At 48.7% G+C, this 142748-nt stretch overlaps 4 protein-coding genes across 7 annotated transcripts; 2 read left to right on the top strand and 2 right to left on the bottom strand.

Annotated features, from left to right (window-relative positions):
- The first annotated feature begins 2255 nt into the window (after positions 1-2255).
- Positions 2256-3209, top strand: LOC102458215 (olfactory receptor 6N1-like). Its single transcript, XM_014576118.2, has one exon. The coding sequence runs from the start codon at positions 2256-2258 to the stop codon at positions 3207-3209; it is 954 nt and encodes a 317-aa protein (XP_014431604.1).
- A 65053-nt stretch (positions 3210-68262) lies between these two features.
- LOC142821193 (uncharacterized) lies at positions 68263-114049 on the bottom strand. 3 transcript variants are annotated; one of them, XR_012898115.1, is made up of 2 exons: positions 78436-79156; positions 68263-77259 (listed from the first exon to the last, which is right to left on the bottom strand). XR_012898115.1 is itself a non-coding variant. In XM_075912024.1 (2 exons), exons 1-2 carry the CDS (start codon positions 113956-113958, stop codon positions 76762-76764), a joined length of 915 nt encoding a protein of 304 aa, XP_075768139.1. In that variant the 5' UTR covers positions 113959-114049; the 3' UTR covers positions 73425-76761. The 3 variants fall into 3 exon arrangements, 2 of the variants coding, with proteins under 2 accessions (XP_075768139.1, XP_075768138.1); XM_075912024.1 differs by lacking the exon at positions 78436-79156 and adding an exon at positions 113542-114049 and having other exon boundaries at positions 73425-77259; XM_075912023.1 differs by lacking the exons at positions 68263-77259; positions 78436-79156 and adding exons at positions 110050-112400; positions 113542-114049.
- Positions 114050-117154: 3105 nt separating this feature from the next.
- Positions 117155-123953, bottom strand: LOC112546643 (uncharacterized). Its single transcript, XM_025187349.2, has 2 exons — positions 121638-123953; positions 117155-120497 (listed from the first exon to the last, which is right to left on the bottom strand). The coding sequence occupies exons 1-2, from the start codon at positions 122097-122099 to the stop codon at positions 120003-120005; spliced, it is 957 nt and encodes a 318-aa protein (XP_025043134.2). The 5' UTR covers positions 122100-123953; the 3' UTR covers positions 117155-120002.
- An 8863-nt stretch (positions 123954-132816) lies between these two features.
- LOC102458466 (olfactory receptor 4Q2-like) lies at positions 132817-141900 on the top strand. 2 transcript variants are annotated; one of them, XM_075912009.1, is made up of 2 exons: positions 132817-132834; positions 140980-141900. In XM_075912009.1, the coding sequence occupies exons 1-2, from the start codon at positions 132817-132819 to the stop codon at positions 141898-141900; spliced, it is 939 nt and encodes a 312-aa protein (XP_075768124.1). The 2 variants fall into 2 exon arrangements, with proteins under 2 accessions (XP_075768124.1, XP_006128352.2); XM_006128290.2 differs by lacking the exon at positions 132817-132834 and having other exon boundaries at positions 140956-141900.
- Positions 141901-142748: the final 848 nt, after the last annotated feature.

Here is a 142748-nt window from a genome sequence, read left to right as displayed (position 1 = left end):
GATCATTTTGAATTATGACCCTTCCTCCAAAGTAGTAGCAACCCCTCCCAGCTTGGTATCATGTGCAAGCTTAATAAGCGTACTCTTTATGCCAATATCTAAATTGTTGATGAAGATATGGAAGAGAACCAGTCCCAAAACAGACCCCTGTGGCACCCCACTTGTTAGTCCTTTCCAGCAGGATTGTGAACCGTTAATAACTACTCTTTGAGTATGGTTATGCACCCACCTTATAGTAGCCCCATCTAAGTTGTATTTGCCTAGTTTATTGATAAGAATATCATGCGAGACCTATCAAACGCCTTACTAAAGTCTAGGTATACCATGTCCACCGCTTCTCCCTTATCCACAAGACTCCTTATCCTATCAAAGAAAGCTACCAGATTGGTCTGACATGATTTGTTCTTTACAAATCCAGGCTGGCTGTTCCCTATCACCTTATTATCTTCCAACTGTTTGCAGATGATTTCTTTAATTACTTGCTCCATTATCTTCCCAGAAGTTAAACTGATCGGTCTGTAGTTTCCTGGGTTGTTCTTATTTCTCTTTTTATAGATGGGCACTAGATTTGCCCTTTTCCAGTCTTCTGGAATCTGTCTTGTCTTCCATGATTTTCCAAAGATGCTAGCCAAAGATGCAGATACCTTCTCTATCAGCTCCTTGAGTATTCTAGGATGCATTTCATCCGGCCCTGGTGACTTTGCAGGCATCTAACTTTTCTAAGTGATTTTTAACTTGTTCTTTTTTTATTTTATCTTCTAATCCTACCCCCTTCTCACTACCATTCACTATGTCAGGCATTCCATTATCAGACTTCTCGGTGAAGACTGAAACAAAGAACTCATTAAGCATCTCTTCCATTTCCAAGTTTCCTGTTACTGTTTCCCCCTCCTCACTGAGCAATGGGCCAACCCTGTCTTTGGTCTACCTCTTGCTTCTAATATATTTATAGAATATCTTCTTGTTTCCCTTTATTCCTGTAGGTTGTTGGAGCTCGTTTTGTGCCTTTGCCTTTCTAATCTTGCCCCTGCCTTCCTGTATTGTTTGCCTATATGATGATCCAGACAGTGCTGGGTCCTGCCATGAGGGCAGGAGACTGGACTCGATGATCTCTTGAGGTCCCTTCCAGTGCTAGAATACTATAATTCTATGAGCTAAAAGCCAGAGGCAGCTTAGATAAGGCTGTAGGATAGATTTCACTGTCCTTTCTTTAGTGGTCTCAGGGACTCGGTTGCATAACTACGCATCAAGAAATTACACCCTAAAAGAGACAAAAAAACACCCAGGAAATCACCACTTCTCTGTGTGGCTACTCCTGGCTCCGGACTTTCCCCGAGGAGCAGATGTTGGGTGTTGAGTTCTGAGGGGGTGGCCAGGAGCTGGATCAAGAGGCCACTGGACCATCACTGAGCCAGGGAGGAGCTGGATGGGCGCTGAGCTGAGGGCAGCCGGGAGATGAGGCTGGGGACCACCGGAGCCAAACCTGAAATTTGGAAAAAAACAGGAGGGGATTGACAAATGGTTTAATCGTCCATATCTGTACTTGGATCACTAGAGAAACAGGACCATCCAACCCCAGAGGGGGAAGGACCAAGGGCAGAAAGAGCAAGGTGCCTGCCCGTGGTGGGACTTGAACCCACAAAGCCAGGTTGAGGAGGCTTCTGCCTTCATCCATACCTGGGTTGCCTTCTTGCAGTCGGATACCCAGCACTTAGCCTTGAGGGTTGGCTTCAGAAGGTGGGAGGGTAACTCTGAGGCTATGTCTAGACTGCAGGCTTCTTTCGAAAGAGGCTCTTTCGAAAGCATCTTTCGAAAGAGCCTCTTTCAAAAGATCGCATCTAGACTGCAGGCGGATCTTTCGAAAGAGAAATCCGCTTTTTCGAAAGAGAGCACCCAGCGAGTCTGGATGCTCTCTTTCGAAGACGGCCTCTTTACATTGAAGAACGCCTTCTTTCGAAAGAGGAACTTTCGAAAGAAGGTGTTCTTCCTCGTGAAACGAGGTTTACCGCCATCGAAAGAAAAGCCGCGTTCTTTCGAAATAATTTCGAAAGAACGCGGCTTGAGTCTGGACGCAGGGGAAGTTTTTTCAGGAAAAGGCTACTTTTCCCGAAAAAAACCCTGAGTCTGGACACGGCCTCAGTGGCAGAGAAGTTTACAAATATTGGTGGGATCCATTGATGGACACGTGAGCCCTGGTTTGACTTTGTTCTTCTGCTTCAACCGCGGCCCTTTTTCAATTGTTTCTAGGTCCCACCATGGCGGAACCAGCCTGGAGCAATCGATCGTCCATCTTGGAGATTGTCCTCCTGGGATTCGCGAAGGTCCCTGAACTAGAGGTCCTGCTCTTCCCATTGTTCCTTGTGGCCTACGTAGTGACCATGGCCGGCAACATCCTCATCATGGCGCTGGTGGTGGCCGATCAGCATCTCCACACCCCCATGTACTTCTTCCTGGGGAACCTGTCCTGCTTGGAGACCTGCTACAGCTCCGCCATCCTGCCCAGGTTGCTGGCCAGTCTTCTGACGGGGGACAGGACCATTTCTGTCCCTGGGTGTATCGTGCAATTTTATTTTTTCGCCTCCTTGGCCGCTACAGAATGTTGCCTCTTGTCCGCGATGTCGTATGACCGGTATTTAGCGGTGTGCCGACCCTTGCACTATGCAGCCCTGATGAATGGCAGGATTTGCCTCCAGCTGGCCGCCGGATCTTGGCTAAGCGGCTGCCTGGCAACTGTCATCATATCGTCCTTGATGTCCCAACTCGCTTTCTGCAGCCACAATGAAATCGACCATTTCTTCTGCGACTTCACCCCACTCATAAAACTGGCCTGTAGTGACACCACCCTGATTCTGGTCCTGGATTTTCTCCTGGCATCTCTTTGCACCCTCTTCCCATTTCTCTTAACCCTGTTGTCCTATGTTTATATCATCCTCACTATCTTGAGAATCCCCTCCACCAGCGGCCGGAAAAAGGCCTTCTCCATCTGCTCCTCCCACCTCATCGTGGTCACGATGTTCTATGGGACCATCATCATTGTCTACATGCTCCCAAAATCCAACACATTGCGGGACCTAAACAAAGTCTTCTCCGTCTTCTATTCGGTCCTGACGCCCCTGATCAACCCCCTTGTCTACAGCCTGAGAAACAAGGAGGTCAAGGAAGCCCTCAACAGGGTAGTCCATAAATGCGTGGCTTTCTCAAGAACTTAGAGGTGCCTCGCCGATTCTTTTTGGTCGAAAACAGACAGGGGTGGGGCAAGATGATTTACTGGGACCTTCAGGGGAAGATTGGATTAAGAAACACAACTCCAGCTATACTTCCGTATGTGTCTGGAGTTGACGTACCATAATTCGAGTTTTCTTGTGTCCTCCACAGAGGTCGGTCGACTAGAGAAAATGCCACCATCAACTTTCCTTACTCCTTATGAGGCTCTAGAGTACCAGTGCCGATGAGGGTGCCCGCTGAGTTTGATTTAGCAGGTCTTTGCTAGACTCGCTAAATCAAACTTCAGACGATCATCCGCAGCAGCATCAATCTTCCACATAGTGAAGACATAGCCTGAGTTATAGGCACTAGATCCATACGGTGAAATCTTGCCCCAATTGATGTTAATGATCAGTGGCACCCCCTATCCCTCAATGGCTGTGGGGCTGGATTTGACATTATTTCTTTTTCATCAAATGAAAGATCAGTTGCTAAAATGATGACACGTATCAGATTTCTGTGAGTCCCTCTCTTTTCAGCAGAGGTTTTTAAAGCCTTTTCCTATCCCCCCATGGAGAATATTCTTTTTGAAACTGATTTTAGTGCCGAAAACTATATATTTTTATTATTTTTCCCAATGTTTTCATGACACTCCAAAATTCAAGTGTATGTGTTTTCCAGTTTGGACTTTGTACTTTAGTCAGTTGTTTTTTTGTTTGCTTGCTTGTGGGTTTTCTTATTTGTTTGTTTGTGGGGGTTTTGTTTGTTTTTTGTTTTGTTTCATTTTTGCTTCCCTCGACTACTCTTTTACCCTAATTTTCAGTGGTAACATGAAAAAAAGGGCTTTAAAAGCTGAGGAAGCTGGAGGGAGTAAAAGGAGAACAGGATGGAAAAATAAACCGACCACCGTGACAAAACACGAAATGTTAACAAAAAAATCAAATACACGAAAAATCCATTCTTTCTGAATTCTGAAAAATGAAAGACATTTCAAAATGTTCTTTACCATTTTTCAAACACTTTGTTTTAAGCCTTAAATTTCCAGTCTAATTTTGTTCTCTTTTTCTTAGAGTAGTTGCTAAATTCTGATGAGTCACCATAATAGAGAAAACTGAGACATTCTGACAACGTTTCAAGCCAAAGCGATATAAAAGGATCTATAAAAGCAAAGAATAATTTCTGTGCATTTTACCTGTCATATTTTCTCAGTGTTAGCAGTTTCTTAATGTTAAATAAAAGTAATGAACACAACAGGCTGCATTTTCATTAACCATGGACCTACAAATGTTATACAGTTTGGCTAAGAACATTTTTTAAGTATGTCCCAAGCGGTTTCCATCAGCTGCTGGGAAAAGTGGGAAAACTTCCTTTATTAGAACACCTAGGAACTTAGGTGTACTCTAGGAACATCTATGATAATTTTCTTAAAAAAAAATTGTTGTCACATCCAAAAATAAAAAACAACCTTCCCCTCCAAAAACCCCCCCAAAGAAGTAACAAAAACAAAGAAGAGGTTGTGACACACCTGTGAGTTGTCCACAGAACACCACTGTTCTGCGGAACGTAGTTTAAGAAACACTGGTTTCATCCCTGATAGATGTCGTGGAATCCTGGAACACTAGAATGGGAAAGGACCTCGAGAGGCCACCGAGTCCTGTTCCCTGCCTTCACAGCAGGACCAAGCACCAGCTACACCATCTCTGATAGATATCATGGAATTGTAGAACACTAGATGCACTTTGAACATGGCAGCTGGCGCGGGGGCTGAAGGTGTGGGGCCCAAGATTACCACGTTTCTCGCCTGCCCGAAGGCTGAGGGTAAGTCAGCACTCCCTCCGGGCCGGTATAAGGAATTCCTGACCTGTTCTTGGCCTAGTCCAACACCTGGGTGCCACATGGCAATCAGTTTCCCGTTGGTCCATGATGTTGATCTTAAGTATCGTTCCTTGAAGGAGAGCGTTGGAGTGAAACCTACCGCGTGAGGAGAAGCGTTGCGGTCCCCAGCATCTTTGTTTTCAATGCCTGGCACAGAACACCCATAAAGGTACATTCTTCAGTCAATAGAGTGCACATGGAAAACATCTGAACCATGTTTGTTGGAATTTAAACTATTTAATGGCTGTCTCAGTCTTTGGCCAATTAACATAAGAACGTCAGAACGGCCAAACTGGGTCAGACCAATGGTCCATCCAACCCAACATCCTGTCTGCCGACAGTGGCCAAAACCAGGTGCCCCATAGGGAGAGATCACAACAGGGAAACCTCATCTGATCTCTCCCATCACCCACGTCCAAAGAAATAGAGACTAGGGACACCATCCCTTCCCATCCTTGCTAACAGCCGTCGATGGAACTAACTTCCAGGAATCTAACTAGCTCTTTTTGGTACCCTCTTAGGGTGTGTCTAGACTACAGGGTTTTGTTGACAAAAGTCCACTTTTGTAGACAAAACTATACCTGCGTCTACACTGCCACTTTGTTCTGTCAACATAACGTTGAGGTGGGAGGAGCAGGTGGAGAAGGCCTGTTGGCGTGCCTTGGCCAAGGGCATGCACATGATGGTGATGAGGATGGAGATGTAGGACACGGATATCATCGCTAAGGTGCCGAAGAGGGTGAAGACAGCTGCAGCAAGGGGGTATAGTCACAGAAGAAGTGGTTGATTATGTTGGATTTGCAGAACGAGACTCGGCTGATCAGGACGATAGGTCCATGAAACATCAGTGTTGCGCGGAACGTAGTTTAAGAAACACTGGTCTAGATTATCCCTGATAGATGTCATGGAATCCTAGAACGCTAGCACGGGAAGGGACCTCGAGAGGTCACCGAGTCCAGTCCTCTGCCCTCACGGCAGGACCCAGCACCATCCTGGACTTTAGAGAGAAACTCTAAAGAAGGGGCATGTGAAACAAATCACCAACTGGATGCACATTGAACATGGCAGCTTGTTTGAGATCCTCGCTTTGGGCAAGGCAGGACTCTCCAGGGGTACGTCTACACTACAGCACTAATTCGAACTAACTTAGTTAATTTGAACTAAGGTAATTTGAATTAGTGCATCTAGACCTAAAAACTAATTTGAATTTGCTAATTCGAACTAGCATGTCCACATTGAGTGGACCCTGAACCGAAGTTAAGGCTGGCCGGAACCAGGACTTAGCGTATGGAGCTACTGCCTTAGGCTAGCCGAGGGCTGTGCTTAAAAGGACCTGACCCCCACCCCGGACAGACAGTTCTCAGGGTTCCCCGCTTGCTTGTCTACCTCGATGAGGGACAGCAAAGCAGTCCTGTCTTGGAGTGCCCTGAGTGCCCTCATTCGGCACATCACAGCACGTGGCCATCAGCCTGGCTGCACTTGCCACAGGCTGCCATCCGGGGGTGTCAATAGGGGGCTGTCAGGATCCAGGAGGCCCTGCAGAAGAGCTTCCACCCCAAGGAGCCTGCAGAGCCACCCCAGTCCTCCCCATCGGGGGCTCGTGCCCCATTCCTCCCTCACCTCCTTCCACTTACCCCTCCCTAGCCCCCTTCCTAAGATTTTTTTTTTCCTCAGAGAGGTCGCCTTGTTAGTCTGGATCAGCAAAAGCGACAAGGAGTCCTGTGGCACCTTATAGACGAAGGGTATGTCTACACTACCCTCCTAGTTCGAACAAGGAGGGTAATGTAGGCATACCGCACTTGCAAATGAAGCCCGGGATTTGAATTTCCCGGGCTTCATTTGCATAAGCGGGGAGCCACCATTTTTAAAACCCCGCTGGTTCGAACCCCGTGCAGCGCGGCTACACGGGGCACGAACTAGGTAGTTCGGACTAGGCTTCCTAGTTTGAACTACCGTTACTCCTCATTCCACGAGGTAGAGACCTCAAGAATCATCAAGTCCAGCCCCCTGCCCAAAGCAGGACCAATCCCAACTAAATCAACCCAGCCAGGGCTTTGTCAAGCCGAGACTTAAAAACCTCTAGGGATGGAGATTCCACCCCCTCCATAGAGAACCCAGCCCAGCGCTTCCCCACCCGCCTAGGGAAATTATTTTTTCTAATCTCCAACTTAGACCTCCTCTACTGCAACGTAAGCCCATTGCTCCTCGTTCTGCCATCTGCCCCCACCGAGAACATCCTCTCTCCAGCCTCTTGGGAACTCCCCTTCAGGAAGTTGAAGGCTGCTCTCAAATCCCCACTCCCTCTTCTCTTCTGCAGACTAACCATACCCAACTCCCTCAGCCTCTCCTCGTAGGTCATGTGCTCCAGCACTCAAGACATTTTGATCGCCCTCCGCTGGACCCTCTCCAATGCATCCACCTCCTTTCTGTAGTGGGGGGCCCAGAACTGGACACAGTACTCCCGATGTGGCCTCCCCAGTGCCGAATAAAGAAGGAATCACGCCGATAATCTTACCTACTGTTTACATCTCCTTACAGAATCACGTCATTAAGAAGTCATCCAAAGGCCAAGTGAGCTTTTCAAAGGTAGCGCGAAGTATCCACAATTGTCTCTATTCAGGAAACATTCCTAGTTCTTGCCAATCACCCAGGCAAGACTGTTACCGCTCTGAAGTAGCTTAAAGAAAAGGCTTTCCCAGCCAGAGTGGCTGAACCGGTTTTTTCAGGGTCCGTAGATTTGCTTGAGAATTTACTTTCACATTTACCCAGGGATAAGCCGGTTCAGCTTTGCCGGAGAGGTGCCTTCGCCTCCGGCTCAGTGGGCGGCCACTCTGCCCTACTACACACCCACGACGTGAAAGAGTTCAAGTCAATACGTCTATAATCCGGCCCTGCTAAGGACAGGTCGGAGGCAGAGAGTCCAGGATTTCAAACACTTCCAGCACAGGAGGGCTTGTTCCTAGATCAGGCCAGGCCGGCAAACCACCCACAGGGCTAGTTTGTCAGTTCCACAAGAGCCCAAGCCCAGTTCAGGCGGGGCAACAGACAAACAGTTTCAAAGCCCCAGCCTTGCTTTCGGCGATGTAATAACCCCCGAGGCCTTACATCCACCTGGGCCAATGCCCTTGATTATAAAGGCCCGGGCCCTGGCTCGGAGTGGGGCAGCACACGACAGTTTGTCAGTTTGAAAGTCCTTGCCTTGCTTCAGGTTGGGCTACCACTCCTAGGGTATGTCTACACGACAGTGTTCATTCGAATTAACGTAATTCGAAATAGGTAATTCGAGTTAAGATCATTCGAAATAACGCATCTAGACAAAAAAACTATTTCGAAATAGCGCGTCCACACTGAGCGGACCCTGAACCGAGGTTAAGGCTGGCCGGAACCAGTGCCGGCAGGGCATCAGGTTAGGACTAAGTGTGTGGGGCTGCTGCCTGAGGCTAACTGAGCTCTGTGCTTAAAGGGACCCTACCCCCACCCTGGACAGACAGTTCTCAGGGTTCCCCGCTTGCTTGTCTACCTCGATCAGGGACAGCAAAGCAGTCCTGGCTTGGAGTGCCCTGAGTGCCTCCACAGGTTGGCTGTGGGTCGTGTCAAGAAATACGATCTTTTTGTGTTTTTAACATGCTACCTATTGATATTACTTGATGCCTTCTAGCAGGTCATCTGAAGAAGTAAGAGGTGACCACGAAAACCCATGATACCATCTACATGTTTTGTTAGTCTTTCAGGTGTTACCAGACCTTGTGTTGTTTTTAAGTTTCTCCTGTACAGACTAAGGGTATGTCAACACTGCAAAGTTAATTCGAAATAACAGCCGTTATTTTGAATTAACTTTAATAGTGTCTATACATACACGTATAGTACAGGAGAAACTTAAAAACAACACAAGGACTCGTAGCGTTTTAAAGACTAATACAACATGTAATTCGAATTTGGTAAACCTCATTCTACAAGGAGTAACACCAAATTTGAAATAGCTATTTTGAATTAAGTGCTGTATAGACAGTTCATTCGAAATAGGGGGCCTCCAGCCCTTCCCAGGGTGCCCTGGTGACCACTCTGGGCACAACCAGGAAAACTTACTCTCCTCTCCCCCAGCCCCAGAGACATTAAAGGGGTAGACCCTGGCCACAGGGCCTGTGCCAGCTCCAAGCCTGCCAGCCCAGAGCCAGCAGTGGTCACCGGGGCCCCTGACCCAGTGGCCCCAAAACAGGAGCCAGCAAACCACTGGCAGCCAGCCCTCCACCGCTCCCCAGGAGCAGTCTGCCAGCTCCCAGGAGCCTGCCAGGGGCTGAAGAAGGCGGGCGCCTTCCTGGTCCAGGGTGGAGCTCATGGACCTTATTCAGGTTTGGGGGGGATGCCCCCAATGTCCATGATCTCCGCACTAGATGGAGGAATGCAGCCGTCTATGGCAGGATAGCTGCCAGCCTGGCCACCAAAGCCACATGCGAACCCAGGAGCAGGTTTGCATGAAAATCAAGGTGGTCCGGCGAGACCCCAACCCTGAGCCCTGAGCTTCTCCTCCCCCTTCTTCCCCTGGCTTCCCCTTTCCAGCTCCCTCCTCCCAGGTTTCCCCCTCCCCTCTCCCACCCTCTCTCTTCCCCCATCCCTCCTCCTTTTCCCAGTCTCCCCAGAGGTCCCCCCCCCGCAGTTTTGTTCAATAAACCCAGTTTCTGTTTTTGAACATACGTGTCTTTTATTTGACATCAGGAAGGGGGGCTAAGGAGGGGTAAGTGGAAGGATGTGAGGGAGGAATGGGGCACGAGCCCTCAGTGGGGAGGACCGGGGAGGCTGTGAGGGCTCCTTGGGGTGGACAAAGGACTTGTTCCCTTGAGGTGGAGGACTGCAGGCCCCTTGAAATGATGGAATGGAGGGCCCTTAGAAAAGGACGGCAGTCACCTTGAGCGGAAGGAGTGGAGGGAGCTGAAGGTGAAGTACTGGAGACCCCTTGTGACGAAGGACTGGAGGCTCCTTGAGGCGAAGGGCTGGAGGCATCTTAAGGTGATCTCCCGGAGGTCCCTTAATTTATCAAGGTCACCGTTTCCATGTGTTCTGAGTCTTGGTCATTCCAAATTTGGATTTCGGAGTGGGTAGATGAGTGTTCACCATCTGAGCATCTGGCTCTGCCATTTGAGTGTTCACCATTAGAGCTTCCAACTCTGCCATCTGAGTGTTCACCATTAGAGCTTCCAACTCTGCCATCTGAGTGTTCACCATTTGAGCTTTCAGCTCTGCCATCTGAGTGTTCACCATTAGAGCTTCCAACTCTGCCATCTGAGTGTTCACCATTAGAGCTTCCAACTCTGCCATCTGAGTGTTCACCATTAGAGCTTCCAACTCTGCCATCTGAGTGTTCACCATTAGAGCTTCCAACTCTGCCATCTGAGTGTTCACCATTTGAGCTTTCAGCTCTGCCATCTGAGCGTTCAGATCTGGCAGCTAGGGCTTGGGCTTCCCGTACAGCTGTAAAACCATTTTCTATCTCAGCAGATATCTCCTCATCGGTAAGACCTCTCAGAAATGATTCCGGTGAAGCCGTGTAGCGGTCGCATAGGTGTTTCTCAATGAATTTCCCTATCATCTCATTCTGCTGTTTTTTTATATACTTTGCCGTCTTATCCTTGAGCATCTTCCTGCTTTGCTCAACACCTATGGAGATCGGTTTTGTGTTTCTCTTCTTATCAATACACCACCATAAACACCCACCACTGGCTGTGATCAATAGGAGCCCGAGCCCCGCAAGCTGAGGGGATAAAATCAAGACGTTAAAATTTGTACATCGCATTCGACTTTTTCTCTTTTCCACTCAGCGTTTCTATTTTGCACCATCCAGTCACTCCCCCACACTGAGTTCTCTCCCCTCAGCCCCCCCACTCCCTGCCCTCACTCCAGCACCCTCTTCCTTGAGAACCCCCATCCCGCTCATCCCCCTGAGGTTACTGCTTCACTCCCACCCTCTGCCCTAAGCTCCCAACCCACAACCACTTTGCTGATCTTTAAGGTTCACTCTCCCCCACACAATAGGGGCATCAAGGGGGGGAATCAGCTAGTCGACTAGACTTTATCATCCTTAACCTGCTCTTCAATATCTCCAGAGAAGGAGGTTCCACAACCCCCCTCAGCAACTCGTTCCAGTGTTTCACCATCCGGACAGGTAGGAAGTTTTTCCTAATGTCCAACCTCAACCTCCCTTCCTGCAGTTTAAGCCCATTGCTTCTTGCCCTGTCCTCAGAGGCCAAGGAGAACCATTTTTCGCCCTCCTCCTTTTAACACCCTTTTAGATTCTTGAAAACTGCTATCATGTCCCCTCTCTGTCTTCTCTTTTCTAAACTAAAGCCCAGTTCTTTCAGTCTTCCCTCCTCGCTCATGCTCTCTAGACCTTTCCTCATTCTTGTGGCTCTTCTCTGGACCCTCTCCAATTTCTCCACACCTTTCCTGAAATGCAGTGCCCAGAACTGGACACAATCCTCCAGCTGAGCCCTAATCCACTCTCAGAGTAAAAAAGGGGAAGGAGGAAAGCAAAGTTAGTTCCTCTCTCGGGGCAGGTGAAACTTACCTGGGACTTATGATAAGCAGGACTCACTGGCTGTGGGTTATCTGCTGTGCAGTTCACCTGGGGGGATTTGGACAGACAGTCAAAGTATTTCCCGTCCAGAAGAATGATCAGGAACCACAACCCAGCAGGTATCAAAGCCTTTATACAAATGCCTACGTATCTGCAACAGCTGTTGCGTTCACAGCAAGAGACGTCATTGCATGTTGAAAGAAGATATACACATGCTGGCTGGAGAATCAAGCCTAACAGAAACAAGACAACGGGTGGTATGATGATAAAGCAGAGGCTGTAAGGACGTCTCAACGTCTCTTCTTCTGGGCATTTGAAATTCGGATCCATTGACTGTTCCACTGCCACCAAAATGAGGGAGTACACTGACATTGATACGACGATGAAGTACTTACTCCACAGTTGCAAGAACTTCCTACCGATATCCATGTTAATCCGGGATGAGACTGGCGCTCGCTCACTGCTCACTGTCAGCTCTCAAGTCTAACTGTGGTCAGACCAATGAATCGTTCTTGCCTATGAGTGAGAAGGAAAGTGAAACTCAGAGCTTTCCACTGTAACCTGTAAACAGCTCTGCCACTCTGTTAGCACCTTAAAAGGCCTGATTGTGCATGGATGTGTGCACAAACCTCCAATTCGCAAAGCTATCAGGTTTCAAGTCGTTCAACCAGTGGGTCAGAAATCTGATCCTAGTTCTTCACAGCACTTGGTTCCTAACTTGACAGGGAAATCATTTTCTCTGCCATAAAAAGATTATTCTTTTACAGGTGTCGAATACACACCCCTAAAGGTAGACTGTCTGGCTGGTGGTCAATTTCAAGTGGGGTGCCCCAAGGATCCGTTCTAGGGATGGTTTTGTTCAACGTCTTTATGAATGACCTGGAAGAGGGGATGGGTTGCATCCTCAGCAAGTTTGCAGATGACAGTAAGCTAGGGGGAGAGATAGATACTCTGGAGGGCAGGGATAGAGTCCAGAGTGACATAGAACAACTGGAGGATTGGGCCAAAAAGAAATCTGATGAGGTTCAACAAGGAGAAGTCCAGAGTCCTGCACTCAGGATGGAAGAATCCCATGCATTGTTACAGGCTGAGGACTGACTGGTGCAAGTAGCAATTCTGCAGAACAGGACCTGAGGATCACAGTGGATGAGAAGCTGGTTATGAGCCAACAGTGCGCCCTTGTAGCCAAGATCTCTAATGGCATATTAGGGTACATGAGGAGGAGCATTGCCAACAGATCCACAAAAGTGATTATTTCTCCTTATCCGGCTCTGGAGAGGCCACATCTGGAGTATTGTGTCCAGTTCTGGGCCCCCCACTACAGAAAGGATGTGGACACATTGGAGAGGGTCCAGCAGAGGGCAACCAAAATGATTCAGTGGATGGAGTGCATGACCTATGAGAAGAGGTGGAGGAATTTGGGTTTGTTTAGTCTGCAGAAGGGCAGATTAAGGGGGGATTTGAGAGCAGCCTTCATCTCCTGAAGGGGGCTCCAAAGAGGCTGGAGAGAGGCTGTTCTCAGGGGCGGCAGATTGCAGAACGAGGAGCAATGGTCTCATGTTGCAGTGGGGGAGGTCTAGATTGGATATAGGGAAAATAATTTGCCTAGGCAGGTGAGGAAGCACTGGGATGGGTTCCCTAGAATCTCAATCCATAGAGGTTTTTAAGTCTTGTCTTGACAAAGACCTGGCTGGGAAAATTAAATTGGGGTTTGTCCTGCTTTGGGCAGGGGACTGGACTTGATGCCTACTGAGGTCTCTTCCTCCTAGGACTGAATGATTCTATAAGGGTTCTGAATCTTACATTAAATTAATCAAAATGTTAATCTGTCTGAAATGATAAAGGATAATGTTGGTGAAAAACGCATTGTGGATGAGTGGTAAAGTGAAGACAGCAGTAAATATGCAACAACTGGAAAAGGGAGAAGTAGAGCACATCCAATATAAATTAAAATATTTGATGGTTAGAAAGTTGATAAGGGAAGCTAAAGACAGTATTTGGAAATAACGCAGATCACAATTCTGCAAGGAAAGGGACTTTTGAAAGTATATTTCGAGCAAAAGAAATTACTAGAGTGGAGACTTTTGCAATTGTCAATGCTGGTGCAGGAAAAGACATTGTGCAGGAAAAGTGTTGAATAATTCTTTTCTGGGAAAGAAGTAGGGTGGTGGGTTTTTTTAGGTTGCTCAATTTCTTTCCAGTCCTTAAGGAACTAAGAAGGATGTGAAACATCTAATAGTGATAACTATTTTTAAAGCAGCAGGTTTGCATAACTTGTAGCCAAGAGTCCTAAAAGAGGTGACTGAGGAGGGGCTTGGCCCAGCTATGTTAATTTTGAATAACTCTGGGAATCAGAGGGAAATTGCAGAAGATTAGACAAAATCTAATCTAGTCAGCCTTCCCAAGTGCCAAGTGAGATGGCCAACATAAACAGGCTGCTTCGACTAATATCAGACACCTGGCCAAACATTGGAAAATATGCCACAGAATAGAATAATAGAATCACAGACCACTAGAACTGGAAGGGTCCTCGAGAGGTCATCCAGTCCAGTCCCCTGCCCTCATGGTAGGACCAAGCACCAGCTAGACCATCCCTGATAGATGTCAGGGAATTGTAGAACACTAGATTGGGAAAGGACCTCGAGAGGTCACCGAGTCCAGTCCTCTGCCCTCACGGTAGGACCCAGCACCATCCTGGACTTTAGAGAGAAACTCAAAAGCAGGGGCATGTGAAACAAATCACCAACTAGATGCACTTTGAACATGGCAGCTGGCGCGGGACCCTGACGGTGCGGGGCCCAAGACAACCACCTTTCTCGCCTGCCCGAAGGCCGAGGGTAAGTTAGCACTCCCTCCGGGCCGGTATAAGCAATTCCCGACCTGGGCTGGAGTTTCCTGTTGGCCCATGATTTTGCTCATAAGTGTCGTTCCTTGAAGAAGAGCGTTCGAAAGAAACCTACCGCGCGAGGAGAAGCGTTGTGGTTCCCAGCGTCTTTGTTTTCAATGCCTGGCGCAGAAAACCCATAAAGGTACATTCTTCAGTCAATAGAGAGCACATGGAAAACATCTGAACCATGTTTGTTGGCATTTAAACTATTTAATGGCTGTCTCAGTCTTTGGCCAGTTAGAATAAGAACGTCAGAACGGCCAAACTGGGTCAGACCAAAGGTCCATCTAGGCCAGTGGTCCCCAACCATTTGGGGTTGCTGGGCGCCAGGGGGCGTGGCCGTGCCAATCCGCGGCACTCCCGACAGTGGCCAAAACCAGGTGCCCCACAGGGAGAGATCACAATTGGGAATCATATGATCCCTCCCCTGTTACCCACATCCAGAGAAATAGAGACTAAGGACACCAGCTGTACCCATCCTGTCTAACAGCCATCGATGGACGTAACTGCCAGCAATCTATCTAGCTCTTTTTGGTGCCCTCTTAAAGTCCTGCTCTTCACCACATGCTCAGGCAGGATTATTCCTGGTGGTCTTTCAGATTTTTTTTCCTAAACACATCTCTCTGTGCTCATTTCCAAATCCTAGCTTCATTTTAGAAAACCCACTTGACCGTCGGAAGATATTTGAATGATGAGGGCAAACTCTGAGGCCTTAAAAAACAACAACAGTCTGGTAGCACTTTATAGACTAACAAAACATGTCGATGGGATCGTGAGCTTTCATGGGCACAGCCCACAGGATGCAATGTAATCTGAGTTTCTGTCACCCTTCATTTTAATTCCCCTTTGTTCTCCATTTCAGACACAATGAGCTTGAGAGAAAAGCACATTCCTAGGAAGCATTTTTCCGGGCTAGATGACACACCTGTTAGTAATTAGATGCCGGTACTTCCATGAGTGTGATAGGGTTCGATTTTTAGATCCAAGAGAAACCAGGACACTGAAAGGACACTGAACCACTTTCGTATTTATTGCAAGCTGGATGCAGTTAATATCGTTAAGTTGTACATGCCTTAAAAGCGATGACAATGTAGATCTTAAATACGATACGTCCTAAAGATTCAGAGGGGGAGCGGAGTTAGTCTGTAACAGGAAAAATGTAAAAAGCTACAAATAGTCTGGTAGCACTTTAAAGAATAAAAAATCAAATACAGTAAAACTCCAGTTGTCCGGCATCCAGTGGTCCGGCACTCCTGACATTCCGGCACCAGCTGGAACCCGGACGTGCTCCAGGCAGCCAGACAATTGGATCTGCTCTACCCTGGGCTTCCCCGAGTCAGCCACTGGTCAGTTTGAGCAGCGGCTGACTTGAGGACACTTGGGGCAGAGCAGCTGGGGTGCTGCTGGGTTGGTCCCGCAGCACCACCCCCTTTTCCCCCCCACCTCATCCCAGACCACTCATAGCCCCCCTTTCTGACAGTCCGGCATAGCTGATAATCCAGCACCCCCTGGGTCCTAACGGTGCCGGATTATCAGAAGTTTACTGTAGTTGGGATCATGAGCTTTCGTGGACACAGAAGCGATGAATACAGTGCAAAAGCAATTCATAGAAGATTCATTATAATACAATGATTAAGCCTAAGTCACTGACACTTCACCCGTATGCTACCTACAGTACCAGGCGGGAGGTTGTGGTTTTTTGATTCCCACCCGTCAGGACACCGCACACTGACGTAGCCGGTATGAAGGACCTGTTACTTCTAGTTACAAGGAGCAGGGCGTGTGAGTCAATCCAGCTCCCTACCTCCCATCTATTCTTCTAACTAATCACCATTTTAAAGCAAAGCAAGACTTGGCCGTTCTAATCGTGTTTACCGATTGATTCTGTGTTGTGTAAGATTCCTGTCATGCCCAATGCTCTACTCGGGATGTTGCAAAAACTATGAGCATAGTTTACAGTTCCGTAGCTACATCTGTCACTTTTGCTTCTCAGCGACAGAAGTATCAGTAGAAGGGGGCTTGCCATGTGTGTTGATGTGATCTCGCTGTACTTTGCTTAATCTGCCTTGTTATTCACAACTTTCCCATCTCTCGGGCCTTGTCTTTGAAACAGTCCTGTGTTTTGCTTGTTTGAGATCTTCGCTTTGGGCAAGGCAGGACTGTCCAGGTTACCCTGCACCCTGAGCTGATGAAATGGAGATCTCTTGACTCGGTGGGCTGGAGCCGTCTTGAGGAGAAGAACTGGAGGATTATATGTTCGTTTTTTAAGTATATTAGAACATAACAATCGCCAGAGTGAGTGAGACCAAAGGTCCATCTAGTCCAATGTCCTGTCTGCCAACAGCAGCCAATGCCAGGAGCCTCAGAGGGACGGAACACAACAAGGAATCATCAAATGATCCCTCCCCTGTCACCGATTTCCAGAGAAACAGAGGCAGGGACACCAAGCCTACCCATCCCATCTAAGAGTCATTGATGGACCTAACCTCCATCAATCTATCTAGCTCTTTTTTGAAGTTCTAGCCTTCACTGCATCTTCTGGCAAGGAGTTCCACAGGTTGACTGTGCACTGAATGAAGAAAATCTTCCTTTGGGTTTTTTTTTCAACCTGCTGCATATTCATTTCATTTGATAACCCCTAGTTTTTCTGTGATAGAAAGCTACAGAGCAAGAATACTTCTCTGAGGCTAAGTTTAGACTGCTACGTTTTTCCGGGATAACAGAGGTATCCCAGAAAACCTCTGCTGCATCCAAGGAACGCGTCTCCATTTCTGAAAAAAAAAATTTCAGATGCATTTTTTTCAGCATCCCTAAAAAACTCATGTTATGAAGAAAGGATGTTCCAAATGTTTTCCCCAACATTTGGCCCACTGTAGACAGGCAAAATGATAGAAAAACCTCTTCTGAAAAATTGTGTATCTTTAAAAAAAACCTCAAAACCCTGAAATGTAGCCGGGGACTACATATGTCTTGTAAGTCTCCCAGTAAAAGTCTATGGAGTATGTCCATGTGGTAATATTTCGCTACAGTGATTGCCATAGAGTTTAGAAGGGTTGTTCAGCCATCTAATCCGACCTTCTGGTTTTACAGTTTTATCACCCTCATCTACACAACTAGGGGACTCTTGAGGAGGAGCACAGAGATTATTTTCATCCCATCCGGAGCTTGGTCAAGCCAGGAGGTAAACATCTCTAGAGATGGAGATTCCACCCCCTCCCTAGGGAACCCATCCCACCCTCCTAGGGAAATTGCTTTTCTTAATCTCCAACCTTGACCTTCCGCACTACAATCTGAGACCTTTTTGAAAGCCAAAGAAATGATAAAACCGCAGATCATAATATCATAGAATCCACTAGAACTGGAAGGCACCTCGAGAGGTCATCGAGTCCAGTCCCCTGTCCTCACGGCAGGACCAAATACCTTCTAGACCATCCCTGGCAGGTGTCTGTCCAACCTGCTCTTCAATATCTCCAGGGATGGAGATTCCACAACCTCCCCATGCAATTTATTCCAGAGTTTCACCATCCTGCTCTTGCTGCAGTTTAAGCCCATTGTTTCTTGTTCTATCCTTAGAGGCCAAGGAGAACAATTCTTCTCCCTCCTCCTTGTGACACCCTTTTATATATTTGAAAACCGCTCTCCTGTCCCCTCTCCCTATCCTCCTTTCCAAATTAAACAAGCCCAGTTCTTTCAGTCTTCCCTCCAAACTCATGTTCTCCAGACCTTTCGTCATTCTTGTTGCTCTTCTCTGCCTCCACACACGTCCTTGAGCTTCATTATCTCACAACTTGTTCATGCAGCTCAGGAGGCCTTGAGCCAGCTCATCGCTGGTTAGAACCAGCCCAGCACCGGCTCCAGCTGAGCCACCTGCAAGAAACAGGAGCGGTAACTGACAGTCACCCTGTGCTTGATGACACAATGAATCAATGATCTGGTGTAACAATAGAAATATTATTAGTACAACAACCCTGAGGTGCATTAAGACCTTGAAAATTCCCAAGGCCTTGGGAAACAGTGTTTGATGTCTCCCACCAGTGATGTCTGGTTAGGTCAACTATTTCGTTGCCTACTTGAGCAATCAGTAATTAATTGATGGTACCATTGATCAGAACTCCAAACACATTGTGAGTACATTGGGTATGACCATTAGTAAAGATACATTTTTAGCCTGAGGGTAACCAGTGACAGGAAACATTTTGTGGGGGGTTCTTACACACGTAGAATCATAGACCACTAGAACTGGAAGGGACCTCGAGGGGTCATTGAATCCAGTCCCCTGCCCTCATGGCACGATGAAGCATTGTCTAGATCATCCCAGATTGGTGTCTGTCAACCTGCTCTTAAATATCTCCAGGGATGGAGATTCCACAACCTCCCTAGGCAATTTATTACAAGGGGTCCCCAATCCTTCACCTCAAGCGTTCTTCAATTCTCCACCTCCAGAGGTCTCAAAACCATCACCTCACAGGGCCCCCAACCCATCTCCTAACGTGGTCACAAAACTGTACCCTCAAGAGTTCTTCAGCCCTTCACTTGAAAGGATCTCGAATTCTTACCTTCACTATCCTTTACAGAAGACCTCCACTGCTTCACCTCAAGGGACTACCAATTTCTGATTTGCAAGGGTAGGTCTACACAGCGGGAGGATTGGAGGCCCTTGAGACAAAGGACTGGTTCCCCTGAGGCGAATGAGTGGAGGCCCCTTCAGACAAATGATTGGAAGCCCCTTGAGGTGGAAGACTGGAGGCCCCTTGAAATGATGGAGTGGAGGCCCCCTGAGGAAAGGACGGTAGGCGCCTTGAGGGGAAGGAGTGGAGGCCCCTTTAAGCAAAGGACCAGAGGCAGTTGGAGGTGAAGGACTGGAGGCTGCTGGAGGTGAAGGACTGGAGGTCCCCTGAGGTAAAATGTGGAGGCCTGTTGAGGTGAAGGACTGGAGGACCCTTGTGGTGAAGTACTGGAGACCCCTTGAGACGAAGGACTGGAGGCTCCTTGAGGCAAAGGCCTGGAGGCATCTTAAGGTGATCTACCAGAGGCCCCTTCACTTATCAAGGTCACCGTTTCCATGTGTTCTGAGTCTTGGTCATTCCAAATTTGGATTTCGGAGTGGGTAGCTGAGTGTTCACCATTTGAGCATCTGGCTCTGCCATGTGAGCGTTCAGATCTGGCAGCTAGGGCTTGGGTTTCCTGTGCAGCCGTAAAACCATTTTCTATCTCAGCAGATATCTCCTCATGGGTAAGAGCTCCCAGAAATGTTTCCGGTGCAGTCGTGTAGCGGTCGTGTAGCTGTTTCTCAATTAATTTCTCTATCACCTCATTCCACTTTTTTTTTATAATCTTTGCTGCCTTATCCGTGAGCATCCTCTTGCTTTGCTCAGCATCCATGAAGATCAGTTTAGAGTTTCTCATCTTATTCACCCAGCATGCAAACCCAGCACAGGCCATGATCATTAGGAGCGCGAGCCCCGCAAGCTGAGGGGAAAAAATCAGGACGTTAAAACTTGTTAATTGCATTAGACTTTTTCTCTTTCCCCCTTTGGTGCCTCTCGCCCCCGAGCGATTCTATTTCACACCCCAGGGACCATCCAGCCTCCCCCCACTCTGAGCTCTCTGCCTCCATCCCCCCCAGCTCTTGCCCTGAGCCCCCCTACACTGAGGTCTCTGCCCTCAGCCCCCCACCCCCTGCCCTCACTCCAGCACCTTCTTCCTTGAGCAACCCCCAACCCTCACAGCCCCCTGATGTTACTGCTTCACTTCCACCCTCTGCCCTAAGTTCCCAACCCACAACCCTTTTGTTGGTCTTTGAAGGATGCTCTTCCCCACCCCCGCCCCCAGCCCCGCCCCCACCCCCACATAGAGGTATCAAGCGGGGGGAATCAACTAGTCGACTAGATTTTAACATCCTTAACCTGCTCTTCAATATCTCCAGAGATGGGGATACCACAACCTCCCTGGGCAACTCGTTCCAGTGTTTCACCACCCTGACAGGTAGGAACTTTTTCCTAATGTCCAACCTCAACCTCCCTTGCTGCAGTTTAAGCCCCTTGCTTCTTGTTCTATCCTCAAAGGCCAAGGGGAACCATTTGTCTCCCTTCTCCTTGCTCCCCCCTTTAGATACTTGAAAACTGGTGTCATGTCCCCTCTCAGTCTTCTCCTTTCCAGACTAAACAAGCCCAGTTCTTTCAGTCTTCCCTCCTCGCTCATGCTCTCTAGACCTTCCATCATTCTTGTAGCTCTTCTCTGGACCCTCTCCAATTTCTCCACATCTTCCCTGCAATGTGGAGCCCAGAACGGTACACAATCCTCCAACTGAGCCGTAATCCACTCTCAGAATAAAAATGAGCAGGAGGAAAGCAAAGTTATTTCCTTTCTCGGGGCAGGTGAACCTTACCTGGGACATATGATAAGCAGGACTCACTGGCTGTGGGTTATCTGCAGTGGAGTTCAATTGCGGTGATTTGAACATACAGTCAAAGTATCTCCCGTCTAGAAGAATGATCAGGAGCCACAACCCAGCAGGTATCAAAGCCTTTATACAAATGCCCCCATATCTGCACCAACTGTTGGGTTCAGAGCAAGAGACGACTTGGCATGTTAAAGGAGGATATAGACGTGCTGGATGGAGAATCATGCCCAACAGAAAGAAAACAACGGATGGTATGATGATAAAGCCGAGGCTGTAACAACATCTCCACATCTCCTCTTCTGGGCATTTGAAATGCGGATCCATTGAGTGTTTCACTCCCACCAAAACGAGGGAGTACACTGACGTCGATACGACCATGAAGTACTTGCTCCACAGTTCTATGAACTTGCTGCCAATATCCATGTTAATCCGGGATGAGACTGTCGCCCGCTCACTGTTCACCGTCAGCTCTCTAGTCTAACTGTGGTCAGATCTACGAATCGTTCTGGACTATGAGAAAGAAGGAAAGTGAAACTCAGAGCTTTCCACCGTAACCCGTAATCAGCTATGCCTCTCTGTTAGCACCTAAAAAGGCCCGGCTGTGGATGGGTGTGTGCACAAACCTCCAATTCGCAAAGCTATCAGGTTTCAAGTCGTTCAACCAGTGGGTCAGAAATCTGATCCTAGTTCTTCACAGCAGTCGGTTCCTACCTTGGCAGGGGAACTCATTTTCTCTGCCATAAAAGAATCGTTCCTTTCTAGGTGTTGAATACACCCCCCTAAAGATAGGCTGTCTGGCTGGTGGTCAGTTTCAAGTGGGGTGCCCCAAGGATCCGTTCTAGGGCTGGTTTTGTTTAATGTCTTTATTAATGAGCTGGACGAAGGAATGGGTTTGCAGCAAGTTTGCAGATGACACTAAGCTAGGGGGAGAGGTAGATACTCTGGAGGGTAAGGAGTGGGTGTAGAGTGACCTAGAACAACTGGAGGATTGGGCCAAAAAGAAATCTGATGAGGTTCAACAAGGAGAAATGCAGAGTCCTGCACTCGGGATGGTAGAATCCCAGACATTGTTACAGACTGAGAACTGACTGGTCTAAGCAGTAGTTCTGCAGAAAAGGACCTGGGGATCACAGTGGATGAGAAGCTGGAGATGAATCAACAAGGCGCACTTGGAGCCAAGAAGGCTAATGGCATATTGGGGTGCATGAGGAGGAACATTTCCAGCAGATCCACATTGATTATTCCCCTTTATCCGGCTCTGGCCCAGCGATATTAATTTTGAATAACTCTGGGAATCAGAGGGAAATTGCAGAAGACTAAACAAAATCTAATCTAGTCAGCCTTCCCACGTGCCAAGTGAACTGGCCTACGTAAACAGGCTGCTTAGACTAATATCAAACCCCTGGCCAAACATGGGAAAATATGCCACAGAATAGAATCCTAGAATCACAGCACACTACAACTGGAAGGGACCTCGAGAGGTCATCGAGTCCAGTCCCCTGCCCTCATGGCAGGACCATGCAGCATCTTTTTGGCAGGCTAATTTGTCGGCGTGGTGGGGGAACATTTCCTTTTAAAGCTCTTCCTGAGCTAGCGGCTACCAGTCTGTGTGAGAAGCCTTGCATACGATAGTCGTTCTTTGCTGCAGTTCGGCTTAGATGAGAAGTTTTACAAGAGGCGGCTTTCTTTGCACGCAACGACAGAGGCATGTCGGAGGGATTGGTGTTTTTTTAACTCGTGGTTTGGTAAAAATAATGATTTCCTGAGAGGGGGGAGGCCCATTCTGAGAGCGCCATTTTTTTTAATTGGTGATTTGGCAAAAATAACTATTTGAAGGGGGTTGTGTTTTTTGGGGGCAGGAGAAGCGGGGGAGAGAGCCGTCCTTAACTATAGGATCCAGTCAAAGCTTTAAATCCATCAGCATGTACACAGAGAGATGTTCGGTAGCTGCCTCAAAAAGCTCCAGAAAGAATTGTGTTTTACCAGGGAACCTTTGCTGCTACACAGACAAACTCTTAAGTCGCTTTTGGTTGTGATCAGAGGAAGCTGGATACTGAATGCCCTGGCCCTTATAGTTTAGGCAGAGTTCTCGATCAAACTGAGAAACTTACATTCTAATTTAGAGAGAAAATTCATAGATTCACAGAGCAGTAGAACTGGAAGGGACCTGAAGAAGTCATTGAGTGTGTCTAGACTACAGGGTTTTGTCAATAAAAGTGGACTTTTGTTGACAAAACTATACCTGCGTCTACACTACCGCCGAGTTCTGTCGACATAACATCGACAGAACTCGGCAGTTTTGTCGACGGTGGTAAAACACATTCTACGAGGAATAACGCCTTTTGTCGACAGAATTCTGTAAACAGAAAGTATTATTGCATGTAAACTGTCCTTTGCGTCTACACTCTCATGTTGACAAAGCGGCTTGCTTTGTCAACAGAACTGGATGTCGTCTAGATGCTCTTTGTCGACAGAAGCTTTGTCGACAGATACTGTCGACAAAGCCTCTGTTGACAAAAGCCTGTAGTCTAGACGTACCCATTGAGTCCAGTCCTCTGCCCTCACGGCAGGACCAAACATCATCTAAACCATCCCTGACAGGTGTCTGTCCAACCTGCTCTTCAATATCTCCAGAGATAGAGATTCCACAACCTGCCTAGGCAATTTATTCCAGTGTTTGACCACCATGGCAGGTAGGAAGTTTTTCCTAATGTCCAACCTAAACCTTCCTCGCTGCAGTTTAAGCCCATTGCTTCTTGTTCTATCCTCAGAGGCCAAGATGAACAAGTTTTCTCCCTCCTCCTCATTACTCCTGATACGTGGAAACAGCTCTCATGTCCCCCCTCAATCTTCTCTTTTCCAAACTAAACAAACCCAATTCCTTCAGTCTTCCTTCATAGGTCATGTTCTCTAGATCTTTCATCATTCTAGTTGTTCTTCTCTGGACCTTCTCCAATTTCTCCACCTCTTTCTTGAAATGCGGTGCCCAGAACTGGACACAATCCTCCAACTGAGGCCTAACCAGCACAGAGTAGAGCGGAAGAATGACTTCTCGTGTCTTGCTCACAACACTCCTGTTCATGCATCTTAGGATCATGTTTGCTTTTTTTGCAACAGTGTCACACTGTTGATATATATCCATTTTCCTGTCTCCAGATAGGTATATCTCCATTTAAAAAAACATTATTTTATGCTTCTTCTGTACAATGAATCCTTGCGACATGCCGGAGGGCTCAGAACCAGGGGAATGGGTTTCTTTCATCCCGTCTTTGCTAACTGCCTCTGCTGGGGACCAACTGGCTAAGTCGCAGTTCGATAGAAAAGGACCTGGGATATTCCAGTGGATGAGAAGCTGGAGATGAATCAACAGGGCGCCCTTAGAGCCAAGAAGGTGAATGGCATATTGGGGTGCATTATGAAAAGTGTTGCCAGCAGATCTAGAGAAGTGTTTATTCCTTTTTATTCGGCTCTGAGAGGCCACATCTGGAGTATTGTGTCCAGTTCTGGGTCCCCCACTGCAGAAAGGATGTGGACACATGGAGAGGGTCCAGCAGAGGGCAACCAAAATGATTCGGCGGCTGGAGCACGACGTACGAGGAGGGGCTGAGGGATTTGGGCTTGTTTAGTCTGCACAAGAGAAGGGGCGGGGGGTTTGAGAGCAGCCTGCAACTCCCTGAAGGGGGGTTCCAGAGAGGATGGAGAGAGGCTGTTCTCAGTGGTGACAGATGACAGAACAAGGAGCAATGGGCTCACGCTGAGTGGGGGAAGGCTAGTTTGGATATTAGGACAAATGATTTCCCTAGGAGGGTAGGGAAGCATTTGGATGGGTTGCAGTCTGTGTGTGGGGGGGGGGAATGTCTCATCAGAAAGACTAGCTCAGTGTTTCTCAACCTTTTTTAAAAAGTACCCCCTTTTCTTAAAAAAAAAAAAAGTACCCCCAGTACCTACAGTCAACCTGTGGAACTCCTTGCCAGAGGATGTTGGGACCACCAGGACTTTAATAGAGTTTTTAAAAAAACTAGATACACTCATGCAGGATGAATCCATCAATGGCTATTAGCCAGGACAAGTAGGAACGGCATCCCTAGCCTCTGTTGTGTGGAAATGGGTGACAGGAGAGGGATCATGTGATGATTCCCTGTTCGGTTCACTCCCTCTGGGGCACCTGGCATTGGCCACTGTCGGCAGACAGGACACTGAGCTGGGTGGACCTTGAGTCTGACCCAGTCTGGTCATTCGTATATTCCTTTTATGTCCAATGAATATTGGCCAACAGATCTCAGTAGAAGGTCAAAGAGTGAGAAAAGGGTCGTTAGGAAACAAAACATGAACCAGAAGAGAAATGAGCAGTTGTGTTCTGACATGCTCACTAGATGGCGGTAGTGGTTGGATATTCATAAAGGGGCAGAGCATTGGGGTAGCCCATCACCTTGGACAAGTGTTTTCCAGAACTCTAAACTAGGAGTTCATTGTTATCGAAAATGTTTTCCCATTGGGATTATTTATAAAAATTGCTTACATTAATCACACTGGGCCTTGTTAGCAGCAAAGCTTTGGAAACCCCAAATTAGTCAACTGGGAGCTAGGGCTTGGGGCGGGTGGTGGGGCTTGTTGAAAAAAACTGTGAAGGACTTGCCGGAGGACACAAATCCGAGGATGCTTCAGAGAGGTGCAGGTCTCTTCTCCGAGAAAATCGGGTTCCTGGAGAACAAGGAGAGATAGAACCACAGAGATGGGCTCCAAAGCCTGAGACATAAGAGTTCATCGAGCCAAAATGAACTATCTGGTGAGTAGCCGTTCCCAGACTGCTTCACCATTGCCGGTGGTCTATTGCCTTCCAGACAAAGCAGACCAAGAGCTTTAGAACGTTAAACATTAGCAGGTTAAGAAGCTCATAGGAAAGATCTGTATTAATATAATGATGGTGGACACCAGTTGTTGGTGGGCAGGATTGAACCAGGCACCTCTAGAGCTCCCAGTTGTCCATGGACAGAATCAATCCAGGGACCTCTAGAGCTCCCAGTTGTCCATGGACAGAATCAATCCAGGGACCTCTAGAGCTCCCAGTTGTCCATGGACAGAATCAATCCAGCGACCTCTAGAGTTCCCAGTTGTTCGTGGGCAGACTTGAACCAGGGCCCTCTAATGATCCCAGTTGGCCATGGATAGACTCAAACCAGGGACCTCAAAAGCCCCTGGTTGGCAGTGGGCAGACTTGAACCTGTGACCTCTAGAGTCACTACAGCAGGAGCTGAAAGCCAGCTGGCTATTGGCTAAGGCTGGAGAGCAGACTCATGAATCCCTCTGTTATGGAACAGTGCCCCACAACCAGAAGGTGTTATTTGTGGTGAACGTGAGATCTGTATCTAAATCTCTGTGTCTCAAGGGTTTTAGGTGGTTGGGATTTTGCTCGTGAAAATCTAGCGAGGGTTGAATCCTGCAGGAACCCTCCAACAATGGTGGGGATGCTAAAAGGGACATCCTTAGTAATCCAGCGTGCGAAGAATATGTGGGGCATCCTCTGGAGAAACCCATGGGCCAGGTTGTCCATGGTCAGGTTCCTTTCTCCAAATCTCCAGGGAGCTCTGAGTTTGGTCATAGATAAAAAGGAGAACCAGTGAGCAAAAGCTGGGATGTGATCCTCAGTTGTATAAGCTGAAGAATCTCTAGTGGGAGATGGGAGAATAGAGTAAATCTTTAGGTGGCTGTAATGTTACTGGAATTTGAGAGAAGCAGCCAGATCATGGCTGCACCCATAGGTGGGGGTGCTGGCCCCAACAATGGTATAAAAGGGGGCCATGTGGGGTGCTGAATAGAAGCTTATTATCTGATAATCCTATGTAAGCTATTTATGTGGTTGCATAATGTCTGTGTGTAGTTAGGAATCTGTAGTCTGTGTGGATACTGAATACTTCTCTGCATGTGGCTGAGCATTGGGCAGGGCCCGAGCCTGTGGACATGCTAATTAGCGAGGCCCTGTGGGACAATGGCTCTCAATGGGCCAAGAACACACCTAAAGCATGAGGGCGGACACCTAAGAGCGGCCAGCAGAGAGAGGCTGAGGACCAGGTGACCTGCTGCATACCAGAAGAGGCCAGGAAGGGGGTATAAAGAGGCCATGTGGTCGATGCCATTTTGTTCTCAGCTCAGCACTTCATCCCAGAGGCAACACTGCAGGAATCGAAGAGCCCGGAAGACCTGTGAACCCATCCTGATCGTAGGATGTGCAATAAGGACTTTTAAACCAGCAGCTGTAACATCTCTGCTAGAGCCTGCATCGAGAACTGGGAGATTCGGTGCATGTAACGTACTGTACTTTAATAACCTTACTCTCAGGCTTTTCTTTCTTGTGATAATAAACCTTTAGATATAGATTCTAAAGGATTGGCCCAGCGTGATTTGTGGGTAAGGTCCAGAGGGTAAATTGACCAGGGATCTGTGGCTGGTTTCTTGGAACCGGACAGAACTTGTTCGGGGTAGGTGGGATTGGGTGCTAGGACCCCCCACCTGTGTATGAGGCCCGGGGCCATCTGGGGCACGGATATTGCTGGGGTGTCGGAGGGGTTTTGCTCATGAGGCTTCAGGCAGGCAGCTGAAGCGCTCTGTGGGACGGGTTTGTGGCCTATTTGGAGAGGTCACCAGTCTGGGGGCTGTAACGAGCCCCGGATGTGAGCAATTCGCCCTGAGCGGATGCCCTCAGCTGTGCCCAGACACGGCCCGGTCCGTCACAGTGGCACCTCTACAGCTAGTAATTGATCAGTTCTGGGGTCCACCCTTCAGGAAGGACGTTCAGAAATCGGAGGAGGTTCGGCCACGAGAACGATGAAGGGTCAGAAAACCTGCCTTAAACCTGGCAAACATTTAAAGGTTCAGTCGCTATGCGGCTCGGGGATGGAGTGGCATCACTACCATGTCATGGATGTACCTTGGTAGCCTCCGTTGGATGGAGAACCCACTTAGAGTGTGAGACTGTAAGATCACAACTGAATGAGCTTCACAGAAAAGGGGGAACGTGGTCTTCACCACAGGCTATAAAGACCTTCCTGCAGAACAAAAATTTGAGTAGGGAATTGAGCCGATCTACTCTAGGAATTATCTAACAGAACAAGGGCAACACGACCCAATGGCTGGAATTAAAAGCTAGACAAATTCGAGCAAGGAAAACGTATTCATTTTTAACTGAAAAGGGAGTTTGCCATAGCTACATCTAACCAAAGCCTGGGGTGGCTTGTCCTTCACTGACAACTTTTAAATCGAAAAGGAATGCTTCGTTAAAAGGTCATTTTGAGGTTACGTCTAGACCAGTGTTTCTTAAACTTTTTAAGGCCAAGGAACACCAAACAATAATTTTTTTATGAGGAACACAAAGGATTTTTAGTTGAGAAGGAAAAAAAATTGGGGGGAAAGTTATTGGGGGAAAAAGTGTTGGGGGAAAGTTATTGAGAAAAAAAAAAGTCACCTGCCCCTTTAAGGGCGGCCATTTTCAATTCTGTTGTTGTCCGCAGCACACCTGACTGCCTTGCTGCGCACCAGTGTCCCACGGAACAGAGTTTGAGAAACACTGGTCCAGAGTGCAAAGGTGAGGTGGTAAAAGAGGAGCAAATTGCACACCTCAATTTCCGTCTCTTTTTCTGCTTTCCTCTTGAAAGAGTCTTCCTAAATTTGGTGCATCTACTCGGCACCAAATTTTGGAAAAACCTGCTCTTTTGGCACATCTCTTCTTCCTCACAGAATGAGGTGTACAGGGATAGTAAAAGAGCACATCTGCTTTTTCAAAAATAATTCCGAAAAAGCAGATGCGTTCCCTGGACATGGCATGGCTTTTCCGGGATACCTCTGGGGATTGGGTTAGAGAGGGGAGAGGGGATGGGGGTGCCTGGCTCTGGGGGAGGAGAGGGGGATTGGGTTAGAGCGAGGGGGAGCTATTTAATTTTAAAATTATTATACATGAGTAAGTAACAACAATTGTACACATCAAATTACATCTGGTGCCCGAGTTACGAACACATTGACTTTTGACCGTTCGTATTTACGACCAGCCTCCTATACCGCCAGTCCCTGACTTACGAACGAAATCCTCACTTACAAACAGCGCGGCCGTATGTAAGTGAATGCAATCCAAATTACGAACCCTTCGAGGTACGACCTAGTGTATGGTATGTAACTCGTTCGTAAGTCGGGGACTGGCTGTATTGTGTTATATTCAAACAAGACCTGAAAGATATTATCAAGTATACCTTAAACATAATCTATAATATTAAATAATTACGACTTTCTGAGAGGAGTACATTTTCTTTGGTGGCCCTGAAAGCTATCAGCTTTCGTTTGTGGCCCGCGATAGGCTTCGAGTTTGAAATACGTGGTCTAGACGGTACTTGGTCCTGTCAGGAGGGCAGAGGACTGGACTCGATGACCTCTCAAGGTCCCTTCCCGTTCTAGTGTTCTATGATTCTATGATTCAACCTCAAGATTTATTTCTCTCTACTTCTCTTTCCCACCATAGACACGTGCCATGGCCAACAGAGACTCGGGAAATGCAACAGCTATCACACAATTCATCTTCCTAGGCTTCGGAGCGAACCCACAATGGCCCAACCTTCTCTTCCTGCTGTTTCTCCTGATCTATGTGGTGACTGTGGCAGGCAACATCCTGATGTGGCCCCAATGAAATCGAGCACTTCTTCTGTGACGCCACACAGATCATCAACCTTGCCTGTACCGACACGTTTCTCATCGAGTTTGTCATTACACTCCTGGTGGTTCTGTTCACTCTGCCCCCGTTCACTCTCACCGTGGGGTCCTACATGTGTATCATCTTCACCATCCTCAGAATCCCCTCCTCCACCGGCAGGCGAAAGACGTTTTCCACCTGCTCCTCCCACCTCATCGTGGTGACCATCTTCTACGGGACCCTCATGCTTGTGTATCTGCTTCCCAAAACCGCCACGCTCAGAGACCTCAACAAAGTCTTCTCCTTCTTCTACACAGTCCTCACCCCCATCAGCAACCCCTTCGTGTATAGCCTGAGGAACCAAAAGGTGAAGGAAGCGCTGAGAAAAATGGCCCGCAGGTGTGCCAATGTTAGAAGACTTCTCTAAAGGGACTCTGTGACGTAGACGGGGTGCTGCCTGATGAACTTCAGCCCTCCCTCCGGTCTGAGAGCCTGAGACACTCTCAGGATGTGTCTGGATGCTCCCCACTGGGACAGGATCCAGGCCCCTCGACTGGTCATTCTCTTCCAGCTGGGTAATCAGCTGGGCCTTGGTTGCTTCTCCCTCTGCACAGTCCCACAAGGTCTGCCTTCAGGAGCCGGGCGTGGGCCATCTCCCCGTCGATCCCAGGGACTCACCGACCGAGTACTGCAGCAGCCACGACTCCCAGGAATCGCTTTGCTCTGCCTCCAGCACGTCTGGCTCTAGCAAGCCCCTTCCTTCTACTGCTCCTCATCACTCGCTTCTGGAAGCTCCCTCCATGGGGTGCAGTGCATCCCACCCCTGACACCACTGTGATGGCGCATTGGGGATCCCCCTGTCGAAGCGAGAAGAGACTCCACCAGCCAGTAGAATAGAGGGAGTTTATTGCTTCTCCAGGATACAGCCCAGCACAGACGTGATGTGGGTACAGGAGTCAGGGCCAGGATGCCTCTGCCCCCTTGGGTTAGGGGGTCCATCACCCCCCCAACCCTCAGCTTAGTCTCTTCCCTTCATGCTTCCCAGCCAAAAATTGCCTCCCTCCAAGACCCTGCTACCCAGCCAGGTGTTTCTCCACCTCCCTTCCTTTATCTCTCCCCCTAGGAGGAGCCTTGTTATCTGCCCAGACTGGGACTAGGTGTCTGGGCTAATACCCATGTGGGTGAGTCAGAGGGAATCACATAGTACAGTGCAGGGGAACCCCGGGTTACAGAACAGACAGCCCCCAACTACGTACAGTCTCCTTTTAAGACCAAGAGGAGAAGAGTGCAGTAGACGCACGGTTTAACGTGCAGGGTCTGTGCAGTGCTTCTGTCTCTCGAGGTATTTGGTAGCATAAGTTTGTAAGCGGTAAGGAAGGGCAAATATTTGAGAGTGCGAGATCTTTGCAGTCAGAGTAAAACGATAGAAATGGAAGTGGGTCTGGCCCACGAAAGCTCATCATCTAATAAACCATCTTGTTAGTCTTTAAAGTGCTACATTGTCCTGCATTTTGCTTCAGAGTAAAACGAGGCTGCCTTTTGAGTACTCATCCCACAAAGTCATATTTTTGCAAATTTCATACACTCACCCAATTATCTATTTCAGAACTGTCTGTCCAGCCATCTAAATGTCTGTTTGTTCAAGAACTCCTCCTCAATGTCAAGAATGAGAATTCACCAAAATCGGGAGGCAGCTTCCTCTTCTCCTAACCTAAAGTAAGGTCAGGGTTTCATTGTTCCAGGACAATGGGACGTGTCCTAGAATGGAATTGTTTTCCAGAACATAGGAAGAGAGGGGGCTGATAGCAGGGACAGTTATGCTCCACAGTGACCACCAGAGGGCAGCAAGGGGCCAGAGACAGCTATAATTCCATTGGGCCAGCAGAGGGAAAGGTCAGGGAAAGAGACAGCTATCTACTAGGAAACTTTTCTGGGAGAAAATAAAATAATGGTTTAGTCTGGAAATATTGACTTAGTCTGGAAATCTCACATAATTCTAAGGGAGTTGTGAACTGTCACATAGTAACATGTGCTGTGAAACACACAGGGATTAGCCTCTAGAGCTGTGTTTCTTAAACTTTTTAAGAATGAGGAACACCAAACACTTTTTTTTTTAATGAGGAACACCAAGGATTTTTTGTTGAGAAGCAAAAACAAAACAAAACAAAACAAAAACCCAAGAACGGTTGGGGGAAAGTTGTTGACCAAAAAAAAAAAAAGTTGCCTGCCCCTTTAAGGACAGCCATTTTAAATTCTGTTGTTCTGCAGCACCCCTCCAAGTGCCTCATAGCACCGGTGTGTCACAAAACATTGCTCTAGATCTCACCTCTTGGTTGTCAACCACACGTTCCTTAATCCAGGCTAATGGGATGGATGCTGAGGTCGGAAAGTATTTACAGTTTCCAATCCCAATTTACAGCTGCACAGGGGCCACGGAAAATCTATCATGGAGCTGGTGGTTGGCATCAGAGCTCCCAGGCTGGTGATAAATCACCGAGGGTATGTCTACACTGCCACCCTAGTTCGAACTAGGGTGGTTAATGTAGGCATTCGAAGTTGCAAATGAAGCCTGGGATTTAAATATCCCGGGCTTCATTTGTATCTTGCTGGGCACCGCCATTTTAAAATCCCCGTTAGTGCGGACTCCGAGCCCGCGGCTACACCTGGCACGGAGCAGGTAGTTCAAATTAGGCTCTCTAATTCGAACTAGTGGTACACCTCATTCCCCCCTCAGGGAGATGCTAGCTGCGACCCCCTGCCTGCCTCCCCCATCTCCAAGCACCTGCCTTAAGATAATGCCCAAAGTCGCCTGAACATCCAGCAACAGCGTTGGGATTACAACCAAGCATTCTTGCCTCCCTGTGCTCTCTCCATTAGGTCACACTGCCCCTACTCCAGCAGTGTAAATTAACTCCTCTCTGGCTTGTATAACCAACTCTGGGTTCTGAGTGAACCAGTTCTTTTTTTGACATGGCGGACGATTGCCATAGCAACCTCCCTCCGATTTTCGGTGGCCGAAGACATTCAGGATTCCGTCCGATTCATGAGGGGAAATTTGAGAAAGATTGTTGGGGATAGAGGAAACCAATTCTGTCCCAGCTCTGCGCTATGGGCCCATAATAACAATACGACCTAGATCTGTTGTACAGGTGGAACCTCTCTAGTCCAGAACTCTCTGATCCAGCAACCTCCATGGTCCGGCATGATGTTAGTTAGCGGGATGTCCACTTACCATGGGTTTGGCCAAGTTTCCCAAAGTCCCATAATGTTCATTTACAGCCACCCGTCCTGGCTCATAGAATCATAGTATCATAGAACTGGAAGAGACCTCAGAAAGTCATCAAGTCCAGCCCCCTGCTCTAGGCAGGACCAATCCCAGCATGAGGATCAGCTTTTGGCAAGTCCATGAATTTTGACCGCACGTCTTGCACCTTGAGTGAGCTCATTCGAGCCAAACCAAAGACCCGAGACAAGCACTCGAGTTTTCAAGGGCTTTTATTTTTCGATGCCGTGCCCGGGGAAATGTGAAAGTAAATTCTAAAGTGAATCTAGGGCCCCTGAAAAACAGGTTCAGCCACTTTGGCTGGGGAAGCCTTTTCTTTAAACTAGTTTGGAGCTGCAACAGTCTTGCATGGGTGATGGGCAGCGCTAGGAATGTTTCCTGAATACAAACACTTGTGGTTACTTCATGCGACCTTTGAAAAGTTTGCTTGGCTTTTGGATGACATCTTAATGATGTGATTCTGTAATGAGATGTGAACAGTCGGTAAGATAATCACCGGTTAAGTCCTGATTCCTATTTATTCAGCCACATCTGGAATGTTTGGTCCAGGAGCAGTCCAAGGCCGGCTGCCTGCACAGATGTCAATGGCCGTGACATCATCACGGTGCCCTGGCCAGCGGCGCCCTAGGCAGCTGCCTAGCGCGCCCAGGCTCACGGGCCGCCCCTGGTTAGGTCTATTTCTGGGCCTCCCACTGCAGAAAGGAGGTGGACACGTTGGAGAGGGTCCAGCCAAGGGCGACCAAAATGATTCGGGAGCTGGAGCACATGGTTTGTGAGGAGAGGCTGAGGGATTTGGACTTGTTTAGCAGAAGAGAAGAGCGAGGGGGGATTTGAGAGCAGCCTTCAACTTCCTTAGGGGGGTTCCAAAGAGGCTGGAGAGATGCTGTTCTCAGTGGTGGCAGGTGGCAGAACAAGGAGCAACGGGCTCAGGTTGCAGTGTGGGAGGTCTAGGTTGGAGATTAGGAAAAACGATTTCCCGAGGAGGGTGGGAGAGCACTGGGATGGGTCCCCTAGGGAGGGGGTGGAATCTCCATCCCTAGAGGTGTATAAGTCCCAGCTTGATCAAGCCCTAGCTGGGGTTGATTGGGGGTTGGTCCTGCTTTTTGGCAGTGGCCTGGACTCGATGGCTCCCGAGGTCTCTTCCCTACGATAACCAGCTGAAAAACAGCTGATGTAAAAAGGAGCAATTTCCGCTTCTACCACACGGGCACAGCACGAGCAAACATTTTTCACAGCAAAACCAAAGTGTAAAATACACAGCGACCTCCCCTACTTCTGAACAGCACACGGGGGTGGGGGAGGAAATGTACAAGGCTTTCCACGAAGCACTTTTTTTAAAAAAATTGCAACCCATGCCATCTTCTGTAATGTTCAGAGAAACAGAATGTGCCCTGCATCTTCGTCTAAATTAAAATATTTAAAAAAAAACAACCTCAAAACCACTTTTGTTTCAAAATAACCCCCTAGTTTTGTAACTCATTACTCAGCTGACCAAAATTAGTTTAAGCTTCTGGTGCAGGTTCTGAGCCTCAGAACAGCCAGACTGGGTCAGAGCAAAGATCCATCTAGCTCAGTGTCCTGTCTGCTCTCAGAGGCTGACACCAGGTGCCCAGAGGTAGGGAAGAGAACAGTTAATTCTCATGTGATCCCTCCCCTGTCACCGACCTACAGACAAACAGATGCAAGGTACACCATTCTTACCATCCTGGCTAGTAACCATTGGCGGACCTAACCTATCTAGCTCTTTTTAGAACCCTGTTAGAAGCCCCAGTCTTCACCACATCCTCTGGCAAGGAGTTCCACAGGTTGTCTGTGTGTCGTGTCAAGAAATACGATCTTTTGTGTGTTTTTAACAGGCTACCTATCACTTTTACTTGATGCCCACTAGCAGGTCATCTGAAGAAGTAGGCGGTGACCACGAACATTCATGATACCATCTACATGTTTTGTTAGTCTTTCAAGTGCTACCAGACCTTGTGTTGTTTTTAAGTTTCTCCTGTACAGACTAAGGGTATGTCTACACTGCAAAGATAATTTGAAAGAACAGCCGCTATTTCGAATTAACTTTAATAGCGTCTATACATGCATGTATAGTACAAAAGAAACTTAAAAACAACACAAGGTCTGGTAGCACTTGAAAGACTAAAAAAACATGTCATTCGAATTTGCTAAAACTCATTCTACGAGGAGTAACACCAAATTGGAAATAGCTATTTTCAATGAAGTGCTGTGTAGACACTTCATTCGAAATAGGGGGCCTCCAGCCCTTCCCAGGGAGCCCTGGTGGCCACTCTGGGCACAACCAGGAAAACTTACTCTCCTCTCCCGCAGCCCCGGAGCCATTCAAGGGGTAGACCCTGGCCACAGTGCCTGTGCCAGCTCCAAGCCTGCCAGCCCAGAGCCAGCAGTGGCCACCGGGGCCCCTGATCCAGTGGCCCCAAAACAGGAGCCAGCAAACCACTGGCAGCCAGCCCTCCACCGCTCCCCAGGAGCAGTCTGCCAGCTCCCAGGTGCCTGACAGGGGCTGGAGAAGGTGGGCGCCTTCCTGGTCCAGGGTGGAGATCATGGACCAGGAAGGTTTGGGGGGGATGCCCCCAACTTCCATGATCTGTGCACTGGGCGGAGGAACGCAGCCAGCCTGGCCACATGCAAACCCAGAAGCAGGTGAGCATGAGAGTCAGGTTGGTCCGGCGAGACCCCCAACCCTGAGCCCTGAGCTTCCCCTCCCCCTTCTTCCCCAGGCTTCCCCCTTCCGGCTCCTTCCTCCCAGGTTCCCCCTCCCCTCTCCCACCCTCTCTCTTCCCCTCTCCCACCTCCTTTTCCCAGTCTCCCCAGAGGTCCATCCCCCCCCAGTTTTGTTCAATAAACCCAGTTTCTATTTTTGAACACACGTGTCTTTTATTTGACCTCAGGAAGGGGGCTAGGGAGGGGTAAGTGGAAGGACGTGAGGGAGGAACAGGGAATGAGGCCCCGGTGGGGAGGACCAGGGAGGCTCTGAGGGCTCCTTGGGGTGGACAAAGGACTCGTTCCCTTGAGGTGAACTAATGGAGGCCCCTTTAGACAAATGATTGGAGGCCCCCTTAGGAAAGGACGGCAGGCGCCTTGAGGAGGTTTGGAGGCCCCCTGAGGCAAAGGACCGGAGACTGCTGGAGGTGAAGGACTGGAGGTCCCTTGAGACGAAGGACTGGAGGCATCTCAAGGTGAACTACGGGAGGCCCCTCCACTCATCAAGGGCTGGTTTTCCGTTTGTCCTGAGTTTTCGTTATTCCAAGTTTGGTTTTCGGAGGGGGTAGCTGAGTTTCCACCATTTGAGCTTCCGGCTCCGCCATCTGGGTGTTGAGAACTGGCAGCTGGGGCTTGGGTGTCCCATACCACCGTAAAACCATTTTCTTTGTCAAAAGATATCGCCGCATCGCTAAGACCTCCAGGATCGGTAAGATCTCCCAGAAATGTTGCCAATGCAGCCGGGAGGCGGTCGCGTAGCTGTTGCTCAATTAAATTCTCTATCTCCTCATTCCACTTTTTTTTTATATACTCTGCCGCCTGATCCTTGAGCATCCTCTTGCTTTGCTCGGCATCCAAGGAGATCAGTTTTGTGTTTCTCTTCTTCTTGCAACACCAGTATACACACCCAGTAATGACCACGAACAATAGAAGCGCGAGCCCCGAAAGCTGAGGGGAAAAAAATCAAGACGTTAAAACTTGTTAATCGCATTCGACTTTTTTTCTTTCCCACTTTGCTGCCTCTCGCCCCCGAGCGATTCTATTTCACAGCCCAAGGATCATCCAGCCTCCCCCCCTCACTGAGCTCTCTGCCCCCATCCCCACCAGCCCCTGCCCTGAGCCCCCCACACTGAACTGTCTGCCCCCATCTGCCACCGTCTGCCCTCACTCCAGCACCCTCTTCCTTGAGAACCCCCATCCCACCCAGCCCCCTGATGTTACTGCTTCACTTCCACCCTCTGCCCTAAGCTCCCAACCCACAACCCTTTGCTGTCCTTTGAGGTACTTTCTCCGCCACCCCCCCCCCCATAGAGGTAGGAAGTTTTCCTCATGTCCAACCTAAACCTCCCTTGCTGCAGTTTGAGCCCATTGCTTCTTGTTCTCTCCTCAGAGGCCAAGGGGAATCATTTGTCTCCCTCCTCCTTGCGACACCCTTTTAAATACTTGTAAACTGGTGTCACATCTCCTCTCAGTCTTCTCCTTTCCAGACTAAACGAGCCCAGTTCTTTCAGTCTTCCCTCCTCGCTCACGCTCTCTAGACCTTTCCTCATTCTTGTTGCTCTTCTGTGGACCCTCTCCAATTTCTACACGTCTTTCTTGAAATGCGGTGCCCAGAACTGGACACAATCCTCCAACAGAGCCCTAATTCACTCTCAGAGTAAAAATTGGCAGGAGGAAAGCAAAGTTATTTCCTCTCTCGGGGCAGGTGAATCTTACCTGGGAAATATGATAAGCAGGACTCACTGGCTGTGGGTTATCTGCAGTGAAGTTCACCTGGGGGGATTTCAACAGACAGTCAATGTATTTCCCATCCAGAAGAATGATCAGGAGCCACAACCCAGCAGGTATCAAAGCCTTTAAACAAATGTCCTTATATCTGTAACAGCTGTTGTTCGTACAACCCCATGTTGAAAGACGATATAGACATGCTGGCTGGACAACCATGCTTAACAGAAACAAAACAATGGGGGGTATGACGAAATAGCCAAGGCCGTATAAAAGTCTCAACATCTTCCCTTCTGGGCATTTGAAATCCGGATCCATTGAGCGTTCCACCACCACCAAAATGAGACAGTACACTGACGTCGATATGACCATGAAGTAGTTTTTCCACAGTTCTATGAACTTGCTGCCAATATCCATGTTAACCCAGGATGAGACTGTCGCCCGCTCACCATTCACCGTCAGCTCTCTAGTCTAACTGTGGTCAGATCTACGAATCATTCTGGTCTATGAGTAAGAAGGAAAGTGAAACTCAGAGCTTTCCACCGTAACCTGTAATCAACTCTGCCACTCTGTTAGCACCTTAAATGGCCCAGCTGCAGATGGGTGTGTGCACAAACCTCCAATTCGCAAAGCTATCAGGTTTCAAGTCGTTCAACCAGCGGATTTGAAATCTGATCCTAGTTCTTCACAGCACTCAGTTCCTAACTTGGCAGGGGAAATCATTTTCTCTGCCATAAAAGGATCGTTCCTTTCCAGGTGTCGAATACACACCCCAAAGGTAGGCTGTCTGGCTGGTGGTCAGTTTCAAGTGGGGTGCCCCAAGGATCCATTCTAGGGCTGGTTTTGTTCAACGTCTTAATTAATGAGCTGGATGAGGGGAGGGTTTGCACCCTCAGCAAGTTTGCAGATGACACTAAGCTAGGGGGAGAGGTAGATACTCTGGAGGGTAAGGAGAGGGTGCAGAGTGACCTAGAACAACTGGAGGATTGGGCCAAAAAGAAATCTGATGAGGTTCAACAAGGAGAAGTGCAGAGTCCTGCACTCGGGATGGTAGAATCCCAGACATTGTTACAGGCTGGGTACTGACTGGTCTAAGCTGTAGTTCTGCAGAAAAGGCCCTGGGGATCACAGTGGATGAGAAGCTGGAGGTGAGTCAACAGGGAGCCCTAGTAGCCAAGAAGGTTGATGACATATTGTGGTGCATTAGGAGGAGCATTGCCAGCAGATCTAGAGAAGTGATTATTCTCCTTTATTCGACTCGGGGGGGGGGGGCACATCTGGAGTATTGTGTCTAGTTCTGAGGCCCCTGCTACAGAAAGGACATGGACACGTTGGAGAGGGTCCAGCGGAGGGCTACCTAAACGATTCAGGGGCTGGAGCACATGACCTATGAGGAGAGGCTGAGGGACTTGGGTTTGTTTAGTCTGCAGAATGGAATATTATGGGGGGATTTGAGAGCAGCCTTCAGCTCCTGAAGTGGAGTTGCAGAGAGGCTAGAGAGAGGCTGTTCTCAGTGGGGGCAGATGGCAGAAGGAGGAGCAACGGTCTTATGTTGCAGAGGAGGAGGTGTAAGTTGGAAATTAAGACAAATTATTTCCCTAGGCAGGTGGGAAGCAGTGGAATGGGTTCCCTAGGGCGGGGGTGGAATCTCCATCCCTAGAGGTGTTGAAGTCCCATCTTGACCAAGCCCTGGCTGGGATGATTGAGTTGGGGTTGGTCCTGCTTTGACTGTGGTCTTCAGAGTATTTGAAGGCTTCAATATCTGAGATCTAGGTGAGAGGATTATTCTAGGAGGGGTGGGTGAGATTCTGTGGCCTGCACTGTGCAGGGGGTCAGACTAGATGATCATAATGGTCCCTTCTGACCTTAAAGTCTATGAGTCTGTGAGATTAGTGGAAAACAAAACAGCTGACAGATCTGGGGGGAAATAAACTTTTGAAAATATATTTGGAATAAAAGAAATTATTATAGGGGAGACAATTACAATTGTCAGTGCTGATGCAAGAAAAGAAAGAACTGTTGGATATTTCTTTTCTGGCAAAGAAGTAGGGTGTGGTGTTTATTAGGTGACTGAACTACTTTTCAGTCCATTAGGAACTAAGCAGGATGTGAAACAACATCTAATAGGGTATGTCTACACTATAAAGTTAGTTCGAACTAACTTTCATAGGCGCTACACTAGCGCTCCGTTAGTTTGAATTTAATTCGAACTAGCGGAGCGCTTAGTTCGAACTAGGTAATCCTCATTCCACGAGGATTAAGCCTAGTTCGAACTAGCTAGTTCGAATTAAGGGCTGTGTAGCCCCTTAATTCGAACTAGTGGGAGGCTAGCCCTCCCCAGGTTTCCCTGGTGGCCACTCTGGCCAACACCAGGGAAACTCTATTGCCCCCCTCCCGGCCCCGGACCCCTTAAAGGGGCACGGGCTGGCTACAGTTGCCCGTGCCAGGTGCAAGCCTGCCAGCACCCAGCCAGCAGACCCTGCACCTGGCACGGATCGAGCCAGCCACCCGATGCCCCCGAGCCCTCCCCCTCTTCCCGGGATCAGGCTGGCGGCTCCCGGGAGCTTGCCCAGGACCGCAAGAGGCGGGCGCCCACCTGGGCTATTGCGGACATCGTGGACCTTGTCCACGATCTCCGCACTAGGCACAGGAAAGTGGCCGTCTAGGGCAGGAGAGCTGCCAGCCTGGCCACCCAGGAGCAGGTGTGCAAGAGAATCAAGGGGGTCCACTGAGACCCCCAACCCTGAGCCCTGAGCTTACAATGGCCGTCCTGGGTCAGACCAAAGGTCCATCTATCCCAGTAGCCTGTCTGCCGACAGCGGCCAACACTAAGGACCCTGGAGGGGATGGACCGAAGACAGTGACCAAGCCATTTGTCTCGTGCCATCCCTCTCAAGCCTTCCACAAACCTTGGGCAGGGACACCACTCCTACCCCCTGGCTAATACCACTCCATGGACCCAGCCTCTAAGACTTGATCTCACTTCCCTTTAAACTCTGTTCCAGTTCTAGCCTTCACAGCATCCTGCAGCAAGGAGTTCCACAGGTTGACTATTTGCTTTGTGAAGAAGAACTTTCTGTTATTAGTTTGAAGCCTGCTACCCATTCCTTTCCTTTGGTGTCCTCTAGTCCTTCTTTATGGGAACTAATGAAGAACTTTTCTGTATGCACCGTCTCCACCCAACTCGTGCTTTTAGAGACCTCTATCCTGTCCCCCCTCCATCTCCTCTTTTCTAAGCTGAAATGTCCCAGTCTCTTTAGCCTCTCTTCATATGGGACCTGTTCCCAACCCCTGGTCATTTTAGTTGCCCTCGCCTCTCCCAGCCTCTCTCTTCCCCTCTCCCACCTCCTTTTCCCAGTCTCCTCCAGTTTTGTTCAATAAAGACAGATTCCATTTTGGAAGACACGTTATCTTTATTTTGTACATCAAGAAGAGGGGCTAGGGAAGGGTAAGTGGAAGGAGGTGAGGGAGGAATGGGGCACGAGCCCCCGATGGGGAGGACTGGGCTGGCTCTGCGGGCTTCTGGGGGTGGAAGCTCTCCTGCAGCCCCCCAATTGCCCCTTCTCACCAGATGGCAGCCTGCGGCAAGTGCAGCTGGGCTGATGGCCGAGTGATGTGATGTGCCCAGTGTGGGCACTCAGGGCACTCCAAGCCAGGACTGCTTTGCAAGCAGGGAACCCCTGAGAACTGTCTGTCCGGGGTGGGGGTCGGGACCCTTTAAGCACAGCCCTCGGCTAGCCTGAGACAGCAGCTCCACGCTCTAAGTCCTCCTCTGATGCCCTGCCGGCACTGCTTCCGGCCATCCTTAAGCCTGGTTCAGGGTCCACTTAATGTGGACGCGCTAGTTCGAATTAGCAAAACGCTAATTCGAAGTAGTTTTTTAGTCTGGATCCGTTAGTTCGAATTAGCTTAGTTCGAATTAACTAATTCGAACTAAGTTAATTCAAATTAACGTTGGAGTGTAGACATACCCATAGTGATAACTCTTTTTAGATCAGCAGGCTTGGATAGTTTGCAGCCAAGAGTCCTAAAAGAGGTGGCCAAGGAGGAGTCTGGTCCATGAATGTTAATTTTGAATAACTCTGGGAATCAGAGGGAAATTACAGAAGACTAGAAGAAAGCCAATCTAGTCAGCCTTCCCAAGTGCCAAATGAGATGAGCTACATAAACAGGCTGCTTAGCCTAATAACAGTCCGCTGGCCAAACATTGAAAAATATGCGACAAAACAGAATCCTAGAATCACAGAACACTAGAACTGGAAAGGACCATGAGAGAGCATCAGATCCAAACCCAATACCATCTAGACCGTCCCTGATAGATGTCCGTCTAAACTGCTCTTAAATAGATATGCTGGAGGGCAGAGACAGGGTCCAGAGTGACTTAGACAAATTGGAGGATTGGGCCACAAGAAATCTGATGAGGTTCAACAAGGACAAGTGCAGAGTCCGGCTCTTGGGATGGAAGAATCCCAAGCATTGTTACAGGCTGGGGGCCAACCAGCTAAGTAGCAGTTCTGCAGAAAAGGACCTGGGGGTTACAGTGGATGAGAAGCTGGAGATGAGTCAATAGTGTGCCGTTGTGTCCAAGAAGGCTAATGGCATATTAGGGTGCGTTAGGAGGAGCATTGCCAACCGATCCAGAGATGTGATTATTCCCCTTTATTCGGCTATGGTGAGGCCACATCTGGGTACGTGTACACTGGCATGATTTTCCGGAAATGCTTTTAACGGAAAACTTTTCCATTAAAAACATTTTTGGAAAAACGCGTCTAGATTGGCATGGACGCTTTTCCGGAAATCACTTTTTGTGGAAAAGCATCCGTGGCCAATCTAGACGCGCTTTCCCACAAAAATCCCCGATCGCCATTTTCGCGATCGGGGCTTTTTTGCGGAAAACACTACTGTGCTGTCTACACTGGCCCTTTTGCGCAAAAGTCTTTCGGAAAAAGACTTTTGCCCAAACAGGAGCAGCATAGTATTTCCGGAAAATCACTGATGATCTTACATGAGATCGTCAGTGCTTTTGCGGAAATTCAAGGGGCCAGTGTAGACAGCTGGCAAGTTTTTCCGGAAAAGCGGCTGATTTTCTGGAAAAACTGGCCAGTCTAGACACAACCCTGGAGTATTGTGTGCAGTTCTGGGCTCCCCACTACAAAAAGGATGTGGACGCATTGGAGAGGGTCCAGCGGAGGGCAACCAAAATGATTTGGGGGCTGGAGCATATGACCTATGAGGAGAGGCTGAGGGAGTTGGGTCTGTTCAGTCTGCAGAATTGAAAAGTGAGGGGGGATTTGAGAGCAGCCTGCAACTTTCTGAAGGGCAGTTCCAAAGAGGATGGAGAGAGGCTGTTCTCAGTAGTGTCACATGGCAGAACAAGGAGCAATGGTCTCAAGTTGTGGTGGGAGAGGCCCAGGTTGGATATTAGGAAAAACTATTTCCCTAGGAGGGTGGGGAAGCACAGGGATGGGTTCCCTAGGGAAGTAGTGGAGTCTCCATCCCTAGAGGTGTTTAAGTCTCGGCTTGACAAAGCCCTGGCCGGGATGATTGAGTTGGGTTGGTCCTGCCTAGAGCAGGGGTCTGGACATGATGACCTTCTAAGGTCTCTTCCAGCTCGATGGTTCTATGATTCTATGATCTCCAGTAATGGAGACTCCACAACTTCCCTAGGTAAATTATTCCAGTGTTTAACCACCCTGAATGTTAGGAAGTTTTCCCTAATGTCCAAACAAAACCTCCCTAGCTGCTGTTTAATCCCATTGCTTCTTGTCCTGTCCTCAGAGGCCAAGGAGAACAATTTTTCTCCATCCTCCTTGTGACACCCTTTAGATACTTGAAAACCACTATCATGTCCCCTCTCAGTCTTCTCTTTTCCAAACAAGCCCAGTTCCTTCAATCATCCCTCAGAGCTCATGTTTTCTAGACCTTTCATCATTCTCGTTGCTCTTCTCTGGACCCTCTCCAATTTCTCCACATTTTTCTTGAAATGCGGTGCCCAGAACTCGACACAATCCTCCAACTGAGGCCTAACCAGTGCAGAGTAGAGCAGAAGAATGACTTCTCGTGTCTTGCTCACAACACTCCTGTTGATGCAGCCGAGAATCACGTTTGCTTTTTTTGCAACAGCATCACGCTGTTGACTCAGATTTAACTTGTGGTCCACTTTGACCCCTTGATCCCTTTCTGCAGGACTCCTTCCTAGACCGTCGCTTGCCATTCCATGTGTGTGAAACTGATTGTTCCTTCCCAAGTGGAGCACTTTGCGTTTCTCCTTAGTCAACTTCATCCTGTTTACCTCCGATCGTTTCTCCAGTTCAATGTTTCTCAACCAGTGGTACAAGTCCCCTCTGGGGTACCTGAGAGAAGTGTGTGGGGGGGGTGGGATACATCAACACAGCTGAACTTTGGAGACAATTGAATTTTTCTGGTAAGTTTTACAGCACTTTATTATTTTTGTATTTTTTACACCCAAAAATTTCATTGCCCATCTAGCTACTATTAAGTTGTATAAACAAATGTGTTGCAATGATAGGGAAAAAATGGTGTTGGAAAACTGTAGGTACTTGGGGGTACAATATTTTTTAAAGAGTGTACTTATATTTTTTTCTGAAAAAAGAGTATTTGAATTAAAAAAGGTTGAGAAATACCTCGTGGCTGTGTCTAGACTGGCAAGTTTTTCCGCAAAATCACCTGATTTTGCCGAAAAACTTGCCAGCTGTCTACACTGGCCGCTTGAATTTCCGGAAAAGCACTGACGATCTCATGTAAAATCATCAGTGCTTTTCCGGAAATACTATGCTGCTCCCGTTCGTACAAAAATCTTTTTCCGAAAGACTTTTGCGCAAAAGGGCCAGTGTAGACAGCACAGTAGTGTTTTCTGCAAAAAAGCCCCAATCACGAAAATGGCGATCGGGACTTTTTTGCGGGAAACCGCGTCTAGATTGGCTACGGACACTTTTCCGCAAAAAATGCTTTTGCGGAAAAGCATCCTGCCAATCTAGACACGATTTTTCCGAAAATGCTTTTAACGGAAAAGTTTTCCGTTAAAAGCATTTTTGGAAAATCATGCCGCTGGAGACGTAGCCCGTGTGTCCAGATCATTTTGAATTATGACCCCAGCCTCCAAAGCAGCTGCAACCCTTCCCAGCTTGGTATGTGCTGCAAACTTTATAACCACTGAAAGGAAGGGGATATAATTAACGGTTGTCAAAACAGCTTGAAGAAAACAATCACCCGAGCAGTTGTTGGTTTGGCTGGCACACGTCTCCGCTGCGATGTGGGCTGGATCGCACACGCCTGACACCGCAGCCAGCCAGCGGGGAGACCTTTCTGTTGATGGGTATCTGTTCAGTTGCTGTTTGCAATCATTTCGCTCAGCTGCAGGCGGGAGGAGGAGGGAAAGGTTCGCGTGAGGTGTGGGGACAAGCGTCGGCCTAAAACAGGCAGTCTGGGGAGTGGTGCAGACAAACAGCTCAAAACCACACAACCACATCCTCTCCTGCCGTGCCGTCAGCTCCTTGCCTTGGCTTGGCCCTTGATTTCCGTTGAGTAATTATGTAACAATTTTGATTGCCGTACCTCCCAAACTTCTTGAGGACACAGCGTTGTAGAGTCCTAGGGCTGGAAGAGACCTCAGGAGGTCATCGAGCCCAGCCCCCTGCCCAAAGCAAGGCCAAGACAAGGATGGCGCTCTGTGGGACGTCTTTTTGAAAGCCCAACAACAGAAGGAGAGTTGGCCACCCAACCCTTGTCACTAGATCCCTTAGACCTCTCCAGATTGGGGACGGCGATACAATTTGGGGCCTGTTGTGTGCATAGGTGATTGAGAGTCAACAAACCACGACTTGGAATCTAGGTGTTTGGAAGAAACGTCTTATTGGCCGGCAGGTGGTGACAACACGTGGTTTTCATTGGTTACGGAGAGTTTGGGAGATGCACCCATCCAGCAGTTTTTAATTTCCCATGCTTAACCAAGGGTGCCTCTCCCCTCTGCCCCCGCAGGTGCATTCTTAAAAGAGATGATGCTACTTATGAGCTTGATGGACTCAAGGCCCGGTGTTGGCCATTCTACACTGTATTGGGACAATTTCCTGCCACCAAGATTCCGCCCTCCTCAGCCCTCTTGTTGGCCCTCTTGTCGTCACGCCTCTGACTGCATAGAGCATGTGAGATCCCACCTCCGCTCCCGCCGGTACCCAACACAACTTTCCTGGCCTAAGAAGAAACAACCGTATGCTGTCTGGGTTGACTGAAGAATCTTCTGGTTCTTTTCTTCTTCAGTAGTTCCCAAACGCCAAAGTCCGAAGGATCGCCCTAGACCAGGGGTCTCCAACCTTTTTAAGCACAAGATTGCTTAAGACCAGAAGAACGGCCAGACAGGGTCAGACCAAAGGTCCATCTAGTCCCGCGTCCTGTCTGCTGACAGTGGCCAATGCCAGGTGCCCCAGAGGGAGGGAACACAACAGGGAATCCTCACATGATCCCTCCCCATCACCCACCTCCAGAGACACAAACACTAGGGACACCCTTCCTACCCATCCTGGCTAATAGCCACTCATGGACCTAACCTCTATGAATCTATCTAGCTCTTTCTTGAACCCTTTTAAAGTCCTAGCCCTCACCATATCCTCTGGCAAGGAGTTCCACAGGTTGGCTTCGGGCTGAGTGAAGAAAAACTTCCTTTGGTTTGTTTTAAGCCTGCTTCCTATTCATTTCATTAGGTGACCCCCTAGTTCTTATATTGTGGGAATAAGTAAATAACTTTTCCTTAGTCACTCTTTCTACACCAGTCATGATTTTATAGACTTCTACCATATTCCCTTTGGACTCCTATTTTCTAAGCTGAAAAGTCCAAGGTTTTTTAACCTCTCTTCTTAGGGGATCCCTTCCAAACCCCTCATCATTTTTGTTCCCTTTCTCTGAACCTTTTCCAATGCCAGTATATCTTTTTTGAGATGTGGCGACCACATCTCTACACAGTATTCAAGATGTGGGCATTCCATGGATTTATAGAGAGGCAATAAGATATTCTCTGCCTTATTCTCTATCTCTTTTTTAATGATTTCTCACATTCGGTTTGCTTTTTTCACTGGCGCTGCACATGGAGTGGTTGTTTTCAGAGAATTATCCACAGTGACTCCAAGATCTCGCTCCTGAGTAGTTGTAGCTAAATTAGTCCCCATTATATTGTATGTACCATTGGGATTATTTTTTCCAATATGCATCCCTTTACATTTATCAACATTAAATTTCATTTACCATTTTGTTGCCCAATCACTGGCTGTGTCTAGACTGGCCAGTTTTTCTGGAAAATCAGCCGCTTTTCCGGAAAACCTTGCCAGCTGTCTAAACTTGCCGTTTGAATTTCCGCATAAGCACTGACTTCCTACTGTAAGGAATCAGTGCTTCTTGCAGAAATACTATGCTGCTCCCGTTCGGGCAAAAGTCCTTTTGCGCAAAAGTTTTGCGCCAAAGGACCAGTGTAGACAGCTGAGATTTGTTTTCCGCAAAAATGCCCCGATCGCGAAAATGGCGACCGGGGCTTTTTTGCGGAAAAACGCATCTAGATTGGCCACGGATGCTTTTCCACAAAAAGTGCTTTTGCGGAAAAGCATCCTGCCAATCTAGACGTGCTTTTCCAGAAATGCTTTTAACGGAAAACTTTTCCGTTAAAAGCATTTTCGGAAAATCATGCCAGTGTAGACGTAGCCCTCGTGTGCTTTGTTTCAATATAACATGGGGCATCTGGTGATGGCCGCTGTCGGCAGACAGGACACTGGGCTAGAAGGACCTTAGGTGTGACCCAATACGGCCGTTCTTACGTTCTTATGTTTCCGAGAGGGCTCAAGCAGATCTTTGTAGAATGCCTCTTCTTTGTGACTCCATTTGGCTGGGTGTCTGATAGCATCTTCCCCATGAGAAGAGAGTTTCCTTTGTTCCAGCGGGAAGCAGGAAACCAGGCCCCGTTGCTCAATTTCTCTCGTTCATTGTCCATCCAGCAACCGGAACGCGACGCTCAGGAAAGGATGAGGAACGTCTTAAAATCCTCAAACTCGAGACGTGGAAGGGACCTCGGGTCACGACTGCGTTTTATTTATAGCAGCAGCACTGACTTAAATGGGGCCTGTGGGTTGTGTCGTCTGGCCTTAATCTTTGTATTCATGCAAATCAGTATGAAAGAAGCTATTTGCATATATTTGCGTCTTCATTTGCATGGATGTGCAAGCACATTTAAGTTGGCATTTTTTGGTGAGTATCATTGTGGCCCCAGGGGCTTCCAAAGTTGAGTAGCCCTAACAGGCATCTATCCAACCTGCTCTTCAATATCTCCAGAGATGGAGACTCCACAAACTCCCTAGGCATTGACAATTGCAAAAGTCTCCCCTCTAGTAATTTCTTTTGCTCCAAATATACTTTCAAAAGTCGCTTTCCTTGCAGAACTGTGAGCTGCGTTATCTCTTTAGCTTCCCTTATCAACTTTCTAACCATCGAACATTTTAATTTATATTGAATGTGCTCTACTTCTCCCTTTTCCAGTTGTTGCATATTTACTGCTGCTTTCACTCTACCACTCATCCACAATGCATTTTTCACCAACATTATCCTTTATCATTTCAGACAGATTAAAATTTTGATTAATTTAATGTAAGATTCAGAACCTACATAGAATCATTCAGTCCAAGGGCAGGAAGAGACCTCAGGAAGCATCAAGTCCAGCCCCCTGCCCAAAGAAGGATGAACCCCAACTAAATCTTCCCAGCCAGGACTTTGTCAAGACAAGAGTTAAACACCTCTAGGGATTGAGATTATCCAGGGATGGAGATGCCGCAACCTCCCTGGGTAATTTATTCCAGTGTTTCAACACCCAGACAGGTAGGAAGTTTTTCCTAATGTCCAACCTAAACCTCCCTTGCTGCAGTGTAAGCCCAGTGTTTCCTGTCCTGTCCTCAGAGGCCAAGGAGAACTGTTTTTCTCCCTCCTCCTTGTGACGCCCTTTTAGAGACCTAAAAACTGCTCTGATGTGCCCTCTCGGTCTTCTCCTTTCTAAACTATAAAGTGTTGTTTCGAAACAGTTCCCTGAAGCATGCCTGGCACTCCCAGACTCTTTTTGGCAGGCAGAGCAAAACCACAGACACCGGACACGGACGTAATTCAGGTTTTACAAGCTCAGGGAACAGTCCCCCTCTGGGCAGAGATAAAGAGCCTACACATTAGAACTCAGACTTCTCCCTCAGAGCTCCAAACACTGTTATGTAAACCTCATTTTATGGGGAGAAAGGGATGGTCCAAAAAATGAATTTTTTCCTGCATTTGGCCTGTAGTGTCAACATAACTAGAGACTATTATGGCTACGTCTAGACTGCACGCCTTTTTCAACAGAAACTTTTTCAACAGTCGCTTTCGAAAAAGCCTCAGTCGAAAAAGCGCGTCTAGCCACCAACGCGTTTTTTCAAGAAAGTAGCTCTCTTTTTCAAAAGAGAGTCTAGACGCTCTCTTTCGAAAAAGCCCTGTTTTTATGCAAGAGTGCCTGTTCTTGACAGATCTCTGTTATTGCTCGGAGAATGAGGTTTACCACCCTCGACACAACTGCCGTGTTCTGTCAATTGACTGTCAACAAAACACAGCGGTAGTCTAGATGCAGGTATCGTTTTTTCGACGAAAGGCCACTTTTTTCGAAAAAACCCTGTCGTCTAGACACACCCTATGTGTCTTGTATGGCTCACATTAAAAGTCTATGGGGCATGTCCATGTATGATTGCCATAGCGTATAGAAAAGTCGTTAGGCGGACTCATTGGAAGTTCTGTATTTACAATTTTATCACAGTAGAAAGCAGAGAGATTATTTTCATCCCAGCCAGGGTTTTACAAAGCTGGGGCTTGAAAATCACCAGGGATGGAGATTCCACCCTCCTCCCTAGGGAACCCATCCCAGGACTTCCCACCCTACTAGCAATGGACTGGACTCAATCTCTCAAGGTCCCTTCCACTTCTACTGTTCTGTGAGTCTATGATATTGTGATGTGAGGTTTCATTATTTCTTCAGCTTTCTAAATGGTCTCAAGTTGCAGTGGGGAAGGGTATTAGGAAGGGGCGGCTATACTGTATAATGGGCACTAGGGGGCGGCAGAGGGTGGGTGGGGAACGGGCGGCTTTACTGTATAATGGGCACTAGGGCAGCAGAGGGTGGGGTGGGGAAGGGGCAGCTATACTGTATAATGGGCACTACGGGGCAATAGAGGGAGGGTGGGGAAGGGGCGGCTATACTGTATAATGGGCACTACGGGGCAATAGAGGGAGGGTGGGGAAGGGGTGGCTATACTGTATAATGGGCACTACGGGGCAATAGAGGGTGGGCAGGGAAGGGGCGGCTATACTGTATAATGGGCACTAGGGGGCGGCAGAGGGTGGGTGGGGAACGGGCGGCTTTACTGTATAATGGGCACTAGGGCAGCAGAGGGTGGGGTGGGGAAGGGGCAGCTATACTGTATAATGGGCACTACGGGGCAATAGAGGGAGGGTGGGGAAGGGGCGGCTATACTGTATAATGGGCACTACGGGGCAATAGAGGGAGGGTGGGGAAGGGGTGGCTATACTGTATAATGGGCACTACGGGGCAATAGAGGGAGGGTGGGGAAGGGGTGGCTATACTGTATAATGGGCACTAGGGGGCAGCAGAGGGTGGGGTGGGGGAGGCGCGGCTATACTGTATAATGGGCACTAGGGGGCAGCAGAGGGTGGGCGGGGAAGGGGTGGCTATACTGTATAATGGGCACTATGGGGCAGCAGAGGGTGGGCGGGGAATGGGCGGCTATACTGTATAATGGGCACTAGGGGGCAATAGAGGGAGGGTGGGGAAGGGGCGGCTATACTGTATAATGGGCACTAGGGGGCAGCAGAAGGTGGGACGGGGAAGGGGTGGCTATACTGTATAATGGGCACTAGGGCAGCAGAGGGTGAGTGGGGGAGGGGCGGCTATACTGTATAATGGGCACTAGGGGGCAGCAGAGGGTGGGGTGGGGAAGGGGTGGCTATACTGTATAATGGGCACTAGGGCAGCAGAGGGTGAGTGGGGGAGGGGCGGCTATACTGTATAATGGGCACTAGGGGGCAGCAGAGGGTGGGATGGGGAAGGGGCAGCTATACTGTATAATGGGCACTAGGGGGCAGCAGAGGGTGGGCAGGGAAGGGGCGGCTATACTGTATAATGGGCAGTAGGGCAGCAGAGGGTGGGCGGGGAAGGGGCGGCTATACTGTATAATGGGCACTAGGGAGCAGCAGAGGGTGGGGGGAAGGGGCGGCTATACTGTATAATGGGCACTAGGAGCAGCAGAGGGTGGGGGGAAGGGGCGGCTATACTGTATAATGGGCACTAGGAGCAGCAGAGGGTGGGGGGAAGGGGCGGCTATACTGTATAATGGGCACTAGGGGGCAGCAGAGGGTGGGCGTGGAAGGGGCGGCTATACTGTATAATGGGCACTAGGGGGCAGCAGAGGGTGGGCGGGGAAGGGGCGGCTATACTGTATAATGGGCACTAAGGGGCAGCAGAGGGTGGGCGTGGAAGGGGCGGCTATACTGTATAATGGGCACTAAGGGGCAGCAGAGGGTGGGCGTGGAAGGGGCGGCTATACTGTATAATGGGCACTAGGGGGCAGCAGAGGGTGGGCGGGGAAGGGGCGGCTATACTGTATAATGGGCACTAGGGGGCAGCAGAGGGTGGGCGGGGAAGGGGCGGCTATACTGTATAATGGGCACTAAGGGGCAGCAGAGGGTGGGCGTGGAAGTGGCGGCTATACTGTATAATGGGCACTAGGGGGCAGCAGAGGGTGGGTGGGGAAGGGGCGGCTATACTGTATAATGGGCACTAGGGGGCAGCAGAGGGTGGGGCGGGGAAGGGGCGGCTATACTGTATAATGGGCACTAGGGGGCAGCAGAGGGTGGGTGGGGAAGGGGCGGCTATACTGTATAATGGGCACTAGGGGGCAGCAGAGGGTGGGGTGGGGGAGGGGCGGCTATACTGTATAATGGGCACTAGGGGGCAGCAGAGGGTGGGGTGGGGGAGGGGTGGCTATACTGTATAATGGGCACTAGGGGGCAGCAGAGGGTGGGGGGAAGGGGCGGCTATACTGTATAATGGGCACTAGGAGAAGCAGAGGGTGGGGGGAAGGGGCGGCTATACTATATAATGGGCACTAGAGGGCAGCAGAGGGTGGGCAGGGAAGGGGCGGCTATACCGTATAATGGGCACTAGGGGGCAGCAGAGGGTGGGCAGGGAAGGGGCGGCTATACCGTATAATGGGCACTAGGGGGCGGCAGAGGGTGGGTAGGGAAGGGGTGGCTATACTGTATAATGGGCACTAAGGGGCAGCAGAGGGTGGGCGTGGAAGGGGCGGCTATACTGTATAATGGGCACTAGGGGGCAGCAGAGGGTAAGGCGGGGAAGGGGCGGCTATACTGTATAATGGGCACTAAGGGGCAGCAGAGGGTGGGCGTGGAAGGGGCGGCTATACTGTATAATGGGCACTAGGGGGCAGCAGAGGGTGGGGGTGGGGAAGGGGTGGCTATACTGTATAATGGGCACTAAGGGGCAGCAGAGGGTGGGCGTGGAAGGGGCAGCTATACTGTATAATGGGCACTAGGAGAAGCAGGGAGTGGGAAAGGGACCCTTGAAAAACCGGTTCAGCCACTTTTGCTGGGAAAGCCTTTTCTTTAAACTACGTCAGAGCGGCAACGGTCTTGCCTGGGTGATTGGCAAGCGCTAGGAATGTTTCCTGAATAGAGACAATTGTGGATACTTCGCGCTACCTTTGCAAAGCTCCCTTGGCCTTTGGATAACTCTTAATGACGTGATTCTGTAATGAAATGTGAACAGTTTGTGAGATTATCTGCATTTAAGTCCTGATTCCTCTTTATTCAGCACTGGGGAGGCCACATCTGGAGTGTTGGGTCTAATTCTGGGCCTCCCACTGCAGAAAGGAGGTGGACGCATTGGAGAGGGTCCAGCGGAGGGTGAACAAAACGATTCGGGGGCTGGACACATGACCTACGAGGAGGGGCTGAGGGATTGGGGCATGTTCAGTCTGCAGAAGAGAAGAGTGAGGGGGGATTTGAGAGCAGCCTTCAGCTCCCTGCAGGGGGGTTCCAAAGAGGCTGGCGAGAGGCTGTTCTCAGTGGGGCGGGTGGAAGAACAAGGAGCAATGAGCTCACATTGCAGCCAGGGCGGTTTAGTTTGGATCAAAGGAAAAACGATTTCTCTAGGCTGGTGTGGAAGCACTAGGATGCGTTTCCTAGGGAAGGGGTGGAATCCCAGCTTTAAGTCCCGGCTTGACCACACCGTGGCTGGGATGGTTGATTTCGGGCTGGTTCTGCTTTGGGCAGGGGGCTGGACTTCATGACTCCTGAGGTCTCTACCAATTCTGTGACTCTGTGATTCTATTCCTGCTCTTAAGTGATAAGAGAAGCAAGTTAGTAAGAAGTTATGCAGTCACTTTCCTTGTCTAGATTACACAAAGTCAGGCACTGGTGGTTTCTTGACGGGAAGAATTGTCCAGTTCCACTCTTTCTCCATCTGAGCCTTCTCTTGAACTGTTCAGAGCACTGCCTATTATGGCTAATATCTTTCTTCTGTCAGTTTTTATCGCAATTGTTTCTAGGTCAGCCAAGTATTCGTTATTTAGGCGGTTCTTAATTAATAGCCAGATTGCCTCCTGATTCTCGCCCAAAACATACTGTCGAGCATTGTTGTCTAGGAGTTGCTGGTGTTCGTGGGAATCCGAGTTGTTCCCTCTTTCACCGCATTTACTGCAGCAGCTCCGACAGTGCCGGCATATACAACCAGACAGGACAACAAGGAACGTGAGACTGAGTCCAACAATCTTTGAATAAAAAATCAACATGTTAAAACTTGTTTGCATTCGAATTATTTCACAGGTAGGCTACGTCTACACTGGCACCCTTTTCCGGAAATGCTTAAAACGGAACAGTTTTCCATTATAAGTATTTCCGGAAAAAAGCGCGTCTACATTGGCAGGATGCTTTTCCGGAAAAGCACTTTTTCTGGAAAAGCATCCGTGGCCAATGTAGACGCGCTTTTCCGCAAAAAAGCCCCAATTGCCATTTTCGCGATCGGGGATTTTTTGCGGAAAAGTCTACGGTGCTGTCTATACTGGCCCTTTTCCGGAACAGTTTTTCCGGAAAAGGACTTTTGCCCGAACGGGAGTAGCATAGTTTTTCCAGAAAAACACTGACAATTTTACAGTAGATCGTCATTGCTTTTCCGGAAAAGCAAGCGGCAGTGTAGACAGCTGGCAAGTTATTCCGGAAAAGCGACTGCTTTTCCAGAATAAATGGCCCAATCTAGACACAGCCATAGTGTCTACAGGATACGCCCATTTCGTTATAATCAACTGCAATGGTTGTTTTGGAGTTTATCCAGAAGGAATCATTATGTCATTCAATCTGGCTGGCTGTATTTACATTTTTATCATCCTCACCGACATAAATCAGAGAGTCCTGAGTAGGCGCAGAGAGATTGTTTTTTTCTTGATCGTACCTGTACGGTTACGTCTACCCTCCCGGTCTTTTTGGCAAAAAATGAGGGACTCATTTGTATGAGTTATAATCTCATTTGCATATTTTTTGCCGATCCATTTTTGCACTGGGTTTCTTTGCAAAAAACCAGACGTTTTCTTTTTGTGCAAAACCCCCTTTTCCCACAACATCCAGGAAGTCTACCAATCTTGCAGGAAAAGGGGGTTTTGCACAAAAAGAAAACACCCACACTGCTACTTTTTGTGCAAAAACCCATTGCCAAAATGGATGGGCAGACAATATGCAAAAGAGATTGCGATGAATGCAAATGAGTCCCTCGTAAGCACATTTTTTGCCGAGAAAACTCATGGTGTAGACGTAGCTTTAGTGTTGGGGTGGGGCCAAATAGTTGCAGACATTCTGCATCCAAATCAACAAGACAGACATCAGGTACACACAGATTGAGAAGGAAGATTTAGGAATGTTATTTGCCCGTGAGAGATTCAATTGGCACAGGTCGAATCACTCTAGTCCGGCACTGGGAGGTCAATATGGTCTAGCCGCATTGCTAACACTGCCTCTACTTACTGGGCTCTTCGAAGACATTGGAGGTAAATTAGAGCTAAATAATAGCACAGAACACTGGGGCGATGTCTACACTGCACGGTTATTTTGGAATAAGCTATTCCAGAATAGATATTCCAAAATGGCTTATTTCAAAATAACACATCTGCACTGCAGGGAAGCCTCAAAATGAGTCTGAGGCCAGCTCCCGTTAAGTAGATGTGCTATCTCGATTTAACACCCCAGGAGGAATAATTTAGAATATCCTTGGTGAGGGGCTATTTCGAAACAACAGAAGTGGAGCATCTTCATATGTCTTATTTCAAAATAGCTATTTTGGAAGAGGTGAAAATAGGATGACGTTTACAGAAGTCAGAATATGCTGTCCGTTATTTCAAAATTATTTCAAAATAACAGAATTGCTGTGTTGATGCTCGCATAGTGATTTTGGCCGTTATTCTGAAATAACTTTGCAGTGCAGACACAGCCCGAAAGCCAGGACTGGTGGCTGTAAACAAACGTTATGAGAGGCAAAATTCTAGACTAACTCAAAAAAACGGGATGAATGCAAACATGATTAGGTCTAGTTTGGAGATTAGGGAAAACCCTTTCCCTAGGCGGCTGGGGAAGCACTCGGATGGGTTCCCTACGGAGGGGGTGGAATCTCCATCCCTTGAGGTGTTTATTTCCCAGCTTGACCAAGCTCTGACTGGGATGGTTGAGTTGGGTTGGTCCTGCCTTGGGCAGGGGGCTGGACTCGATGACCCTCTGAGATCTCTGCCCTCTCTGGGATTCTAGGATTTTCCCACCTGTTATGGCAGCTGACTCTTACCTGGGAAATGTGATGAACGTTAGTTGGTTGCTGTAGGTTTTCTGCTGTGATGTTCTCCCTGAATTGTTTAACCAGGCAGTCAAGGTAGCGTCCATCCAGAAGAAGAATCACTATCCACAGCAGAGCCGGTAGAAGTATCTTTAGAGGAATACCACAGCACCTACAATGCTGCAAGTTGTATGTGCAGCAATCCCTTTCTGGGCAACAACAGAATTTGTTGTCTTGACCAGAAGGAAGTCGATTGGTGGGTGGGAACATCAACACTAATAGAATCAAAATCCCACATGGAAAGACGAAATAGCAAAAGCTGTATAGAAATCTACACCCCCTTTCTTCGGGGCATTTAAAATCTTCATCCAATATCTGCTCCACCACAACCAAAATGAATGAGAACAGCGACGTCGATATAAGAGTAAAATGTTCTTTCCATAATGTAACAAAGGCGCTACCAATTGCCATTTTCCCCTGGGATGAGTCTACCTCCTCTCCAAGGGCAGACGGAAGTCTTGTGCCAAATGGGGGTCCTTTCGCTCAGTGGAGGGGTTACAGACCGTGAAGAAGACTGAAAGTGAAAACGCCGCTTTCCCAGAAGGGCTGATGCAGAGCTCCGCTGCTGAGACTACGCCTTCCGTACACAATTGGGCTTGGTAGGTTGACAAAGGCATGGCATCGGGTTTCAAACCAGTCAACGAGTCGAGCAGAAATCAGGTTCCAGTTCCTCATTTCAGCCTACTCCTCACTTGTGAACAGATGCAATTTGCTCTTCAGCATAAAGAGCTTTCCTTTGCAGGTGACCTTCATGCCCCACAGGGAGACCCTAATCTACTATTACACCCCATTAGGCACCCACATCTCTGGAACCGGTGTGGCCCTAGGTGGCCACCTTCCCTAGACCACTGTGGCCCCAGGTGGCCACCACCCCTGGACCAATGTGGCTACAGATAGCCACCACCCCCCTGGACCAGTGTGGTGTACCTCAAGTTGTGTAGCTTATTTTGAGAGTAGCCCTGCTGGGTAAATGTACCCTAAATGCTTACATTGTTGTGTTTTTCAGGCTATGTCTACACTAGCCCCCTACTCCGAACTAGGGAGGCTAATGTAGGCATTTTAAATTGTAAATTATCCCGGATTTAAATATCCCGGGTTTTATTTGCATCTTCCCTTGAGGGCGCCATTTTTAAATCCCCCTTAGTCTGAACGGACTGCCCGCGGCTACACGCAGCAGTCAAACGTTAACTCGAACTAAGTCCTTAGTTCGAGTTAACTGTGACACCTCGTTCCACTTAAGGACTTAGTTCGAGTTAACGTTTGACTGACGCGTGTAGCCGCGGGCAGTCCGTTCGGACTAAGGGGCATTTAAAAATGGCGCCCACATGGGAAGATGCAAATAAAGCCCGGGATATTTAAATCCCGGGCTTGATTTGCAACTTCAGATGCCTACATTAGCCTCCCTAGTTCGGGCTAGTGTAGACATAGCCTTAGGGTGTGTCTACACAGCAGGGCTTAACTAGAAACAAGCTATACAACGTGAATGAAGTCAGTTGTGTATCTTACTTCAAAATAGCTTATTTCGAAATAGGAGGTGTCCACACAGTCCTTATTTGAATATAGAGCACTCTTCCCCCATGCAATCAGGGTTACAGGAGTCTGAAGAAGTGGGCTGTGCCCACGAAAGCTCGTGATCCCATCTACATGTTTTGTTAGTCTATAAAGTGCTACCAGACTGTTTGTTGTTTTTTTCTGTAACAGACTAACTCGGGGAACCCTGGAAGCTTCTGGCTTGATGGTATTTAAACACATTTCAGAATAACTGCCTGAACATAAGAACGGCCGTACTGGGTCAGACCAAAGGTCCATCTAGCCCAGTATCCTGTCTGCCGACAGTGGCCAGCACCAGGTGCCCCAGAGAAAGTCGACCGAAGACAATGATCAAGCGACTTGTCTCCTGCCATCTTTCTCCAGCCTCTGACAGACAGAGGCCAAGGACACCATTTTATCCCCTGGCTAATAGCCTTTTATGGACCTAACCTCCATGACATTATCTAGCTTCACTTTAAACTCTATTATAGTCCTAGCCTTCACAGCCTCCTCTGGCAAGGAGTTCCACAGGTTGACTACACGCTGTGTGAAGAAGAACTTTCTTTTATTAGTTTTAAACCTGCTCCCCATTCATTTCATTTGGTGTCCTCTAGTTCTTCTATTATGGGAACTAATAAATAACTTTTCTTTATCAGCCCTCTCCACACCACTCATGATTTTATAGACCTCTATCCTATCCCCCCTCAGTCTCCTCTTTTCTAAACTGAAAAGTCCCAGTCTCTTTAGCCTCTCCTCATATGGGACCCGTTCCAAACCCCTAATCATTTTAGTTGCCCTTTTCTGAACCCTTTCCAAGGCCAAAATATCTTTTTTGAGGTGAGGAGACCACATCTGTACACAGTATTCAAGATGTGGGTGTACCATAGTTTTATACAGGGGCAGTAAGATATTCTGGGTCTTATTTTCTATCCCTTTCCTAATAATTCCTAGCAACCTATTTGCCTTTTTGACCGCTGCTGCACACTGCGTGGAAGTTTTCAGAGAACTGTCCACGATAACTCCAAGATCTCTTTCCTCATTTGTCGTAGCCAAATTTGCCCCCATCATACAGTACGTGTAGTTGTCCCCGTCATACTGTACGTGTACAAATTTAATTGAGACCAAATGCAGGGCATCAGGGCAAGATACAGGGCAGGTACCAAATTTTCCCCCATCATACTGTACGTGTAGTTGTCCCCGTCATACTGTACATGTACAAATTTAATTGAGACCAAGATGCAGGGCATCAGGGCAAGATACAGGGCAGGTACCAAATTTGCCCCCATCATACTGTATGTGTAGCCTGCTGTGTAGACACAGACGATGGAGGCATGTAGATTAGTTTATTCGAAAAAGGGAAATGAAGCGGTGGTTCATTTAAATTTAAATGGCTGCCACGCTGAGCCGACAAACAGCTGATCAGCTGTTTGTCAGCAGATCGGGGCAGTCTGGACGCGCCGCAGTCGACAAGGAAGCCTGTGTCGACCGGCGGAGGTAAACCTGGTTTCACGAGGCATACCTGTGCCGGTCGACAAAGGCTTCCTTGTCGACCGCGGCACGTCCAGACTGCCCCGATGTGCCGACAAACAGCTGATCTGCAGAGCGGGGCAGCCATTTAAATTTAAATGAAGCCGCGATTATTTAAATCGCGGCTTCATTTCCCTATGGCGATCTGTCTAGTTTAGACACACCCACTAAGTTGTTTCGGAGTAGTGTTGCAACGTCGACGTACCCCTGGTGTAGTTACATCACAAAGAATCGAAAATGTGAAGCTATACTTTCACGATAAAAAAAGTTCATTCGAGTTGAGTTGAATTGAAGAATACGATTTCTTTTGTTTGTAATTTTTGCAGTGGAAATATTTTAGCATGGATTCCTGATCAATTTTTTCTTGAGGTGTATTTGAGAGAGAGTTTGATGTCTGACATTATTCCCCTTTATTCGGCTCTGGGGAGGCCACATCTGGAGTATTGTGTCCAGTTCTGGGCCCCCCACTACAGAAAGGAGGTGGACATGTTGGAGAGGATCCAGAGGACGGAGACCAAAATGATTCGGGGGCTGGAGCACGTGACCTACGAGGAGAGACTGAGAGATTCGGGCTTGTGTAGTCTGCAGAAGAGAAGAGTGAGGGGGGATTTGAGAGCAGCCGTCAACTCCCTACAGGGGGGTCCAAAGAGGGTGGAGAGAGGCTGTTCACAGTGGGGGCAGGTGGCAGAACGAGGATCAACAGAGTCACATTGCAGCGGGACAGGTTTAGGTTGGAGATTAGGAAAAACGATTTCCCTAGGCGGGTGGGGAAGCGCTGGGATGGGTTCCCTAGGGAGGGAGTGGAATCTCCATCCCTAGAGGTGTTTATGTCCCGGCTTGACCAAGCCCTGGCTGGGACGTTTGAGTTGGGGTTGGTCCTGCTTTGGCCAGGGGGCTGGACTGGATGTCTACCAAGGTCTCCTTTCTGCTGGTGATTTGATAACCAGCTGAAAAACAGCTGATGTAACAAAGAGCAATTTCCGCTTCTACCACACGGGCGCAGCACAAGCCAACGTTTTTCACAGCAAAACCAAAGTGTAAAAAACAGATACCTCCCCTAGTTCTGAACAGCACACAAAGGGGGAAATGTACGGCATTTGCCCTGCATCTTGGTCTCAATTAAAATCTTTTTTCAAACCCCTTAAAACCATTTTCTTTCCCAAATAAACCCCTGGTTTTGTAAACCATTACTCAGCTGAGCAAAATTAGTTTAAGCGTCTAGTGAAGATTCTGAACCTCAGAACAGCCAGACGGGGTCAGACCAAAGATCCATGTAGCCCAGTGTCCTCTCTGCCGACAGTGGCCAATGCCAGATGCCCCAGAGGGAGGGAACACAACAGGGAATCCTCACATGATCCGTCTCCTGTCACCCACCTCCAGAGAAACAGAGGCTGGGGACACCGTTCCTACCCATCCCGGCTAATAGCCATTGATGAACCTAACCGCCATGAATCTATCTAGCTCTTTTTTGAACCCCGTTAGAGTCCTGGCCTTCACCACATCCTGTGGCAAGGAGTTCCACAGGTCAACTGTGCACTGAGTGAAGAAAAACTTCCTTTGGTTTGTTTTAAACCTGCTGCCTATTTATTTCATTTCATGACCCCTAGTTCTTATACTGTGGGAATAAGTCAATCACGTTTTCTTAGTCATTTTTTTCACACCCGTCGTGATTTGATAGACATCCTTCAATTCTCAGCTTGACTTGCTTTAGCATCTCCCCATCATAAGAACATAAGAATGGCCATACTGGGTCAGACCAAAGATCCATCTAGCCCAGTGTCCTGTCTGCTGAGAGTGGCCAGCACCAGATGCTGCAGAGGGAGGAGACACAACAGGCAATCCTCACATGATCCCTCTCCGTCACTGATTTCCAGACAGAGGATAGAGACACCATTCCTACCCATCCTGGTTAACAGCCATTCATGGAGCTAACCTCCATGAATCTGTCGAGCTCTTTTTTGAATACCGTTAGGTTATGTCTCGACTATAACCTCGTATCACAAAAAGCTATGCAAATTGCGTAGCTTTTTCCGATTGCTTTTCCGGAAGACGCTTTTCTGCCATTTGGCCTCATCCAGATGGGGCCAAATGGCAGAAAAGTTTCCTCCTTTGGAGGCACCCTAATTCCTCGCAGAACAAAGTATACCCAGCTCCCTGAAAGAACGCGTCTGCTCTTCCGCGCAAAACAGTGGAGGAGCAACCACATTCCCTGGATGCATCAGGGTTTTTCCGGGATCGTACCTCAAAAAATCCCCCCTCCGTCTAAACATACCCTTAAAGTTCTGAACTTCACCACATCCTCTGGCAAGGAGTTCCACAGGTTGACCATGTGCCGAGTGAAGAAAAACGTCCTTTTTTTTTTTTTAAACCTTTTAACTCTGCATTTCATTTAGTGACCCCGAGTTTTTATATTGAGGGAATAAATAAATAACTTTTCCTTACTCACTTTTTCCACACCAGTCATGATTTTGTAGACCTTTTACAGTATCCTGTTTGCTGACAGTGGGCAATGCCAGATGCCCCAGAGGGAGGGAACAGAAATGGGAATCCTCACATGATCTGTCTCCTGTCACCCATTCCAGACAAACAGAGGATAGAGACACCATTCCTACCCAGCCTGGCTAATTTGATGTAACAAACCTCCATGAATATATCTTACTCTTTTAAGAACCCTGTTAAAGTCCTGGCTTTCATCACATCCTCTGGCAAGGAGTTCCACAAGTCGACTGTGTGCTGAGTGAAGAAAAACTTCCTTTGGTTTGTTTTATACCTACTGCCATTTGTTGTCCCCTAGTTCTTATTCTGTGGGAATAAGTCAATAACTTTTCCTTAGTCATTTTTTCCCGCCAGTCATGATTTCATAGATCTCTATCAATTTCCAGCATGACATACTTTGTCACCCCCCCATCTCCATGCAGTGTCCCTTTGGGAAAACGTAGCTAACCTACTGAGAGAGGCTACATAGGGAACTGTCACCCCATGCATAGAAGTATTTGGGACTCCGAGGGAGAAGTGTGGGTTAAAGTGTGTGACAAGCCAGGCTCTGCTCTTTATCCTGGTCCAGAGGAAAAGGAGGCGGAGGAGGGTTGTTCCCTGATCTTGTAAAACCTGAATTACGTCTGTTTCCGGTGTTTGTGGTTTTGCTCTGCCTGCCAAATGAAGCGTGGGAATGCCAGGCACGCTTCGGTGAACTGTTTCGAAACTACGCTTTATAGTTTAGAAAGGAAAAGACTAAGAGGGGTCATTTTAGCAGTTTTCAGGGATCTAAACGGGTGTCGTGAGGAGGAGGGAGAAAAAACATTCTCCTTGGCTCATGAGGACAGGGCAGCATGCATTATGCCCCCGAAGATGATGACAAAGACATCGTGAGGAGCTCCCCTTCCTCCTTCTCCCTTTGGGTTTCCTTGGGATCAGTGCGTGGGCTGCGACAGTCTGCTGAGCTGATATTTCTGGCCGTGAGCAAAACCACAGACGGTTCCCCGCGGGCGCTGCCAGGGGCAGGACACGGCTGTGTCAGGTCTGTGCTCGCTCGGGCGGGTCAGCGTAAGGTGCACCACGCCAGCGACCCAGAATGCATTGCTGCTTTCAGCTTCCCTTCAGCCGAGCCGCCCTGGTGTCTGCTCAGTGGGAGGCTGACAGGAACCCACCAGCGACCCCCCACTCCTTGCAGAATGAGGAACACTGGAAGCCGGCGGTCGCTGCCCTCTGCATCCGATTTATGGGTCTGTACTAGAATCATTGAATTCCAGGGCTGGTAGAAACCTCAGGAATCATCGAGTCCAGCCTCCTGCACAAGGCAGGACCAACCCAACTCAATCATCCCAGCCAGGGCTTGGTCAAACCGGGACTTCAAAACCTCTAGGGAGGGAGATTCCCCCTCCTCCCTCCGGAACCCATCCCAGTGCTTCCCCACCTGCCTACGGAAATAGTTTGTCTTAATTTCCAACCTAGACCTCCCCCACTGCAACGTGAGCCTGTTGCTCCTCCTTCTGCCGCTTGTCCCAACCGGGAACAGCCTCTCTCCAGCGTGTTCGGATCCCCTCTTCAGGGAGTTGAAGGCTTCTACCAAATCCCCCCTGCTGTGTGAGCAGCCGTACAATTATAGACCAGTGTAATTGACGGAGAAATTGGGGGTTTGTGTTTGTAGTTGTTTGGGGTTTTTATTGCAGTGTGCTGAGCTTGTGTGTAGCTGGGTTTTTTTCCTCTCTCCACCTCCCCCCCATCACGGAGTGTGTGCTGTGACTGGCAGGTGGAAGCTGTGAGCTTCTAATGAGGGTTTGAAATTTTGAAGCCTCTGCTCATTGGTTGAGCCTTAATCGGAGGGAGGGGCTATCAGGTGTCGGGCAGGGGGCTGGACTTGATGACACCTGAGGTTTCTACCAGCCCTGGGATTCTATTATTCTATTCTTGCTCTGAAGAGGTTTCGAGAAGCAAGTTAGTAAGAAGTTATGCAGTCACTTTCCTTGTCTAGGTTACACAAAATCAGTCACTGGTAGTTTCTTGAATGGAAGAACTGGAAATCGCTCGAGGTGAATGGCTGTCCAGTTCTACTCTTTCTTCATCGTCCGAGCCTTCTCTTGAAATGTTCAAAACACAATCTATTAGGGCCGATAGTTCTCTGCTCTCAGTATGCATCATAATTGTTTCTGGATCAACCAAGAATTCGTACCGTAGGCGGTTCTTAATTAATAGCCAGATCGCCTCCTCCTTCTTGTTCAAAACATACTCACGAACCTTTTCTAGGAGTTGCTGGCGTTCGTGGGAATCCAAGGGGATCTCTCTTTCGCAACATTTTCTGCAGCAGCGCCGACAGCGCCGGTGTATGCAACCAGACAGGACAACAATGAACGTGAGGCTGAGTCCAGCGATCTTTGAATAAAAAATCAACAAGTTAAAACTTGTTTGCATTCGAATCATCTCACAGGAAGTGTCTACAGGATACGCCCATTTCGTTATATTTAACTGCAATGGTTGTTTTAGAGTTTAGCCCAGAAGGAATCTTTATGTCATTCAATCTGGCCGTCTGTATTTACATTTTTATTATCCTCATTGACATAAACCAGAGAGTCTTGAGTAGGAGCAGAGAGATTGTTTTTTTCTTGATCGTACCTGTACGGTTACGTCTATCCGCCCGGTCTTTTTGGCAAAAAATGAGGACCGTCTGTATTTGCATTTTTATCATCCTCATTGACATAAACAGGGGAGTTTTGAGTAGGAGCAGAGAGGTTGGTTTTTTCTTGATCACACCTGTAAGGTGATGTCTACACGGGGGCTGTTTTTCCATTAAAAGAATTTGTGGAAAAGAGCCTCTAGACTGGCACGGATGCTTTTCCGCAAAAGCACTTTTTGTGGAAAAGCGTCCGTGCCAATCTAGACGCGGTTTTGCACAAGAAAGCCCCGATCGCCATTTTCGCCATCGGGGCTTTTTTGCGCAAAACAATACCGCGTTGTCTACACTGGCCCTCTTGCGCAAAAGCATTTGCACAAGAGGGCTTTTGCCCGAACGGGAGCAGCAACCCCTCCTCTCAGCATACAGCTATGTGCCGCTTCTAGCATCCTTCCTGAGACTCTGCTGGGGGCAGAGGGCCCATCCTGGCAGGAACCGGGAAGTTCTCCGCAGTTGGTAGTCCACAACTTGTAGTTCCCAGGGCTGCTGCAGAAACACACTGGACCTTGGGCTACATAGAGAAGCATTGATGTAGAGGGTGCTTGGTCCGGCCGTGCGGGCAGAGGGCGGGACTCGATGACCTCGCGAGGTCCCTTCCGGCTCTGTGATCCTATCAAGATGCTTTTCCACCAAGTCACAGCTTGGTTCAGTCTGGAGCCCGTACAACCACCGCAGGCGGGTGAGCTCCCCGAATCGGTATCAAACCCCCCACTCCGGAGAGGTCCTGAGGGATCTAACGGAAAATCTCAGGTGCCTGGCCCTCTCCCTGTCGAGACGATTGAAAAAGGGTCCAGATCCCCTTTAAAAATGGGATTTAAAATGGGATCCGCTTTAAAAATGGGATCCCCGCTTATGCAAATGAAGCCCGGGAAATTCAAATCCCGGGCTTCATTTGCAATTGTGGTATGCCTACATTACCCTCCTATTTCGAATTAGGAGGGTAGTGTAGACATACCCGTAGATATTCTGGAGGACAGGGATCAGTTCCAGAGCAACCTAGACAGATTAGAGGATTGGGTCAAAACAAGGAGTCCTGCCCTTGGGCCGGAAGAATCCCAAACATTGGTACAGGCTGGGGACTGACGGGCTAAGCAGCCGTTCAGCAGAAAAGGCCCTGGGGGTTACAGTGGATGAGAAGCTGGAGATGAGTCACCAGGGCGCCCTTGGAGCCAAGAAGGTGAATGGCACTGTAGTCGGGTGGAATGACCACCCACTGACCAGAAGGTGGCGGAGCCCCTCCGGGAGCCATTTTGGGCCCAGCCTAGCCCCTCCCACTCACCAGACAGGAAGCCAGGGGGTGTGGCCAGGACTATAAGAACTCTGTCGGGGAGCTCAGTCAGGGCCCAGCCTCTGAGGGAGACAGAGGCCAGCCCAGAGCTCCCTTTTGGGGAGACTGGGGCGTGGCCCGGGCTTCCGAGGGTGACTGACCCACATGAGTCAGGGGACCTGCCTGAACCCTGACGCCTGCTGGTACCTGGAGGACCTGACTGACCCCAAGGACTGGCCTGACCAGGAGGACCTGCTCGAAGCCCAACACCAGCCTGAGGACCAGGTAGAGGTTGAGGACCTGAAAGCTGCCGAGGCCTGGATTGGACCTGCTGGGATGACACCGCCCTCGATTCCTCAAATGACCTATTACGAACCCAGATACTCGCCGAGGGGGAGACAGGAAGCAGCCAGAGCAGAACATGAGCTAGTAAAAGCCCTGGACCAGCACATTATGGCTACATCTAGATCGCATCCCTTTTTCGTAAAAGGGATGCAAATTAGACGTATCACAATTGCTAATGAAGCGGGGATTTAAATCTCCCCCGCTTCATCAGCATAAAAATGGCTGCCGCTTTTTTCAGCATGGAACTTTGCCGGAAAAAAGCGCCAGTCTAGACGCGGATCTTTCGGAAAATAAAGCCTTTTCCCAAAGATCCCTTATCCCTTATTTTAAGGGATTTAACTGGGATGTTTTGAACTCTTTACCTCAGCCCTAGTCCTGATGGAAGGCCGGTCCTCAGAACTATTTGCTTCCTAGCCATCCTGAGTAAGGCCGGGCACTTGGACCATAGCCTCTCGCCCGACCTGAAGTGAGGCTGGGTTGTAGACTTGGGGACCTATTTTACATGCTTGTGTAGTGGGGAAGCTGAAACAGCTTACAGGCATATTGGGGTGCATTAGGAGGAGCGTTGCCAGCAGAGAGAAGTGATTATTCCCCTTTATTCGGCTCTGGGGAGGCCACATCTGGAGTATTGTGTCCAGTTCTGGGCCCCCCACTACAGAAAGGATGTGGTTGCATTGGAGAGGGTCCAGCGGAGGGCGACCAAAATGATTTAGAGGCTGGAGCACATGACCTACGAGCAGGACCGGACTAAGGGGTGGGTGAGCTGGGAAGCTGCTCGGGGTGGAAAAGTCTCCTTTTTCAGAGGAGCCCTTATTCCGCACAGAACAAAGCATACAGGACTCCTTCCTCCTTCCCCCTCTGGGTTTGCCTGGCTCAGTGCGTGGGCTGCGACCATCTGCTGAGCCGATATTTCTGGATGTGGACAAAACCGTGGATGGTTCCTCCCAGGCTCCGGCAGGAACAGGACACGGCTGTGTCAGGTCTACACTTGGCCAGGTGGGTCAGCATAAGGTGCACCACACCAGCGACCCAGAATGCATTGCTGCTTTCAGCTTCCCTTCAGCTGAGCCTCCCTGGTGTCTGCTCCAGTCGGATGCCGACAGGAGGAGAATCCCAGAGCAGGCAGGGACCTCAGGAGGCATCAAGTCCAGCCCTCTGCCCAAAGCAGGACCAACCCAACTAAATCAACCCAGCCAGAACTTGGTCCAGCCAGAACTTAAACACCTCTAGGGATGGAGATTCCACCCCCTCCCTAGGGAACCCAGCCCAGCGCTTCCCCAACCGCCTAGGGAAATCGTTTTTCCTCATCTCCAACCTAGACCTCCCCCACTGCAACTTGAGCCCATTGCTCCTTGTTCTTCCACCTGTCACCACTGAGAACAGCCTCTCTCCCGCCTCTTTGGAACCCCCCTTCAGGAAGCTGAAGGCTGCTCTCAAATCCCCCATCGCTCTTCTCTTCTGCAGACTAAACAAGCCCATATCCTCAGCCTCTCCTCATAGGTCGTGTGCTCCAGCCCCCGAACCATTTTGACCACCCCCTTCTGGACCCTCTTCAATGCACCCACAGCTTTTCCATATAGGAGGGGCCCAGCACTGGACACATACTCCAGATGTGGCCTCACCAGAGCCAAATAGCCCCCCTTCAGGGAGTTGAAGGCTGCTCTCAAATCCCCCACGCTGTGTGAGCGGCCGTACAATTATAGATCAGTGTAATTGACAGACAGTGAGGATTGGATGTATTCAGACCTTCCAGACTGCTTTTAGCATGGATTCCTGATCAATTTTTTCCCCATCTTGAGGTGTATTTGAGGGAGAGTTTGATGTCTGACATCTACGCATAAATAGGGTTATTCCCCTTTATTTGGCCTCATCCCTAGAGGTGTTTAAGTCCCAGCTTGACCAAGCCCTGGCTGGGATGTTGGAGCTGTAGTTGGTCCTGCTTTGCGTAGGGAGCTGGACTGGATGTCTACCAACAACTCCTCCCACCTGGTGCTACTATGATAACCAGCTGAAAAACTGCTGATGTGACAAAGAGCAACTTCTGCTTCTACCACACGGGTGCAGCACAAGCCAACATTTTTCACAGCAAAACTACGGTGTATAAAACACAGCGACCTCCACTAGTTCGGAACAGCAGACGGAGAGGAGAAAATGTACCAGGCTTTCAACGAAGCACATTTAAAAAAAAAAAAGCAATCCATACTGTCTTCTGTAATGTTCGGAAAACCCGAATTTGCCCTGCATCTTGGTCTAAATTAAAATATTTAACAAAAACTCCTTCACACCATTTTCTGTCCCAAATAAACCCCTACTTTTGTAACTCATTACTCAGCTGACCAAAATTAGTTTAAGAAACTAGTGCAGCTTCTGAACCTCAGAACAGCCAGACCGGGTCAGATCAAAGGTCCACCTAGCCCTGTCAACAGTGGCCGATGCCAGGTACCCCAGAGGGAGGGGACACGACAGAGAATCGTCACGTGATCCTTCTCATGTCATCCACGTCACCCACCTCCAGACAAACAGAGGCCTGGGACATCATTCCTACCCCCTGGCTAATAGATTTTTATGGACCTAACCTCCATGAAACTTGATTTCCAATCTAGTAGAGGAGTCAAGTAAGGTGTTCTGGTACAGCAGTAGCAGTTGGGATGAGGAGGAAGACCATGGCGAGTTGGAGTACCATGTCTTGCTTCAGCTTAGGTTTTTTTCTTATAGTTCAGTCTATAACCAGCGATTGCAAGCACAGCAACAGCAAGCGGTATATATACAAAAAGTTCATGATGGTTTCCCGGATCCACACCAGCGCTGGGAGGGATACATCCCACTGGAGCACTGTTCAGGGCCGTTGCCTCAGTTTCTTGTAATAAAACATAAGGTTTGCCGGTCTTGGGCTATGTCTAGACTGCAGGCGGATCTTTCGAAAGAGCAATCCGCTTTTTCGAAAGAGAGCGCCCAGCGAGTCTGGATGCTCTCTTTCGAAGAAGCCCTATTTACATTGAAGAACGCCTTCTTTCGAAAGAGGAACTTTCGAAAGAAGGCGTTCTTCCTCGTGAAACGAGGTTTACCGCCATCGAAAGAAAAGCCGCGTTCTTTCGAAATTATTTCGAAAGAACGCGGCTTGAGTCTGGACGCAGGGGAAGTTTTTTCGGGAAAAGGCTACTTTTCCTGAAAAAACCCCTGAGTCTGGACACGGCCTTGGATACAATCCAAGCCTCAGTAATGGTATTGGTGTTAGCCCAATGTCTGTAGTGGTCCAGACTCCTTTTCCTTTGTAGGAGTGCAGTACATGGGTTGCATTCCTAAACTGGGGTGTTTGATTACCACAGTGTCTCCAGGTACATATTTAGAATCTTTGAGTGGTACAATGGGTTGGAGAGGTTCTCCCTGTAGGGAAGGAATCTCTTACTGCTCAGACTGCCCGTAGGAGTTTGCCGATTGTTTAATCTTTGCACCACAGTATCTAATCTGCTTTTCTATTTGCCATTTGTGGGCCTTTGGGTCCTCATGGATTCTTTACTTCCCCACTCCCATGAGTAGGCACGGGGGAAATGGGGACTCACCACCATAAAGGCTAGGTGGTCAAAACTATCTTATTCTTCAATACTGGCCTTCTAATACCTTTAATTTAGTTCTATTAATTAACAATCTAATTAATCTCTGGTCTAAATATCTGGTTAGGTTTAGTGAAATGGACACAGAGCTGGACAGATCTTTCAAACTATCCAGGATCAATCGGTTGGCTTGGCTGGTGTCTAGGCCTTTACGGGCACTGGATATTACTGCATTTACCAGCTTGGATTCTATACAATTTCTGGCCTATGACATAAGTGTTGCTGACAGAGTTTCCAGGCCTAAACCAATCTGCGATGGTATCTGCTAAGCTCTGTCGTTGCCCAATTAGGCAATTGCTAATTTGATTAGCCAGTCTAGCATACAGCTGGTCTATACCAGTGTGGAACATCACTAAGGTAAGGACCAGTGACAGTTGTCCTGGTTCTGGGACAGGGGTCTGTTCAGGGCATGATGCACAATTGGGAGGCTCTATTTTGTCCTTAAGGACCTGGTTAATAATACGGCAAGTTAGCAATGGCCATTGTTTAACAAATGACAGCCATGCCTCAGGGGTTACCTTGTCTGGGCTTTAAGTGGTAAGCCCCAGTGGGAGTCAGTAGGTCCAACTTCAGTGGCCTGATGTCAGTGTTTAGCTTCTTTCCCACAATATTCCACACAAACTTTAACTCAGAGGACTGTGTATTCTTTGTCCTCGTAGTGTTCATGTTGCTACAATAAACAAAATAATTCTGTGTGAATGAGGGGCAGGCCAAGGCCATGTATTCCCCATTGCTATTAGCGTGTATTTTTCCTATGTATGTGACTTGAAGGAGGTTACGTTGACTGGAGTCACTGTTTCTCTTATAGGACTAAGCATGGTTCACAGATGTTTAATTGTTAACCCATGCAATTCTATAATTCTTGAGGCCTTTTAAGGCATCAGGCACCAATGAGTAGCAGGTCAAGTAGCTGTTATTGCAATGGTGAGGTTACTAGTTTCCTCATTGTTGTGGGCATCTTTACTTAAATATGCTGATGTCCCACTTGCTCGTGTTGTTTCTTCTGGATTTCTTATTATCTCTGGCGCTCTAGAGCTATTAAAGCAAAACTAATCCGGTGGGGGAGAGGGCTGGTACCTCACTCCCAGTCCTTCTGTTCACGTGATGCACTCCTTGCTTCTTTCCAGTTCCTTTTTGTTCACCTGTGGAGACATTGTTCACATTCTCCTAGCTTAAACAATTTCCAAACTATTATCCTTGCACAGAATTTTAAAGTTGCTAATTGATTGGGCCCAATTATTAATTTTGTTGGTTTAAATTCATGCTTCTGCTTTACTCAAAGTATCCTTTCATTAAAACAATATCCTGCACACAACAATATTTGCAATACCTATTACAATTAAGACACACAAGACAAACTTGGACAGAACACAAACTTATTGTGTCATGACACAGAACCATGGTGGTGGTGTTGTTGTTGTTTCTTCAGCTGGCACTAGCGCTTTCTGATGATCTGAAAGACAAGAAAACATTTCTACCCCCATCGGGGTGGTCTATTATAACTTAAAATACTGCCTAAGATCTGCTAGGGGAACTTGTTACAGCTAGTTCCTTAACACTTCTATGGGCAAGTGAGCTACAACTTTCCGAGACCAAGGGCACTTTATCGGTACTCGTGACCTTCCACTCCCTCGAATTACCTCTGAGTTACTAGCCCTCCCTAACAGTGGCATGCCTCAGTTTCCTTCTTGTACCACAGATCAGGCTTAATGTGTGAAGCTATAATGCTTTTCCTTAGCACAAGGTGTTGGTTGGCCAGTTACTGTTCCTGCAAGCAAAAAGCTTTTATTTTCCTGAAAAGAATCATATGTACAATGTTACAGGCTTACTTATGAGGGACAGTTGGTTTCACACGTCTTCAGAACAGACAGGCAGTCTGCACCCACTTACAACCTTGGATCTGAGAGCAAGCTAAAAGTATTATCAACTCAGCCTTGAACATAGACACAGTGAAGTTTCAGAGTGTGGATTCTTAAAACAATAACTTGGTTTCTTAGAGAGCAAATTTAACCTTAAAAGTTGAATGTCCAACACAAGCACTAACTAATTTGTGCTTTGTTTGCAATTTTAAGCAAGAGGACATTGTCCAAAACAAAATAAAACTAGTTCATTTGAAACTCACAAAATAGAGTTACAATATATAGAGCTCATTCTTTTATGCAGTTAACTAATTAAGTTTCAGTAGAATACCTAATTTTTCTTGCAGATTTAACAAAAGTGTCCATAGACAAATGTTTACGTTTGATTGTTTCTTTGCCTAGATGGTTTGCACAGTGCTTAAGAAAGAGAATGCAAAGAAACGAGGTGTCATTTTTAAAGCAGGTTTCCCTTCACATATTACAACAATCGCTTAATCCCTTCCACACTCCCTCGGAGTTCACTTTTTACCTTCACATGCTTTTTCCTCTTATGATACATCTTGATTTCTGCTAAATGACTTTTCTTAATGACACAGGTTTGTTCAGTATCAATTTGGTAAGGAGGGTGTGTAAACAGAGCGCTCATCTTTGGACAGTCATTTCCTTTTGGGCTATTCCCGGTGGCAACTCCTTTCCCTCCAATATGGGCTTAATGATTGGGAGAGGAGTGTGACGTGTTATGGCTTGAGCTTGGGTTAGCTCCTCTGTTTCCCTTAGTGCTGTGTAGGCTGCCAGAAGCACTTTTTATAAGGCAAGTAATTTGACTGTGACCCCTGCCATAACTTTGAGCCAAACTGTATGGGACGGCGGGGTACCGCTTCTCCTTCTTGCCATAAGGCATAGGACATCCCTGTGTTTCCCACAGTGAGGTACAAATGAAATGGAGCATTAGGGTGAATCGGACCCATAGACTGATAAGTGCGTATCTCATTATCTAATTATCCTCATTAAGAAAGGAATTATTAAGAAAGGGATAGAAAATAAGACCCAGAATATCTTACTGCCCCTGTATAAAACTATGGTATGCCCACATTTTGAATACTGTGTACAGATGTGGTCTCCTCACCTCAAAAAAGATATTTTGGCCTTGGAAAGGGTTCAGAAAAGGGCAACTAAAATGATTAGGGGTTTGGAACGGGTCCCATATGAGGAGAGGTTAAAGCGACTGGGACTTTTCAGTTTAGAAAAGAGGAGACTGAGGGGGGATATGATAGAGGTCTATAAAATCATGAGTGGTGTGGAGAGGGCTGATAAAGAAAAGTAATTTATTAGTTCCCATAATAGAAGAACTAGAGGACACCAAATGAAATGAATGGGGAGCAGGTTTAAAACTAATAAAAGAAAGTTCTTCTTCACACAGCGTGTAGTCAACCTGTGGAACTCCTTGCCAGAGGAGGCTGTGAAGGCTAGGACTATAATAGAGTTTAAAGAGAAGCTGGATAAATTCATGGAGGTTAGGTCCATAACAGGCTATTAGCCAGGGGATAAAATGGTGTCCTTGGCCTCTGTTTGTCAGAGGCTGGAGAGGGATGGCAGGAGACAAATCGCTTGATCGTTGTCTTCGGTCCACCCTCTCTGGGGCACCTGGTGCTGGCCACTGTCGGCAGACAGGCTACTGGGCTAGATGGACCTTTGGTCTGACCCAGTACGGCCATTCTTATGTTCTTATGTTATGTTCTTAGCTGTCTCAGAGCTTCCTCATGGGAAGGGGCTCATTCCCAGCGAGCATGCTTCCTGAGCAAATTATACGGGGAGTAGGTATAAATTAAGATTCCCCGTTTTTCCAAATCTTTAATTAGTTCACAGACCGGAGCCATAGCTTCGGCTGGAATGCTGTACTGTTTTATCTTAGTTACAGTGGAAGGCGGGAGAGCGGGGGTTTGAGCCAGCAACGTTTTAAAGCCAGCTCTAAAAGCTCATTTTTCTCCATTAATTACTTTCTCCTTCCCCTCTCTAGCCTCAGGAGGAGCCGTTCCTGTAGGTGCTCCATATCCTTATTTAGGGTTCGCACCCGGGTACCCAGGTTCTGGCATTGCTCCCAGAGTTCGTCTCTCTCTCACTGCACTCTGATAAGCTCTGTTTCTAACTTCCAGTAGCTAGTACAGGCTGCTTGCCACACACCCTTTAACAGCCAGATGCAAGCGCCTTTCCCTAAAATCTCTTTATCCCATTTAGGATTGCCCCATCCCTCTTGGGCAAACTCCTTCTCTATACAGCTAAAATCCATGTCCAGCATGACAGGCTTCATGCTGCTGTATGTGAACCAATAACACAATCCTGCTGACTATGCCAATTCTGTCAGCCGACGGTCAGGGCAGTGTGTGTGTGTGTGTGTGTGTATGCTTCCGAGAAAAGGTTTAACGTCCGTGTTTTTACTGCTAGGACCGGGGTCCCGTCGCAGAGGGTTGCCAGCAGGCCAACAGACGCCCTGTTATATAGGAAGAGCTTATTACACCTTAGATTTTAGCTGCTAGAACACAAAGTTCCTTCGCAGCGGGCAGCCTAGGAAAGGCTGAAAGGTGCCCCAACGGATCTTGTCACCTGGGAGTGACACAGATCCAAACGCCCAAGCTCTCCCTATGTCTGTCCCTTTATGACCGGCTGAAGTTCTTTTAAATTGTGCTTGCTTCTGTTACAGCAACTGAAGGAGTCAGGTTAAAGCTTAAACAGTTACAGGTTTATTAAAGAAGCTTATAAATCAGATGGTTACAATGGCTATTGCTCTATTTCTTAAATGCTAGCAAAATTATATATATATATGTCTTAAAAATGATTACAGGAAAAAGGTAAAGATAGAAAATAGAAATAATGGTACCAAGTGACAGCTTAATCTTTAAAGAGCTCTGACACTATGTATATATATACTTAAACAAAGGACCACATCCAGGTACAATTTTTACCCCTTTCTGTGCCTCTCGACTCCAGCGTGTCAGGCCAGGGCCGGTCCATCAATTCCTAGGAAAGACGAATACGAGGTGGGCGTCCCCTCTGGAACCTCGGGAGATCAAACACCTAACCCGACCAGCAGATAGATGGTAGATTGACACTTAGAGAAAATGTGCTGCTGGACCCATCTATATACCCCTGGGGGCCCGTATCCTCTTTCTTATCTAAGAGGCCCAATTGTCCTGGTCCGTTTTGTGGCGCCAGTTCTTACAAGCAAGTTTCAAATTAATTTACACTTGCAAGAGAGATAACTAAATTGTAAGTACTGGACATTTTTTTACTGGGCAAGAGATTCCTCCCCCCGCGGACGGCTGTGTGTTCGTATCAATATGGGTTAAGTCAAGGACACTCCTCGGCAGCCTCTTAGTCAGCAATTGGCGTATCTCTGTTTACAGCCATTCACGGTCACACAGCCTGGGCCTTCTGCTCTGTGTGCCCTGCATGCTCCAGGCAAGCAAAAATGGATGTTACAAAAAGGATTCCTGTCTGGCTACATTTGATAGAGATGGGGATGTCTGCTCTCCAGACATTGCTTGGGAAATTAACACAGCAAGGCACCGATCATCCAAGATCTGCACACAATGCAGGCATGGGGCAAATTTTTCATGCAGTTCTCAGCCAACCTGTGGAACTCCTTGCCAAAGGATGTTGCATAGGCTAGGACTTGAACAGGGGTTCAAAAAAGAGCTAGATACACTCATGGAGGTGAGATGATTGGCCAGGCTGCGTAGGAATGGTGTCCTGAGGCTCTGTTTGTCTAAAGCCGGGAATGAGTGACAGAGATGGATCACTTGCTGATTCCCTCTTCTGTTCCCTCCCTCAGGGGCACCTGGCATTGACCTCTGTCAGCAGACAGGGGACTGGGATGGATGGACCTTTGGTCTGACCCCATCTACCTACCATTTGCGCAGTGCTTTTTCTAGATTTAAAAGCACTTTGTATAGCCGGCCAATTGCATTTTCTCCATTGTGCACACTGGGAAGCTGAGACACGCAGGGATGCAGAAACTTGCCCCAAGTCATTCAGCTGGCCAACAGCTGGTTTTGAACCTCCTTGCACCCCTGTGCTCTCTCCACTAGGTCACACTGCCTCTTGGTGCCTGCCACGCGGCCAATGCGTTCATTAATATTGGACCTGCATCACCCCCCGGAGCAAGGGGGAATGAATTCTGACCAAGGTGAACTGGCACAGAGCTGAAGGGCGTTTTGACACCTGCAGAGTTTGGCCTTGCCAGAAAAGGTTGCAAAGAGCTGGGCTGTTGTGATTGGCTGTTTCTCACTCACCCTTCCTCGCTTGTCCCATAGGCACATGCATATTCATAAGGCCATCTCTATGTGGGGGGAACAGCGTTCAATCTTATCTTGTTAAACATAACAGGAAGCTACTTACTTTGCAAACACACAGACGATCTGTCTTAACACCCATTTCTAAGATCTCTCACTAGCCTGAACAGGAAACACGCTCACTGCCTTGGCCGCAAGCAGAAAGCCGACTTTAGCTAAGAAAACTAAAGATCCAAGCTGGGTGTTTGTGTGCAGCTTGTCAGAGCTTCAGTGGGGGGTGGTGCTCTATCAGGAGGCTTAGATACACTCAGTGAAGCCACATCGGGACCATAAATATAAAGGCTACATCTACACTGGCAGCTTCTTGCACAAGAACTCTTCCAAAAGAGCGCGTTTACACTAGCGTGTGCTTTTGTGCAAGAGAGGTGCTTTTGTGCAAGGGCATCCATGGAAGTGTAGACGCTCTCTTGTGCAAGAAAGCTCCGATGGCCATTTTAACCATAGGGGCTTCTTGCCCAAGAAATTCATGTTGCCTGTCTACACTGGCCTCTTGTGGAAGAGCTCTTGCGCAAGAGGGTTTCTTCCTCGTGGGGAGAGGAATGTCTCTTCCAGAAGAAGCCCTGTTTTCCAACGCTGGACTGTAAACTTACTTGAGCAAGAACGCGCGTGCAGTGTAGACAGCCGGCAAGTTTTTGCGGAAGAACGGTTGTTCTTGCGCAAGAAGCTGCCGGTGTAGATGTAACCCAAGAGGTTTTATTACACCTTACAGCCTTTAAACATTACTAAATATGTGCTTCTCGCCGCGGAGAAGAAGGCAACTAAGCAAGTGAGCTGGCAAGCAAGGATCCAACGCTTACGCCCCTTCTACTACCGACAATCCCAGGCCCTCCTGTCCATGCTCTGGAGGGCTGTAACGGGCGCTGTTCCAGAATAGGAATTCCTGGGCATCCCCACGGCCTAGACCCACAGGTGGGACTGTCCATGCAAGCAGTGCCTTTCGGCCATTTTATAAGGCTTTCTTCCTGAGGGGCACACGCATTCCCAGGAAGATTCTAGCAAAGCCCCACGGCGACCCGATTCCCACACGTGTCCTTGGGCTTCATTAATTCACAGCTTGTTTATGCAGCTTCAATCCAGGACAGTTCCTCAGATTCATCACCCACAAAGGACGGTGCAGATTCAGGAATCTCCCCAACGTCCTCAGCCATGAAGACTGAAGCAAAGAAATCATTTAGTTTCTCCGCAATGGCTTTATCGTCCTTGATTGCTCCTTTTATATCTCATGGTCCAGAGGCCCCACAAGTTTTTAGCAGGCTTCCTGCTTCTAATGTATTTAAAAAACATTTTGCTATTGCTTTTTGAGTTTTTGGCCAGCTGTTCCTCAAAATCCTTTTTGGTTTTTCTTATTACATTTTTACACTTAATTTGACAGTGTTTATGTTCCTTTCTATTTATCTCAGTGGGGACTGGACTTCCACTTTTTGAAAGATGCTTTTTTCTCCCTCACTGCTTCTTTTACATGGTGGTTAAGCCACAGTGACTCTTTTTTAGGTCTCTTACTATGTTTTTTAATTTGGGGTATACATTTAAGTTGGGCCTCTATTATAGCATCTTTGAAAAGTTTCCATGCAGCTTGCAAGGATTTGGCTCTCGTCACTGTGCCTTTTAATTTCTGTTTCATTAACCTCCTCATTTTTGTATAATTCCCCTTTTTGAAATTAAATGCCAGAGCATTTCCGAGAATGCCACCATAGAGGTCCTGGGTTTCAGTCTCCTTCCTAGCAGCCTAAATTTGGCTTCCAGGACGTCTCTCCTACCCCTCCCTACGTCATTGGTGAAGGCCTGGATGTGCCTTGAGTCAAACTGTGGAGGCCTGTTGAGGCGAAGGGCTGGAGGTTCCTTCAGGTGAAGTACTGGAGGCTTCATTATCTAGCAGGTTCTGCATTTCTGTTTGATTTGAGTCCTGGCCATTCCTAGTTTGGTTTTCAGAGGGGGTAGCTGCGTTTCTGCCATTTGAGCTTCCGGCTCTGCCACTTGCGTTTTCTCTTCCGGCTGCTGGGGGTTGGTTTCCCCGTGCAACATTAAAACCTTCTTTTATCTTATCAGATATCTCATCATCTGTAAGCTCTATCTGAAACGTTTCGGGTGCAGCTGCGTACTTGTCGTTTAGATGTTTCTCAATTAACTTCTGGATGGCCTCATCCCGCTGTTCCTTTAAATACTTTGCCGCTTTATCCTTGAGCAGCGTCTTGCTTTGCTCAGCTTCTATGGGGATCCTTTCTGTGGGGCTGTTACAGCACAGCCACCATGTGAACCCGCCACAGGGAATAACCAATATGAACACAAGCCCGATGAACTGCAGGGATAAAATCAAGACGTTAAAACCTGTCAATTGCATTCGACTTTTTCTCTTTCCCACTCTGCTGCCTCTCGCCCCCAAGCGAGTCTCCTTCACACCCCAAGGATCATCCAGCCCCCCCCCACACTGAGTACTCTGCCCCCAGCCCTCCACCCTGTGCCCTGAACCCTCCCACACCTATCTTTCTTCCCTCAGCCCCCCCACCCCTTGACCTCTCCGCCCCAAGCCCTCCACTCCCTGCCCTGAGCACCCCCAAGAGCTCTCTGCCCCCAGCTCCCCACCCCCTGCCCTGAGCCCTCCCCCACTCAGTTCTGCGCCCACAGCACTCCAGCCCCTGCCCTGACCCCCCCGCCCCACACACACACCAAGGTCTTTGCCTTCACTGCAGCACCCTTTTCCTTGAGCCCCCCAATCTTCCCAGCCCCCTGACCTCACAGCTTCACCCCCACCCTCATCCCTAAGCCCGCAACACACAACCCCTTTGCTGCCCTTTAAAATACACCCTCCCGGCACGCTCCCTCCCACCCCCTGCCCATAGAGGCATCAAGGGAGGGAAATTGACTAGTCAGCTAGACTTTAACATCCTTAACCTGCTCTTAAATATCTCCAGGGATGGAGATTTCACAACCTCCCTGGGCAATTTATTCCAGTGTTTCACCACCCGGACAGGTAGGAAGTTTTTCCTAATGTCCAACCGAAACCTCCCTTGCTGCAGTTTAAGCCCCTTGCTCCTTGTCAAGTCCACAAAAGCCAAAAAGAGCAATTTTTCTCCCTCCTCCTTGGGACACCCTTTTAGACACCTGAAAACTGCTCTCATGTCCCCTCTCGGTCTTCTCCTTTCCAAACTAAACACACCCAATCCTCCCTCATCCTCCTAGCTCATGTGCTCTAGCCCGTTCATCACTCTCGTTGCTCTTCTCTGGACCTTCTCCAATTTCTCCACCTCTTTCCTGAAATGTCATGCCCGGAACTGAACACAATCCTCCCACTGAGCCCTCATCAGTGTGTGTGCTCATGTATGTAGCACCCAGCGGCAGACCCTGGTTTCCTCTAATTTTTGAACAGAAACCATTTTTTTTTCTGCTGAATCAAATACACGAGGGAAAACACCGGAGCAAAAACAGGCAGGATGAGAGCAACGTTATTTCCTCTCTCGGAGCAGGTGGATCTTACCTGGGAAACGTGATAAGCAGTAGTCACTAGCTGTGAGTTGCCTGCAGGGCCGTTCACTGTCTGTGATTTCCATACACAATCAACTTATTTCCCATCCAGAAGCATGATAATTATCCACAAGAAAGTGCGTTTAAAAGCCTTCATAAAAACGCCACCAAATCTTTTAGTCTTTTTCCACTCAGGGTCTAGCCATGTTATACGACAGCAGCAGCCTGAATCACATTTTTCGATTTTACAGCAAAAGATGTCTTTGCATTTTGAACGAGGCTGCACAATCACACCTAATAGAAACAAAGCAATGGGTGGTACGAAGATATAGCCAAGGCTGTACCAAAGTCCCCACGTCTTGCTTTCTGGGCATTTGAAATCCGGCTCCATTGTGTGTTGCACCACCAACAAAACGAGATAGAACACGGATGTTGATATGACCGTGAAGTACTTTCTCCATAGTTCTATGAACTTGCTGCCGATACCCGTGCTAATCTGTGCTGTTCTCATCTCGCAGGGCAGAGGGAAGGTGTGAGCCAGAGTCCGTTACAGATGTATAAATGCTTCTGAACGGGGCGTGAGAATGAAAGTGAAAACAGGGCTTTCCTGGAATAGTCTTTCTCAATGTTTCCACCCAATAACAATGGGTTTGTGTCTTGGCGTCCATTCTGCAAACAGTCTGGTTTCACACAATTCAACTAGCAATGAGGAATCAGATTCTAATTCCTCACTTCAGCCTTCTCCTAACTGCTCAGGGGGGATCGTTTTTCCTGCACTAAAAAGATCGTTCCCTTATGGATGTTAAAGTGGAAGGTTTCTGAAACTCACCTTAAAGCAGGGCTACTGAACACATGATACAGCATGTGGCCTGTTTGCTTGCAGTCGGTGAGTGGGAGCCGAAACAAAAAAATAGTCACTATAATGGTCTTCTGTTGAGATGCATTTTAGTAGTTACATTCCTGGGCTATATTTGCTCATTCAAAGTGCTGTCCTATGGGTGGAAATTGGGTAAATATTGCATTTTATTAAGATCAGCAGAACTGACTTCAATGGGGCCAGTGTGTTGTGCAGTTCTGCCTTGATCTTTGTATTCATGCCCCAGAGTGTGAACAAAGCTATTTGCATAGATTTGCATATAGATTTGCATGGCTATGCAACCACACTTACGTTGTGACCCTCGGCATGTGCTGTGGGTATCACTGTGGCCCCCGAGGCTTCCAACATTGAGCAGCGCTGCCTTAAAGCAACCAGGACAGCAACGTGTCTTAAAACCTCCTTAGCCAAAGGGCCTTGCGGGCAGAAGGGTGGACTGAAGGCAGCCGCAGGAAGAATGCAGTAGCTAGATCGATTTCAGATCTGTCTGTCTGTTTGCTCAGGAAGGCCTCCTCAACTGTCAGAGCTAGGACCACCGCATTCGGGGCGGCGGCTGCCTCTTCTCCCTACCCAAGGTGAGATCAGACTTTGGTTGCACCAGGACAATGGGGAGTGCTGGGAATGGGGCTGTTTTCCAGACCATGGGAAGGAAGGGGCCAGAGAAAGGAAGGAGACAACCCTTACCATCGGCAGTGGGGCAGCAAGCCGAGCACCAAGGGCGTGGCCCGATGGGGCTACTGGTCACCATCTTGCCTTGCCAGCAGACCGGGCAAATAGGGTGGGAGGCAGGAGAACCCCCCCCCCCCCCCCACACACACACACACACACACACAGATGCACACAGCAACTCCCATTCTGGGAAAGGCTGCCGGGAGGGAGAAAGGAGGTTGGGGGTGAGAGATGGAGGAGTAGGAATCAGGGAAGGGGGTTGGGAGGTAGGGGGAATGGAGGTGAGGGTCAGAGCAGGAGGGGGGGGATCTCAGGGAAGCTCTGAAGCCAGCCTGGGCTACACTGCCCAAGTGGCAGTAGGTGTCTGGGGGGTACTGGTATAGCTGCCCCCAGGTCCAGTGCTGTGGTTAATGGTGAGGGGTGGTGGTCTGGGTTCTGGGTTCAGGGTGGGGGGGGGGGGGTTGGTCTCTGCTGGCCACTGTGTTAGAGGGGTAACGGCACCCCCACTCTGGTCATGTAACTGTCCCCTGAACTTCCTGCCCCCTGGTGGTCATTGTGGAGCAAAACTGTTCCTGCTATCACACCCCTCTCGTCCTGGGGGATGGAAAACAAGGATTGGGATCCCGAGGTAATGTGCACCAATGGCTTTAATTGCGTGAACCTACTCTGGGAGGAGGGGAAAAGGGAGGCTCACTCACTTACAGGCCAGGTAGAATGCCAGGCACCAGAAGGGGCCATGCCGAGGGTCGTGCTGTTGGTCTCTTCTTGTGATGACCCCGGAACCGGTTTGTGTGCCAGGAGATCCGAGCCGAGGGCACCCCCAGGAGGTCCTGCATGGGGATCCCCTTCCAAGTTCTCTCTCTCTTTGTTGGATCGATGACATCACAGGCCATGTGCGACTTCTGGATCCATAGGCCTTCCTCACCATCCTCGCTGGGCTGTGTGCCACTCAAATTCGGGTGAGTAAAAATGTGTTGCCCACAGCATGTTCATTTCCTACACACATCGAGAACTGATTCAGGACAGGGGAACCGGAAGGGGAACTTATGTTGCTCACAATTCAGCTTCAATTATAACTTGCAAACCGAGAACAGTGTCTTTCTCCCTTCATACATACCACTCCATGGAACGGTCCCATGGACTTGCTGCCCCCTGGTGGTCATTGTGGGGCATAACTGTCCCGGTTGTCACACCCCTTTCATCCTGGGGGATGGAAAACAATTCCATTTCAGGACACAGCCCATTGTCTTGGTGCAACCAAACCCTGGTGTTGCTCTAAGCTAGGAGACAAGAAAGCTGCCTATTGAATTCAGAGCCCTTAGGCTGTGTCCAGACTCAGGGTTTTTTTCGGGAAAAGTAGCCTTTTCCCGAAAAAACTTCCCCTGCGTCCAGACTCAAGTCGCGTTCTTTCGAAATAATTTCGAAAGAACGCGGCTTTTCTTTCGATGGCGGTAAACCTCGTTTCACGAGGAAGAACGCCTTCCTTCGAAAGTTCCTCTTTCGAAAGAAGGCGTTCTTCAATGTAAATAGGGCTTCCTCGAAAGAGAGCATCCAGACTCGCTGGGTGCTCTCTTTCGAAAAAGCGGATTGCTCTTTCGAAAGATCCGCCTGCAGTCTAGACGCGATCTTTCGAAAGAGGCTCTTTCGAAAGATGCTTTCGAAAGAGCCTCTTTCGAAAGAAGCCTGCAGTCTAGACATAGCCTTACTGTTTTGGGGGAGTTCTTGAACAACAGACTCACAGACAGACACACAAACTCTTTAAAACCGGGTTTCTCAACCAGGATATGTCCCCTTGGGGGGGCGGGGAGGTACATCAACACGTGAAATTTGGAGAAAACTGAATTTTGTATTTAAGTTTTACAGAGGTTTATTATTTTTGTACTTTTTATCCCGCAAAATTTCATTGCCCAACTGACTGCAATTAAGTTGTTTAAACAAATGTGTTGCAATGGTAGCAATTTTTTGTGTGTCTGAAAACTGTAGAAACTGGAGGTACTTATAATTTTCTTTTAAAAAAGGGGTATTTACATTTATAAAAAAAGGTTGAGTAACACGGCTCTAAAATATATGGTAAGATTCAAGAGGCAACCAAGCAGTGATTAACTATATAGACTAGTGTTTCTCAACCTTTTTTTTTTTTTATAAAGTACCCCTTTAAAAAAACCCCAGATGTATCCCAGTACAGTTTTCAGACACACAATTTATTTCTATCATTGCAACATATTTATTTGAACAACGTAAATGCTGCTGGACGGGCGAAGACATTTTGAGGGGAAAAGTACAAAAATAATAAAGCGCTGTAAAACTTAAAACCAAAATTCAGTTTTGGCCAAATTACCGTTGTGTTGACGTACCCCTCAGATTTCTCTCTAAGGGTACGTCTACACTACAGTGCTAATTCGAACTAACTTAGTTCGAATTAGTTAATTCGAACTAAGCTAATTCGAATTAGCGCAGCCAGACTTAAAAACTAGTTCGAATTAGCGTTTTGTTAATTCAAACTAGCATGTCCACACGGAGTGGACCCTGAACCGAGGTTAAGGCTGGCCGGAAGCAGTGCCGGCAGGGCATCAGTTTAGGACTTAGAGCGTGGAGATGCTGTCTCAGGCTAGCCGAGGGCTGCGCTTAAAGGGACCCGACCCCCACCCTGGACAGACAGTTCTCAGGGGTTCCCCGCTTGCAAAGCAGTCCTGACTTGGAGTGCCCTGAGTGACCACACTTGGCACATCACACCACTCAGCCATCCGCCCGGCTGCACTTGCCGCAGGCTGCCATTGGGGGGGGTCAATCGGGGGGCTGCAGGAGAGCTTCCACCCCGAGCAGCCCACAGAGCCACCCCAGTCCTAACCATTGGGGGCTCATACCCCATTCCTCCCTCACCTCCTTCCACTTACTCCTCCCTAGCCCCCCTTCCTGATGTACAAAATAAATAGCATTCCTCTGAAGGTGACCTCCATACCCCACAGGGAGACCCTTAACTACTGCTAACCCCCACCAGGTACCTGCATCCCTGCACCAATACGCTGTGTAGAATACTGATAAGGGAAGTTAAAGATATCAGGGAAACAACACAGCTGACAGAACTAGGAGGAAGAATAATTTTAAAATATATTTAAAGCAAAAGAAAACTTAACACTGCACTCGTCCTGCTAATAGAGGGGAGATGGCAAAATTTCTAATGATGATGTGGAAAAGAGAAAACTGTTCAATATTTCTCTTCTGAATTTGCAAAGAAGTAGGACGGTGTTTTTATGAGGATGCCGGACTATTTCCAAGTCCTTTAGTAACTAAGGATGATGCTAAACTACATTTAATAATGATAAACATTTTTCAGTCAGAAGGTTACAATAACCTGCGCCCAAGACCCCAAAGAAATGACCAAGGGGCTCTACGGCACGGGGATGTTAATTTTTAATAAATCTTGGCCTCCGAGAGAAATTCCAGATGACGAGAAAAGTGCTAAAATTGTGCCAACGTTGAGTATTCAAAAATGCCAAGTGAGACGATATAAGTAAATAGGCCGCTTCGTCTCATACCAGTCTCTGGCAAATGTATTGAAAAGATGATACGGCTCTCAGGTGATAAAGAACACAGTATCATTAATGCCAGACAACATGGGGCTGGACTCGGTGACTCCTGAGGTCCCCTCACACCTGGTGATTCTATGATAAATAGCTGAAAAACAGCTGGGCTGTATCTACACTGGGCCACTTATTCCGGAAAAGCAGCCGCTTTTCCAGAATAAGCTGCGAGCTGTCTACACGGGTCTCTTGCTTTTCCGGAAAAGCACTGACGATCTACTGTAAAATTGTCAGTGTTTTTCCGGAAAAACTATGCTGCTCCCACTCGGGCAAAAGTCCTTTTCCGGAAAACTGTTCCGGAAAAGGGCCAGTGTAGACAGCACAGTAGTCTTTTCCGGAAAAAAGCCCTGATCGCGAAAATGACAATCGGGGCTTTTTTCGGGAAAAGCGCGTCGACATTGGCCATGGACGCTTTTCTGGAAAAAGGGCTTTTCCGGAAAAGCATCCTGCCACTGTAGACGCTCTTTTTCCGGAAATACTTATAACGGAAAACTCTTCTGTTTTAAGCATTTCCGGAAAAGGGTGCCAGTATAGACACAGCCCTGATGTAAAAAATAGCAATTTCCACTTCAACCACACGGGCGCAACACGAGCAAACTTTTTTCACAGCAAAACCAAAGTGGAAAAAACTCAGCAACCTCCCCTAGTTCTGAACAGAGAGCGGAAATGTACAAGGCTTTCAATGAAGCACATTTAAAAAAAAAAAGCAGCTCATACCATCTTCTGTAATGTTCCGAAAAACGGAATATGCCCTGCCTCTTGGTCTAAAGTTAACTTTAAAAAAACCCCTCTAAAACCCATTTTCTTTCCAAAATAACCCCCTAGGTTTGTAAATCATTACTCAGCTGAGCAAAATTAGCTTGTATCTAGTGCAGATTCTGAGCCTCAGAACAGCCAGATGGGGTCACACCAAAGATCCAACCAGCCCAGTGCTCTGTCTGCCGACAGTGGCCAATGCCGGGTCCCCCAGAGAGAGGGGACACAACAGGGAATCCTCATGTGATCCCTCCCCTGTCACCCACCTCCAGACAAACAGAGGCTAGGGACACCATTCCTACCCACCCTGGCTAATAGCCATTGATGGACCTAACCTCCATGAATCTATCTAGCTCTTACCAGCAATGACATTTTATGCAGCCAGTTGATTTAATTGTCTATTTTGGGGGTACAGCTCCCCCCCATCCTTCTATTAGGTGTCTGGACCCTCCGGTCCTCTCCCGCCTCCAATTTTATCCTTAGATCCTGATCCCATTCAGACTCTAAGGTCGTACTACAAGAGAATTCCCAGCTCTTCCTTCCCACAATCTAACCTGGTAACCCCACCAGCTTCTCACAACATCAAGTCAACTAGGGTTGCCCGCCTTTCCAGATTGGCTGGGGGGTCTTCTGGAATTGGGTTGACTGTCCCCCAAGCTACTAAGCTCCATTAATTGATCTGGTGTATTTCAACAAAAAGGGCCTTGTCCTATTGAAAAGAGAACGTTTCGCTCAACACGGCACATGCATAAAAACCGTGGTGGGGACACACACAACTCGTTTTGTCTCTTCCCGTCTCATTGCTATCCCAAACCACCTCCTTGGTCCGTGCTTTGGGCAAGAGGTTGCACTCGATGGTCTCCTGAGATTTCTTCCGACACTAGGGCCGTGTCCACACTCAGGGGTTCTTTCGAAAAAAGTACCCTTTTTCAAAAGAACTTCCCCTACATCCAGACTCAAGCCGCGTTCTTTCGAAATTATTTCGAAAGAACGCGGCTTTTCTTTCGATGGCGGTAAACCTCGTTTCACGAGGAAGAACGCCTTCCTTCGAAAGTTCCTCTTTCGAAAGAAGGTGTTCTTCAATGTAAAGAGGTCGTCTTCGAAAGAGAGCATCCAGACTCGCTGGGTGCTCTCTTTCGAAAAAGCGGATTTCCTCTATCGAAAGATCCGCCTGCAGTCTAGACGCGATCTTTTGAAAGAGGCTCTTTCGAAAGATGCTTTCGAAAGAGCCTCTTTCAAAAGAAGCCTGCAGTCTAGACACAGCCTAGGATGTGACGATTCTAACACGACAGAAGTCTTGTATCAGCGATGTGTCTTTGGAACGCTCGCTCCGAATTTTCCCTGGGGATTCCTGGAACAAACCCTCCGGAAAAACAAAAATGAAGGATGTGAAAAACAGGTCACCTTCGCCCTTCCACCACGTTGGTTCATCAAGCTATCGGGGGGCAGGGTGTTGATGTTGTTTTCGGTTTGCAAGTTATAATTGACGTAAAGCTGAAGTGTGATCGGCTTCGGTTCTGTAAATGTCCCGTGTGGTTCCCCCTTCCTGAATGAATGCACCGTGTGTGCAGGAAACGAACATGCAGCGGGCGAAGAATTTTTACTCATCCCAATTTGGGTGCACACATCCCCCTGCACAGAGTGCACACGGCCCAGCGAGAACACTGCCTTGAACACGGGTAGTGGACAGGCATCAGCCCGTTCACTTCTAAAGCCTCTCCCTCATCCTAGGGGGAGGGGCAACTAGACCCAGGCCCAACGGATTCCGGGGGACAAGTGGGGGTCAAAGGTTCAAAATGATGGACATGGAGCAAAGAACCCCAGACAGCACCCACTGCCCCTCGGAGTTGTCGATGGAGCCCGGAACTCTTCCCGGATCTGTAACACAAGGGAGGATCGGAAATGGGGCCCTCAGTCGCAGAGAACCCCCTCGTCCTCTGCTCCGATCGCCTGGCCCGCGAACCGGTTCCAGGGTCATCATGGGAAGAGACCAACAGCACAACCCTCAGTGTGGCCCCTTCTGGTGCCTGGTGCCCTGTGACGGACCGGGCCGTGTTTGGGCACAGCTGAGGGCGTCCGCTCAGGGCGAATTGCTCAAATCCGGGGCTCCTTACAGCCCCCAGACTGGTGACCTCTCCAAACAGGCCACACACCAGTCTCACAGAGCGCTTCAGCTGCCTGCCTGAAGCCTCACGAGCAAAACCCCTCCCACACCCCAGCAATATCCGTGCCCCAGATGGCCCCGGGCCTCATACACAGGTGGGGAGTCCTAACACCCAATCCCACCTACCCTGAACAAGTTCTGTCCGGTTCCAGGAAACCAGCCACAGATCTCTGGCCAATTTATCCTTTGGACCTTACCCACAAATCACGCTGGGCCAGTCCTTTAGCATCTAACAACTAAAGGTTTATTAACACAAGAAAGAAAAGCCTGAGAGTAAGGTTATTAAAGTACAGTACGTTACATGCACCGAATCTCCCAGTTCTCGATGCAGGCTCTAGCAGAGATGTTGCAGCTGCTGGTTTAAAAGTTCTTATTGCACATCCTAGCATCAGGATGGGTTCACAGGTCTTTCGGGCCCTTCAATCCCTGCAGTGCTGCCTCTGGGATGAAGTGCTGAGCTGAAGACAAAATGGCATCGACCACATGGCCTCTTTATACCTCCTTCCTGGCCTCTTCTAGTATGTAGCAGGTCACCTGGACAGAGGCCAATCTCTGTGTTCCCTGCTGGCTGCTCTCAGGTGACAGCCCCCATTCTTTGGGTGTGTCCATAGCCTATTGAGAGCCATTGTCCCACAAGGCCTCAGTAATTAGCATGTCCACAGGCTCGGCCCTGCCCAATGCTTAACCACATGCAGGGAAATCTTCAGTGTCCATACAAGTACATGCTAATAATTGCACACACAGACATTATACAAACACCAGAACAGCGTACATAGGATTATCAGATAATAAGCTTCTATTCAATACCTCACATGGCCCCCTTCTATACCATTTTTGGGGCCAACACACCCACCTATGGGTGCATCAGTGATCTGGCTGCTCCCCTCAAGATCCAGCAACGTGACACGCCCCGCCTGGATTTCGTCAGCCCGTAAGTGGGATGGCGGATAGTGAGTGAGTCTACCCTTTCCCCTCCTTCCAGAGTAGGATAACACAATTAAAGCCACGGGTGCGTGTTACCCCGGCGTCCTGATCCTTGTGAGGCCAAGGTGAGTTGCACGCTTGCAACAGTTTTCTTTCATCAAAGTAATATGTACAGTCTTTTATACTTTTGTATTTCGCAACACATCAGTGCATGTATCTGTGGGTAGAGTCACTGGGCGTGACTCTATCTATTTGTAAAATATAAGAAGGCCTCAGCTGCATCCTGTAATAAATCATTGTTAGAAACTGTCTAAAGCCCCACCAATACGGGAGTACTGGGTACTGGTACTGGTAGGCACAGAAACGGCAAACTTTACACATCAAAAACATTCTACAAAAGCACGAAAAGACTGATTCCTATGTAAACAAAAGTAGAATCAAGCTTTTCACTTCTAGTTGTGAAAAACAGCTAGAGACAAGTTAAGTAGAGTCAATCTTCTTTCCTCAATATTCATATTTTCACAGAAGCTGGTTTTCTCGTGTGCTCTTTATAAATCCTAAAAGATGTTAACATGCCAAACAACTATGTTAGTTCTGAAATTTCCCAGGTTTAGCAAAAGGGGCATCTCTTCAAGTAACAAGGAAAGATGTTTATTTTACTGTTTCGGGTGTATTTTGAATATAGCTTCCCTAAAGGATATTTGCTTGCTCTCGGTTCACATAAAAAAATGCAGAAGAAAAATGCGTGTAGGATTGGTGGGAAAAAAATACAGACCTCTTATCTTTGGGTTAGCTTTTTCCCATAAGCTCATTTTCCTATGTGTTTTGTATTATTAATCTTTAATTCTTTAGAGCAAAATAAATGCCTTTTCAAACTTAGAAAACTGAGGGGGGAACAGCCATCGTATAAATTCGTGATTTGTGGTTTCAACTTACGAGTGTGTCTGTGTAACCCACACAGGTGTGTCTAGACTACAGGGGTTTTTTTTACAACAGTGGCCTTTTGTCAAAAAAACTATACTTGCATCTACACTACCGCCGCGTTGTGTTGACAGTAAATCGACAGAATGTGGCAGTTTTGTCGACAGCGGCAAACGTTATTCTACGAGGAATAACGCCCTTTTTCGACAGAGATCTGTCGAAAAAAGACTCTATTGAATGAAAACAGGGCTTTTTTGAAAGACCGCCTCTAGACTCTCTTTCGAAAAAGCGAGCCATTTTGTCGAAAAATGTTCATGTCATCTAGACGCTCTTTTTTGACAGAGGCTTTTTCGAAGATACTGTCGACAAAGCCTCTCTCAAAAGCGGCGTGTAGTCTAGGTGTACTCCTAGTGCGATTCACTGTTCCTTGCCCTGGCACCTAGCAACAGCTAAGACTAGGAGACCGCTACAGCAGTGTTTCTCAATCTTTCTCTAAAAAAGAAAAAGAAATGATAAGTACCCCTTTTAAAAAAAATAAAATAAAATTAGAAGTACTCCCAGTACCTAGTTTTCAGACACCCACACATTTTTTTCTACCATTGCAACACATTTGTTGAAATAACTTAATTGTAGCCAAGCAGGTGATGAAATTTTGGGGTATAAAAAGGACCAAAATAATAAAGCGCTGGAAAATTTACAACCAAAATTCATTGTTCTGCTAATTTCAGTTGTGTTGACGCATCCCCGAACTACACTCAAGTATCCTTAAGGGTACTCATACCATCGGTCTGAGAAACACTGCTCTACAGCATGCGCTGGGATGCAAATGAGTTTCAGCTCAGAGGCTCGATGCTGCTATACTCCCCTCCAAAGGTTCTAGGTTCAAATCCACCTTGTGGTGGTTACTTCTGCTCCCTAACTTTCTGTAACTGAAACACAGGTTAAAAGAAAGTGTTACATGGAGGGAAAATGTTTCTTCAATGAGACCCGTCTTTTAAAATAGCTATTCCTCTACAAACCATAACATCGTTCTCGCTTACATTTGTTAAAAAGCAAGGTGGGAAATGAAGGTCAAAACAGGGGATTGGGAGTTAAGGGGAGGAGTGTGGGGGTCAGGGAGAGGGGTGGGAGTGTGGGGAGCTGAAGGGAGGTGGACAGGGGCAGGAGTCAGGGCAGGGGGCTGCGAGTGTGACCACCTGAGCAGAGAGATGAGACTCGTGTGTCTTTTTAACAACAATTCACAAAATCTTCCAAAGTTCAGGACTTGGTGGAGATGGGGGACTTCTGATCATAGAATCATAGAATCATAGGACTGGAAGGGACCTCGAGAGGTCATCGAGTCCAGCCCCCCGCCCTCAAGGCAGGATCAAGCTCCGTCTACACCATCCCTGACAGATGTCTATCTAACCTGTTCTTAAATATCTCCAGAGAGGGAGATTCCACCACCTCCCTTGGCAATTTATTCCAATATTTGACCACCCTGACAGTTAGGAATTTTTTCCTAATGTCCAATCTAAACCTCCCCTGCTGCACTTTAAGCCCATTACTCCTTGTCCTGTCCTCAGAAACCAAGAGGAACAAATTTTCTCCTTCCTCCTTGTGACACCCTTTTAGATATTTGAAAGCCGCTATCATGTCCCCCCTTAATCTTCTTTTTTCCAAACTAAACAAGCCCAGTTCATGAAGCCTGGCTTCATAGGTCATGTTCTCTAAACCTTTAATCATTCTTGTCGCTCTTCTCTGTACCCTTTCCAATTTCTCCACATCTTTCTTGAAATGTGGCGCCCAGAACTGGACACAGTACTCCAGCTGAGGCCTAACTAGTGCAGAGTAGAGCGGCAGAATGACTTCACGAGTTTTGCTTACAACACACCTGTTGATACAACCTAGAATCATATTTGCTTTTTTTGCAACAGCATCACACTGTTGACTCATATTCAACTTGTGGTCCACTATGACCCCTAGATCCCTTTCCGCCATGCTCCTTCCTAGACAGTCGCTTCCCATCTTGTATGTATGGAACGGATTGTTCCTTCCTAAGTGGAGCACTTTGCATTTCTCTTTATTAAACCTCATCCTGTTTACCTCCGACCATTTCTCTAACTTGCTAAGGTCATTCTGAATTATGTCCCTATCCTCCAAAGAAGTCGCAACCCCACCCAGTTTGGTATCATCTGCAAACTTAATAAGCGTACTCTCTATCCCAATATCTACATCATTGATGAAGATATTGAACAGTATGGGTCCCAAAACAGACCCTTGAGGAACTCCACTTGTTATCCCTTTCCAGCAGGATTTAGAACCGTTAACAACCACTCTCTGACTACGGTTATCCAGCCAATTATGCACCCACCTTATCGTGGCCCTATCTAAGTTATATTTGCCTAGTTTATCAATAAGAATATCATGCGAGACCGTATCAAATGCCTTACTAAAGTCTAGGTATATGACATCCACCGCTTCTCCCTTATCCACAAGGCTCGTTATCTTATCAAAGAAAGCTATCAGATTAGTTTGGCATGACTTGTTCTTCACAAACCCATGCTGGCTATTCCCTATCACTTTATTACCTTCCAAGTGTTTGCATATGATTTCCTTAATTACCTGCTCCATTATCTTCCCTGGGACAGACGTTAAACTGACCGGTCTATAGTTTCCTGGGTTGTTCTTATTCCCCTTTTTATAGATAGGCACAATATTTGCCCTTTTCCAGTCTTCTGGAATCTCCCCTGTCTGCCATGATTTTTCAAAAATCATAGCTAAAGGCTCAGATACCTCCTCTATCAGCTCCTTGAGTATCCTGGGATGCATTTCATCAGGACCTGGTGACTTGCTGACATCTAACTTTCCTAAGTGATTTTTAACTTGTTCTTTGTGTATCCTATCTTCTAAACTTACCCTCTCTCTGCTTGTATTCACTACGTTAGGCACACCTCCAGACTTCTCGGTGAAGACCGAAACAAAGAAGTCATTGAGCATCTCCGCCATTTCCAAGTTTCCTGTTACTGCTTCTCCCTCCTCACTAAGCAGTGGGCCTACCCTGTCCTTGGTCTTCCTCTTGCTTTTAATGTATTTATAAAAGGTCTTCTTGTTTCCCTTTATGCCTGTAGCTAATTTGATCTCATTTTGTGCCTTTGCCTTTCTAATCTTGCCCCTGCATTCCCGTGTTGATCTCTAGACATCCCTTGGGAAACTAACACAGCAAGGCACCGATTATCCAAGATCTGCACACAGTGCAGGCATTGGGCAAGTTTTTCCTGCAGCGCACAGACAACCTGTGGAACTCCTTGCCAGAGGACGTTGTGTAGGCCAGGACTGTCACAGGAGTTCAAAAAGATACATTCATGGAGATGCGGCGATTGGCCAGGCTGGGTAGGAATGGTATCCCGAGCCTCTGTTTGTCAGAAGCCGGGAACGGGTGATAGAGGAGGGATCACATGCTGATTCCCTGTTCTGTTCCCTCCCATTGGGGCACCTGGCATTGGCCGCTGTTTAGAGACAGGACACTGGGTTGGATGAAGCTTTGGTCTCACCCAGTCTGGCCGGTCTTATGCCCTTCGGGATCATAATAAACATACCGCCTACCATTGGCGCAGTGCTTTCTATAGCTTTGCTGGTCACTAGTATTTTCCCCATTGTGCACATGGGGAAACTGAGGCACACAGGAACTGGCCCCGAGTCACCCAGCAGGCAAGTTTAGAACCCAGCCTTCCTGCATCCCTATGCTCTCTCCATTAGGTCACACTGCCTCTTGGTGCCTGCCAGTCAGTCTATGCATTCATTAATATTGGGCCCGCCCCACCCCCCGGAGCAAGGGGGGAATTAATTCTGACCAAGGGTGAACCGGCACAGAGCTGAAGGGTGTTTTGACCCCTGCATAGTTCGGCCATCAAGGAGCTGGGCTGCCGTGATTGGCTGTTTCTCACTCCCACGTCCTCACTCATCCCATAGGACCACGTGTATTCATAAGGCCATCGCTATGTTGGGGGGGGACAGCGTTCAACCTTATTTTGTTAAACATAACAGGAAGCTGCTTACTTTGGAAACAGAAAGAGGATCTGTCCGAACACCCATTTCCAAGATCTCTCACCTGCCTGAGCAGGAAACTCGCCCACTGCCTTGGCCGCAAACAGAAGGCCGACTTTTAGCCAAGAAAACTAGAGATGCCAGCTGGGTGTTCGCGTGCAGCTAGTCAGAGCTTCAGTGGGGGGTGTTCCTCTATCAGGAGGTTCGGATTCACTCAGTGAAGCCACACCAGGTGCATAAAGACAAGACATTTTATTGCCAGAGCATATTACGCCTTACAGCCTTCATGGGTTACTAAATATGTGCTTCTCGCCGCGGAGAAGTAGACAACTAAGCAAGCGAGTGAGCAAGCAGGCAAGGAAGGATCCAACGCTTATGCCCCTTCGGTCCATGCGCTCGAGGGCGTTGCTCCAGCGTGGGAATTCCTGGGCATCCGTACGGCCAAGACCCACAGGTGGGACTGACCGTTCAGGCCGGGCCTCCCGGCTGTTTTATAACGCTTTCTTTCGGAGAGGCACAAACATTCCCAGGCAGATTCTAGCCGGAAGCCCCACAGCGATCCCATTCCCACGCATGTCCTTGGGCTTCAATATCTCACAACTTGTTCATGCAGCTAAGGAAGCCTTGGGCCAGCTCATCACAGACAGAGGCATCATGCTTACACTGAGGCTATGTCTAGACTGCAGGCTTCTTTCGAAAGATGCTCTTTCGAAAGCATCTTTCGAAAAAGCATCTTTTGAAAGATCGCGTCTAGACTGCACGCGGATCTTTCGAAAGAAAAATCCGCTTTTTCGAAAGAGAGCACCCAGCGAGTCTGGATGCTCTCTTTCGAAGACGGCCTCTTTACATTGAAGAACGCCTTCTTTCGAAAGAGGAACTTTCGAAGGAAGGCGTTCTTCCTCGTGAAACGAGGTTTACCGCCATCGTTCAAAATAATTTCGAAAGAACGCGGCTTGAGTCTGGACGCAGGGGAAGTTTTTTCGGGAAAAGGCTACTTTTCCCGAAAAAACCCCTGAGTCTGGACACACCCTGACAGTAAGCAGGCTACAAGTAGGGTGCAGGGTCCTCCTAGTCTTCAGGTGGTCAGCCACGGGAGGACATAGCATCCCTGCAGACCCCTTCAGACCTGCAAGGGGGGCTGCCCTCTCTCCGGGTCGGTCCCAGGTTTCTGCTGTGATGTTACATTACCAACCCGGCCTGGTTGCTCATCGTGTTATTTATTCACCTGCAGCGTTCCTCCTTGGCAGAAAGATCACAAGGACCTGGGGAGCCTTGATTGGATGTTTCTCACTCCCATCTCTTCCCTCATCCCATAGGAACATGCATATTCGTAAAGCGATCTCTATTTCGGAGGCAACAGCATTCGATCTTATGTTGCTATACAGAACAGGAAGCTCCTTCAACCACAGCCATCTGCTCGTCTTTGCAAACACAAAGATGATCTGTCTGAACATATGTTTCTAAGAACAAGTACCAGCCTTAACAGGAAACTCGCCCACTGCCTTGGCCGCAAGCAGAAGGCCGACTTTTAGCTAAGAAAACTAAAGATGCCAGCTGGGTGTTTGTGTACAGCTAATCATAGCTTCAGTGGGGGGGGGGATGTGTCCAGCTGGCTACATGTCCACCCCTTGACCAATAATTTGGTCACGATAAGGACTCTTGGACAAGTGGCCTCCCCAAACAGCTAATGGTGCTTGCTGACCTGCTGAAACGATGATCTAGTGTAACAATAGAAATATAATTAGTTAAACAACAATGGGGTGCATTAAGACCTTGAAAATTCCAAAGGCATCGGGGAACCAGTCTTTGATGTCCTGCCAATGATGCCTGGTTAGATGAAATATTTCGTTGTTCACTTGTGCAATCAGTCATTAATTGGGGGTATCATTGATCAGAACACCAAACACATTATGGGTACTTTGGGTATGACTATTAGTAAGTCAGTTTTGGCCAGTTATTGAGGGTAACCAGTCACAGGAAAAAAATTGTGTGAGGTTGTTACGCACAGAGAATCATAGTATGACAGATCACTAGAACTGGAAGGGACCTCGAAAGAACATCAAGCACTGTCTAGATCATCCCAGACAGGTGTCTGTCCAACCCTGCTCTCAAATATCTCCAGGGATGGAGATTCCACAACCTCCGTAGGCAATTTAATTCAAAGGGTCCCCATTCCTTCACCTCAAGCATTCTTCAATTCTCCACCTCCAGAGGTCTCAAACTCATCACCTCAAAGGGCCCCCAATCCTTCTCCTAAAGTGGCCACAAAACTTTGCCCTCAGGAGTTCTTTAACCTTCACCTGAAAGGATCTCGAATTCTCCCCCTTCGCTGTCCCCTCGTTCTTCCTCACAAAAGATCTCCACTGCTTCACCTCAAGGAACTACCAATTTCTGATTTGCAAGGGTAGGTCTACACTGCGGGAGGACTGGACCCCCTTGAGACAAAGGACTGGTTTCCTTGAGGCGAACAAGTGGAGGGCCCTTCAGACAAATGACTGGAAGACCCTTGAGGCGAAGGACTGGAAGACCCTTGAGGCGAAGGACTGGAAGACCCTTGAGGCGAAGGACTGGAAGACCTTTGAGGCGAAGGACTGGAGGCCCCTTGAGGCGAAGGGTTGCAGGCTCCTTAAATTGATGTACCAGAGGCCTCTGGAGGTAGCATGGGCTCCATTTCCTTCTGTCCTGAGTCTTGGGCATTCCAAATTTGGTTTTTGAAGTGGGTAGCTCAGTTTCCGCCATTTGAGCTTCCAGCTCTGCCATATGGGTTTTCGGATCTGACAGCTGGGGCTTGGGTTTCCCGTACAAACTTAAAACCTTCTTCTATTTGAGCAGCTATCTCCTCATCAGTAAGAGCTGCCAGAAATGTTTCCGGTGTGACTAAGTAGCGGTCCTTTAGGTGTTTCTCAATTAATTGGTGGATAGCCTCATTCTGCTGATTCGTTAAATACTCTGCCGCCTTCGCCTGGAGCATCGTCTTGCTTTGGTCAGCACCCATGGTGATCCTTCCTGTGGGTGTCTTCCAGTACCGGCAGCATACGAACCCAACAAGGAGCAATAGGAGCCCGAGACCCGACATCTGCGGGGGAAAAATCAAGACGTTAAAACTCGTCAATTGCGTTCGACTTTTTCTCTTTCCCCCTCTGGTGCCTCTCGCCCCCAAGCGATTCTATTTCACACCCTAAGGACCATTGAGCCTCCCCCCACACCAAACTCTTGGCCCCCAGCCCTTCATCCCTTGCCTTGAGCACACACGCACACCGAGCTCTGTGCCCTCACCCCCCCTGTCCTGTACCCCCCACACTGAACTTTCTGCTGTCAGCCCCCCAACCCCTGCCCTGAGCCCCCCCCAGCTCTCTGCCCCCATGCCCTGCCTGGACCCCCCCCACACACACACCGAGCTCTGTGCCCTCACCCCCCCCTGCTCTATACCCCCCACACTGAGCTCTCTGTTGTAAGCCCCCAACCGTTGCCCTGAGCCCACCCCGGCTCTCTGCCCCCATGCCCTGCCCAGACCCCCTCACACACACACCGAGCTCTCTGCCCTCAGCTCACCAACCCCTACCATGAGCACCCCCACACCAGGTCACTGCCCTCACTCCTGCATCCACTTCCCTGAGCCCCCCAAACCTCTCAGCCCCCTGACCTTACTGCTTCACACCCACCCTCAGCCCTAAGCCCCCATCCCACAACCTGTTTGCTATAGTTTGAAGTCCGCCCTCCCCCCACCCCAGAGGCAGGAAGGGGGCAGGAAATCCACTAGTCAACTAGTCTTTAACATCCTTAACCTGCTCTTCAATATCCCCAGTGATGGAGATTCCACAATCTCCCAAGACAATTTATTCCAGTGTTTAACCACCCTGACTGGTAGGAACTTTTTCCTAATGTCCAGCCTCAACCTGCCTCGCTGCAGTTTAAGCCCATTGCTTCTTGCTCTATCCTCAGTGGCCAAGGAGAACAACCTTCCTCCCTCCTCCCTGTAACGCCCTTTTAGATACCTGAAAACCGCTCTCCTGTCCCCTCTCAGTCTTCTCCTTTCCAAACTAAACCAGCCCAATTCCTTCATCGCTCATGTTCTCTAGACCTTTCGTTATTCTTGTTGCTCTTCTCTGGACCTTCTCCGATTTCTCCACCTCTTTCCTGAATATGCGACGAGGAGTCCTGTGGCACCTTATAGACTAACTGAAGTGTAGGAGCATAAGCTTTCGTGGGCAAAGACCCACTTCGTCAGATGCATGCCGAAGTGGGTCTTTGCCTACGAAAGCTTATGCTCCTACACTTCAGTTAGTCTATAAGGTGCCACAGGACTCCTCGTCGCTTTTGCAGATTCAGACTAACACGGCTACCCCTCGGATACTTTCCTGAATATGGTGCCCAGAACTGGACACAACCCTCCAACTGAGCCCTAATCAACGCTCATGTTTGTTGCACCCGGTGGCGGAGCCTGGTCTCCTCTCATTTTTGAACATCAACTATTTTTTTTCTGCTGAATCAAACACCCAGGAGGCAAAACACTAGAGCAAAAATGTTATTTCCAATCTCAGGGCAGGTGAATCTTACCTGGGAAATGAAATAAGCAGTACCAATCATCTTCTGTAATGTAAACAGACAGCCCAGGTATTTCCCATCCAGAAGCATGATGATTATCCACAACAAAGCGGGTATAAAAGCTTTTGCCCAGCACCTTTTACATTTTTTGCATTTAGATACATCGCCTTTGGAAGGAGGATGTAGACATACAGGCTGGAAAACCACGCCTAATGGAACCAGAATGATGGGTGGTATGAAGACATAGAAGAGGCTGTAAGGAAGTATCAGTGTCTCGCCAGGTAGGCATATGAAATTTGAATCCATTGCGTGTTCCACCACCACCAAAACGAGATAGAATGCTACTGTCGATACGACCGTGAAGTAGTTTCGCCATAGTAGTAAGAAGTTGCCGCCGATCGCCATGCTGATCCAGGCTGAGACCGGCGCCCGCTCCCTTCTCGCTGTCAGCTCTCCAGACTAACCGTGGTCAGGTCTGTGAATCGTTGCAGCCCACGAGGAAGGAGGACAGTGAAACTCAGAGCTTTCCGCTGTAACCCACAATCAGCTCTGTCACGCTGTTACCACCTTAAAAGGTCTGGCTGTGGATGGGTGTGTGCACAAATCTTCTGGCTCCAGTTTGCAAAGCCGTCGGGTTTCAAGAGGTCCAACCAGTGAGTCAGAAATCTGAGTCTAGTTCTTCACAGCAGTCGGTTCCTAACTTGGCAGGGGAAAGCATTTTCTCTGCCATAAAAGGATCGTTCCTTTCCAGATGTCGAATACACACCCCTACAGGCAGGATGTCTGGCTGGTGGTCAGTTTCAAGTGGGGTGCCCCGAGGATCGGTTCTAGGGCCAGTTTTGTTCAGCATCTTTATTAATGACCTGGATGAGCGGAGGGATTGCACCCTCGGCAAGTTTGCAGATGACACTAAACTAGGGGGAGAGGTAGATATTCTGGAGAGCAGCGATTAGGTCCAGAGTGACCTGGAGAGATTAGAAGATTGGGTCAAAACAAGGACAAGTGCAGAGTCCTGCCTTTGGGACGGAAGAATCCCAATTATTGTTACAGGCTGGGGACCGACGGGCTGAGTAGCAGTTCTGCAGAAAAGGCCCTGGGGGTTCCAGTGGATGAGAAGCTGGAGATGAGTCAACAGGGCGCCCTTGTAGCCAAGAAGGCCAATGGCACTGTAGTGGGGCGGAATGGCCGTCCACTGACCCGGTGGTGGAGGAATCCGTCCGGGAGCCATTTTGGGCCCAGCCTAGCCCCTCCCACTCACCCGACCGGAAGCCAGGGGGCGGGGCTATGGCTATAAGAACCCTGCCAGGGAGTTCAGTCAGGGCCCAGCCTCTGAGGGAGACAGAGGCCGGCCCAGAGCTCCCTGCTGAGGAGGCCAAGACCTAGCTTGGGCCTCCCACGGCCTCCATCCCAGAGGCCGGCGAACGCTTCCCTGTCTGGGTGGCAGAGGCATGGCCGGGCCTGCCTGCAGAGCTACCCTCTGACCCAGAGGAACTAGAGGCTGGCCCAATGCTCCCTGTTGGGGAGACTGGGGCGTGGCCCGGGCCTCTGAGGGTGATTGACCCACATGAGTTGGGGGACCTGCCTGAACCCCGACGCCTGCCAGTACCTGGGGGTACGTCTAGACGACAGGCTTTTGTCGACAGAAGTTTTGTCGACAGTCGACAAAGCTTCTGTCGACAAAGAGCGTCTAGACTACAGCCACTTCTGTCGACAAAGCAAGCCGCTTTGTCGACATGACAGTGCGGACGCAAAGGACGATGTCGATGCAATAACGCCTTCTGTCGCCTTCTGTCGTTATTCCTCGGAGAATGAGGTTTACCGCCGTCGACAAAACTCCTGAGTTCTGCCGACGTGATGTCGCCAGAACTCAGCGGCAGTGTAGACGCAGGTCTAGTTTTCGTCGACAAAAGTCTAGACACACCCTGGAGGACCTGACTGACCCCAAGGACCGGCTTGAACGGGAAGACCCAAGTGAACCTCGACACCGGCCCGTACCCCGGGACTCTGAGGACCAGATGGAAGCTGAGGACCTGCGAGCCGCCGCGGCCTGGATCGGGCCGCCGATACCCTGCTGGGACCACACCGCCCTCGACTCCCCAGGGGTCCTGTTACGAACCCAGGTCCCCGCCGAGGGGGAGAGAAGTGGCCCAGAGGAGAGCACGGGCTGGTCAAAGCCCTGGGCCAGCATGTTGCACGCTGGCGCCCCCAATAAGCCACCTGCATCCAGGGCCCTGGGACGGGACGCAGTGGACTGGTTGGGTCTTTGCTCCCCTCCCTGTATCCACCTACCTGGTGGCAGTCTCCAACCTCACCACCACTGCAGGTAACCTGCCTGCCTCCCTCCTGAAGAAGGACTCTTTACCTCAGCCCCAGACCTGATGCAAGGCTGGGGCCCAGAACTACTGGCCTCCTACCCATCCTGAGTAAGGCCGGGCACTTGGACCATAGCCTCTCGCCCCGACCTGAAGCAAGGCCGGATTGTAGACTTAAGGACTTGGGGACCTATTTTACGTGGTTGTGTAGTGGGTAAGCCGAAATGGCTTACAGGCATATTGGGGGGCATTAGGAGGAGCGTTGCCAGCAGATCCAGAGAAGTGATTATTCCCCTTTATTCAGCTCTGGGGAGGCCACATCTGGGCTGTGTCTACACTGGGCCACTTATTCCAGAAAAGCAGCCGCTTTTCCAGAATAAGCTGCGAGCTGTCTACACTGGCCCCTTGAATTTCCGGAAATGCCCTGACGATCTACTGTAAGAAATCAGCTGCTTTTCCGGAAAAACTATGCTGCTCCCACTCGGGCAAAAGTCCTTTTTCCGGAAAACTGTTCCGGAAAAGGGCCAGTATAGACAACACTTTAGTCTTTTCCGCAAAAAAGCCCCGATCGCGAAAATGATGATCGGGATTTTTTTCTGGAAAAGCGCGTCTACATTGGCCACGGACGCTTTTCCGGGAAAAGGGCTTTTCCGGAAAAGCATCCTGCCAATGTAGACGCTTTTTTTCCGGAAATACTTATAATGGAAAACTGTTCCGTTTTAAGCATTTCCGGAAATTCATGCCAGTGTGGACGTAGAGCTGGAGTATTGTGTCCAGTTCTGGGCCCCCCACTATAGAAAGGATGTGGACGCATTGGAGAGGGTCCAGTGGAAGGTCACCAAAATGGCTAGGGGGCTGAAACACATGACCTGTGAGGAGAGGCTGAGGGATTTGGGCTTGTGTGGTCTGCAGAAGAGAAGAGCGAGGGGGGATTTGAGAGCAGCCTATCAAACAACGGCTGTTATTTCGAATTAACTTTGTAGTGTAGGCATACCCTAACAGAGGAAACTTGAAAAAACAAGAAATAGCCTGGTAGCACTTTAAAGACTAACAAACATGTAGATGGGATCATGAGCTTTTGTGGGTACAACCCTCTTCTTCAGATCACCAGCAAGGGGACATCAAGTAAAATAAGCAGGAAAATTAATAAGTAGCAGGTTTAAAACACACAAAGGACCATATTTCTTCACACAGTGCACAGCCAACCTGTGGAACTCCTTGCCAGAGGATGTGGTGAAGATTGGGATTTTTAACAGGGTTCTAAAAAGAGATAGGTTAGGTCCATCAATGGCTACTAACTAGGATGGGTAGGAATGGTGTCCCTAGGTTCTGTTTGTCTGGAGGTGGATGACAGAGGAGGGATCAGGTAAGGATTACCTGTTGTGTCCCCTCCCTCTGGGGCAGCTGGCATTGGCCACTGTTGGCAAACAGAGCACTGGGCTGGTTGGACATTTGGTTTCACCCCGTCTGGCTGTGCTGAGGCTCAGAACCTGCACTAGATGCTTAAACTAATTTTAATCAGCTGAGTTATGATTTACAAAACTAGGGGGTTATTTTGGAAAAAAAAGGGTTTTAAGGATTTTTTGTTAAATAGTTTAATTTCGACCAAGCTGCAGGGCAAATTCCGTTTTCCTGAACATTACAGAAGATGGGATGAGTTGCTTTTTTTAAAAAAAAATATGCTTCCTTGAGAGCCTCGTACATTTCACCCCCTTTGTGTGTGGTTCAGAACTTTGGTTTTTTATCCTTTGGTTTTGCTGTGAAAAATGGTTGTTTGTGCTGCGCCCGTGTGGTAGAATTGGAAATTGCTCTTATTCATATCAGCTGGTTTTCAGCGGATTAGTATAGAATCACTGGGTGGGAAGAGACCTCAGGACCATTGAGCCCAGCCCCCTGCCCAAAGCAGGACCAACCCCAACTCAATCATCCCAGCCAGGGCTTGGTGAAGCCGGAATTTAAACACCTCTAGGGATGGAGATTCCACCCTCTCCCTAGGGAACCCAGCCCAGCGCTCCCTCACCTGCCTAGGGAAATTGTTTTTCCCAATCTCCAACCAGACCTCCCCCACTGCAACGTGAGCCCATCGCTCCTCGTTCTGCCCCCACTGAGAACAGCCTTTCGCCAGCCTCTTGGGAACCCCCCTGCAGGGAGTTGCAGGCTGCTCTCAAATCCCCCCTCGCTCTTCTCTTCTGCAGACTGAACAAGCCCAAATCCCTCAGCTTCTCCTCGTAGGCCATGTGCTCCAGCCCCTGAATCATTTTGGTCACCCCCCGCTGGACCCTCTCCAATGCGTCCACATCCTTTCTGTAGTCGGGGGGTCCAGAACTGGACACAATACTCCAGATGCGGCCTCCCCAGAGCTGAATAGAGGGGAATAATCACTTCTCTGGATCTGCTGGCAATGCTCCTCCTAATGCAACCTAATATGCCATTAGCCTTCTTGGCTACAAGGGTGCTCTGTTGACTCACATCCAGCTCCTCATCCACTGGAACCCCCAGGGCCTTTTCTGCAGAACTGCTACTTAGCCCGTCAGTCCCCAGCCTGTACCAATACTTGGGATTCTTCCGTCCCAAGTGCAGGACTCTGCACTTGTCCTTTTTAAACCTCATCAGATTTCTTTTGGCCCAACACTCTAATCTGTCCAGGTCAATCTAGACCCTGTCCCTGCCCTCCAGCGTATCTACCTCTCCCCTGAGCTTAATGTCAGCTGTGAACTTGCTTTAGGTGCAACCCATCATCTCATCTGGGTCATCCATAATAATGTTGAACAAAACCAGCCCTACAATTGATCCTTGGGGCACCCCACTTGAAATTGACCACCAGCCAGACATGCTACCTGTAGGGGTGTGTATTCGACACCTGGAAAGGAACGATCCTTTTATGGCAGAGAAAATGCTTTCCCCTGCAAAGTTAGAACCGACTGCTGTGAAGAACTAGACTCAGATTTTTGATCCTGTGGTTCACTTGTTGAACTCCATCCGATTTCTTTTGGCCCAGTTCTCTAATCTGTCTAGGTCACTCTGGACCCTCTCCCTGCCCTCCAGCGTATCTACCTCTCCCCCTAGCTTAGTGTCATCTGCAAACTTGCTGTGGGTGCAATTCACCCCCTCATCTGGGTCATTCATAATGATGTGGAACAAAACTGGCCCTAGAACAGATCCTTTGGGCACCCCACTTGAAACTGACCGCCAGCCAGACATAGTACCTTTAGGGGTGTGTATTGGACATCTAGAAAAGAATGATCTTTTTATGGCAGAGAAAATTTATTTCCCCAACCAAGTTAGGAACCCACTGCTGTGAAGAACTAGAGTCAGATTTCTGACGCACTGGTTGAATCGCTTGAAACCTGACGGCTTTGCCAATTGGAGCCAGGAGGTTTGCGCAGACACCAATTCACAACCGGACCTTTTCAGGTGATAGAGTGGCAGCGCTGACTGTGTGTTACGGCGGAAAGCTCTAAGTTTCACTTTCCTTCTCACTCATGGGCCGAAACAATTCGCAGACCTGAGCGCATTTAGTCTGGAGAGCTGACGTGAGCAGGCGCCGGTCTCAGCACGGATCAGCATGGGGATTGGCGGCAACTTATTACCACTATGGCGAAACCACTTCCCGGTCATATTGACGTCGGTGTTCTATTTCGTTTTGGTGTTGGTGGAACACTCAATGGCACCGAATTTCAAATGCCCAGAAGACAAGAGATGGGGACTTTTACAGGCAGTCCCCGACTTACGCGGATCCGACTTACTTCGGATCCGTACTTACGAACGGGGCTTTCTCGCCCCGGAGGTCGAGGAGGCAGATTGCCCCGTTCGTAAGCTGCTCCCGGTGCCCCTGGTCTGCTGGAAGTAGAATCACTCGGGGGTTCCTCTCCCCTGTTCCACACTGGGAAGGGCAGGTCCAGGGACTCTCTCCTCCCTTCTCTGCCCCTTCTCAAGCTCATGCTCCAGGGAGGCGAAGGCTGGAGAAGCGGCCTTGTGCTGTTGTTCACACGAGCGGAGGCAGAAGTGGAGACGGAGCTGCCTGGAAGTGCTGGGTTCTTCTTCTCCCTCTTCCCCTCCCATGAGAAGGGTGTTTGGAGGGGGAGACTTGAAAGCATCAGATCCCTAGCACCTTTACACCGCTGCTGGATGAGATTTCTGCGGTGTGTGTCTCTATGAGAGGCAGGGGTCCTCCCCATGTCCCACCACACAGCTGAGAACTAAGGGGTCTGAAAGCTCTACTTCACGTCCCCATCAGAGATGTCCAAGCCTTCACCTCAAGCATTCTCCAATTCTCTACCTCTAGGAGGTCTCAAAACCATCACCTCTAAGGGTCCCCAACCCTTCACCTCAAGCATTCTCCAATTCTCTACCTCTAGGAGGTCTCAAAACCATCACCTCTGAGGGTCCCCAACCCTTCACCTCAAGCATTCTCCAATTCTCTACCTCTAGGAGGTCTCAAAACCATCACCTCTAAGGGTCCCCAACCCTTCACCTCAAGCATTCTCCAATTCTCTACCTCTAGAGGTCTCAAAACCATCACCTCTGAGGGTCCCCAACCCTTCACCTCAAGCATTCTCCAATTCTCTACCTCTAGAGGTCTCAAAACCATCACCTCTGAGGGTCCCCAACCCTTCACCTCAAGCATTCTCCGATTCTCCAACTCTAGGAGGTCTCAAAACCATCACCTCTGAGGGTCTCCAACCCTTCACCTCAAGCATTCTCCAATTCTCTACCTCTAGGAGGTCTCAAAACCATCACCTCTGAGGGTCCCTGTTACGGGGTCCGTGAGCCCACCCCGTCCTGGGCAGTCACACTCCCACGGTTGCCGTCCCGGAAGGTCCCAGTCTCGGTGCCGCGGCGCCGGGTCGGCCCTCCCGGTGGTTGCCCCGAGGATCCCGCGAGCGAGGAGGTGAGGGGGGTCCGGGCCCTCCCTCTCTCCAGACCCCAGCCCAGGGCCCTAAGGCGGGGGAGATGTTCTTCTCTCCCCCGACCTGGCTGATGGGGCACAGAGCCGCAACGCATCAACCCTCGGGCTCCAGTACACCCGCCCTGGGCTGCTTCCTCACGCCCTCGCTCGTCCGCTCACCAGCTGGCTGGTCTCGCCGCCTCCTCGGTGTCTCTCAGTCTCTGCCTCCAGCGTCCTCCTTCTCCTCTCCCCTTGCTTCTGCCTCTCCTGACTTTATACCTGGGGAAGGTGCCGCCCCGCCCCTCCAGAGCACTCACACCTGTGCTCATCCACGGCTCCAGCTTCTCCTCCCCAGCTGTTTCCCCTCACCCCCAGCGTTCTCTCCCTCTCCTGCAGCTGTGGGGCATAGGGCCGGCTGGGGCGCCCGCGGGGCTGCCCGCCCCGAGGCTGGTGGGGTGCCGTCCCTGCCCGGTTGTCCCCACTAACCTTGCCGGGGGGGGGGTTCTTCCCCCGCGCTGTCTCGGGCTGCGTCCCTGGAGCCGCCAGCCTGGCGGCATGTCCCGGCTGCCCTGCTGCCTGCGTCCCCGGCGGCAGCAGGTCCCGCCGTGGCGTCTCTTCCTGCCCCGCTGGGGGGGCCCTCCTCGGTGCGGGGTTGCCTCACCCCGTCACCGCCCTCCCCTGTGTTGCTCGGGGTCCCGCCCGCTCGCCCGCCTGCCGAGCGGCGCGTCCCGGTTACCCCACCGGACGCGTCCTCGGCGGCGGCGAGACAAGCCGCGCCGCTTTCCCCTGCCTCGCTGGGGGGGGCCCTTCTAGTGCGGGGTTGCCTCACCCCGTCACAGTCCCCAACCCTTCACCTCAAGCATTCTCCAATTCTCTACCTCTAGAGGTCTCAAAACCATCACCTCTAAGGGTCCCCAACCCTTCACCTCAAGCATTCTCCGATTCTCTACCTCTAGAGGTCTCAAAACCATCACCTCTAAGGGTCCCCAACCCTTCACCTCAAGCATTCTCCAATTCTCTACCTCTAGAGGTCTCAAAACCATCACCTCTGAGGGTCCCCAACCCTTCACCTCAAGCATTCTCCAATTCTCCACCTCTAGGAGGTCTCAAAACCATCACCAATAAGGGTCCCCAACCCTTCACCTCAAGCATTCTCCGATTCTCCAACTCTAGGAGGTCTCAAAACCATCACCTCTAAGGGTCTCCTACCCTTTACCTCAAGCATTCTCTGATTCTCCACCTCTAGGGGGTCTCAAAACCATCACCTCAAAGGGTCCCCAACCGTTGGCCTAAAGAGGTCTCAAAATTTTACCCTCAAGAGATCTTCAACCCTTCGCTTCAAAGGATCTCTAATTCTTCACACCCAGTGTCCCCCAGTGTCTTCATCACAAAAGATCTCCACTTCTTCACCTCAAGGAACTACCAATTTCTGATTTCTAAAAGTACGTCTATACCCTTGGTTAAGGCCAAATTGAACTATGCAACTTCAGCAATGGTAATTGCGTAGCTGATGTTGAAGTAGCTTAATTCAGCTTTTGACGCTGTCTACACAGCAGGAAGTCGAAGGAGGAACACGCTTCCTTCGACTTCCCTTACTCCTCGTGAAATGAAGGTTACCGGCATCAACAGGAGCACTCCTCTCACTTCAAATTAGCTGTCTTAGTTCAACTGCAAATGTGAACCTGGGAAGATCGAAAGTGGCACCTTTGGTCTTCCTCTGTCGTGTAGACATACTCTAAGAGTTGTGCATTCTCCAGGGGGAATACTACAACACTACTTGCGAGTCACTTTCTTCTCTCCATTAGGCACAGATTCCTGGAGTTCCAGAGAGATTGGGGGAGGTTAAGGAATTCTTGGTTTCTTCACAGCCTTTCTGATGGAAAAATGGGCTCTTTTCCTAAGGAATGTCGGTAAATTATCTAGGCAAAGAGACAATCGGAATTAAATATTTTTGATTATGGAAACTTTTGTTAAATACGTTAAAAGAAAATAAGGGGTTTGACTGAAATTTAACAAATCTATAAAAGGAAATGCAATTTCTGCGTTGTAAGTTTGTGAATCCGGTGGCCTTTGAATGGATTGGTTTGGTTTGGTTTTTGGTAATGCCAGTTTGTTCAAAGTTGCAAAACTTGATCAAACATTAATGCCAGACTGAGGTAACTAGTGTTGTTTGGCTTTGGGTATTCGGCATTACCCTTTAAAGTACTCCAATGCTTTATAAAGATTCATAGACTTTAGGAAGGCATTTGATACGGTCTCGCATGATATTCTTATTGATAAACTAGGCAAATATAACTTAGATAGGGCCACGATAAGGTGGGTGCATAATTGGCTGGATAACCGTAGTCAGAAAGTTGTTGTTAACGGTTCTAAATCCTGCTGGAAAGGGATAACAAGTGGAGTTCCTCAAGGGTCTGTTTTGGGACCCGTACTGTTTAATATCTTCATCAATGATGTAGATATTGGGATAGAGAGTACGCTTATTAAGTTTGCAGATGATACCAAACTGGGTGGGGTTGCGACTTCTTTGGAGGATAGGGACATAATTCAAAATGACCTTAGCAAGTTAGAGAAATGGTCAGAGGTAAACAGGATGAGGTTTAATAAAGAGAAATGCAAAGTGCTCCACTTAGGAAGGAACAATCAGTTCCATACATACAAGATGGGAAGCGACTGTCTAGGAAGGAGCATGGCGGAAAGGGATCTAGGGATCATAGTGGACCACAAGTTGAATATGAGTCAACAGTGTGATGCTGTTGCAAAAAAAGCAAATATGATTCTAGGTTGTATCAACAGGTGTGTTGTAAGCAAAACTCGTGAAGTCATTCTGCCGCTCTACTCTGCACTAGTTAGGCCTCAGCTGGAGTACTGTGTCCAGTTCTGGGCGCCACATTTCAAGAAAGATGTGGAGAAATTGGAAAGGGTACAGAGAAGAGCGACAAGAATGATTAAAGGTTTAGAGAACATGACCTATGAAGCCAGGCTTCATGAACTGGGCTTGTTTAGTTTGGAAAAAAGAAGATTAAGGGGGGACATGATAGCGGTTTTCAAATATCTAAAAGGGTGTCACAAGGAGGAAGGAGAAAATTTGTTCCTCTTGGTTTCTGAGGACAGGACAAGGAGTAATGGGCTTAAAGTGCAGCAGGGGAGGTTTAGATTGGACATTAGGAAAAAATTCCTAACTGTCAGGGTGGTCAAATATTGGAATAAATTGCCAAGGGAGGTGGTGGAATCTTCCTCTCTGGAGATATTTAAGAACAGGTTAGATAGACATCTGTCAGGGATGGTATAGGTGGAACTTGGTCCTGCCTTGAGGGCGGGGGGCTGGACTCGATGACCTCTTGAGGTCCCTTCCAGTCCTATTATTCTATGATTCTATGATATCTTGCTGTAAACCAATTGTGGGGTAACAAAAATCAGATTGTTCCTTTGATTGGGGTACAAGGAATCTGTGAGCCTAAAAGAAAGTGAGATCTTGTGCACTCCAGAGAGAAGCCACAATGAGTTGTGGTTTTGCTGTGAGTTTCACAAGCACAGCTACAAAGTAAATGGCAAACAGAACTCGGGTAGAAGTTAACTATGCTCCTTTAAATTAGGTCCTCTGAGTTGCTGACAGCTTTGGAGCTAAGAGCATGCTAGGGAGTGTCTGTGTGAATGCAAATGGTCGAGTTAATAGCAAACCCTGCTCATAATAAATATATCTCGTCAGCAAACAAAGCTACCAGGCTCAATTCTGACCCTCCAATGCAGAAAAGAGTTCTGATCAATAGTAGCATCAATTAATTACTGATTGTCCAACTGAGCAACGAAATAGTTGGCCTAACCAGACATCCCTGGCAGGACATCAAAGACTGGTTCCCCAAGGCCTTGGGAATTTTCAAGGTCTTAATGCACCCCATGGTTGTTTAACTAATTATATTTCTATTGTTACACTAGATCATTGTTTCAGCAGGTCATCAAGCACCATCAGCTGTTTTGGGAGGGGCACTTGTCCAAGAGTCCTTATCATGACCAAATTATTGGTCAAGGGGTGAACAAGTAGCCAGCTAGACCCATGACCCCATCCGTTGAAGCTAAGACTAGCTTGTATCTCTAGTTTTCTTAGCTAAAAGTCGGCCTTCTGCTTGTGGTCATGGCAGTAGGTGAGTTTCCTGTTAAGGCTGGCGAGAGTTCTTGGAAAAGGATGTTAAGACAGAGTATCTGTGTGTTTGCAAACATGAGCACATGTCTGTGGTTTAACGAGCTTCCTGTTATGTTTAAGAAGATACAGTCCAATGCTACCCCCCTTACATAGAGATGGCCTGAGGAATATGCATGTGCCTATAGGATGAGTGAGGACGTGGGAGTGAGAAACATCCAATCCCGGCAGCCCAGCTCTTTGTGACCTTTCATGGCAAGGCCAAACTCAGCAGGTGTCTAAATAACGGGATGAGCAAACAGGCCGGGCTGGGCTCGCGCTCGCCGTGCAAAATGTAAAATCACAGCAGAAACCTGGGACTGACCCGGAGAGAGGACAGCCCGGAAGGATGGACATTCATCCTTCCGGGGTCAAAACGCCTTCAGGGGTCAAAACGCCCTTCAGCTCTGTGCCAGCTCACCCTTGGTCAGAATTCATTCTTCCATTGGTCTGAGGAGTGGGGTGGGCCCAATATTAATGAATGTGTTGGCCGCATGGTTGGCACCAAGAGGCAGTGTGATCTAATGGAGAGAGCACAGGGATGCAAGAAAGTTCTAAATTCAGCTCTGCTGCTGGCCAGCTGGGTGTTTGGGGGAAGTTCCTGCATCCCTGTTTGCCTCAGTTTCCCCACGTGCACAGTAGGGAAAATGCTATTGGCTGGCTTTACAAAGTGCTTTCAGATCTATAGAAAGCACTGCACACGTGGTAGGCAGTATGTTTATTATGATCCCGAAGGGCATCAGAGCAGCCAGATGGGGTCAGACCAAAGGTCCATCCAGCCCAGTGTCCTGTCTGTCAACAGTGGCCAATGCCAGGTGCCCCAGAGGGAGGGAACAGAACAGGGAATCATCACATGATCCATCCTCTATCGCCAATTCCCGGCTTCTGACAAACAGAAGCTCAGGACACCATTCCCCCCCAACCTGGCCAATCACCTCACTTCCATGAATTTATCTAGCACTTGTTTGAAGCCCTGTTAATGTCCTGGTCTACACAACATCCTTTGGCAAGGAGTTCCACAGGTTGGCTGTGTGCTATTTGAAACAGTTTAGTTCTAGTGTGTTCGGATCTTTGTGTCAAAAGTAATGTTGCAGTCTTGGTTGGCACCAATAGTAGTCTAGTGCAGCATTTTTTGGTTATTTCCTGGACCTGATCCTGTGTTCCACTCAAGACTGAATCGAGAATTGCCTCTCCCCTTGTGGGTTCCTGCACCAGCTGCTCCAAGAAGCAGGCATTTAAGCCATTGAGAAATTTTGTCTCTGCTTCTCTTCCTGAGGTGACATGTATCCAGTCAATATGGGGGTAACTGAAATCTCCCATTATTATAGAGTTCTTTATTTTGGTAGCCTCTCTAATCTCCCTCAGCATTTCAACGTCACTATCGCTGTCCTGGTCAGGTGTCCGATAATAGATCCCTACTGCTATATTCTTGTTAGAGCAAGGAATCACTATCCATAGTGATTCTAGGGAATATTTTAATTCATTTAAGATTTTTAATTCATTTGATTCTACATACAGTGCCACTCTGCCACCCACATGACCTATTTTGTTCTTCCGACATATTTTATATCCCAGTATGATTGTGTCCCACAGATTTTCCTCATTCCACCAGGTTTCAGTGATGCCTATTATGTCAATCTCCTCCTTTAATACGAGGTACAGGCAGTCCCCGACTTATGCGGATCCGACTTATGTCGGATCCGCACTTACAAACGGGGTGGGGTGTTTCTCGCCCCGGAGCTCACGAGCGGTGGATCGCCACCCGTGTCCTCCGGGGCGAGAAAAGCTTCTCCCGGTCTCCCTGGTCTGCTGGGGGGGTCCAGCAAAGTCAAAGTGTGATCAGTTTCAGCAGCAGCTGACTTGGGGACTCCTGGATTTCTTAAGTTGAATCTGTATGTAAGTCAGAACTGGCATCCAGATTCAGCCACGGTTGAAACTGATCAGTTTCAGCAGCGGCTGACGCCAGTTCCGACTTACATACAGATTCAACTTAAGAACAAACCTACAGTCCCTATCTTGTACGTAACCCGGGGACTGCCTGTACTCTAATTCACTCATCTTATTATTTAGACTTCTAGCATTTGTGTAGAAGCACTTTAAAAATTTGCCACTGTCTATTTGTCGGCCCTTCCCTATTGTAATAGATTCCTGTATATGTGATTGTTTCTTGTGTGATCTGGCCCATACTTTGTCATCTCCTCTCCTCTTTTTCTGACAAAAGCCTAGAGAATCTCCAATAATGAATTCTCCTCTAAGAGGTCTCCATCCGATCCATGTGCTCCTCTGCACCAATCGGCTTTCCCCCATCTCTTAGTTTAAAAACTGCTCTACGGCTTTTTTAATGTTCAGTGCCAGCAGTCTGGATCCACCCTGGTTTAGGTGGAGCCCATCCTTCCTGTATAGGCTCCCCCTCTCCCAAAAGTGTCCCCAGTTCCTGAAGCAAAATGCAGAACAATGTAGCACTTTAAAGACTAACAAGATGGTTTATTAGATGATGAGCTTTCGTGGGCCAGACCCACTTCCTCAGATCAAAGAGTGGAAGAAAATAGTCACAACCATATATACCAAAGGATACAATTAAAAAAACCCGAACACATATGAAAAGGACAAATCACACTGCAGAACAGGAGGGGGATGCGGGGGGCGGGGGGAAGGAAGGAAGGTAAGTGTCTGTGAATTGATGATATTAGAGGTGGGAGGAGTGGGATGTTTGTGAGTTAATGGTATTAGAGGTGATAACTGGGGAAGCTATCTTGGTAATGGGTAAGATAGTTCGAGTGTGTGTTTATTCCTTCCCGGAGAGTGTCGAATTTTAACATGAATGACAGTTCAGAGGATTCCCTTTCAAGTGCAGATGTAAAAGGTCTTTGTAGCAGAATGCAGGTGGTTAAGTCATTGAGAGAGTGTCCTTTCTGGTTAAAATGGCAAGAAACTGTTTTTTCTTTGTGATCCTGTCTGATATCTGTTTTTTGGGCATTGATCCTTTGGCGAAGTGTCTGAGATGTTTGTCCAATGTACATAGCAGACGGACACTTTCGGCACATGATAGCATAGATTATATTTCTGGATGCGCAGGAATATGTGTTCTTGATCTTATAACTCACTTGGTTAGGTCCAATAATGGTATCAGCAGAATGAATATGTGGACAAAGCTGGCAACGGGGTTTGTTGCAAGGGAAGGTACCAGGGTTGGTATTAGTGTGGTATGTCCTGTGGTTGTTGGTAAGAATCATCTTGAGGTTAGGTGGTTGTCTATAGGAGACTATGGGTCTGTCTCCCAGAGCCTTTTGGAGTTTGGTATCCTGTTCCAGTATAGGCTGCAGTTTATTGATAATGTGTTGGACAGGTTTAAGTTGGGGGCTGTAGGTGATGACAAGTGGTGTTCTATTGTTGGTTTTCTTGGGTGTGTCTTGAAGTAGATGGTTTCTAGGTTCCCAGTTCCTGAAAAATCCAAAACCCTCTTCCCTACACCATCCCCTCATCCACGCATTGAGACGCTGAAGCTCTGCCTGCCTACCTGGCCCTGCGCGTAGAACTGGAAGCATTTCCGAGAATGCCACCATAGAGGTCCTGGGTTTCAGTCTCTTTCCTAGCAGCCTAAATTTGGCCTCCAGGACTTCTCTCCTACCCCTCCCTACGTCATTGGTGAAGGCCTGGATGTGCCTTGAGTCAAACTGTGGAGGTCTGTTGAGGCAAAGGGCTGAAGGTTCCTTCAGGTGAAGTACTGGAGGCTTCATTATCTAAGCAGGTTCTGCATTTCTGTTTGATTTGAGTCCTGGCCATTCCTAGTTTGGTTTTCAGAGGGGGTAGCTGCGTTTCTGCCATTTGAGCTTCCGGCTGCTGGGGGTTGGTTTCCCCGTGCAACATTAAAACCTTCTTGTATCTCATCAGATATCTCATCATCTGTAAGCTCTATCTGAAACGTTTCGGGTGCAGCTGCGTACTTGCCGTTTAGATGTTTCTCAATTAACTTCTGGATGGCCTCATCCCGCTGTTCCTCTAAATACTTTGCCGCTTTAGCCTTGAGCAGCGTCTTGCTTTGCTCAGCTTCTATGGGGATCCTTTCTGTGGGGCTGTTACAGAACAGCCACCATATGAACCCGGCAAAGGCAATGGCCAATATGAGCCCAAGCCCAATGATCTGCAGGGATAAAATCAAGACGTTAAAACTTGTCAATCGCGTTTGACTTTTTCTCTTTCCCATTCTGGTGCCTCTCGCCTCATACCCCAAGGACCATCCAGACCCCCCATACTGAATTCTCTGCCTCCAGCCCCCCAACCCCTATCCTGATCCTCCTCTGAGCTCTCTGCCCCAGTCCCTCACACCCTGACCTGAAACCCCCCCACACTGTGCTCTCCCTCCTCAGCCCCCCACACCCGCCCTGAGGCCCCCCACAAGCTCTCTGCCCCCGCCCCCCAACCGTTGCCCTGAGCCCCCTCACTGAGCTCTCTGTCTCAACCCTTCAACCCATTCCCTGACCCCCCCCACCCTGAGCTCTCTGCCCTCACTCCAGCACCCTCTTGTTTGAGCCCCCACAACCTGCCCAGTCCCCTGACATTACTACTTCACCCCCACCCTCAGCCCTGAGCCCCCATCCCACAACTCCTTTGCTCTCCTTTGAAGTATGCCCTCCCTCTTCCCCCAGACCCCCACCCCAGAGGCAGGAAGTGGGGGAATTGACTACACGAATAGACTTTAACATCCTTAACCTGCTCTTCAATATCTCCAGGGATGGGGATTCCACAACCTTCCTGGGCAATTTATTCCAGTGTTTGACCACCCTAACAAGTAGGAACTTTTTCCTAATGTCCAACCTAAACCTCCCTTGCTGCAGTTTAAGCCCCTTGCTTCTTGTTCTATCCTCAGAAGCCAAGATGAACAAGTTTTCTCCCTCCTCCTTACGACACCCTATTAGATACCTGAAAACTGTTCTCATGTCCCCCCTCAGTCTTCTCATTTCCAAACTAAACAAACCCAATTCTTTCAGCCTTCCTTCACAGGCCATGTTCTCCAGACCTTTCATCATTCTAGTTGCTCTTCTCTGGACCCTCTCCAATTTCTCCACCTCTTTCCTGAAATATGGTGCCCAGAATTGGACACAATCCTCCAACTGAGCCCTAATCAACACGCATGCCTGTAGCAATCCGTAGCGGATCCTGGTTTCCTCTAGTTTTTGAACAGAAACTATTTTTTTTCTGCTGAATCTAACATACATGAGGCAAAACACTAGAGCAAAAACAGGCAAGGTGTTATTCCCTCTCTCGGGGTAGGTGGATCTTACCTGGGAAATGTGATAAGCAGTTACTGGAGGTGAGCTACGTGCAGGGCATGTCACCTTCGGTGATTTACACAGACAGTCAAAGTATTTCCCATCCAGAAGTATGATAATTATCCACAAGACAGCGGGTACAAAAGACTTTAGGCAAATGCCGCAGCATCTTTTACACTTCTCACGATCACAGTTGTTACATTGTGAACGACATGGGGGCTGGAAAATCAAGCCTACCAGAAACAAACCTAAGGGTGGTATGATGATATAGCAGAGGCTGTAACCAATTATCATTCCGTTCCCTTCTGGGCATTTGAAATCCGGATCCATTGAGTGTTCCACCACCACCAAAACGAGATAAAATGCTGATGTCGATATGACCGTGTAGTGGTTTCGCCATAGATCTACGAACTTGCCACCAGTCCCCATGCTGAACCGTGATGAGACTGTCGCCCGTTCACCGTTCCCCTGTCAGCTCTCCAGACTAAATGCGCTCAGATCTATGAACTGTTGCAGCCCATGAGTGAGAAGGAAAGTGAAACTCAGAGCTTTCCACCGTAACCATAATCAGCTCTGCCACTCTGTTAGTACCTTAAAAGGCCCGGCTGCAGATGGGCGTGTGCACAAACTTCCAATTCGCAAAGCTATCAGGTTTCAAGTGATTCAACCAGTGGGTCAGAAATCTGATTCTAGTTCTTCACAGCAGTCGGTTCCTAACTTTGCAGGGGAAAGCATTTTCTCTGCCATAAAAGGATTGTTCCTTTCCAGGTGTGGAATACACACCCCTACAGGTAGGATGTCTGGATGGTGGACAGTTTCAAGTGGGGTACCCCAAGCATCAATTGTAGGGCTGGTTTTGTTCAACATTATTATGAATGACCTAGATGAGGGGATGGGTTGCACACCCAGCAAGTTCCCAGGTGACACTAAGCGAGGGAGAGAGGTAGATACTCTGGAGAGCAGGGATAGGATCCAGAGAGACTGTCAGCTGACGGTTAGGGCAGTGTGTGTGTTTTTGAGAAAAGGGTCTAACGTCCGTGTCTTTACTGCTAGGACCGGGGTCCTGTCGCAGAGGGTGGCCAGCAGGCCAACAGACGCCCCTGTTTATAGGAAGAGCTTATTACACCTTAGATTTTAGCTGCTAGAATGCAAGATTTCTTCACAGCGAGCAGCCTGGGAAAGACTGAGAGATGCCCCAATGGACCTGTCACCTGGGCGTGACACAAATTTAAACGCCCAAGCTTTTTTTATACCTGTTTTTTATGACCGGCTGAAGTTTTTTTAAATTGTGCTTGGTTCTGTTACAGCAACTGAAGGAGTCAGGTTAGAAACTTAAACAGTTACAGGTTTATTAAAAAGACTTATAAAAGCATATGGTTACAATGGCTATTGCTCTCTTTCTTAACTGCTAACAAATACAGATTTTAAAAATGGTTACAAAGAAAATAAAGATAGAAAATAGAAATAATGGTACCAAGTGACAGCTTAATCTTTAAAGAGCTTTAAGTTTATGTGTACACTTAAGACAAAGGACCATATCCAGGTACAATTTTTACCCCCTTCTGTGCCTCTCGACTCCAGCATGTCAGGCCAGGGCTGGTCTCTCAATTCCTAGGAAAGACGAATACGAGGTGGGCGTCCCCTCTGGAACCTCGGGAGATCAAACACCTAACCCGACCAGCAGATAGATGGTAGATTGACACTCCGAGTAAATGTGCTGCTGGACCCATCTTTATACCCCTGGGGGCCCGTATCCTTTTTCTTATTTAAGAGGCCAAATTGTACTGGTCCGTTTTGTGGCGCCAGTTCTTACAAGCAAGTTTCAAGTTAATTTACACTTGCAAGAGAGATAACTAAATTGTGAGCACTGGGCATTTTTTACAAGGCGAGAGAATCCTCCCCCCGCGGACGGCTGTGTGTTCGTATCAATATGGGTTAAGTCAAGGACACTCCTCGGCAGCCTCTTGGTCAGCAATTGGCGTATCTCTGTTTACAGCCATTCACGGTCACACAGCCTGGGCCTTATGCCCTGTGTGCCCTGCATGCTCCAGGCAAGCAAAAATGGATGTTACAGGGGGGTTCTTGTCTGGCTACAGAGACCTAGACACATTGGGGGATTGGGCCAAAAGAAATCTGATGAGGTTCAACAAGGACAAGTGCTGAGCCCTGCCCTTGGGACGGAAGAATCCCAAGTATTGTTGCAGGCTGAGGACCGACGGGCTAAGCAGCAGTTCTGAAGAGAAGGACCTGGGGGTTACAGTGGGTGAAAAGCTGGATTTGGGTCTACAGGGCACCCTTGTACTAGCCAAGCAGGCTAACAGCATATTCGGGTGCATTAGGAGGAGCATTGCCAGCAGAGCTAGGGATGTGATTATTCCTCTTTATTCAGCTCTGGGGAGGCCACATCTGGAAGATTGTGTCTAGTTCTTGCCCCCCCCCCACTACAGAAATGACATGGACGCATTGGGATGGAGAGACCACAGCCCCCCGGGCAATTTATTCCAGGCTTCCAGTGACATGTTAGGGTCTCTTACAGATCACCTACGCAGAGAGAAGAGACACATACTGCTTTTTAAGAAAGATTCACAAAATCTCCCAAAGTTCAGGACTTGGTGGAGATGGGGGACTTCTGCTCTCCAGACATCCTTTGGGAAACTACCACGGCAAGGCACTGATTATCCAAGATGTGCACACAATGCAGGCCTTGGGCAAGTTTTTCATGCAGCTCACAGCCAACCTGTGGAACTCCTTGCCAGAGGATGTTGTGTAGGCTAGGACATTAACAGGGATTCAAAAAAGAGCTAGATACATTCATGGAGGTGAGGTGATTGGCCACAGTGGGTAGAAATGGTGCCCTGAGCCTCTGTTTGTCAGAAGCCAGGAATGGGCGACAGAGGATGGATCACATGCTGATTTCCTGTTCTGTTCCCTCCCTCTGGGGCACCTGGCATTGCCAGCTGTTGACAGACGGGACGCTGGGCTGGATGGACCTTTGGTCTGACCCTGTCCGGTTGGTCTTATGCCCTTCAGGATCATAATAAACATGCTGCCTACCACTTGACTAGTGCTTTGTATAGATCTGACAGCATTTTATATTACCAGCCAATAGCTTTTTCCACATTGTGCACACAGGGAAACTGAGGCACACAGGAAGCAGGAACTTCCCCAAGCCACCCAGCTGGCCAGCAGTAGAGCTGGGTTTAGAACCTTCTTGCAACCCTGTGCTCTGTCCATTAGGTCACACTGCCTCTTGGTGCCTGCCACACAGCCAATGCGTTCATTAATATTGGACCTGCATCACCCCCCAGAGCAAGGGGGGAATGAATTCTGACAAAGGGTTAATTAACACAGAGCTGAAGGGCGTTTTGATCTTATTTTGTTAAACATAACAGGAAGCTGCTGACTTTCCAAAGACAAAGACGATCTGTCTTAACACCCGTTTCTGAGATCTCTCACCAGCCTGAACAGGAAACTCGCCCACTGCCTTGGCTACAAGCAGAAGACTGAATTTATCTAAGAACACTAAAGATCCAAGCTGGGTGTTTGTGCAGCTCGTCGTAGCTTCAGTGGGGGGTGTTGCTCTATAGGAGGCTCGGGTACACTCAGTGAAGCCACACCGGGTGCATAAACATAAGAGGTTTTATTGCCAGAGCATACTACGCCTTACAGCCTTCATGCGTTACTAAATATGTGCTTCTCGCTGCGGAGAAGCAGGCACCTAAGCAAGGAAGTGAGCCAGCAGGATCCAACGCTTACGCCCCTTCGGCTACCGACAATCCCAGGCCCTCCCGTCCATGCTCTCGAGGGCTGTAACGGGCGCTGCTCCAGCGTGGGAATTCTTGGGCATCCCCACGGCCTAGACCCACAGGTGGGACTGTCCGTTCAGGCAGCGCCTTCCGGCTGTTTTATAACACTTTCCCGAGAGGTACACACATTCCCAGGCAGATTCTAGCAAAGCCCCACGGCGACCCCATTCCCACACACGTCCTTGGGCTTCATTAATTCACAATTTGTTCATGCAGCTCAGGAGGCCTTGACCCAACTCATCACCGGTTAGAACCAGCCCAGCACCGGCTGCAGCCGAGCCACCTGCAAGAAACAGCATGGGGAACTAACGGTCACCCCTGACAAAATCCAGCTGGCTACACATTTTTCTACCCCCTCAGGGGCCGCACATTACATCTTGTAATACTTCTCCTTTTTTCTTTACAGATATTTTTGCTGATTTCTTTGTTTGTCTGCACTTTCCCCAATAATCCCTATACTTTTGTTCTGTAGACCCACTAAGTTCCAGGAACTTTTTCCCTTCATGAATTAATATTCACTTTATTCCAGTATGAAGAGTATCATCATATTGTTTTATGAAGAGTAATATCAGCATCTAATTTGTTACAAGTGCATGTTCATAAATATCCTGTTATATATCACGCCTCGGTTTCAGATTTCAGTACTGTACATACACAATTTTTATTTTGCTTAGGGTCAAATTATTCCCTTTTGCTCTCAGATTTGGCTTTTTCTTTACCTCTCCTTTCTGCATTGGAGGCTCAGAATTGAGCCTAGTAGCTTTGTCTGCTGACAGGATATATTCATTATGAGCAGGGTTTGCCGTCTCCCATTAACTAGATCATTTGTAGACACTTTCTGACATTCTCTTAGCTCCAAAGCTGTCAGCAACTCAGAGACCCTAACTAAAAGGAGCACAGTTAACTTCCACCCGAGTTCTGATTACCATTTACTTTGTAGCTGTGCTTGTGAAACTCACAGCAAAACCACAACTCATTGTGAATTCTCTCTCGAGTGCACAAGATCTCACTTTATTTTATGCTCACAGATTCCTTGTATCTCTATCAAAGGAACCATCTGATTTTTGTTACCCGAAAAATAAACTTAGAACCCATCCCCATTTTCTTTATTTTGGCTGTCCCAAGTGTCAGCCAGCTTAATTTGGCCTTAGCCCACAGTATAGACGTACCCTTGAAATCAGAAATTGGTAGTTCCTTGAGGTGAAGCAGTGGATAACATTTGTGAGGAAGAACAAGAGGACAGTGAGGGTGGAGAATTTGAGATCTTTCAAGTGAAAGTTGGAGAACTCCTGAGAGTAAACTTTTGCCAATGCTTGAGGCGAAGGGTTGGGAACCCCCTGGGGTGACGGTTTTGAGACCCCTGGAGGTGGAGAAGTGGAGAATGCTTGAGGTGAAGGCTTGGACATCTCTGATGGAGAACTGGAGTAGAGATCACAGACCCCTTAGTTCTCGGCTGCATGGTACGACGTGGGTGGGAACCCTGCCTCTCAAAGGGTATGTCTACACTACAGCGCTAATTCGAACTAACTTAGTTAGAATTAGTTAATTCCAACTAAGCTAATTCGAACTAATGGATCCAGACTAAAAAACTAGTTCGAATTAGCATTTTGCTAATTTTCCTGTGCCTAGTGCAGAGGTCGTAGACGAGGTCCACGATGTCCGCACTGGACCCGGCGGGTGCCCACCTCTTGTGGTCCTGGGCAAGCTCCCGGGAGCCGCCAGCCTGGTCCCGGGAAGAGGGGGAGGGCTGGGGGGCATCGGGTGGCTGGCTCGAGCCGTGCTAGGTGCAGGGTTTGCTGGCTGGGTGCTGGCAGGCTTGCACCTGGCACGGGCACCGTAGCCAGCCCGTGCCCCTTTAAGGAGTCCGGGGCCGGGAGGGGGACAGACGAGTTTCCCTGGTGTTGGCCAGAGTGGCCACCAGGGAAGCTGGGGAGGGCTAGCCTCCCACTAGTTCGAATTAAGGGGCTACACAGCCCTTAATTCGAACTAGTAAATTCGAACTAGGCTTAATCCTTGTGGAATGAGGTTTTCCTAGTTCGAACTAAGCGCTCCGCTAGTTCGAATTAACTAGCGGAGTGCTAGTGTAGCGCCTAGCAAAGTTAATTCGAACTAACGTCCGTTAGTTCGAATTAACTTTGTAGTGTAGACATACCCCAAGATGCTGACATCTTAGGAAATCCCATGCAGGAGGGGTGCTGGGGATCTGATGCTTTCCTGTCTCCCCTTCCAAACACCGTTCTCACGGGAGGGGAAGAGGGAGAAGAAGCCAGCTTTCAAGGAGGCTCCATCTCCACTTCCTTCTCCGCTCGTGTGAACAGGAGCACAAGGCTGCTTCTCCTCCCTGGAACATGAGCCTGAGAAGGGGCAGAGAAGGGAGGAGAGAGTCCCTGGGCCTGCCCTTCCCAGTGTGGAACAGGGGAGAGGAACCCGCTGGAGTCCGCCTGGCCTGGGAGGGGAAGGAAGAACCACAAAGGGGAGGAGGCGGCAGAATTGCTGGGGGTTGGAATATGGGTGCGTCCGTCTGTCTTTTGCACGTGGCTTTTGTGCCTTTCATCGGGGGCAGGGAGGGGGTGATCCCTGTTGGGTAATTTCCTCCCTGGGGTGTCCTCACGCCCTTGGACAACTTCACATTGCAGGGCTCTCTGGAGGCAAAAGTCAGTAGGACCTTTAAGATGGGAATTCTTGCAGTCTCGTTCCTTCTGTGGCTGCACTATCAGCTTCATCTTCTGAGCTCTCGGCTCTGGCTCCTGCGCTCTCGGCTCTGCCTCCACCTCCGCCTCCTGTGCTCCTGGCTCCATCAGCTGCACTCTCGGCTCTGCCGGCTGCGCTCTGGACTACAATAGCTCCGCTCTGGGCTCCGCCAGCTGGGCCTTGGTTTTCCCATAAAACATTTAAAGCTCGTCTTATCTCAAAAGATACGTTCGCGTCGCTAAGGCCTGTCACGAATGTTGCCGGTGCGGCTATGTAGCGCTTGTTCAGGTGTTTCTCTATTAATTTCCGGATCGCCTCGTTCTGCTGTTCGTCCAGATAGTCGGCGGCCTGCACCCGGAGTCTCTCCCTGCTTTGGAACACATTCATGGTGACCCTTTCCCTGCAACACTTCCTGCACCAGTATATGAACCCGCCAAGGGCAATGCACCCTACGAATCCAAGCCCGACCATCTGCAGGGATAAAATCAAGACGTTAAAATTTGTCAGTCGCGTTCGACTTTTTCTCTTTCCCGCTCTGGTGCCCCTCACCCCCGAGCGATTCTGTTTCACACCCCAAAGATCATCCAGCTCCCCCCCACACTGAGCTCTCTGCACACAGCCCCTGACTCCTGCCCTGAGCCCCTCCCATGTGTTCTCTGCCCCCAGGCCTCACCCCCTGCTCTGAGCCCCCCACCCTAAATTCTCTCTCCTCAGCCTCCGATCCCTGAGCCTGAGCCCCCCCCCACTGAGATCTCCCCACCCCCTGCCCTGAGCCCCCTCCCCACACCGAGTTCTTCCTCCTCAGCCCCCCACCTCCTGTCCTGGAACCCCCACACCGAGCTCTCTGCCCTCAATCCAGCACCCTCTTCCTTGAGTCCCCCAACCCTCCCAGCCCCCTGACCCCACAGCTTCACCCCCAACCTCAGCCCTAAGTCTGCAGCCCACAACCCCTTTGCTGCCCTTTGACGTACGCCCTTCTCCCCTCCCACAGAGGCAGCCAGGGAGGGAATCAACTAGTCAACTAGACTTTAACATCCTCGACCTGCTCTTCAATCTCTCCAGAGATGGAGACTCCACAACCTCCCTGGGCAATTTATTCCAGTGTTTCACCACCCGGACAGGCAGGAAGTTTTTCCGAATGTCCAACCTCAATATTCCTTGATTCTTATCCTGTCCTCAGAGGCCAAGGAGAACCGTTTTTCTCCCTCCTCCTTGTGACCCCCTTTTAGATACCTGAAAGCAGCTCTTATGTCTCCTCTCAGTCTTCTCCTTTCTAAACTAAACAAGCCCAATTCCTTCAGCCTTCCCTCCTAGCTCATGTTCTCTAGACCTTGCATCAATTTTGGTGCTCTTCTCTGGACCCTCTGCAATTTCTCCACCTCTTTCTTGAAATGTGGGGCCCAGAACTGGACACAGTCCTCAGACTGAGACCTCATCAATGTGTGTGCTCATGTATTAAGCACCCAGTGGCGGATCCTGCTTTCCTCTCATTTAGGAACATCAACTATTTTTTTTCTGCTGAATCAAACACACTCGAGGGCAAAATGCCAGCGCAAAAATGGGCGGGATGAGAGCAACGTTATTCCCTCTCTTGGGGCAGGTGAATCTTACCTGGGAAATGTGATAAGGACTCATCGCTGGCTGTGCGTTATCTGCAGTGCCGTTCACCTGAGGGGATGTACACAGACAGTCAAAGTATTTCCCATCCAGAAGCATGATAATTATCCACAAGCCAGCGGGTACCAAAGCCTTTAAACAAATGGTGCTGATTCTTTTACAGTTTTTCTTTTTATCATCTGTGAGCTTTATCCACGAGGCCTTGCCTCTACAACACATGTAGTATTCACAGCATTTTGAAGGAGTCTGGACAACCATGCCTACTAGAAACAAAGCAAAGGGTGGTATGAGGATATAGCAAAGACTGTAATCACGTCTCCACTTTTTGTCTTCTGGGCATTTGAAATTCGGATCCATTGAGTGTTCCAGCACCACCAAAACGAGGGAGTACACTGACGTCGATATGACCGTGAAGTGGTTTCGCCATAGGTTTAAGAACTTGCCGCTAATCCCCATGCTGATTGTGGCTGAGACTGTCGCCTGCTCACCGTTCACTGTCAGCTCTCCAGACTAAATGCAGTCAGATCTATGAATCGTTGCAGCCCACGAGTGAGAAGGAAAGTGAAACTCAAAGCTCTCCACCGTAACCCGAAATCAGCTCTGCCACTCTGTTAGCACCTTAAAAGGCCCGGCTGTGGATGGGTGTGTGCACAGACCTCCGATTCACAAAGCTGTCAGGTTTCAAGAGAATCAGTGGGTCAGAAATCTGAGTCTAGTTCTTCACAGCACTCGGTTCTAACTTTGCAGGGGAAATCATTTTCTCTGCCTTAAAAGGATCGTTCCTTTCCAGGTGTCAAATACATACCCCTATAGGTAGGCTGTCTGGCTGGTGGTCAGTTTCAAGTGGGGTGCCTCAAGGATCAATTCCAGGGCTGGTTTTGTTCGACATTATTATGAATGACCCAGATGAGGGGATGGGTTGCACCTCCAGCAAATTCACAGATGACACTAAACTAGGGGGAGAGGTAGACCCACTGGAGGGCACAGAGAGGGTCCAGAGTGATCTAGACAGAGTAGAGGGTTGGGCCAAAAGAAATCTGATGAGTTTCAACAAGGACAAGTGCAGAGTCCTGCACTTGGGACGGAAGAATCCCTAACATTGTTACAGGCTGGGGTCTAAACAGCAGTTTGGCAGAAAAGGCCCTGGGGATACAGTGGATGAGAAGCTGGATATGAGCCAACAGAGCACCCTTGTAGCCAAGAAGGCTAATGGCATATTAGGGTGCATTAGGAGGAGCATTGCCAGCAGATCTAGGGGAGAGATTGTTCCCCTTTATAGGCAGACGATTACCTGTGCACGCTTTTCACTTCACTTAATCCACATGTGAATTGTGATGTGTTGTATTTCCCTGGGCTACACAAGCACACAACGTATCTTCCAGCCAGAAGGAGGATCACAATTCGCAAAAGAGACGGAAAAACAGCCTTTGCAATAATGCTCCAGTCACATCTTTTACCACGACTGAGACACTCTGGCTGCAAAATTATGCCTAAAAACCCCCAAATCACAGCTGGCACAAGGAAATAGGAGAGACTATAAGCAAATCTCAGCCACTGGTCTCCTAGGCACTTAAAGGCAGAATCCAGGATCTTTTCAAAAGCCATCAAAACGAGTGAATAGAACAACACATTCCAAATCGTAAAATGTTCTTTCCGTAGTTTAAAGACATAGGTGCTGATTTTCATTTCCCCCAGCGAGGTGACTGTTCCCAGCTCGCAGGGCAGAGGGAAGGCGTGAGCCGGAGTCTGTTCCAGATTTATCCATGCTTCTGAACGGGGAGTGAGAATGAAATCGACAATAGGTCTTTCCTGAAATAGAGTTTCTCAGCTTTTCCACCGGAAAATCCTCTTGGATAAACAACGATGGTTTTGTGTTTTGGCTTCCAGTCTCCAAACAGTCGGGTTTCACACACTTCGACTAGCGGATGAGGAATCGGAGTTTAATTCTTCGCTACAGCCCACCTCTAACAGCTTGTCATTGCTTTTGCATTGCTTTGCGCCGTCTGGGATTTGGGGTTGTTTAGTCTGCAGAAGAGAAGAACGAGGGGGGATTTGGTAGCAACCTGCCTCAGTACAGTTTTCAGACACACAAATAGTTTTCTACCACTGCAACACATTTCTTTGAACAACTTAATCCTAGCCGGGCAGGCGATGACATTTTGGGGTGTAAAAAGTACAGAAATAATAAAGTGCTATAAAACTTAAAACCAAAATTCAATTTTCTCCAAATTTCAATGGTGTCGACTTATCTTGAGTACCCCTAACGGTACTCATACCACTGGTTGAGAAACACTAATCTGGACCAGTGGGTAGTGCAGACGCTTCTGAGGGACTTTGAAATATAGTTTATTTTGAGCACTTTCATGACACAGGAAGATGCTGTCACTGAGTTAGAGTTAATCGGTTTTCTGCTATTTCCTGGATTTTCTCTCCAGGGGAAACAACCGGAAAGTTAACCCAAGTTTTGCAAACAGGAAAGTTAACCCAAGTGAGACTGGAGTTTGGAATGTATGTGTCCTTCCCCTTGTTCTGCAAATTCCAGAGGACAGATTCGGATAAGGGTGGGAAAATGAACAAAAAAATGCTTACCTCGTGCAAATCTAATGTGCGTCTACACAGCACTGCTATTTCAGAAGAGTGGCCATTTTTCCAAAAGGACAATGCGGGCGTCTACACGTCAATTCCGTTATTTCGAAATAAATTCGAACGGATGGACGGCTTAGTCCCACTTCTATCAACCCTCATGAGGAATAACGCCATGTATCAACAAGTGTGTTGTAAGCAAAACTCGTGAAGTCATTCTGCCGCTCTACTCTGCACTAGTTAGGCCTCAGCTGGAGTACTGTGTCCAGTTCTGGGCGCCACATTTCAAGAAAGATGTGGAGAAATTGGAAAGGGTACAGAGAAGAGCGACAAGAATGATTAAAGGTCTAGAGAACATGACCTATGAAGCCAGGCTTCATGAACTGGGCTTGTTTAGTTTGGAAAAAAGAAGATTAAGGGGGGACATGATAGCGGTTTTCAAATATCTAAAAGGGTGTCACAAGGAGGAAGGAGAAATTTGTTCCTCTTGGTTTCTGAGGACAGGACAAGGAGTAATGGGCTTAAAGTGCAGCAGGGGAGGTTTAGATTGGACATTAGGAAAAAATTCCTAACTGTCAGGATGGTCAAATATTGGAATAAATTGCCAGGGGAGGTGGTGGAATCTCCCTCTCTGGAGATATTTAAGAACAGGTTGGATAGACATCTGTCAGGGATGGTGTAGACGGAGCTTGGTCCTGCCTTGAGGGCGGGGCGCTGGACTCGATGACCTCTCGAGGTCCCTTCCAGTCCTATGATTCTATGATTCTATGTGGATGCAGGGGGTAGGGGTACAGGAGCTTGGGGGGAAGACAGGGCCTGGGCCCAGTTGCTGAGTGTGTCATAGGGTTGCCAGGTGTCCAGTATTTTTGCCTCCTGGCTGGGAAAAAACCCCAGAAAATACCAGACATTGTAGACATCCAGTATTTTCTAGATATTTTACTGGACAGAAGGCAAAAATGACAGACTGTCCCAGTCAATACTGGACACCTGGCAACCCTACCCAGGAGACTGGTTGAGCCCTATCCACCTGCAAGCCGCAGAGGCCTGGATCGGACCTCCGGGACCCCAGTGGGATGAGACCACTTTGGGCTTCCGGACTGTGCCGCCAGAAACCCAGGTACCGGCTGGGGGGGAGACAGGAAGTGTCCCAGGAGTTAGTGGGGGCTGTTAAAAGCCCTAAGGCCGGCACATTTCAGGTAGGAGCACCCGCTGAGCCCGTCGCAGTCTGCAGGTACTCAGCCTTCACCCCTCCTGAACAAGGAGACCAAACCTGTGTTTGTTACTGCCACGCCTTGAGCCAGGGCCTGGCCTGTCCATAACCAGACTTCGCTGGTTTGCAGCCGCCCTGGTCCGGGGCTGGGCGTAGATATAAGTGGACCTTGATTGGATGCCGCCGCGCCTGAAGGAAGGCCGGGCATGGAGTAATGACTTGGGCTTGGCTTAAAGGGCAAGGGTGCTGGGGCGGCGTGGCTGCCCACCGACCTAGAGGAGGAGAAACCCTTCTGGGAAGCAAAACTGAGAATCATCGAAGTTCCCATAATAAAAGAACGAAAGGACACCAAATGAAATGAATGGGGAGCAGGTTTAAAACTAATAAAAGAAAGTTCTTCTTCACACAGTACATAGTTAACCTGTGGAACTCCTTGCCAGAGGAGGCTGTGAAGGCTAGGACTATAATAGAGTTTAAAGAGAAGCTAGATAATTTCCTGGTGGTTAGGTCCATAAAAGGCTATTAGCCAGGGGATAGAACTGGTGGCCCTGGCTTCTGTGTGTCAGAGGCTGGAGAGGGATGGCAGGAGACAAATCGCTTGATCATTGTCTTTGGTCCACCCCCTCTGGGGTTCCTGGTGCTGGCCACTGTCGGCAGACAGGATACTGGGCTAGATGGACCTTTGGTCTGACCCAGTCTGGCCGTTCTTATGTTCTTAAGTTACAGGAAGGCAAAGAAAGAAAAGTACAATGTGAGAATCCCATGTTAGTGTGTATCAGTTGTATTCAGGAGAATATTCAATGGCACTCAACTAATGACCAGAGTGCCTACACCTAGGTGTTGTGTTTCTTTGGGTGGTGCACCTTTGTGCATGTCTTGGTGCACATCGGAAAAATTATTCCGCACCGGGATGGAAAAAGAATCGGCGCCTGGATGGAAAAGATGAGAGGGAACATTGAACTCAAACGTGTATTTGCGGCAGACTTTCCTTCTCAAACAACTCGCACAGAAAGCTGCAGCTTTTCGAGTGGCAGCATTAAATCGTCATCGTGACAATTGCAATCGATTTTTACAACGTTTTATAGGCCTCCCCTCGCTGGGAGGCTACTCGCTGAAGAAGCCCACGTCCACAGCTTCAAAACCTGTTCTTACCAATAAAATCTTAGCATGACAGAGATGGAGGGGGGGGTAAATATATTTTATTTGGAGCCCTTTCGTTACCCAAGAAGCCCCAGTGTCACTGAGCGGTTATTCGGTGTTTTCTCCTTGCCAGAATCGCCCCTCGGGAAGGAAAAGGGTGGTGTTCTTTGCCAACAACAGGAAAGGTGAAGATTAAATCAACAAAAAACTTGAAAAACGTTTCCTGGTTTTGCTTCTAAGCGGGAAAGCTCTGAAGGTCAAACTTCCTGCTTTTCGGGGCTCCCTGTCTGACCCCCTGTCCTTCCTGGAAGATCCTTTAGCCTCCCTCCATCAGGCTACAGAGGCAGGACGACAACCCCCCACCCCACACCCCTGGCAAAGCAGCACTGATCTAGAGCAGTGTGTCTCAACCAGCGGTACGAGTCCCCTCAGGGGTACTTAAGAGACGTCCGGTGGGTTCATCAACGCAGCTGAAAAGTGGAGAAAACTGAACTTTGGGTTTCAGTTTTACGGTGCTTTGTTATTTTTGTATTTTTCACCCCCCCAAATTTTATCACCCGCCCAGCTACGATGAAGTGGTTTAAACCAATGTGTTGCAACGGTAGAAAAACAAATGGTGTGTCTGAAAACTGTAAGTACTCGGGGAACTTAGAATGATTGTTTAAAGGGGTAATTCGTTAAAAAAAAGTTGAGAAACGCTGGTTTAGGGAAGTCTTTCTCTGACTTTTTTGGATAAAGTACCCCTTTTTCAAACAAAATTGTAAGTACCCCCTTTTGAAAAAAAGTATAAGTTCCCCCTTTTTAAAAACAAAATTAGAAGTATCCCAAGTGCCTATAGTTTTCAGATAGTCGTGTGGTTCGATTTATTTTCATAGATTCATAGATTTTAAGGTCAGAAGGGACCATTATGATCATCTAGTCTGACCCTCTGCACAGTGCAGGCCACAGAATCTCAACCACCCCTCCTAGAATAATCCTCTCACCTAGATCTCTCACCCACCCCTCCTAGAATAATCCTCTGACCTATGTCTCAGATATTGAAGCCTTCAAATACTTTGAAGACCCCAAGATGCAGAGAATCCTCCAGCTGTGATCTGTGCCCCATGCTACAGAGGAAGGCGAAAAACCTCCAGGGCCTCTGCCAATCTACCCTGGAGGAAAATTCCTTCCCGACCCCAAATATGGCGATCAGCTAAACCCTGAGCATGTGGGCAAGACTCATCAGCCAGACACCCAGAAAGTTCTCTATAGTAACTCCTATCATCCCTCCATTGACCTCTTTCCCACTGAAATTCCCATTCCCATTTTAGATCCAAAGGAAACCAAGATACGTCAGGGCTACTTAACCACTCTCTGATTTTTTGCAGGCTTTAAGCCGTTGTACGGTTACAAGCCTTAAGCACAACGACTCTACAATTTAAACTTTAAATACTATACATTCGAAAAGACCTTTTACATCTGCACTTGAAAGGGAATCCTCTGAACTGTCATTCATGTTAAAATTCGACACTCTCCGGGAAGGAATGAACAAACACTCAAACTATCTTACCCATTACCAAGATAGCTTCCCCAGTTATCACCTCTAATACCATTAACTCACAAACATCCCACTCTCCCTACCTCTAATATCATCAATTCACAGACACTTACCTTCCTTCCTCCCCCCCCCCCCCCCCGCATCCCCCTCCTGTTCTGAAATGTGATTTGTCCTTTTCATATGTGTTCATTTTTTTAAATTGTATCCTTTGGTATATATGGTTGTGACTATTTTCTTCCACTATTTGATCTGAGGAAGTGGGTCTGGCCCACGAAAGCTCATCATCTAATAAACCGTCTTGTTAGTCTTGAAAGTGCTACATCGTCCTGCATTTTGCTTCAGCTACCCCAGACTAACACGGCTACATTTCTATCACTATTATACATTCGAAAGCAATTCATACATCGATTCCTAGAATCAGAGAGTTGGAAGAGACCTCAGAAGGTCATCAAGTCCAGCCCCCTGCCCAAGGCAGGACCAATCCCAACTCAATCAACCCAGCCAGGGTTTGGTCAAGGAGAGCCTTAAAAACCTCTAGGGATGGAGATTCCACCTGCTCCCTAGAGAACCCATCCCAGTGCTTCCCCACCCACCGAGAGAAATCATTTTTCCTAATATCTAACCTAGACCTCCCCCACTCCAACGTGAAACCATTGCGCCTCGTTCTGCCATCTGCCACCACTGAGAACAGCCTCTTTGAACCCTCCTTCAGGAAGTTGCAGGCTGCTACCAAATCCCCCCTCGCTCTTCTCTTCTGCAGACTAAACAACCCCAAATCCCAGACGGCGCAAAGCAATGCAAAAGCAACGACGAACAGATCTCCTATATACAATAACAAAGCCGCATTCACCGATGCGTCACCCGTATGCTACCAACAGTGGCAGGCGGGTGGGCGTGGCGCCGTTTTTTCCCACGTGTCGGGACGTCACCACGGACGTACCCGGTGTGACGGGCCTAATCACTTCTAGTTAGATCGAGAGGACGTGTGGGTCCATCCTGCCCATCCCTCTTACCGATTGTTCTTACTAAGCCCAATTTATAGCCAGGCGAGACTTGATCGATAGTTCTAATACTATTTTCCGCTTGATTCCATGTTGTGTAGGATGTGTCAAATGCCCAGTGCCCTATTTGGGGTACATTCTGCTATCCAGGATGTTACTGTGAATGTGCAGTGTGATGTAGTGGGGGTACCTTGCTGGTTGCTAGGTTTGGGCTGTGGGTGACCCCTACTGGCTGCTGTTTGTACCACGGCCCAGCCGAGTAGCTGATGGGTCAGGCAGGTAACCTGTCTGACCAGTTACCTCCCAGGGAGGGGAGCAAAGGGAGGAAGGCGGAGTGTAGCCCTGGCTGGGGGGCAGGGCTAGAAATTGGGCAGTTTCTGTCTGGTATCATGGAGGAAGCAGCCTAAGCAACGGGCTGGGATTTCAGGGCTCAGTCTCCCGCATCTCAAGGGGGGCTGAGGCATCCTAGGCCTGCCCTGGAACCAGATGACATCTGTGCTGTGCTGTATCCTGGAGAAGCAATAAACTCCCTCTGTTCTACTGACTGGTGGAGTCTGTTCGTGCCTCTACGGGGGTGCAGGAAAGGGCGACCCCAAAGCTTCGTCACGGCAGGTCAGTTTCCTGGCTGCATCTGTACTTTTTGCTCCTCAGAAACAAGTCCCAGTACACGGCCGCTTGTCCCGTGTTCTTTTGACGTGGTCTCGTCTGCATTGCTATGCAAAACAGTTCCTGTCTCTCCGGCCCTGCCTGCCTGCTTTCTTACCCCAGCCTTGCGACAGGTCAGAAAGCCGCTCTTCGGACAAGGCAGATATCACTTTTTATAGCCAAAGTTCCCCCCCCCACAGACACACCAAACCTTTTTCGTTTGTTTAAACAACTTCATCGTCACTGGGCGGGCGATGACATTTTGGGGCGTAACACAGGACCAGCTTAACAAAGGGCTGTGAAACTTAAAACCAAAGTTGAGTTGTCTCCAAAATTCAGTGGAGTGGACGTACGCCCCGGACCTCTCTCAAGCCCCCTTGAGGAGACGCTTACCATAGGTGAAGAAACAGGTGTAGAGGTGGTCTACGCAGCAGAGTTATTTCGGGGGAAGGGCCGTTTTTCGGAAAGAACTTGGCCAGTATCTCCACGGCTCCCCCGTGATTCCAAAATACTTTCGAACTAGCGGGCGGTTCATTTCGGCGTTGGTAAGCCTCATGCCACGAGCGGGGACGCTCCGGTGCTGTTATATCGAAATAGCCCCACCTCTGGGGTCATTCAAAGTAATTATTCCCCTCCCCACGCCCGGGCCTCCTGGGGGTCTACATGGAGGTAGCTACAGCTACACTACAAACATTTTCCGGATGAGGACATGCAAATGGAGGGCTGATTTGCATATCTCATGCTCTCATTTGCATAGTCTCTTCTGGAAAAAGGTCGTCGTGTGGCTGTAGCCCCGGCCTCGGACTCAATTCGAGGCTTTCCTGTAGTGCAGACGCGCTCTTTCGAAAGACACGATTTGGAGGATTTCTTCCGGAAGAACTGCTTCCAAAATAATCGTGCAATTTGGGTGTAGCCTTAGCCAACACACATGCTATGTCTGGGTCTCTCGCTCTTTGACACGCAATTGCTGTCACAGACACATCACTGTCCTTCTCACTCTCTCTTGCTCACACACACCCCCATGGTGTCTCTGTGTCGCACACACACAATTTCTGTCTCACCAACTTCACTGTGTCACTGGTTCTCACACTTGCACAAACACACACTGTCCTTTGCTCTCTCACTAACACACACATACACACACACACAGTCACAATTTCTGTCACACACACGTTACTGTGTCACTGTTTCTCCCATATGATCAAACTCACACTGTCCCTCTCTCTCACTCACACACACATACACACCGTCTCTCACACACACACACACACACAGTCACAATTTCTGTCACACACACGTTACTGTGTCACTGTTTCTCTCATATGCTCAAACACACACTGTCCCCCTCCCTCTCTCTCTCTCTCTCACTCACACACACATACACACCATCACACACACACTATGTCTCTGTGCCACTCACAATTTCAGTCACACACACATCACTGCATCACTGTTTCTCACACATACGCAAACATACACTATCCCTCTCTCTCTTACACACACCCCCATTGTGTCTCTATCACACACACGTCACTGCATCGCTGTTTCTCACACATGCACAAACATACACTATCCCTCTCTCTCTTACACACACCCCCATTGTGTCTCCATCACACACACGTCACTGCATCGCTGTTTCTCACACATGCACAAACATACACTATCCCTCTCTCTCTTACACACACCCCCATTGTGTCTCCATCACACACACGTCACTGCATCACTGTTTCTCACACATACGCAAACATACACTATCCCTCTCTCTCTTACACACACCCCCATTGTGTCTCTATCACACACACGTCACTGCATCACTGTTTCTCACACATGCACAAACTGTCCCTCTCTCCCCCCTGCACACACACACACACCGTGTCTCTGTGCCCCCCACACACACATACACAATGTCTGTCTCACACACGGTGTTGTGCCACTGTGTCTCACACATGCACAAACACACGTGCAACAGAGCGACTCTTACACCCGGAGACTTGGTTGCATTTTCCCCACTAGGTGGCGACACAATCCTACACCTGCTCTCTCTCACACACACACACACACACACACAGAATCCCTCCTGCAGGGTGCAGCAGGCAGCCAAAATGCGCAACAGATTGAATTATCTCCCAGGGACATTCGTTTCTCTCCTGTCTCTGCTGCCTGGCCCGGCAGGAGACACCTTGGCCTTCAGCTGGGCTTAGCTGGGCCTGGCATCCCCTCCCCCCGCTAGTCACAGCCCCACATGGGCCCCCCGAAGGGTTCAGCCCCTAAGAAAGAGGCGCCCAAACTCAAGCACGTCCAGCAGCACCTCAGCCAGCCAATAGGAAATGGCTGGGAGCGAGGTGCAGTCTAAGCCCCTCCCCTCGGATGGAAGTCGGTGCCTCAGTAGGAGGCGGGGCCTATTTCTGCTCGGGGGTCGCAGCTGTGAACGCTCCGCCAGTGTGGGGGGGGGGAGCCCATGCACGTTTCAACGTGGGCAAAGTTTGCGGGGGGGAGGCCACGTTGCTCTTCCCATTACTGGGCCCCCTTTGTGACCCCACCCCTCCTGGTCCTTGTGGCCCCGCCTCTCCAAGGCCTTGGCCCTCCTTATCCTCAAGGCTCCACCCTTGGGTGAGAAGGGGAGGAGCAGGGGAGGGGGCTGTGGAAGGAGCGGGGTATCAGGAACAGGAGAAGGAGGAGGGGAGGGCCCTCAGGGGGCAGGGTCTCACCCCCCCCCCCCCCCATTCCCCTGCCCCCACAAACTTCTACTGAGTTTTAAAGCTAGGTCAGCCCTTTCCAGTGGGAGACCCACATATCATGGTGCGTGATTGTCCGGCAGTATGGTCCTGCCACAATTCAGAGCAGGGGACCTGGACACGCCTATCCCTCTGGGTGGCTGTCACCACTAGGCTACACTCCCTGGATGCATCTACCCTGCCTTGCAAACCCAGGCCTGCAGGATCCAGGCATGGGGTCCCCAGTTTTTTCAAGCCCCCCAGGTTAGCCTCCCCTCTGTTTCATAAACGCCAGCTCGCAACCACTGGCCCGATCTCCTGGCTGCACTTCCGTGTCCGCACCATGGCGCATGGTTCTCATGCCCCACGTCAGCCGCTCCAGCGGCATCCATGTGGCGAAATCCCACGGCATGGAGCCAAGGCGCCAGAGGACGTGAAAACTGGCCGGTCCCTCCCTGACAGAGCCCTAGAAGCCAGGTCCTGAGAACTCCCTACTCCAGTGATTCCCAAACTTTTCAGCATTGCACCCCCTTTTTGATTCTTGAGACACCCTCATGCCTCTCCCCCCCAAAAAATAGCAGCAAAATGTGTTGAGGAAAAAAAAAAAGAATTGACTTGGGCCAGAAAACAAAAATTGCAGCAAAACTGGTTGAGCAAAAAAACCAATTGGAGTCAGATTGGTTAATGTGTGGCCAGCAGAGGGGCTTTGGCTCAAAGCAGAGTCAGAATCTGGATTCCCCATGCCATGTAGACGCAACCCTCTTTACCCCCAGGGAGACTGAGCGAGCTACAGACCAAGTTGCCCTTAGTACGCTCATAAGGGCATTGCCCTCTTAGTCCCAGGTTCAAGTGGCCTGGGCCCAGATCAGGCACTAGGGAGATTCAAATTTGGGCTACCCAGAGAAGTGCCCTGCAGGGGAGCACCCCATTTCAGGACACCCCAGGATCAGAGAATCACAGATACTAGATCGGGAAGGGACCGCGAGAGGTCCAGTCCCCCCCATGGCAGGACCAAGCACCATCTAGACCATCCCTGACAGGTGTTTGTCCAACCTGCGCTTAAATATCTCCAGGGATGGAGAGTTCACAACCCGCCTAGCCAATGTATTCCAGTGTTTCACCACCCTGCCAGGAAATGTTTCCGAATGTCCAGCCTCAACCTTCCTTGAAGCAGTTTAAGCCCCTTGCTTCTTCTCCTAGCCTCAGAGTAATTTTCCTGCTGGTAGTCTGCACATCCTCAGCAGCAGAAAACTAAGGTCTAGTTTCTCCAGGGTTTCCTCGCCCTTGGATTTGAACCTGTGCATCCAACACTCCCCTCCCCGCCCCAGTGGCTTTGCAAATTTTCATCACCCTTGAACGGTGTGGAGAAACTGAGGCAGGCAGTTGGAATGGGCTCGATCTAGCAAGGGGGTTTAGGCCCCTCTAGCAGGGAAAGCCAGTGGGACTGGCTGAGGTAGGTGACATTGGGGTGGAATTTGAGTGGAACCTCAGAGTCGGGACCGAGGCGCCTAAACCCCTTGGTGGGCAGAGCCCTTTCCCCTCTGTGTGCCTCAGTTTCCCCTGCAGTGTAGGTGGTGCTAGGCTAGTAAGATTTGCAAAGTCACTGGAGGGGGAAGGAATTGGATGTTCAGTACCCACGGTTTGCCAACCCACTCTGAATGTCCGTCCCCCTGCAGAAACCTCCATCCGCTTTGCAATCCAGTCCTTGGACGCCTGATTCCATCCCTGTTAGCTGCGTTTGCGCTGCCGGGGACCGCGCCCTGCTCAGACACGGCTTAATCACCCCCCTTGCAATTAAAATGCCAGCTCAGCCCTCCTCGGCGTCCCACGGGGCCAATTTTCCTGTGCCGGAGCCAGGCAAAAGCAGCCATCGGCTCCTTCTCATTAGCACACGAGTTTATAGATCGGCAGTGGGGCGAGGAGCCGGCAGAGGTAGCGGAGCAGGACACGGGGCCACCGCCCACGCCCCAAGATGTGACCCGTCTGGGAGACTTCAGCAGAGGTGAGTAGGTGGCAAATTTTCAAGTGGGGGATGGGGGAGTCCCCGCTGTTATAATCCGGGATTGATCATTTGGAGAAACCAGATTTCAAGTGCCCGCCTCTGTCACCTGAGTTGATATTGACGCAAGATTTCTGCCAGGTCCTCTTAGACACCCCTCTTCTGCCAGGTCTGCTTAGACACCCCTCTTCTGCCAGATCTGCTTAGACACCCCTTTTCTGCCAGGTCTGCTCAGATACCCCTCCTCGGCTGGGGCCGAGTTAAACGTGAGTCAACCGTGGGACACTCTGGCAAAAAAAAAAAAACCAACTTGATTCTGGGCTGCATGAACAGGAGCGCGGTGAGCCAGACACGAGAAGTCATTCTTCCGTTCGGCTCTGCACGGATTCGGCCTCAGTTGGAGGGTCGTGTCCAGATCTGGGCACCGCATTTCAGGAAAGAGGGGGAGAAATCGGAGACAATCCAGAGAAGAGGAAGAAGAATGAGGAAAGGTCTAGAGAACAGAAGCAAGGAGGGAAGGCTGAAGGAATTGGGTTTGTTTAGTTTGGAAAGGAGAAGACGGAGGGGGGACATGATAGAGGTTTTCAAGTATCTAAAAGGGTGTCCCGAGGAGGAGGGAGAAAAACGGTTCTCCTTGCCCTTAGGTTAGGACAAGAATCAAGGAATATTTAGCTTGGACATTAGGAAAATCTTCCTACCTGTCCAGGTGGTGAAACACTGGAATAAGTTGCCTAGGGAGGTTGTGGAATCTCCATCTCTGGAGATATTGAAGAGCAGGTTGGACAGACACCTGTCACGGATGGTCTAGACTGGTGGTTCCCAACTGGTGGTCCATGGAGACTTTTTCAGTGGTCCACAAAAATTTTTTGATTGTCCTGGTGGTCCGTGGACTGAAACAAGTTGAGAACCACTGGTGCTTGGTCCTGCTGCGAGGGCAGGGGACTGGACCCGATGACCTTTTGAGGTCTCTTCCCGTTCTAGTGATCTGTCATTCTACCCATGCTGGTCTCTGTAACCATCTAGACCCCACCACCTTCCTGAAGGTGGCTCTTGCACCCAGACTCCCCAAGAACCCACCCCCTCTCTTGGTAGTCACTAGATCCCACTGAGAACCCAAACCCGGAGTCCTGACTTCCAGGGCTTCTAGCTACTAGATCCGTCCTCTACTAGACACAAGAACAACCACGCTGAGTCCCACCAACGGGCCACCGAGACCAGCGTCCTGGCCAATGTCCAGTAATAGAACCCAGAAGTCCAGGGTCCTATCCTCCGGTCTCAAAATCCATGAGCCGAGAATCAAGCCCAGACATCCACACACCTAGGCACCCTGCTCTAACGACTAGCCCCCGCGCCCCACCCAGAGACACCAAAAGTGCCCAGGAATCTGGGTTCCTAGCCCCCCACCTCCGAGCTCACCTGATAGAGATTTTCACCCACCTAGAGTCAGGTAGAGACGTCAGAAATCCTTGTTTCCCAGCCTCGCCGAGCTCTCAGCCTGTTAGGAAGAGAGGCAGTTTAGAAAAGACTGTGTCGGAGGGGGAAAGCAGATAATGAACAAGACCAAGAAGTCAGGTCGTAGTTTGCAAGAAAGGATGAGACACAAGATCCATTTAATCGTGTAACCTGTTTTGGACGTTGTCCAGTTTCAGCAGGGTAAGTCCAAACCCGCAAGAGCAGAGGTCAGATAATCTACCCCCTAAGATCTCGGCCTGGTCTTGACTAGAGGTTTGAGGTTTAACTCTGAGGTTTGAGGTTTAACTTTCCTTCCAAGGTTTTTGGCAGCGTATATTACAACTGCGCAGACCTGACCTCCGAGTAAACATCCAGCCCCTTTTGGCAGCTTGCCTCGGTCTTGGTCACAGTGGTTTTCCTGTGGCAGAGCGTTCCGCTGTCTGAATTACCCACCACGTGCGGGGGGAGAAAGTATTTCCTTGCATAGATTTTGAATGGGCTGCCTTCTACTTACACCTAGGCACTTTTTTTTTGCCCTTTCTGTTTTTTACACAAGATCAAGAGGGGCCAGGAAGGAAGATAGTGGACATAAACGTGAGCCAAGGAAATATTTCCCCACGCATTCCACAATTGGCCGGTGGAACTCACAGCCACTGGATCTCACTGAAACTTGGAATTTAGCTGGATTCAAGAAAGGGAACAAAGCAGGGTTTCCCAGCCTATGGGTCGGGACCCAAGTACATTTCAAAAGGGTCGCCCAGATGGCTCTGCCCTTCCCCCCACTTCTCCCCTGTTTTTGAATTTCCTTGGGTCACCAAGTCTTCCTGAATTGTCGAAATGGGTCACCAAGTCTTCCTGAAATTTGGAAAAGGTTGGGAACCACTGTCATCAACTTCACAGTTCTAATACGAGCCTCCTCAGCCACCGGAATGAGGATATAGGCTTAAAAGTGTTTATCAAGCTTTTTGCACCAGATATAAGCTAATTAGTCAGTGACGGAGGTTAGGAATGACTTGCTGTTGACACTTAGATGTTTATTTACCATTTATCCAATACACAGCCAAGATACCTTCACCTGCAAAGGAAAAAGCACACCTGTGCAATTTTTGTTAGACGTTAATATTTGCTAGATATTCCTGATACAGTCAAAGATTTCACGCGACAAAATAAAATCACCAACTACGACACACCAGGAGCAATGAAACGATGCTCAATCTGTGATAAAGTAGCACCGTGTTAAGTAGAGAAATCGGATGGTTATGATGCCATGTGATGCTCTTCTAAAGGAGAGCTCTGTTGAATGCTTTATCGCTGATATTTGCACGGCAGTGATCTGTGAAGGCATTAAAAGGGCCGAAATAAACGAAGTGTTTTAGAAAGAGGACGTTTCCCCTTCCTGAAAAACTTTTCAACGTTTCAACCTTTTCCCAGTCCCATCTTGGGATGATTTCAAGATCTCTGGAAGATTTTCAAGGACAAAAGGTCAAAGCATGCCCCTGTCTCGGTTATGGGGAATTCAACTCTTGGATTGCTGCTTTTTTTTTTAATTGTGCATCACGCCCAGTCCCCAGCTACAGGGTGGATTTTAATCTCTCTCTCTCTCTGCTGCAGGTTGAGAGGTTGCCCCAAACTATAGTTTCTCTTGGGTTTTTTAGGGTGCCCAGGAAAAATCACAGCCCACATCCCCCGAGCCGATTGCTGATCAGCTGGCGTGAGAATTCTCTGCCTCTCTTTTGAGTTCGGTATTTCTTTCGAGAGATGTTAAGAGAACGAGGCCGGGGTGCTTAGTGGGGGGAGATCGGGGAAGAGTTGAGGGGAAAATCTAGGCATCAGAGCTACTGGGGTCTATTCCCACCTGGGACAGAGCAGAATCGGGGTTACTCGCCTTCTCTTGAATTTCCTCGGATTTGGAAGAGGCAGGGATTTTGGTCTGTAGGGAGCAGGGTTATCTACAGGGCGAGGCAAGGTGAATTTGGACAGCTTTTCCATAGAATCCTAGGGCTAGACGAGACCTTAAGAGGACATCGAGCCCAGCCCCCGAGCCTCAGTTTCCCCTTCTACAACAATTTACCAACCAGTCTTTGTTGAGTGCCTCGAGATCTCCAGGTGGAAAGGGCTATAAACCACTACAGGTGGAACATCTCTAGTTCAGCACCTGTGGGACCTGACCGGTACTGATCTAGAGAATTTACCTGACCATGGGAGGTCAATATGGTCTATCTAGCAGCATTCTCAAAACTTCCACTGCTTGCTGTCCTACTCTTAAAAGAGATTGAGGGGTAAATTAGAGCTAAATAACAGCGCAGAACTCAGAGAGCCTGTAAACAAACTTTATGGGACAACGGGAAACTTGGCCACACCCATGATAAGTGGATATCCGGCTAGCTTGCATCATGCCGGACCAAGGAGGTTGCCAGACCAACGTGCCGAACTAGAGAGGTTCAACCTGTACTAAATCTGATTTCAATCATTTCAGTCATTCCATTCCCTTAGACGACGTAGATTCTAGACATTTACAGAGTTCCAGGCAGGAGTGGATGCAAGAAAAATGGCACAATTAACAAATTAGCCTCTAATGAGACCCCTGAAAAAATATCTCCCCAGGGATCTGAAGCGTCTTCAACCTGTCTTTCCTTCTTCCACAGGAATTTCTCCTGTCTGTCCCCCCGTCCTCCTGGTCTGCGGCCCCCAGAATTTAAGGTAAGGAACGTGGCTTTTTAAAACCAACTCCTATGTCATTGACCGGTCCATGTATGTCACAGACACGCCTCATGGTCAAAGAGACATCACAGCTGGTGACTGGCACAAGAGGGGCATCTGTTGGGCAGAGAATGAAGTGGGCAGGAGCCAGGCCAGGATCTATATTTCATTTTTCCCCCTCCTCTACCCTGGGTGGAGAATTTTCAACAAGTTCAGGGGCAATGAGGGGCAGTGAGTGTGAGGATAAGGCCACTGGGACTCCTGGGTTCACTTCAGCTCTAGAAGGGGAGTAGGGTCTAGTGGTTAGAGCAAAGGGGACTATCTAGTTCCCCCCAAAACAGCTGTATGTGGGGGGGAGTGGAACTACCCACTGTAATCTCCATGGCTTGGATACTCATCTGGGCTCGGTGAGGTGGCTGGTTCAAGTCCTCCTCTGTGCATAAGAGGGGATTAAAAAGGAATTGAACCCTAACTTTCTTCAGCCAAATCATTTAGCCCTCTTACAGGCAAATTATCCATTATTTTAAAAACCTGCATCCCTTGTTGATGCGTAACATCTTCCTTGCTTGCTAACGGGTTGGAAAGTACTTCGTCATCTTCATCTTTCCAAATACAGGGCAGGAATATTTACTTTTCTGCATTATTACTAACAATGTCATCATCCCCATCTAGTAATGAGCCGATACTTTTGCTAGGATGTCTTAGCAAACCTTTTTATTGTCCTTATCCTTGGTAGCAATGGAGATTTGCCTAATGCCTTTAGCTTCCCTTTTCAATTCTCTGCATTTCATGATGTCTACATTTAGATTGATTGCTATGTATTTTTCCTTTTATATATTGCTTTGTTATTTTTAATTCCTGCCTTAACATCAACACTAAACCGGGGTGGGCTTTTTGGATCATAATTTTGGAGTGGTCTCATAAACTTCCAATTTTCATTCACATTTTTCTGCTTGAATGTTTTCCTCCCAGTCAATTTTGCACACAGCTTTCCTCAGTGTTGGGTGGGGCTTTCTCCCCCTGCCCCTCCCCGCAGGAAGCCGGCACTGGCGTTCGAGTCTTGTGGGGGCCTAAAGGCTCCCAGCTTTGGGGGGAGCAAGGGGGAGCTGAGTTGGAGCTCCAGAAGAGCCATAGCTGGCTTCCTAGAGACCCATAGTCTGAGCAAGTGTTTAAGGAGGAATTCCTCTTGTTATTTGGTTTGATATGTTGCTCTGTAAGGGTACGTCGACACTGCGCGATTATTTCGAAATAGCATGTCTACACTGCAGGGAAGCCTCAAAATGAGGCAGAGGCCGGCTTCCCTAATGTAGACATGCTATCTCGATGTAGAGCCACAGGAGGGATAACTTAGGATGGCCCCGGTGAGGGGCTATTTCGAAATAGCAGCAGTGGCGTGTCCACATCCGCTTGATTTCAAAATAGCTATTTCGGAATAGACATTATTCCTCATGGAACGAGGTTTACAGAAGTCGGAACAAGCCATCTGTTATTTCGAAATTATTTTGAAATAATGATATGACTGCGTAGACTCGCATTGTTATTTTGGAATAACGACCGTTATTCCAGAATAATTTTGCCGTGTAGACGCAGCCTAATGGATCTCGTCCGTATCCACATCTGGCTTTGTTACTTACTCGCTTAGTTAGTTAGTTAGTTAGTTAGTTAGTTAGTTAGTTAGTTAGTGAAAGAAAGAAAGAAAGAAAGAAAGAAAGAAAGAAAGAAAGAAAGAAAGAAAGAAAGAAAGAAAGAAAGAAAGAAAGAAAGAAAGAAAGAAAGAAAGAAAGAAAGAAAGAAAGAAAGAAAGAAAGAAAGAAAGAAAGAAAGAAAGAAGTTAATTATTTTAATGTGGAGTGGCATCCCTCTTGTCTCTTTCACCTATTCCGTCTTTCCCAAACAGGTTAGAACCAAAACAAAATACAGGACTATGTAGCACTTTAAAGACTAACAAGATGGTTCATTAAATGATGAGCTTTCGTGGGCCAGACCCACTTCCTCAGATCAAATAGTGGAAGAAAATAGTCACAACCATATATACCAAAGGATACAATTAAAAAAAATGAACCAATGGTTGCAAAATCCTTCTTCATGAAAATCATGCCACCAGTAACATCAACTTTCTCAATTTGCTTCTCAAGCACGAGAACTTCTTTTACCTTTCACTGGTTGGCCGGACTCCTCGACGATTGAAACATTCCAATAACGGGTGAGGAAGCCACTCTGGCCCGTGCCCGTGGACGGCCATCGGAGTGAGGTGTGAGTGAAGTCCTTGGGAATTATCTTTTTGTTTTTCCTGAAGTTCCCCACCAGGTGCCTCAGACCTGAATCTGGCCAATGGAGCAGCTGTGGAGAAACCAGACGCCGGTGGGGGAGTTCCTCTTGGCTGCTCTTTCCCCGACCCCACAGTCCCAAGCCGCCTTGTTCTCCGTGTTCCTCTTGGTCTACATCGCCACGTTGGTGGGGAACTCTCTCATCATGGCCACCGTCAGCTCCGACCCCCACCTCCGCACGCCCATGTACTTCCTGCTGGGCAACCTCTCCTTCCTAGACCTGTGCTACTCCACTGTCACCGCCCCCAAGATGCTCCTGGACTTCCTGTCGGAGAGAAGGAGCATTTCCTACCCGGCTTGCATGGCCCAGCTCTTCTTCCTGCACTTCATAGGGGCGGCTGAGATGTTCCTGCTCACCGTCATGGCCTACGACCGCTATGTGGCCATCTGCAAGCCCCTCCACTACCCCAGCATCATGAACCGGACCCTCTGCAGCTGGCTGGTGGCGGCGTCCTGGGCGGGTGGGTTCATCCACTCTCTGGTCCAGACGGTCCTCACCATGCGGCTACCCTTCTGCGGGCCCAACCAGGTGGACAACTTCTTCTGCGACGTCCCGCCGGTGATCAAGCTGGCCTGCACCGATACCTACATGGTGGAGCTGCTCATGGTCTCCAACAGTGGGCTCATCTCCACCAGCTGCTTCATCGTCCTGGTGGCCTCCTACGCCACTATCTTGGTGAGGATTCGCTCCCCCGAAGGGCGCCGCAAGGCGCTCTCCACCTGTGCCTCCCACCTCACGGTGGTGACCTTGTTTTTTGGGCCCTGCATCTTCATCTATGCCCGGCCTTTCTCCATCTTCCCGGTGGACAAGTTGGTCTCGGTGTTGTACAACATCATCACCCCCACGCTCAACCCCATGATCTACACGCTGAGGAACAAGGAGGTGAAGTCAGCCATGAGGAGACTGAGGACAAGGGGCATCACTTTCGGGGGGAAGGTTGTCGTCTGAGACACGGGGAGAGATGAGAACCTGGCAACTGGCCACCCTTAAAGAGGCAAACCTCCTTTTTTCTTTCCTCACCAAAAAAATCCTTGGTGTTCCTCATAAAAAAAATATTGCGTGGTGTTCCTTGGTCTTCAAAAGTTTAAGAAACACTGCTCTATACTGACCTAACCAGATCAGCCATACTGTCACTGGTACATTCTCCTGCACATCCACCAACGTAATATATGCCATCCTGTGCCAACAATGCCCCACTGCTATATACATCGGCCAAACAGGACAGTCCCTACGTAAAAGAATCAATGGACACAAATCTGATATTAGGAATGGCAACATACAAAAACCTGTAGGGGAACACTTCAATCTTCCTGGACACACAATTGCAGATCTAAAAGTAGCCATCCTGCAGCCAAAAAACTTCAGGACCAGACTTCAAAGAGAAACTGCTGAGCTACAGTTCATCTTTAAGTTTGACACAATCAACTCTGCATTAAACACAGACTGTGAATGGCTTGCTAACTACAAAAGCAGCTTCTGCTCTCTTGGAATTCACACCTCCAGATCAGCTGCTAGAAGTGGGCCTCATCCTCCCTGATTGGATCCACCTCGTCATCTCCAACCTGATCCTGGCCTGCATATTTATTCCTGCCTCTGGAAATTTCCACTCCATGCATCTGACGAAGTGGGTCTTTGCCCACAAAAGCTTATGCTCCTACACTTCGGTTAGTCTATAAGGCTATGTCTAGACTGCAGGCTTCTTTCGAAAGAGGCTCTTTCGAAAGCATCTTTCGAAAGAGCCTCTTTCGAAAGATCGCGTCTAGACTGCAGGCGGATCTTTCGAAAGAGAAATCCGC

The sequence above is a fragment of the Pelodiscus sinensis genome, chromosome 30, assembly GCF_049634645.1.
Source record: "Pelodiscus sinensis isolate JC-2024 chromosome 30, ASM4963464v1, whole genome shotgun sequence".
NCBI classification, from domain to species: Eukaryota; Metazoa; Chordata; order Testudines; family Trionychidae; genus Pelodiscus; species Pelodiscus sinensis.
Note: the sequence above shows the minus strand (reverse complement) of the source record. Positions and strands in the feature narration are given on the sequence as shown.

What these genes read in the sequence shown, in the direction of transcription:
- LOC142821193 (XM_075912023.1), bottom strand. Translation starts at nt 111,996, where the DNA reads ATGAAGCCTCCAGTACTTCACCTGAAGGAACCTTCAGCCCTTTGCCTC.
- LOC102458215 (XM_014576118.2), top strand. Translation starts at nt 2,256, where the DNA reads ATGGCGGAACCAGCCTGGAGCAATCGATCGTCCATCTTGGAGATTGTC.
- LOC102458466 (XM_006128290.2), top strand. Translation starts at nt 140,956, where the DNA reads ATGGAGCAGCTGTGGAGAAACCAGACGCCGGTGGGGGAGTTCCTCTTG.
- LOC112546643 (XM_025187349.2), bottom strand. Translation starts at nt 122,099, where the DNA reads ATGGGGATTAGCGGCAAGTTCTTAAACCTATGGCGAAACCACTTCACG. An exon ending in GTCCTTATCACATTTCCCAG is followed by an intron (nt 120,498 to 121,637) that starts GTAAGATTCACC and finishes TTATCCCTGCAG; the next exon opens with ATGGTCGGGCTTGGATTCGT.